A 143,592-nucleotide genomic window follows, 5' to 3' on the forward strand; every position below is an offset into this window, starting at 1 on the left:
CAAAAGTCCTTGAATTAAAGTTGGAACTACGCACTTCAATTTCACATCATTTAAAATGTACTATAGTGGGAATACAAAGCAACATTAAGAAAAGAAAAAAAATCCTAACTGTAATTCATATGGAAGCAGTAAGGATATAGTTTTCTGCATTTTCACTTAGTTTTTATTAAATAAATAATTACGCATATGAAAGGACATAGAGAGAGAGCTGTGCAACATACTTTGTTTCAAAACAACACCCTGTGACATCACAATGACACCATAACTCTTCGCAAAATCTCACACTGCATGAATATATCTTAAAATCTGAAGCTTTTACAGCTCATAGAGGCCAAAGATTTCATGCTTTAAGGTAATAGTTCAAAGGTCAGACATCAGCATGTTGTAATAAAAACGTCATAGTTTTAGTGGGTTCTGAATCACCGGGTGCTACTTGTTTGTTTCTGTAAAACAGTACAAATATATAAAAAACCCAGTGGTTTGGATTATAAATAAGTGTAAAGTGTAAAGCAAGGCCAGCTTTGACTCATAAACCAAGTGCTCAGTCAGACTGAAGAACAGGAAGTTTAGTGCAGAGCTACACAGGCATGTTAATAAAATACAGGAAACCAGTACAGGGAGAAAAAGCAGAACTATGTAACACACACACACACACATCAGGTCAGCCCAGAAAAAGTTGTTTTGATCGAAACTATGTGTGACGTGTAAAGGACCAAAATAACACCTATATGATACACATTTTTGGCTTCTAATGCTAGAGATTTGCAACTGGCTTTGGGCTGTGCATGTCTCTATCTTCCGGAAGATGATTGAATAAATAATTATAAATATTTTAAATAACTGAGTCGTGTTCTCTTTATTCAGTAAAAGAATGACAAGAACCAGATTTATTATTTAGTGCCGAAAACCCAGGATTCTTTTACGGCTGAGAGGACAAATTCGGCTTAAGGTGAAATCGTAAAATGAAGCGAATGGAGAGCTGGCTCGACAATACAAATACAAATACAATACACAGCCTGTTAAAGCAAAGTGTGCAAATTGGATGAATTCTAAATTATCTGTTCGCCGAGTTAATGATCTTCACTATTAAATTGGCTCAGTAGTGGTAAAACTAAAGTCTGTTCAGTAGATTACTGGTGAATGTTTGTGTTGATTTTGGTTAATTTCTGAGAATAAAAGTAAAGCTTTGGGGTAACAATAATGAAACTTTGAGAATGACAGTAGTGAGTTAAAGGTAATATGGTATTTAATGGTGAAAGAGAAAAAAGAAGTTAATGTGTGTGTTAAGAAAAGACCGTAGAATAGGTAATTGGTTATTTCTTTGAGGGATTTAAGTCCCTATTGGTTATAAGGTTGGACCTACATCGATTAAAACCTTCTGTCAGAGTTTTGATTGTTTTTTAAATGAATTTAAATTACTTTAGAACAGAAGTTAGACTTCTAAGAAGTGCACAAGTTCACAGGTGGGAACTTCCTCCTTCTCACGGACATATGAGAAGATTTATCCCAGGTGGTGACTGGAAGGACTTGGGACCCTTCTTAATAACCAGTGATCGAAGAATCACTTTGCCGTCTAGGACGGTATATGCACTTTTTTGGCCAGCAAAGCTAGGCTTGGGCGTTGGACGCTTCTAACAATAAAATAGGTTGTGTAGAAATCGGGCCAGTCACAGTTTGGAACTGATACGGGTTAATTGGTCAGAAAAAGGTTAGACCTTGGCATTGGACGCTTTTAAAGTTGTCAAAATTGTGTAGGAAAAGTCGAAAAGTCTGGTACCAGCAGATGTTTGTGTAAAAGTATGTCTTCACATTTGGTGTCTTTTGTTATATGTATAAATGTGCGAATATATAGTGAAGTGTAAAATTCTCTTTGGGGTGTACAGTCAGAAGTAGATATTGTTTTGAAAGTGTGACAGAGAATGGTGTGATGTGTGTGAGAAGAGCTACTAAACACCTGAGTGAATTGTGCTAAATTGGTGCTCAAAGTATTGTGTGAATTGTGCTGCAGAGCTGAGCTAAGAGAATTGTGACGTGTGTTGAAAAACTGTTAATTGTGCTGAGGATGTGTGCCAAAGGAATTCTGCTAATCATGCTGAGGACTTCGATGTGAAGGATTTCTTTTTTGGTAATGCTTGCAAGTTTAAAAACCTTAGTATCTACCTGTGCGAACCTGTTCAGTTTGTGTGCGTGTCCGAGGGTGCATGTTTTTATGTTAAAAGTAAGTAAAATTACAGAGGGTACAGTATATATATATAGTGTGTGTGTGTGTGTGTGTGTGTGTGTGTGTGTGTGTGTGTGCGTGTGTGTGTGTGTGTGTGTGCGTGTGTGTGTGTGTAAGAAGCACTCGGTGAGTGTGTGTGTCTGTGACAGGAAGTGAAATGTTTGCAGGCAGTTTGATGGAAATTGCCTGGTGTGTGTGCAACGTGAGATTGAGAAAGACGCCTTAAAATCTAGGTATAAGAATTAGAGAAATGAAAGGAAATGAGATTAAATAAATGTCTTAGTGCATTAATACAGGTGCCCATGGACTTGGCTCAACCTCCTGGATGAGTACAGTGGCAAAATGTTAGATTAACTTAATTGGGACGACAAACAGGCCATGTTTTGGCTGAAAATTTCACAGCTTCACCTTTCATCCTGTCTTTATCCTGAGAAGAAGCTGTGAGGACGGTCAATCTCTTCCTGAAGACAGAAGACAGGCAGAGCAACACTGTGGACTTCAAGAATTAACAGCAGGCAAAAGACAGCAGGACTGACCTAAAACTCTGAAGGTTCCAGGAGCATGTATAAATACCATGGTGGGAAACATGCGCTCTGATCACCAGCTGGGAAGTGTACCAGTGACATCATTGTGTGGATGGACTTGATGGGACTGTCTGAGTTTCAGATTTGCCATGCAAAGTCAAACAGCAAAATAAGAGACTGAAAATAAGAAGAGAATGAACAGAGAAGAAGAAACAGCTGATTTGGGCCTGTGCTTGCAGGAGATTCGGGAGCACACACAGGCAACTGTGAGAAGAGTAGATGAGGACAGGGGAGAGGTGAAGGCTGGACGTGTTAAGGTGAGAGCATATGAAAATTGGGTTTAAAATTGAGGCTGAACTTGTGGAGGTTTAGAAATGTCCAGAGCATCGCAATAGAAAGGTAAATAAAATAAATAAAGAAATTAAGAAATAAATAGACTAAATTACATAAATGAATAGAAAATATACATACACAAGTAGAAATACGTGAAATTATTTTTGGAGAGAATGAGGAGCGAGACAGTTTGAATCCACAGCTCAGCACAAATATGCATAAATTAATCTGAATACAAACCCATACATGCAATGAAGACCAGCTTACACTCATGAATGTTAATATATTACATAAATGCTAAATGGTGTAGTTTTAATAGACATTTGCTATCAGATGCTGAGGTTATCCATTGCTGAGGAATAACTCGAGAATCTGCACGACAACTGGGGGCTTTTGTGAAAAGGAAAATATAGGGGTGTTACCAAACGATGATCAGATAATAAATTTAATTCAAAGTTGTAAATTGGAAGTGGTCGTGTGCTGATTGAGCAAAAGAAGTTATTACTGTAAGAAGAAAAATAATAATTATTATTTTTTTGGTAATGTTTTGAATATGCATTTCTGTTGTTGTTGAGATATGACTTAATATGCAAATTAGTTGAATGAGTGGAGACAAAACAAAACAAACAAACAAACAAAAAAAACCGAGTTCCTGTTTGAATGTATGAGTGAAGCTTGCACTGAGAGAAACATATCCCTGACTGTGTGAGAAGAATTGCTTGGTAAAATATATGATAGCATGGTACAGGATAATTAATAAAATAATAATTTGTCCTTTCTCAAGACAAGCATCCAGCTTGGGTTGCTGCAACTTACAGATTTATAGATAATAATCTTAAAACTTCATCCAATTGTCTTTTTCAGTTATTTAAAATATACATTTTCAAAATGCAGGTGTAAATATTTCTGTTGGGTTCTAGGGTTAACTTACCGAGCATTTTTGCAGTGAATGAGCAAGAAGCGGAGCTTGACAAACATTGTGTGTCTTGTTGCATTTAAACCCAGTAGACATTCCCAGGTTACTTTCACTTGCTATTGGAAATATGTTCATATTGGAGGTGGGGATAGCTGGGGGTTTCCCATTATTTGGAAACAAATTGTTCCATGCATTTTGTTTCGTCTTTTACACAGAATACATTAAATTAAATTAAATAATTATAACCCAGTCTGTTTTTTTGTTCAGATTGAAGCTTTACTTTTTTCCTTTCTAGTTACTGGAACATTGCTGGTAATCTTCCACTTCCAAGGTTGTAATTATTTAAACTTTTAAATTTTAGGCGTTTCATTTTCAGTGATTGAAAACCAACATATAATTGGAGGCCGCATTAAAAAATTGTGGATATCAATACTTTAAATTGTTTAGAATGTATTATTTCCGTGTGCTAGCTCGTGTTTTTCCTTTACTTTTTTGAGTGATTTACAATTTGTAAGTGTTATTAAAACTATTTACTGTTTAGACTTGGTTTATTTGTATGTATTTAGAGCTGTGTTTGAATACAGGAGGCAAAAGTTGTAGTTGATGGAGATATGGCCAGTCAATCAAGTCGATCAATAACCTATTGAAGTGCAGACTTTCAGCTGCAAGTATCTCAAACTCTATAATCTGATAACTGACTTATGTCTGTAACTAATTTCCTGATGACCTGTTCCTGTGTAATTCTTCTCTGTGTTGTTTGTTTGCTTGGGTTTTTTTAAGTGTTCCTTCTTTCTTGTTTTGAGTACTTCCTCCGCATGGAACTGGCTGCTCCAGTATGCTTCAGAAGAGAGCATATCTTTCAGTTACAACGGTGAGTGCAGAAAGGGTTTATTTTAAAACCCTTAAATTAAAACTCGCATTTTTCTTATTTGATTTGGAATCAACTGTGTGATATATAGAGGTTAAAGGGCAAAAAATGTGTCTTTGGCCAATATATTATAGACTTAACTGTGTCTCACATATCCCTTCCATGTCTTCAGTAGCTCCAACACCTGCTAGTTGGTCCTGCATTTATTCTCTTTTCAACATAAGTAAGCAGTGGAATGACTTATTTAAGAACAATGAGAAAAGAACGGCTTGATATTTGACATTCTGTTGTTTTATAATTGAAAACATGGGTCTCTGACTGATTTCCAAATATGGTGTAGGCCAGAATGATTTGAGCCTATAAAGTTTATTTTTTACCAAGAGGTAAAAAATAAACTTTCTTAATGTCTTTGTTAGTTCTTAGGTTTTGGTTCTATGTTCCCACAGTTATGTGTCAGTATCCGGTCTGAGTTCTGTCAATGTATGTTTCCTGTTTTACTTTGAATGGTCTTGTCTCATGTTAGTGTATTCTGTTTTACGTCCTTGTCTTGTCATGCCCAGTTACTCCTAGCTGTGCTCTCCCTCTGTGTATTTAAGCCTTGCGTTTGCCTCTGTTATTTGCTGGTTCATCTGCATGTCATCCCCTGTATTTCTGCCGTGTGTCTCTCCATGTTTTCAGCTTCAACTTCTCAGGTTTTCAGGTTTCTAGTCACAGGATTTTTGTACCTTATATTATTATTTTGTAGCTGTTCCCAGTTTAGGTTTTGTTAGTGTAATTCACTGCCATGCTCTGCTTTGGTTTGTATTTTGTTTTCCTTTATTAATAAACTTTCGTCAGAGCTGTCATCAGCGTTTCCGTTTGGATCCACATCCTACATCTCCTGACGATCTGCCTCTCAGATCGTGACACAATCAGGTATCCTTTTTATTCAACAACTCTCAAACACGTCTCCTGAATAAACCCAGCCGATTCTTCTATGATGAATCAAACTCCTCCACATTTGATGTTCTTTTGGGATAAACCTTAGTCTTCAGGTCACCCCACAAAATCAAAGGGATTCCAGACAGGGCTTTGTGCAAATACAATAAAGCTTTCAAATCTGAAATAAACATTTTGGCAAATTTCTTTTTCTATTTGCCCAAACTCAGACTGTCCTGTGATGCTTTTTTCCCCCCAATTCAATTCAAGTTTATTTCTATAGTACCAAATCACAACAACAGTTGCTTTAAGTTAGACATTGCATTTTAGAGTTCAGTTTAAAATCTAACAGTCTAACAAATGTAAATATATACTTTTTAATATTTGTTAATATAATTGTACCTGTTGGGGCTCTAAAAATAATTTACCACTATTACTGCACCCTTGTTTCCGAAACTGCATTTGCAGTATCCAATACCAATGTTTAAAAGATGTATTTGCTCTATTTACCCATATATGACAAGTAAGTGAATATAAGGCTAAGGTGTTACTAAAAGAAAGAAAAACAATTTGAAAAGAGAAATATGTTTCATTCTTTTATTGTTGAGTAATGCATCATAGAATGTTTCAGCTTAAGTAAAAAATCAAACATTATATTGCAAAATAGCTTACATTATAAGGTGTCCACAAATTCCAAATTACTTCATTATATTGAAAAATGTAAATACATAAAGTAGAAAATAAATAAAAGAATAGTAATGTAAGTACAAAACGGATGAAGATCCCAAATTGAATGCACTATTACATTTGTGAATGTTAAGGGAACATAGGACACATATACAGTGAACTGCACTTAACTGCGTTAAAACAATTAAAATGCAAACAATCCTACAAGAATCTTTTTATGAGTCAAAAATGTTAGTTTTTCAAGACAAGGAGGAGAGAAAGTAAGAAGAGAAGCATTCAAATCATAAAAACCTTTAAGATCTATCATTGCTATATTGCATGTTCTGTATTATTAAATCATTTATAATACCACTGGTAAACTGGGAACAGGACCCCCCCCCCCCCCCCCCCCCCCCCCCCCCCTCCACACACACGCATACACTCACACACACACACACACTAACTAGTGTCAGAATTTCATTACAAGATAATAATAATAAAAAAATTTATAATAAAAATAATAATAACACAAATCCCTAACTGTAATAAGAAAAGAGTCACTGTAATTGGCACTTTGAGCAAAAGCCTTGATAGAAGCAATGCGTAAAGTCAGTAAGTCAAAAGTATTATTTGATGACTGTGACACAGGTCTTGCAAAAGTTGACATACTTTCGGTCCCCACTAAATTACTTTGCATATATTTTGTGTTACCAGTTTGCAGACTTTGCTCACTGTTTGAATTAACCATGTTCCTGCCTAATGTTTTTTTAAGAACTAACTGAAATGCTGCCCTACCTGATAATATTGTTCCTCTGAACCCTAAAAGGAATCACAGAAAAGCACCCACCATGCTGCATAATCCACCACCTATTCTTTCTATTACGTTGCTTATTTCTGGATAAACATTATGATACTTTGGTTCAACTGTAATTACCCAGTTAAATATTATTGATAATTTTTTTAAATGCCCATGCTGCTATGCAACCTCCGAACCTGAAGCTGCCCATTCTGCTTATTTGTTTTTTTTTGTTGTTGCCTTATCTATTGTAATGTGGTTGTTATGTGCTTTAAAAATGCTCAGCCACTGCTACTATGATGAATAAGGCAATTGATCAGTGTTAGCGTTCCTGCAATAAATGCTGCTCAAACCCCTAAGCCTCCTTCTGACCCTGAAAGAAACACAAGTGGAGACCCCACCTTTCTGCGTAGTTCGCCATGGACCTAGTGTGGTACTTATCTTACTTTTTGGAATATCAAGATTCTTTTTTGTTATACTCCAATGACTACGACTGTTATTAGTGATACTATCAGTTCTACTGCTACTATTACTCCACACTTTGATGTTGTTCCCACGAACTCTTACAACAAGCCAAAGAGAGTGCCGTCCACGCTTTCTATGACTACGCATTCTACAAATTGGCTTATTTGCTGAATTACGCATATGAGTACTACCTAAAATGTTTTTAAGTGTTCTTATCTGTTTTATTGTTAATGCTAGTCGATCCCATAACATAGTTACTATAGAGGTGGAAACCAAGCCTAAAAGGGCACTCATGATACTCTTTAAAACATTCAGCAACAATTCTCTTACTTTCCTTGACTTCTTTATTACCCGTGCTCCTGGCCCTGTTGCTCCAAAAATTAAGGGACTGTGAAATCTTCTTATCAGTCTAAATATGAATGCTACTACACGTCTAAATGTTGCGCCGGTTAACCCTGAAACTGAGCCCAATAGAGCACCCGCCATGCTCACCAATCTAGCTCCTGCCCATTGTGTCAGGTTATGTACTTTTTGGATCACAAATTCTCTTGCCAGTGCTGCTCCAATGTCTAACCTTACTTTCAGTTGTGTTATCAATGCTACTGTGTGTTGAATTACAATGCATGCTCTTTGCGACACACACTCTCCTACTGTTATTGCTTTTTGCTTTACCCATGGCCCTGCCTGAGTGGCTCCAATCTCTAATTTTCTTTGAAGTGTTAACATCAGTTCAGCTGTGAGAGTTGCACCACCCTGTAAAATGGTCATTCCTAACTGCAAAAAGAAGCCAAATGGATTAGCCACCATACTCCCTAATCCAGCAGCAACCAAATGTTTTATGTTGCTTGCCTTTTGGAATGCCCATGCTGCTGCCCCTCTTATTCCAATGCCGTATGCTGTCTTCGCTGCTCTTATCAGTCCATCTTTGAGTCTTGCTCCAAGCCCTAATATTCTTCCTTGTAACTGCAAAATGGAGCCAAACAAACCACTCACCATGCTTCCAAATCCAGCTCTTAACAATTGTGCTCCTTTGCTTGCTTTTTCAGTGACCCATTCCAGTAAGTCTTTTAACTTTTGAATTACCCCTGCTCCTGCCCCAGTGGCATCAGTAAATAATGTCGTTTTAAATGCTGTTATTAAGGCTACTGCAAGTGCTGCTCCAATCCCAAATACTTGTCCAATTAACCCGAGGAACAAGCCAAATGGACCACCCCTCATGCTCTCTACACCATTACGTACCCATTCTGTGACTTGGCTTACTCTTTGGATTACCCGTGCTCCTGGCCCTGTTGCTCCAAAGTTTAATGACGCTTTAACTGCTGATATCAGTCTAAATATGAATGCTACTACACGTCTAAATGTTGCGCCGGTTAACCCTGAAACTGAGCCCAATAGAGCACCCGCCATGCTCACCAATCTAGCTCCTGCCCATTGTTTCAGGTTGTGTACTTTTTGGATCACAAATTCTCTTGCCAGTGCTGCTCCAATGTCTAACCTTACTTTCAGTTGTGTTATCAATGCTACTGTGTGTTGAATTACAATGCATGCTCTTTGCGACACACACTTTCCTACTGTTATTGCTTTTTGCTTTACCCATGGCCCTGCCTGAGTGGCTCCAATCTCTAATTTTCTTTGAAGTGTTAACATCAGTTCAGCTGTGAGAGTTGCACCACCCTGTAAAATGGTCATTCCTAACTGCAAAAAGAAGCCAAATGGATTAGCCACCATACTCCCTAATCCAGCAGCAACCAAATGTTTTATGTTGCTTGCCTTTTGGAATGCCCATGCTGCTGCCCCTCTTATTCCAATGCCGTATGCTGTCTTCGCTGCTCTTATCAGTCCATCTTTGAGTCTTGCTCCAAGCCCTAATATTCTTCCTTGTAACTGCAAAATGGAGCCAAACAAACCACTCACCATGCTTCCAAATCCAGCTCTTAACAATTGTGCTCCTTTGCTTGCTTTTTCAGTGACCTATTCCAGTAAGTCTTTTAACTTTTGAATTACCCCTGCTCCTGCCCCAGTGGCATCAGTAAATAATGTCGTTTTAAATGCTGTTATTAAGGCTACTGCAAGTGCTGCTCCAATCCCAAATACTTGTCCAATTAACCCGAGGAACAAGCCAAATGGACCACCCCTCATGCTCTCTACACCATTACGTACCCATTCTGTGACTTGGCTTACTCTTTGGATTACCCGTGCTCCTGGCCCTGTTGCTCCAAAGTTTAATGACGCTTTAACTGCTGATATCAGTCTAAATGTGAATGCTACTACACGTCTAAATGTTGCGCCGGTTAACCCTGAAACTGAGCCCAATAGAGCACCCGCCATGCTCACCAATCTAGCTCCTGCCCATTGTTTCAGGTTGTGTACTTTTTGGATCACAAATTCTCTTGCCAGTGCTGCTTCAATGTCTAACCTTACGTTCAGTTGTGTTATCAATGCTACTGTGTGTTGAATTACAATGCATGCTCTTTGCGACACACACTCTCCTACTGTTATTGCTTTTTGCTTTACCCATGGCCCTGCCTGAGTGGCTCCAATCTCTAATTTTCTTTGAAGTGTTAACATCAGTTCAGCTGTGAGAGTTGCACCACCCTGTAAAATGGTCATTCCTAACTGCAAAAAGAAGCCAAATGGATTAGCCACCATACTCCCTAATCCAGCAGCAACCAAATGTTTTATGTTGCTTGCCTTTTGGAATGCCCATGCTGCTGCCCCTCTTATTCCAATGCCGTATGCTGTCTTCGCTGCTCTTATCAGTCCATCTTTGAGTCTTGCTCCAAGCCCTAATATTCTTCCTTGTAACTGCAAAATGGAGCCAAACAAACCACTCACCATGCTTCCAAATCCAGCTCTTAACAATTGTGCTCCTTTGCTTGCTTTTTCAGTGACCCATTCCAGTAAGTCTTTTAACTTTTGAATTACCCCTGCTCCTGCCCCAGTGGCATCAGTAAATAATGTCGTTTTAAATTCTGTCATTAAGGCTACTGCAAGTGCTGCTCCAATCCCAAATACTTGTCCAATTAACCCGAGGAACAAGCCAAATGGACCACCCCTCATGCTCTCTACACCATTACGTACCCATTCTGCGACTTGGCTTACTCTTTGGATTACCCGTGCTCCTGGCCCTGTTGCTCCAAAGTTTAATGACGCTTTAACTGCTGATATCAGTCTAAATGTGAATGCTACTACACGTCTAAATGTTGCGCCGGTTAACCCTGAAACTGAGCCCAATAGAGCACCCGCCATGCTCACCAATCTAGCTCCTGCCCATTGTTTCAGGTTGTGTACTTTTTGGATCACAAATTCTCTTGCCAGTGCTGCTCCAATGTCTAACCTTACTTTCAGTTGTGTTATCAATGCTACTGTGTGTTGAATTACAATGCATGCTCTTTGCGACACACACTCTCCTACTGTTATTGCTTTTTGCTTTACCCATGGCCCTGCCTGAGTGGCTCCAATCTCTAATTTTCTTTGAAGTGTTAACATCAGTTCAGCTGTGAGAGTTGCACCACCCTGTAAAATGGTCATTCCTAACTGCAAAAAGAAGCCAAATGGATTAGCCACCATACTCCCTAATCCAGCAGCAACCAAATGTTTTATGTTGCTTGCCTTTTGGAATGCCCATGCTGCTGCCCCTCTTATTCCAATGCCGTATGCTGTCTTCGCTGCTCTTATCAGTCCATCTTTGAGTCTTGCTCCAAGCCCTAATATTCTTCCTTGTAACTGCAAAATGGAGCCAAACAAACCACTCACCATGCTTCCAAATCCAGCTCTTAACAATTGTGCTCCTTTGCTTGCTTTTTCAGTGACCCATTCCAGTAAGTCTTTTAACTTTTGAATTACCCCTGCTCCTGCCCCAGTGGCATCAGTAAATAATGTCGTTTTAAATGCTGTTATTAAGGCTACTGCAAGTGCTGCTCCAATCCCAAATACTTGTCCAATTAACCCGAGGAACAAGCCAAATGGACCACCCCTCATGCTCTCTACACCATTACGTACCCATTCTGTGACTTGGCTTACTCTTTGGATTACCCGTGCTCCTGGCCCTGTTGCTCCAAAGTTTAATGACGCTTTAACTGCTGATATCAGTCTAAATGTGAATGCTACTACACGTCTAAATGTTGCGCCGGTTAACCCTGAAACTGAGCCCAATAGAGCACCCGCCATGCTCACCAATCTAGCTCCTGCCCATTGTTTCAGGTTGTGTACTTTTTGGATCACAAATTCTCTTGCCAGTGCTGCTTCAATGTCTAACCTTACGTTCAGTTGTGTTATCAATGCTACTGTGTGTTGAATTACAATGCATGCTCTTTGCGACACACACTCTCCTACTGTTATTGCTTTTTGCTTTACCCATGGCCCTGCCTGAGTGGCTCCAATCTCTAATTTTCTTTGAAGTGTTAACATCAGTTCAGCTGTGAGAGTTGCACCACCCTGTAAAATGGTCATTCCTAACTGCAAAAAGAAGCCAAATGGATTAGCCACCATACTCCCTAATCCAGCAGCAACCAAATGTTTTATGTTGCTTGCCTTTTGGAATGCCCATGCTGCTGCCCCTCTTATTCCAATGCCGTATGCTGTCTTCGCTGCTCTTATCAGTCCATCTTTGAGTCTTGCTCCAAGCCCTAATATTCTTCCTTGTAACTGCAAAATGGAGCCAAACAAACCACTCACCATGCTTCCAAATCCAGCTCTTAACAATTGTGCTCCTTTGCTTGCTTTTTCAGTGACCCATTCCAGTAAGTCTTTTAACTTTTGAATTACCCCTGCTCCTGCCCCAGTGGCATCAGTAAATAATGTCGTTTTAAATGCTGTTATTAAGGCTACTGCAAGTGCTGCTCCAATCCCAAATACTTGTCCAATTAACCCGAGGAACAAGCCAAATGGACCACCCCTCATGCTCTCTACACCATTACGTACCCATTCTGCGACTTGGCTTACTCTTTGGATTACCCGTGCTCCTGGCCCTGTTGCTCCAAAGTTTAATGACGCTTTAACTGCTGATATCAGTCTAAATGTGAATGCTACTACACGTCTAAATGTTGCGCCGGTTAACCCTGAAACTGAGCCCAATAGAGCACCCGCCATGCTCACCAATCTAGCTCCTGCCCATTGTTTCAGGTTGTGTACTTTTTGGATCACAAATTCTCTTGCCAGTGCTGCTTCAATGTCTAACCTTACGTTCAGTTGTGTTATCAATGCTACTGTGTGTTGAATTACAATGCATGCTCTTTGCGACACACACTCTCCTACTGTTATTGCTTTTTGCTTTACCCATGGCCCTGCCTGAGTGGCTCCAATCTCTAATTTTCTTTGAAGTGTTAACATCAGTTCAGCTGTGAGAGTTGCACCACCCTGTAAAATGGTCATTCCTAACTGCAAAAAGAAGCCAAATGGATTAGCCACCATACTCCCTAATCCAGCAGCAACCAAATGTTTTATGTTGCTTGCCTTTTGGATTGCCCATGCTGCTGCCCCTCTAACTCCAATGCAGTATGCTGTCTTCGCTGCTCTTATCAGTCCATCTTTGAGTCTTGCTCCAAGCCCTAATATCCTTCCTTGTAACTGCAAAATGGAGCCAAACAAACCACTCATGCTTCCAAATCCAGCTCTTAACAATTGTGCTCCTTTGCTTGCTTTTTCAGTGACCCATTCCAGTAAGTCTTTTAACTTTTGAATTACCCCTGCTCCTGCCCCAGTGGCATCAGTAAATAATGTCGTTTTAAATGCTGTCATTAAGGCTACTGCAAGTGCTGCTCCAATCCCAAATACTTGTCCAATTAACCCGAGGAACAAGCCAAATGGACCACCCCTCATGCTCTCTACACCATTACGTACCCATTCTGTGACTTGGCTTACTCTTTGGATTACCCGTGCTCCTGGCCCTGTTGCTCCAAAGTTTAATGACACTTTAACTGCTGATATCAGTCTAAATGTGAATGCTACTACACGTCTAAATGTTGCGCCGGTTAACCCTGAAACTGAGCCCAATAGGCCACCCGCCATGCTCACCAATCTAGCTCCTGCCCATTGTGTCAGGTTGTGTACTTTTTGGATCACAAATGCTCTTGCCAGTGCTGCTCCAATGTCTAACATTACTTTCAGTTGTGTTATCAATGCTACTGTGTGTTGAATTACAATGCATGCTCTTTGCGACACACACTCTCCTACTGTTATTGCTTTTTGCTTTACCCATGGCCCTGCCTGAGTGGCTCCAATCTCTAATTTTCTTTGAAGTGTTAACATCAGTTCAGCTGTGAGAGTTGCACCACCCTGTAAAATGGTCATTCCTAACTGCAAAAAGAAGCCAAATGGATTAGCCACCATACTCCCTAATCCAGCAGCAACCAAATGTTTTATGTTGCTTGCCTTTTGGATTGCCCATGCTGCTGCCCCTCTTACTCCAATGCAGTATGCTGTCTTCGCTGCTCTTATCAGTCCATCTTTGAGTCTTGCTCCAAGCCCTAATATCCTTCCTTTTAACTGCAAAATGGAGCCAAACAAACCACTCATGCTTCCAAATCCAGCTCTTAACAATTGTGCTCCTTTGCTTGCTTTTTCAGTGACCCATTCCAGTAAGTCTTTTAACTTTTGAATTACCCCTGCTCCTGCCCCAGTGGCATCAGTAAATAATGTCGTTTTAAATTCTGTCATTAAGGCTACTGCAAGTGCTGCTCCAATCCCAAATACTTGTCCAATTAACCCGAGGAACAAGCCAAATGGACCACCCCTCATGCTCTCTACACCATTACGTACCCATTCTGCGACTTGGCTTACTCTTTGGATTACCCGTGCTCCTGGCCCTGTTGCTCCAAAGTTTAATGACGCTTTAACTGCTGATATCAGTCTAAATGTGAATGCTACTACACATCTAAATGTTGCGCCAGTTAACCCTGAAACTGAGCCAAATAGAGCACCCGCCATGCTCTCCAATCTAGCTCCTGCCCATTGCATCAGGTTGTGTACTTTTTGGATGACAAATGCTCTTGCCAGTGCTGCTCCAATGTCTAACATTACTTTCAGTTGTGTTATCAATGCTACTGTGTGTTGAATTACAATGCATGCTCTTTGCGACACACACTCTCCTACTGTTATTGCTTTTTGCTTTACCCATGGCCCTGCCTGAGTGGCTCCAATCTCTAATTTTCTTTGAAGTGTTAACATCAGTTCAGCTGTGAGAGTTGCACCACCCTGTAAAATGGTCATTCCTAACTGCAAAAAGAAGCCAAATGGATTAGCCACCATACTCCCTAATCCAGCAGCAACCAAATGTTTTATGTTGCTTGCCTTTTGGATTGCCCATGCTGCTGCCCCTCTTATTCCAATGCCGTATGCTGTCTTCGCTGCTCTTATCAGTCCATCTTTGAGTCTTGCTCCAAGCCCTAATATCCTTCCTTGTAACTGCAAAATGGAGCCAAACAAACCACTCACCATGCTTCCAAATCCAGCTCTTAACAATTGTGCTCCTTTGCTTGCTTTTTCAGTCACCCATTCCAGTAAGTCTTTTAACTTTTGAATTACCCCTGCTCCTGCCCCAGTGGCATCAGTAAATAATGTCGTTTTAAATGCTGTCATTAAGGCTACTGCAAGTGCTGCTCCAATCCCAAATACTTGTCCAATTAACCCGAGGAACAAGCCAAATGGACCACCCCTCATGCTCTCTACACCATTACGTACCCATTCTGTGACTTGGCTTACTCTTTGGATTACCCGTGCTCCTGGCCCTGTTGCTCCAAAGTTTAATGACACTTTAACTGCTGATATCAGTCTAAATGTGAATGCTACTACACGTCTAAATGTTGCGCCGGTTAACCCTGAAACTGAGCCCAATAGGCCACCCGCCATGCTCACCAATCTAGCTCCTGCCCATTGTTTCAGGTTGTGTACTTTTTGGATCACAAATGCTCTTGCCAGTGCTGCTCCAATGTCTAACATTACTTTCAGTTGTGTTATCAATGCTACTGTGTGTTGAATTACAATGCATGCTCTTTGCGACACACACTCTCCTACTGTTATTGCTTTTTGCTTTACCCATGGCCCTGCCTGAGTGGCTCCAATCTCTAATTTTCTTTGAAGTGTTAACATCAGTTCAGCTGTGAGAGTTGCACCACCCTGTAAAATGGTCATTCCTAACTGCAAAAAGAAGCCAAATGGATTAGCCACCATACTCCCTAATCCAGCAGCAACCAAATGTTTTATGTTGCTTGCCTTTTGGATTGCCCATGCTGCTGCCCCTCTTATTCCAATGCCGTATGCTGTCTTCGCTGCTCTTATCAGTCCATCTTTGAGTCTTGCTCCAAGCCCTAATATCCTTCCTTTTAACTGCAAAATGGAGCCAAACAAACCACTCATGCTTCCAAATCCAGCTCTTAACAATTGTGCTCCTTTGCTTGCTTTTTCAGTGACCCATTCCAGTAAGTCTTTTAACTTTTGAATTACCCCTGCTCCTGCCCCAGTGGCATCAGTAAATAATGTCGTTTTAAATTCTGTCATTAAGGCTACTGCAAGTGCTGCTCCAATCCCAAATACTTGTCCAATTAACCCGAGGAACAAGCCAAATGGACCACCCCTCATGCTCTCTACACCATTACGTACCCATTCTGCGACTTGGCTTACTCTTTGGATTACCCGTGCTCCTGGCCCTGTTGCTCCAAAGTTTAATGACGCTTTAACTGCTGATATCAGTCTAAATGTGAATGCTACTACACATCTAAATGTTGCGCCAGTTAACCCTGAAACTGAGCCAAATAGAGCACCCGCCATGCTCACCAATCTAGCTCCTGCCCATTGCATCAGGTTGTGTACTTTTTGGATGACAAATGCTCTTGCCAGTGCTGCTCCAATGTCTAACATTACTTTCAGTTGTGTTATCAATGTTACTGTGTGTTGAATTACAATGCATGCTCTTTGCGACACACACTCTCCTACTGTTATTGCTTTTTGCTTTACCCATGGCCCTGCCTGAGTGGCTCCAATCTCTAATTTTCTTTGAAGTGTTAACATCAGTTCAGCTGTGAGAGTTGCACCACCCTGTAAAATGGTCATTCCTAACTGCAAAAAGAAGCCAAATGGATTAGCCACCATACTCCCTAATCCAGCAGCAACCAAATGTTTTATGTTGCTTGCCTTTTGGATTGCCCATGCTGCTGCCCCTCTTACTCCAATGCCGTATGCTGTCTTCGCTGCTCTTATCAGTCCATCTTTGAGTCTTGCTCCAAGCCCTAATATCCTTCCTTGTAACTGCAAAATGGAGCCAAACAAACCACTCATGCTTCCAAATCCAGCTCTTAACAATTGTGCTCCTTTGCTTGCTTTTTCAGTCACCCATTCCAGTAAGTCTTTTAACTTTTGAATTACCCACGCTCCTGGCCCTTCTCTTCCAACATGTAATGCTGTTTTCATTGCTCTTTTCAGTCCTACTGTGAGTATTGCTCCACCACCTAATAATGTTCCTATAAGGAAGCCAAAATTTGCATTCACCATCTTGACTAGTCCACCACCAGCACTTTCTCCCCCTTTGCTTAACTTTTGCAAAACCTGTTGTACTACCTTGCTTATTATTTGCATTACCCACTTGTTTATTTCTTTCATTATCAATGTCCCTGCCCCTATTGCTTCTATGGCTAATGCTGCTTTAAAGGCTGTTATTAATCTTATTTTGAATGCCACTACACTCATAAATCCTGTTCTTGTTAGCCAAAAAAAGATTGCAAATAGAGCACACATCATGCTCCCTAATCCACCGCTTACCCCTGGTTTAGTTTTTGTTTTTGTCTCTGTAATTTCTATTTGTCCTTCTCCTTTTCTTGCAACTTCTTTCATCCTTTCCTTTTCCATTGATGGTTTGTGTTCATCTAGCTCTTTTGTAATTTCTTCCGTTTTTCTTTCTTTTTCTTCATTTTCTCCTTCGTCTTTATCTTTTGCAGTGCTTCCTTCTTTCGCTTCATTTGTTGTTCCTGGGGTTAAAACCACAACAACTGGCCCAAAGAAGGCATTTGCCACTGATTCTGCGGCATGACCTTTAAATTTGATCAATCCATTATTATAGACACTGTGGCTAGACTTTTTGCAGGAATTTTCTTGTGGTAACATCTTACTGGTGTAACACTTTCCTTTATTTTCTTTAACTATCTGATCCACTGTGTTTAGGAGTGCCTCCACCTGGGACTGGTCTCTAAAAGATTTTCCCAATTTGCTATACTTGTTATCAATGAAATAGTATCGACCCTTGATTTTCATGACCAAATCACTCAAACATTTATTCTGAGCCATCAACTTCTGAGTCTTCATTCCTTCTGGGAGAGTGTCTTCCTGAGTAAAGACAACTGTAGCATATTTAAAAACTTCCTCTGAGAAATATTGGCTTATTTTCTCAATGACAGCCTGCTGCTGCTCTGTGGATTTCTCCACTTTGAGCACAATGAGAAAAGCATGAGGCCCTGGAATGCATTCACTGACAGACTTCAATATTTCAAGCTTACGCTTCTCCTCTGAACCACATGGGGCATAGAAATCAGGAGTGTTGACCAAGGTTATCCGTCTTCCATGGAGAGATTTGGACTCAGTTTGACATTCCGTATTGTCAACCTTGAACAGTTCTTCTCCAAATATGGTGTTTGCTAGACTGTTTTTCCCAGCTTTAGTGGCTCCCAGCAGGACAATCCTGTACAATTTTTGCACTGTAAGGAAATAAAGACAGAAAATGAATAATGTTTGTTTAATGCTGTTCTGGTACTGAGTCTGACGAATGTATTAAGCATTAGTAAGGTAGTATTGAAGGATAACTGAAGGGTAGTATGTAACTTATATATACCAATATAAACGTTTATTCTTATATTATTATGTTTGCATAATAAAAAATATATTTATATGTTCTGTATGTCCCTGTGCTTTTTCTGTATCATTTTTCGTTGTAAAGATAGCTACAATCTTGATCATTAAATATATAAATTTGCTTTTAAATACTTTGTTAATGTCACAGTGGAAATTTGTATTTATCTTGTGTATTAGTTTTATTCTGATTTTTAGTGTTTATTTATGAGGGTAGTTTTATTTGCATGGTTTTATTCTGTTTTTATTGCATGGTTTTATTCTGTTTTTATTGCATGGTTTTTAGTGTTTTATTTGGCATGGTTTTAATCCATTGTGGACTGGCTGCACATGGGACAAATTAGCTGATAGGGATCACCTGCTGAGGCATGGGTGTGTCCAGAGGTGGTCTATCAGCGGTGTAAAGACCTTTTAAAAGCAGGCTAGCTGAGCACTGGAGGAGAGAGGCCCCAGACTGGAAGAGGAATGCTAGACGGCCAGGTGAAAAAAAAGGGACCCCGGCCAGCGTGACACAGCGACCCAGTTCCAACAGTGAGAAGGGCGACAGTGGGAGACGCTGTGTAGCCCGACGTCCCGGGGCTAGCGATTTTTCCCATCGGGCTACCAAAATCTATCTCTGCCCTGCCCGTCCGGCTATCGTAGGAAGGAAAAATATATGTCAATGCTTTTGCATTCTTTCGGAAATGTAGCTGGGTAATTATGTCATTGGCATCGATGAGCCACTGTCAATATGTGACATATTGAAATCGCGTTTGAATTTGCGCTTGTTTTTTGCTTTCACTTTGCAATCATGCGAACTGTGTATAGAGAGCGACAGCACTGATCTGTGAGTGATGATAATTTGTGCACCAATTCCTCTGACATCGTCTTATTAATCGTTAGCTTACTACGCAAACATGACAAGTGAAATCTCCCGCAGCAAGCTTAAACATGTGAGAGGTTGATCGCACAGAGAATCGCTGAGCTTATGTGAGTGCGTGTGTAAAAGCAGCAGGATATATATATTTTAGTTCTGCTGAGCCAAATAAGACAGGTCAGGGTGAAGAAGTGACAGCCAAAGAAAAGCTTACCACAAAACGGAGAAGTTATGACAAATCAGACTATAAGGCAAAAAGAAAGTGCAGCTTCATGGTTTCATGGACAAAAGAATTTCTGTGGCTGCAATATGACGAGCTAAATAACCAGGGCTGCACATAAGTGGTCCGCAGGTGCGCATTCGCTGTCAAAATAAAAAACACGCACAAGGGTTAGGGTTAAATTTAAAAACTGTACTTTTGAGTTAAAATATATATTTCTAATTTTAATAAATGACAAATTAAAAAGGCATGAACATTTTATTTTGTATCGAAAAAATATCGAACCGTGACACCAAAGTATCGAACCGAACCGAACCGTGAATTTTGTGTATCGTTGCACCCCTAATATATATATATATATATATATATATATATATATATATATATATATATATATATATACTGAGGGGATTGAACTACCAGAAGGCAACATTGCAGACATAGAGGACAGTTACAAGTACCTGGGGATCCCGCAGGCAAATGGGAACCATGAAGAGGCCGCTAGAAAGGCTGCAACCACCAAGTACCTGCAGAGGGTCAGGCAAGTCCTGAGGAGTCAGCTGAATGGTAAGAACAAGATCCGGGCCATCAACACATACGCCCTGCCCGTGATCAGGTACCCTGCTGGGGTAATAAGCTGGCCAAAGGAGGAGATAGAAGCCACTGACATAAAGACAAGAAAGCTCCTGACCATGCATGGAGGGTTTCACCCCAAGTCCAGCACCCTGAGGCTGTACGCTAAGCGGAAGGAAGGGGGCCGGGGACTGGTGAGTGTCAGCACCACAGTCCAGGATGAGACAAGGAACATCCAAGAATACATTGGGAAGATGGCCCCAACTGACCGAGTGCTCAGTGAATACCTCAGGCAGCAGAAACCCAAGAAAGAGGAGGGAGACGAGGAACCATCATGGAAGGACAGGCCCCTGCACGGTATGTACCACCGGCAGATAGAGGAGGTGGCTGATATCCAGAAATCCTACCAGTGGCTGGACAAAGCTGGACTGAAAGACAGCACAGAGGCACTAATCATGGCAGCACAAGAACAAGCTCTGAGTACAAGATCCATAGAGGCTGGGGTCTATCACACCAGGCAAGACCCCAGGTGCAGGCTGTGTAAAGATGCCCCAGAGACTATCCAGCACATAACAGCAGGGTGCAAGATGCTAGCAGGCAAGGCATACATGGAACGCCATAACCAAGTGGCCGGCATAGTGTACAGGAACATCTGTGCCGAGTATAACCTAGAAGTCCCGAGGTCAAAATGGGAGATGCCCCCAAGGGTGGTGGAGAATGACCGAGCTAAGATCCTGTGGGACTTCCAGATACAGACGGACAAAATGGTGGTGGCTAACCAACCGGACATAGTGGTGGTAGACAAACAGAAGAAGACGGCCGTAGTGATCGATGTAGCGGTTCCCAATGACAGCAATATCAGGAAGAAGGAACACGAGAAGCTGGAGAAATACCAAGGGCTCAGAGAAGAGCTCGAGAGGATGTGGAGGGTGAAGGTAACGGTGGTCCCCGTGGTAATCGGAGCACTAGGTGCGGTGACTCCCAAGATAGGCGAGTGGCTCCAGCAGATCCCGGGAACAACATCGGAGATCTCTGTCCAGAAGAGCGCAGTCCTGGGAACAGCTAAGATACTGCGCAGGACCCTCAAGCTCCCAGGCCTCTGGTAGAGGACCCGAGCTTGAAGGATAAACCGCCCGCAGGGGCGTGCTGGGTGTTTTTTATATATATATATATATATATATATATATATATATATATGTATGTATGTATGTATGTATATATATGTATGTATATATATGTATGTATGTATGTATGTATATATATGTATGTATGTATATATGTATATATACATATGTATATATATACTTATATGTGTGTGTGTGTATATATATATATATATATATATATATATATATGCGACGAATAAGGTGCCTAAGAAATACAGCAAGCTGTCCATACCTGAGGCCTTGGAAACTGCCAAGCAAAGACTCACAGCCTTGGCCAGCCGCTTGAGGAGGTACACCAGAGAGATAGAAGGCAGGAGAATAAACCAGCTGTTCTCCACAGAACCAGCAAAGGTGTACTCTCAGTGGCAAGGGAACAATAAGAGAACAGCACCACCAAGGCTGGAGACGGAGCAATACTGGAAGAGCATATGGGAGAAGGATGCAACCCATAACGGCAATGCTCAGTGGCTAGAGGATCTGAGGGCAGACCACAGCGACCTCCCTGAACAGGGTCCAGTAACCATCACAGTGGCAGATATCCAAGAAAGGGTCTCCAGTATGAAGAGCTGGACAGCACCAGGGCCCGACATGGTTCACGCCTACTGGCTGAAGAAGCTAACTGCACTCCACGAGCGTCTGGCAGCACAAATGAACCAGCTGCTAGTTAACGAGAGACACCCGGAATGGCTAACTGAAGGCCGGACGGTCCTGATCCCCAAGAAGGGACCGGTCCCCTCCAACTACCGACCAATAACCTGCCTCAGTACTACATGGAAGCTCCTGTCAGGCATCATATCGGCTAAGATGAACAGGCACATGGGTCAATACATGAGCGGGACACAGAAAGGAATTGGCAAGAATACCAGAGGCGCAAAACACCAGCTACTGGTAGACAGAACAATCAGCCGAGACTGCAAGACCAGACTGACCAACCTGTGCACTGCCTGGATTGATTACAAGAAGGCCTATGACTCAATGCCCCACAGCTGGATACTGGAATGCCTAGAATTGTACAAGATCAATGGGACCCTAAGAGCCTTCATCAGGAACTCAATGGGGATGTGGCGTACAACACTAGAGGCCAACTCCAAGCCCATAGCACAAGTCACCATCAAGTGCGGGATCTACCAAGGAGATGCTCTGTCCCCACTGCTGTTCTGCATAGGCCTGAACCCCCTCAGTGAGATCATTAACAAGACTGGCTACGGATACCGACTACGGAACGGAGCAGTTGTCAGCCACCTCCTGTACATGGATGACATCAAGCTGTATGCCAAGAGTGAACGAGACATCGATTCACTGATCCACACTACCAGGCTATACAGCAATGACATTGGAATGTCGTTCGGACTGGAGAAGTGTAGTCGGATGGTAACAAAGAGAGGGAAGGTAGTCAGAACTGAGGGGATTGAACTACCAGAAGGCAACATTGCAGACATAGAGGACAGTTACACGTACTTGGGGATCCCGCAGGCGAATGGGAACCATGAAGAGGCCGCTAGAAAAGCTGCAACCACCAAGTACCTGCAGAGGGTCAGGCAAGTCCTGAGGAGTCAGCTGAATGGTAAGAACAAGATCCGGGCCATCAACACGTACGCCCTGCCCGTGATCAGGTACCCTGCTGGGGTAATAGGCTGGCCAAAGGAGGAGATAGAAGCCACTGACATAAAGACAAGAAAGCTCCTTACCATGCATGGAGGGTTTCACCCCAAGTCCAGCACCCTGAGGCTGTACGCTAAGCGGAAGGAAGGGGGCCGGGGACTGGTGAGTGTCAGCACCACAGTCCAGGATGAGACAACGAACATCCAAGAATACATTGGGAAGATGGCCCCAACTGACCGAGTGCTCAGTGAATACCTCAGGCAGCAGAAACCCAAGAAAGAGGAGGGAGACGAGGAACCATCATGGAAGGACAGGCCCCTGCACGGTATGTACCACCGGCAGATAGAGGAGGTGGCTGATATCCAGAAATCCTACCAGTGGCTGGACAAAGCTGGACTGAAAGACAGCACAGAGGCACTAATCATGGCAGCACAAGAACAAGCTCTGAGCACAAGATCCATAGAGGCTGGGGTCTATCACACCAGGCAAGACCCCAGGTGCAGGCTGTGTAAAGATGCCCCAGAGACAATCCAGCACATAACAGCAGGGTGCAAGATGCTAGCAGGCAAGGCATACATGGAACGCCATAACCAAGTGGCCGGCATAGTGTACAGGAACATCTGTGCCGAGTATAACCTGGAAGTCCCGAGGTCAAAATGGGAGATGCCCCCAAGGGTGGTGGAGAATGACCGAGCTAAGATCCTGTGGGACTTCCAGATACAGACGGACAAAATGGTGGTGGCTAACCAACCGGACATAGTGGTGGTAGACAAACAGAAGAAGACGGCCGTAGTGATCGATGTAGCGGTTCCGAATGACAGCAATATCAGGAAGAAGGAACACGAGAAGCTGGAGAAATACCAAGGGCTCAGAGAAGAGCTCGAGAGGATGTGGAGGGTGAAGGTAACGGTGGTCCCCGTGGTAATCGGAGCACTAGGTGCGGTGACTCCCAAGATAGGCGAGTGGCTCCAGCAGATCCCGGGAACAACATCGGAGATCTCTGTCCAGAAGAGCGCAGTCCTGGGAACAGCTAAGATACTGCGCAGGACCCTCAAGCTCCCAGGCCTCTGGTAGAGGATCCGAGCTTGAAGGATAAACCGCCCGCAGGGGCGTGCTGGGTGTTTAGTTTTTATATATATATATATATATATATATATATATATATACATATATGTGTATATATATATATATACATATATGTGTATATATATATATACATATATGTGTGTATATGTGTATATATATGTAATGCCACGGTCTGCCATAGCTGTCCGTGACAGAATACAAATGTGTAAATAATGTTAACCAAAATATTTTCAAATTGTATTTGTTTGCTATCAACCAAAGTCAGTAGCATTAAATTGTCCAAAATGTGCACCCATGAATCTGATGCTTTGCATTACGGTTTGTGATCTAAGGTTTAAATGTAGCTGCTTGGCCAGGGAAACCCATTCAATGAACCTCTTTACGTGCTACTTTTAAGCTAATCTGAAGGCCACATGAAGTTTGGAGGCCTGTAGCGATTGACTCTGCAGAAAATTGGTGACCTCTGCACACTATGTGAATCAGCATCCGACCCCACTCTGTGATTTTAAGTGGCCTACCAGTTTTTGGCTGACTGGCTGCTTAGTAGTGAGGAAATTTCATGATCCTGTCACGGTTCCACACTGGAATTCACTGAGGTCCTGAGAGTGACCCATTCTTTCACAAATGTTTGTAAACACAGTCTGCATGCCTAGGTGCTTGATGTTACACCCTTGTTGTTCATTTTAGTTTTCTCTAGCTATCTAGTTTCACGCTGTTTGTGATAGACCATTCATAGTTTAAAACGACTATGTGTTTATACACCACTCTCCATTTAATCACATAATATTAACTCCGACCAACTGGTTGTGGCAGATGGCTTACCAAAGCATCTTGAGGTGACTGTTGTTGTGACATGGTGCTATATAAATAAAACTGAACTGAACTTCCTCAATCTGCTGCAGTGAGGTATAAATACAGTAGTGCCTTAACACTAACTTCAGGCACAGTTTGGTAACTAAGGCGTTTCTCTTTAGTGGGTGGAGTACAGAACAAAGGCACACCTACTTGGACTGCATCAGTGTGCTAAGGTAACTTCCGCTTAAGCCATTACCTTATGTCTGCACTCACTGGATAAATCTATATTCATCTTCAGTCGTGTCTCAGCAGTGACATAGTGACTTCACTGGACTCTGAGACACTGAACTCATTCAGCCAAAAAAACATTTTGGTCCAGCAACTTATGTGTTTAGTCAGTTTTGATTTGCCTCTAAGACACAGCTGATTGTGTTTTTGTATTGGAGACCCAGCTGTATATTTTTGGTGCTGTTGTATTACTGTTATATTGCAAGTTTGCCACATTCCAATTGTGAGGGACCATTGTATACAACAAAATCAAGTAAATTAAAAGCATTTGTTTCTATTTACTTTCCATTTGGATCAAGTTTACCTTTTTTCAAGTAACTTACTAGATTTGACAGTGTCAGTTTCTTTTTTTAATAGTAGGCTTAGAACAACAATTTATTTTATCAGGATAGAGATTCCTGTCATCTGAAAATCCTACTGACTAAAACTCATGTCAACTCATGTCAACATGTCAGTATGCTGTTACCTCTGATGTACTTTTGACCTCCAGCTGCTCCTGCCATGCAGATCATTTTTGGTGACTCCAGAAGAGCTAAATAAGGAAGAATAACAAATAGATTAGCGTATTTGGTTAGGGCTGTTTTTTTATATTGCCACACAAAAAAGACTACTAATTTCAGTTCAGCTAAATTGCTTTACTAAAGCACAAGCACAAGCTAAATTGTGCTTGTGCGAATGGGTGTGAATGGGTGAATGCACAAGTTGTGTAAAGCGCTTTGAGTGCTCAGAAGAGTGGAAAAGCGCTATATAAGAACTAGTCCATTTACCATTTACCATTTACTACACCAAAAGGAAATAGGCAATGTTTTTTTAATACACTGGACAATAGACAAATTAATACACTGTCACCAAAATGCTGTATTTGTTTATTTATTTAGAATACCTTTCTCAGGTTTGATTCTTCCAACCTCTTTCTGTGTTTTGTCTTCTGCTTCTGTTGTCTCAGCTTTTGCTCCTGTCTTTTTTTTCATGTTTTCCTGCAAAACTGTAATATTTGGCCCAAAGAATGCTTCTTTCAAAGGCTCAACGGCAGGGCCTGTTAAGTTGATCCATACATGCATAGAGACACCACCTGGATTCATCGGTTCTAAAAGACACAAATAGCAACATCTAATTAATATACAAATACCAAGAAAAAGGCTTCAAGACCAGCTGGTTTCTATTCAGCCATAGAGCTCATCCACATACTAACCAATAAAGTCAAAGTCTGTCTTTATGTTTCTTGGGGTGTTTGCTGAACAAAGCATGATCAAACACTCTGAGGTCAAAACAGTGTTTTGTTAAATTTGATTTAACATTGAAATGTAAATGTTAAATTTGTCATTGGCATTTTTTATTCTGTAGAGGCCACATATTAGTCAAATAACTTATGTAGTGTAATCCAGTTAATAAATTATCCCAATGACTCTTGCCTCACAAATACCACAAGCAATTGAATTTTCTCCAACAAGGCTGCATGCTTGGCTTGGTGTAAGGTTTCACATTTGCCATTACCGACTTACACACAGTAGGCTTAAAGCATCATCCAAGTGTATTTTGAAAGCATACTTTATCTAAAATATTAGTTTTCAAAATGCAGATGTTGTGATGCCCACAAAGTGTTAATGTTAAAAGTACTTACCAGACATGGTGTTTGAAGTGAAGAGCAAAGCGTTACAATCACGGTGTATCTCGTGACTTCAGCTTAGTCACATTTGTCACAATATGTGTATATAGAGGGCGGATTGCTGGTTTCCCCTTCAGGAGGAAATAGAATGCAGCTGAGTGTGTATTTTTAGTAACAAAATTGCTTTGCATTTTTATAAAAAAACTTAAAAAAATAAATTGCAACACATTCAAGTTTTTTTTTTTTTTAAAGCATAGTCTATCTAAACCAGTGGTCTCCAACCTTTTTTGCGCCACGGACCGGTTTATGCCCGACATTATTTTCACGGACCGGCCTTTAAGGTGTCGCGGATAAATACAACAAAATAAAACTAGTACCGGTACCGAAAAAAAGAAGATTTATTATTTATTTTTATTTATTTATTTTTATTTATTTATTATATAACACACGTGAAAAGACCCAGGAAAACCGAGTTAACGATAAAAATGATATCAAAATAAAGCTGAAAACCGATAAAAACCCTGAAAACTATACATTTCACACCTGAGCCTCAACTCTCGCGGCCCGGTACCAAACGACTCACGGACCGGTACCGGTCCGAGGCCCGGGGGTTGGAGACCGCTGATCTAAACTATTTGTTTTCAGAATGTTGTGATGTCTGCAAAGGTTTAGGTTAAAATAACATACCAGACGTGTTGTTTGAAATGAATGAATGCAGAGCAGAGCGTGACAATCACAGTGTGTCTTGTTGTTTGTAACTTTCGCTTACTTTCTCTTGCTGTTTCAATATCTGTCTGTGGAAGATGGGGATTGCCCTGGTTTCCCCTTCAGGAGGAAATAAAATGCAGCTGGAAGTGGTTGTTTTTTTTTTTTTTAACAAAATAACTTTAATATAAAATAACTTTGCAGATAAAATAACTTTCAAAAATTTAATTAATTGTAACACATTCTGTTTGTTTGTTTTTTCTATTTTTAAAGTATACTTTAGCTAAAATATTCATTTTCAGAATGCTGTGATGTCTGAAAAGGTTTGGGGTTAAAATAACTTACCAAATGTGTTGTTTGAAGTGAATAAATGAAGATCAGAGCTTGACAATCACAGTGTGTCTTGTGGCATGTGACTTTCGCTTACATTATCTTGCTGTTTAAATATGTATCTGTAGAGGGTGGGGATTGCTTGGGTTTCCCCTTCAGGAGGAAATAAAATGCAGTTGCATGTGTTTTTTTAAGTAATGAAATAGCTTTGTGTTTATATAAAACAAATAAATTAATTGCAACCATTTTTGTTCAGGTGACTGCTAATCTTCCATTATTAATTATCTCTTACCAGTGTAAGTATTTGCTTTCACTTCTGGTGCACCTGTTGTTAATTTCATCAACACCAAAGGAGCTAAAACTGATTAACAACCCCCTCTGCTACTAAACTGACTAGATCAATATCCCAGAGGTTTAACTGACTAATTGCAATAATCTTTGTTTTCTTTTTAAACTTGTCGAGTCTTGTCTAGGACATTTAGATCATTATTCTAATAATGATCTGAATGCACTGTTGTCCCAAACACACATTGCTTTTCCAAGATCAGCTCTGTAAATTCTCTATAGGCTCCTCTAATTCATGCATTTGTTTTATCTGTTTACTTATTAATTTCTATTCATGTTATTTCAGTTATTATATTATATGTGGCATACTACGACAATGTCTAAGGCAGCGAGAGAAAAAAAGGGAAGGGTGGGTGATAGTGAAAAATGTAATTAAAAATATAATAAAAGGATAGCGTACAAATAGAAATGCACAACGTATCGCCAACTATCGCACCTGTAAGAAAAACAAAATACATGATGCATGAGTCGACACTCCTCTTGTGGAGTGTGTGTGTGTGTGTGTGTGTGTGTGTGTGTGTGTGTGTGTGTGTGTGTGTGTGTGAGGGGGGGGGGGGGGGGGGGTTGATAAAATGTATTTGAAAAAGAAGGTGGGAAGTGGCAATATCACCGCCCCAAGAGTCAGAGGCACACATCCGAACATTCAAGAGAAGGAGGGAAGCGCCAGAGGTGCCACCGGCCAAAGGGAGAGATTTCCAAAGGACCAGAGGATGAGCAAAGCCCCGTGACCAGCAAAGCTATACTCTGATTAAAAAGTGTTGAACAATCATTCAAAAAAAAATTTTTTTCCAAAACCTCCTTAAGCAGCAATGATTTTAAGCAATTATTTTCACACCATTTCATGCTGGGGTGCTTGAGGTCATCATCCTGTTGTATGATGCAGTTTGGGCCTCAGATTTTGTTTTTGTTTGGTTTTTTTTTTTTTTTGGGGGGGGGGGGGGGGGGGGTGATTCAGGTTGTGGTTAAGTTTAGGGATAAGGTTATGGTTAGAGTTAGGATTATGTTTAGGCTGGAATGTGTGTTACTGCCAGGAGCGTCATTCTATTGGATTTCATTGGGAACTGGCCCGATTCTTTGGATACACGAGACCAATAATAACCTGCAGCAGAATGATGGGGACAGAAAAGCGTGAGGAAGATGAGAAACAGAACACATACTTAAACAAGCTGTGGAGCTCCTAATAGACTTTTAAACTGTATTGCAACAGGTGCTACCAGAAGTCACCAAACATGATATCTGAGTTATGTCTCTGGTATTTTCCCTGACCACAGTGCAATACTTCATTTGCATTTTGCTTTTTCCTTCTTCCTTGTTTTGAGTAGTTGCTCCTGTCTACTCCTGGAGAGGGATTGTTGTTCAGGTATTAAAGACAATCCAGAACAAGCAGAAACTGAAAGTATTTGCAGTAAAGACAGTAAAGGTATTTCAAGACAGCAAATGCAGCATTTGGTGATGCCTGTGGTTTCTGGACTTCTTAACAGTCCTTACACCTAAAATTATGCTAGTTTGAGTATTTTTCAAAGTTCAAAGTCAGCTTTATTGTCAAAAGCCATATGTACAGATCGAAAACAGGATTTTAAAAATTGCAGTCCTCAGTATTACACTAAAACAACATATGAAAATATGAGACTTTTTGCCCTTCCATAGAACAAGCAGTATGTGCTACGCTGATGACTAGATTGAGTGGATGGCATGAAATAAAAAGGCCCAAGAAATAGAAAATAATGTATTTTAGAGCCAAGCTGAGCTCTTGCCTTGTCAAACACCTTTATACTTGTTGCTGTTATTGTTTTCGCTTTTTCTGCTGCAGATGTATAATTATTAGAACAGCCACAGCAAACATGCAAACTTGCTCACAAGTATTTTAATTATCCTAAACTGATGACCAACTTCTGTTGCTAACATATTTTCTGATGACTATCTAATTCACACCAAGTTTCTTTTCCTCCCTCCTTGTTTTGAGTAGTTCCTCAACCTGGAACGGGTTGCCCCTGTATGCTCCTGTAGAGTGGTTGATGTTCAGTTATCAAGTACAGGGCAGAACAAGCAACAATTGCAGGTGTTTGCAGTAAAGCATCACACAAAATTCTATCTAAAAATTTTGTTGGTTTTCATGCTGGACTGTTTACCCTTTCACAGAGTAAGCAGCATGCTTGCTGCATTGATCATGGCGATCGTGGCTCAAGAGTTGCCAGTTCATCTTGTAATCGGAAGGTTGCCGCTCCCTACCTGCACTGCACATGTGTACTATATGTACCCACTGCCTGTATTTCAAATTTATATCACATCACAGAAAATTATATTGCTTTCCAGCAAATGTGCTTTTGCTGTGCTGTACTTTGTTCGATACAGTAGGAAACCATAATTGCACAGCTCAACCAAGAAGAAAGAATGTTTCAGTGCTTCACTGTTGCCATGTGAAGGGCCATTGTGTTTAAGAATCACTGTAATTAAACTGTTAATAATAATAATTAAAAAAAATGAAAACCCATTGAATTGAATTGGAAAAGTCTGCACTTCAACTGAGTATTGGGAAAAAAATGGTGGTGGTCCACATAAACAAAAATGTCTATGTCTAATTATACTTATTAGACTTGTTAGACAAGAAAAACACACCTGTTGGCAAGCATGCAAACTTGCTCACAGGTATTTCAAGCATTCTGACTTCTGTCCGACATATTTCCTCATGACTTTCTAGTTCACACACCCTGTTTTTTTTCCCTCTTCCTTGTTTTGATTAGTTATTGCAGCTAGAACTGGGGGAATTACTCAAAACAAGGAAATACTTTTGAACATCTGAAAATGGGTGTAAAAATCTAATAGGTGAACAGTTAAATCGACATTTAAAATCTAAACTGAATGTTGTTCATCTGAGGATTTATTGAATATATTTAGAATTTGCTAATGACAAGATGATTTTTCTTTATCATTTCCTGATACACAAAAACATTTTGTTCATCATACAGGTACAATTAATCGAGAGAGACTATATTTTCTTCTGTTAGACACACTTAGATCTGGTGAATAAACAGTAACATACACAGGAATGGAGCACAATGTCAAAGTGAAGGCATTACGCTTTTCATTTACTTTTTGTCTTGTTTTCTAAGAGATGCACAGAATTTTGATGAATTAGGATGACTCATTTTATCCTTATCCAAAGATTTGTAGAAACCTTGAAAAAAAAGTGAAATCAGTGTTATGTTTATGTGGCAGTGGAATAAAGGAATTATCTTATACTTATCCAGGGTCTATTTTTTTTGTTGGGGCATTTTGGAGTTTTCATTTTTTTATTTAGTTTTAGAGATCAACTTGTTCTGTCATCATCTTGTGTCGACTCACTGAGGCTAGGTTCATTCTTATGTTTGTGTTTTTCTTTTTAGTTATGGTGCTCATTTCCTTTTTTATTTTGACAGTTGTTTTATAGTGTCTTGTGTTTACCCTCATCCCTGTCAACTACTTCTCTCATTGTCTTTGAATATCTACACCTTTCCCTTCCATATGATTAATAATGTGTCAGTGACACTAGGACCACCTCTAAAGAGACACCCACTGTAAGAGTTAAATACCTGTGACACTGTCAGTTGTTTTAGCCTCTTGGACGAGAGGAAAAGCATCTTCGTGAACCTACAGTGGTCCAGTTGCCTTCTTTAAGCACTCAACACAACCTTTCAGTAAGCATGTCAGCAAGGGGGAAAATGCACCCCATCAAAGACAATTTATTCATTTATTTTTGGATAACACATAATATAGAAATATTCTACTTGATGTTCTTATTGAAGAAATATAGTTATTTAAAAGTAGAAAGTAGCTTAATTTATCTAGAGGAACAGGTTTTGTGATTTGGTGGAAATACAAGAGTACAAACCGAGTCGACTTTAAAAAGATTTTCACTTTATTAAAAGTTATTTGTTAAACAAAGAATTAATTTCTTTAGCTTACAAAAAAGAAAAAAAAAGAAATAATTCTCTTACTGAGCAGCATGAAAATAACGGATTATTTGGGTAATTTTATGAAATCTCATTTTTCAAAAATGAATTATAAAACCTGTGATGTTGTATCACAGATTCTGTGTTTCTGATTCATGTGCAATATTGGACATAGCCCTTTTTAATGGTGTGATTTTATGATAACAAGAATAACAAGCAACAGGAACAAAAATGATAAGAGGAGGGTCCCAGCAAATGGTGCTTTGAGAAAAAACCATGACAGAAGCAATGAGTAGAAAACGAGCACCAGTAATACCACTCCAAGATGTTGTTTTATCAACTCTATTAACTTTCTTATTTTTTGTATTAGCCATGCTACGCCTACTGCTCCTCCAGTGACTACAGCTGCTGCTGCCACATATCCTGCTGCTGTGCCTCCAGACCCTGCTGTGCCAGCACTTGCACCTGCTCCTGTTGCTGCTGCCAAACCTTCTACGGCTGCTGGTACTCCTATAGCTGTTAACAATGCTCCAGCAGCTACACCACCTCCTATAGCTGTTGATGATGCTCCAGCAGCTACACCACCTCCTATAGCTGTTGATAATGCTCCATCAGCTACACCACCTCCTGCAAATACTCCACCTCCTAATAGTTTGTTTTCTCTTGCACTCTCTTGTACTGTTTTGTGGTTTATCTTCCACTTTTCCTTCCGTCTTTTCTTGAGTTTCCTTTTGCAGTTGTTCTCCTTCTTCTTCTGCTCTTTCTTCTAGTGTTTCATTTGGTCCTTCGTCTTGTTCTAGTTCATTTGATTTTCCAGTTGTTTTTTCTTCTTGTGCTTCTTTTGTTTCTTTTGCTACCTCCCTTTCACTGTTTCTTTCTTTTTTTTTTCTTTTGTTATTTCTATCTGTCCATTGTTAGTTGTTTCTGATGTAGATTTTCCATCTCCATTTCTTCTTTTTCATCTTCTTCACCAGATCACTCAGATATTTATTCTGATCTATGAACTGTTTGATCTTCATTTCATCTGAGTCTGGGCCATCTTGAGTAAAGACAACTGAGGCATATTTGAAAACCTCCTCTGAGAAATACTGGTTTATTTTCTCTATGACAGCCTTCTGCTGCTGCTCTGTGGATGTCTCCACTTTGAGCACAATGAGAAAAGCATGACAATCCTGTATAATTTTTCCACTGGAAAGAAGTGAAGACAGAAAATTAATGGAGCATTTGAGTACTCATATGTTGTCATTTTGAACTCGAAGATTAAACATTAAAAATATACATAAATGTGTCTGTTGTTAAGCCAGAGGTTTGTGCTAAAAAAGAGAAGATGTGACTGTGTACACTGACAAACACTCCCTCCCAGACTCCTCCATTTTATTTACAAAAAAGAAAAAAAACATAGTGCCAGGAGAGCAGTCAGTGATGATGATTTCCTCAGAGACACAACTGAGTCAAACTCATGTCTCCTCAAGGATGTTGTTACCTTTGATGTACTTTTGAGCCCCAGCTGCTTTTCTTTCCATGACAATCATAGTTGGTGGCACTAAAAAGGCAAAACGAGTGAAAATAACACATTAGACAATTCTGTTCTTGTAGAGTTGTTTATTCATATTTCTGTAAAAAAAAAAGAATAATAATATCAGCTCAGTTCATTTGCTACATTGCATAGAGAGAACTAAAGTCATGCTTTGCAAAAATCACATTAGATGAAATGACACAAATGTAGCATTTATTTGTTTAGTTATTCAGGATACCTGTCATGTCATCTTTCTGTGCTTCTCGTAGTGTTACCACTTTAGCGCTCACGTTTTCCTGCAAACCTGCTACATTTTGACAGAAAGCTTCTGTCAGAGATCCAGCTGCAGGGCCTGTTAATTTGATCCATACATGCTTAGAGATGCTTTCCCTGATTTTAGCAGAGGGATGGAGCATTTACAAGAACATTTTTAAACTACCTCTTTAGACACTCTAGAGCTGCATTTATTTCAGTTGTACAATCTATAACTTTAATCCAAACTGTAACTCACTGTGAAGGAATGTGTTTTGGCTGAAAATGTACATTTTAAATGCATGCATGAGATGGGCTATGTATGTGTTCTGTACATTTATTTTTAGCACTAAATATCTGTAAGTGTCAATGTCATGCATTACTCTAATATTTATAAACTCTCTTGAATTTTCACACAGGTCAATAAGTCTTCAGGCACTTTCAGGTGAAAATGGGTATTGAAGACAGTAAGCAACAGCTCTGCTCTACCAATGTTTGGATTTGGCTCCATCTAGTGGTTGTTCTTGTTGGTTTCACTTTTGATTTCTTGGGTCTCTTTTTTCCTGCATTCACTGCGCGGCCTTTTAGGTGAAATGACAAAAAAAGATTTGATGTGTTTGTTTGTTTGTTTGTTTTCACTTAATTTAAAAAGCTAGAAAATGCCATTCAAATCAAAGGTATTTAAAGCAATTTGGCTGACGGATTAACATGATGAGTCGTGTATCATAAAAAATCAAAAGTGCCAGCAGGCTACGTGCTTGGTTTGGTTCGACATTTCTGTGATTGTGATTTCATCACAATAGTCTCAAAGCACCAACCAAGTGTCGTTTCCTTCGATTATTTATTAGGCTTATCAAAATGCACGTTGTTGTTGTGACTGCAGAATATTAGAGTTAAAATAACTTACCAGGCATGCTTGCAGAAAATCAGCGAAGAGCAGAGCTTGACGACCGTTACTTTTCTCCTCTGGGTTTACTTTCACTTGCTGTTTGAAACGTTGGCATGGAGAGAGCTGAGGGTTTCGGTTTGAGTGGAAATAAAAAGTGCAGTTGAATGGTTGTTTTCAGTTGCTGAATTCTGCATTTGCAGAATATCTTAACACAGAGGTTTACCCTTCTATAGAACAGATAAGATAAATGTTCCATTGGTCCTGCTATGAGCCCCTATATGTTATTATAGCATGTTGCTACGCCATGAAGTGGATGATGCAAATGTATAATGTTGCGTTCTTTTCTTTTTGTGCCCTTGCCACATGGTGTAAATTCAGTATAAAGTATAGTGTATAGCTGCACATGACTTGTTGCAGGTAAGACACATGTTTTGTGCAGAAACATGGTAAGCATTAAAGGATAGAAGACGTTCATGTCTAATATTAAGTCAGATTTTAAGTTTTCTTGTTAATGTTGGTTTTATTCACCTTGCTACTACATCATTAATTTGAGAAAGCCAAAACTAGAAACTATAACCAATTGTGAATAAACACAAACATACAAATGTTAAAATGGGCAAATTCCTCTTTTCTAAGTGTCTGTATCCCTAAAGGTTTAATCACATTTACACCAGTTTGGACTTTATTCTTTGCGCCATCTGTTTCATTTTTACCTTTTTCTGTGATGTTTCTGCTGCATTACATCCTGTACAGCCACCTCTAGGTGTTAAGCTTTTCTGATCTTCCTTTTATTAAAATAATGTACATTTTTAATAGTTCTCTCCCAGTGTCACAATAGAGTCACTTTTTTGTAGTGCCTGTCAAAATTCCCCCCAAAGGCACTAAAAACTAAATTGTCTGTGTAATTCAGCCATTTTCTTGTTGTATTTCTGTCAGCCCTGCTTTCTGTATCACATTGCCGCTTCTTTGTTTGCTTGCAATGTACTTCCTGTTTCTTCAGGCAGCACCTCCACCTGGACCTGGTTTTCATCCTTTAAAGTTACTGCAGAGATCAACAGTGTAAACAATAAACATTAACACATTTCACTACTTTCACCACAGCAGTGTGGCACACATGCCGAACTTTGCATAAAATACTGAATAGTGCCTTCTGCCCTGTATAGAATAGAATAGAATTCAACTTTATTGTCATTGCACATGCACAGGTACAGGGCAACGAAATGCAGTTTGCATCCATCCAGAAGTGCTTTAGTGATATAGGTATATTACAATATATATTAGCAATAGTATAGATATGTAAGTATAACAGGAGGCAGAGTTCAGGAGTCTGACAGCTGTGGGGAAGAAGCTGTTCCGGTACCTGGTGGTCTTAGTCCGGAGGCTCCTGTGGCGCCTCCCAGAGGGCAGGAGGGTGAAGAGTCCATGTGATGGGTGACTGGGGTCTCTGATGATTTTCCCAGCCCTTTTCAGACACCGCTTCCTGTAGATGTCTTTTATGGCAGGAAGTGGTGCTCCGGCGATGTGCTGGGCAGTTTTCACGACCCTCTGCAACGCCTTCCGGTCCGAGGCAGAGCAGTTCCCGTACCAGACTGTTATACAGTTGGTCAGGATGCTCTTGATGGTGCAACGATGGAAGTTCACCAGGATGTCTGAGGACAGGTGGTTCTTCCTCAGAGTCCTCAAGAAGAAGAGGCGCTGGTGAGCCTTCTTGACCAGCTTGGAGCAGTTGGTCGTCCAGGTGAGATCCTCGGAGATGTGGACTCCCAGGAACTTGAAGCTGCTCACACGCTCCACAGCCGTCCCCTTAATGTGGATGGGTGGATGTGGGTCAGCATTCCTCCTGTAGTCCACGATGAGCTCCTTGGTCTTCTCGGTGTTAAGCAGCAGGTTGTTTCTGTCGCACCACTCAGCCAGACGATCCACCTCCTCCCTGTAGGCGGCCTCATCGTTGTCACTGATGAGGCCAATCACCGTGGTGTCATCTGCAAACTTAATGATGGTGTTGGAACCATCAGCAGGTCTGCAGTCGTGGGTGAAGAGGGAGTAGAGGAAAGGGCTCATCACACAGCCTTGTGGTACACCGGTGTTCATTGTGATGGTAGATGAGCAGTGGTTATCCACCCGGACATGTTGGGGGCGGTTGGTCAGGAAGTCCAGTAACCATTTGCAGATGAGGGAGCTGATGCCCAGGTCTGTCAGTTTCCTGATGAGTTGTGAGGGGTGGATTGTATTGAATGCTGAACTGAAGTCTATAAACAGCATTCTGGCGTAGGTGTTGTTGTTGTCCAGGTGTGAGAGGACAGAGTGCAGTGCGATGGAGACTGCATCCTCTGTGCTCCTGTTCTGGCGGTATGCGAATTGGTGGGGGTCCAGGGTGAGGGGGAGACAGGATTTGAAGTGTGCTAGGACCAGCTGCTCTAAGCACTTAGTGATGATGGGTGTGAGTGCTACTGGGCGGTAGTCATTGAGGCAAGATGGGTTGGAGTTTTTGGGTATCGGGACGATGGAGGTGGATTTGAAGCAGGCCGGTACCACAGCGTGGGCCAAGGACAGATTGAATATGTCTGTGAGCACTCCTGCAAGCTCCCCAGAACACGCTCTGAGAACACGCCCGGGGATGCCATCAGGACCTGCAGCCTTGTGGACATTGATCCTGCTCAGCACCGCTCCTACATCGGTGGGGGAGAGAGTCAGAGGTTGGTGGTCTGGCGTCATGTCTGCTTTGGTTGTGGTTGTGGGGTTCCCTCGCTCAAAACGAGCATAAAAGTTGTTGAGCTAGTTGAGGAAGGAGACATCAGAGGATGCGGGGGAGGGTTTGGTGGTCCTGTAGTCTGTAATGGTCTGGAGTCCTTGCCACATGCGTCGGGGGTTGGAGTTGGAGAAGTGTTCTTCTACCTTCTTTTTGTAATGGTGTTTGGCTTTTTTGATGCCCTTCTTTAGATTAGCCCTGGCTGTGCTGTAGGCGTGTGCATCTCCTGACCTAAAGGCGGTGTTGCGGGCCTTCAGGAGGAGACGAACATCCCGGTTCATCCAAGGCTTCTGGTTGGGGTACATGGTGATCCGTTTCTGGGTGGTGACACTGTCTGTGGTTTCGGAGATGTAATCCAGTACAGATGAGGCGTACTGGTCCAGGTCTGTGTGGGTGAACATATTCCAGTCTGTGTTTTTAAATCTGGTCTCCTCTCAAGTGATTCATATGTCAGTGTTGGGTATTTAAAACTACGTATAGCTTTCCAAAGAAAATTTTCTTATAAGTTCTTGTATTCATTGTAGGAATTATTTAAAGGGTGAAATCACATGACTCATAATGTATATTCTTATTTGAATTAAAATTACTTTTTATCACTAAGTATAACTAATTATCAATACTTCCTGTCATCTTTGACAGCTCATCTCACTTATTCCATTTCATTTCCAAGTGAGTAAAAAGTCTATTTGTTTTATTGTAAAAGCTTTATTTCTTTAACTGATACAAATATCATAATACTTTGTTGTTATTATTATGATATTGATACAGATGTGACTTTAAAGAACTATTAACAAAAGATTACAGGATGATGATCTTTCAGTTAGAGCGTGTTGAAATGCAAGTGCCCAATTTTGCCACCCCCCTGTGCTCCAGTGTGCTGACTTTATTGGCTTTAATAGTACATAATTTACTTTTGTAATGCAGATAGACTATATTTTGCTTCTGTTAGATACACTTAGATCTGGTAAATAAACACGTATGTACACAGGAAATGCATTATAGTATGATATTAATAAGCTCAAGTTATTTGTGTAATGTTATTTACAAATTAAAAGCTATTATTGATTACTCTGATGTAATCTTTGTGTATCAAAGCAAACTTCTGCTATGCTATGCCTATCTGATTCTTATTGCTGTGCAAATTTCTTAATGTATTGCTGCGAGATCGATCAACTTTAGACCAGACAACAAACGACGGAGGCTCCGGAAAAGTGCAATCAAACGATGAGTTTTATTATCACAGGAGAACAACCAACCGTCAGCATACGGAATGGGTTGCTCTGACAAGAATACATTGGGTTCTGGTTTTATAGGACAAAATATCACACCTACGTCAATACAGTTCAAAAATACATGGTGACAGACGGGCAAAAGTTCAACCCGTGCAGACAAGGGTACATCACGTACACTTCTAATAACCCTTCACCGACATATAACTTCTCCTTTCTACATTACTTGCCTTTTATGGTAATAACTTCAGGTCTTAGCATCTCTGAGAGCTAATAATGGACCCTCGTCATTAATCACTAAGTAGAGTACTTTGCAGCCAGTCTCAAACTGAAGCAGAAGATGCTCAGGCCTTTGCTCAGACCTGCTACTAGATTAATATGTGTATTGTAAGCGTGCATGCAATTAACCTGCTATGTTCTCATCTCCCCTCAGCATGTATCATCTGGACACTCTCACCAGTGAAGCTTAAAACCTTCTAGAATGGAACATCAACTCTAACCAAGCACATTTATGCATTGTGTATAAAATGAACTGAACCTATAAAAATAGAAAGGTCAATGTGATGACAGACATATTCAATGCAATATAAACCCTGTAGGAAATATTACTGATAAATGATACTGTGAAACATGTTATTAATACATTCTTCATAAGGCAAATTATATGGTAGCAATAAAAGAATCTCTGAATCCCAACAGTATATTTAAAAGGAAAAAGAAAACCAAATGAATATATACTAAATCCAATACCATTTACTTAAAAGTAAATACTGCACCACAGAGTGAACTGCTTTGGCAAACAAGTGCTTCTTCTTAAGCCGTGTGTGATGCTGTTCTCTAAATTAAAAAGGGCACACACACAAACTGTGCTAAAATTCTATGATGGCAAGAATGGTGACAAGAAACAGAAACTGTGTTAAGATGAGTGTCCCAGCAAAGGGCCCTTTAAGAAAAAGCCATGAAAGAAGCAAGGAGTAGAACACAAACACCAGTAGTATCACTCCTCGATTTTGACACAGGTCTTGCAAAAGTTGATTCATTTTTTTAATCCATGCTAAAACTCTGCATATAATATCATATGCCCAATTTACTAATTTTCTTACTTTTAGCATTGCCCGTGTTCCTAATATTGCTGTAACTCCTTTTATCACTGCTCTTGATATAAACCCTAATGTGGCTAGTATAAACCCTAATGTGGCTGGTATAGACCCTAATGTGGCTAGTATAAACCCTAATGCGGTTGTTCCCAACCCTAAACAGAACCCAAACACAGCACACAGAGTGCTCCAAAATCCGCCGCTCCCGGATGATTGTCCTCTTTCTTTACTGTGGGGCTTGTTTGTTTTTTTTACTTTTTTATATTTGTCTTCTTCAGGTTGCTTTTCTGTTTCTTCATCCTCATTATCTTCTTCTACTTCTTCTTCTACTTCATCTAATTCTTCTTTTTCTTTATCTTCTTCTTTATTGTCTTCTTCTATTTCCTCTTCTACATCTGATCCGGGAGTTAAAACTACAACAGTTGACCCAGAGAAAGCCTTTGCCACTGATTCTGATGCAGGGCCTGTAAGTTTGATCATGTCATTCTTAGAGACACTGTTGTTACTGCAGGTGCCTCCTTGGTGCAATATGTTGTTAGTGTAGCACACTCCTTTGTTTTGTTTAACTATCTGGTCTATTGTGTTGAACAGCTCTGTAACCTGGGACTGGCTGCTGTCACCCTGTCCGTTGTATTTATTAATGATGTGGTATCGGGTCTTGCACTTCCTCATCAGATCACTCAGATATTTATTCTGATCTATAAACTCTTTGATCTTCATTTCATCTGAGTCTGGGCCATCCTGAGTAAAGACAACTGCAGCATATTTGAAAACTTCCTCTGAGAAGTACTGGCTTATTTTCTCAATAACAGCCTTCTGCTGCTGCTGCTCTGTGGATTTCTCCACTTTGAGCATGATGAGAAAAGCATGAGGCCCTGGAGTGCACTCAGTGATACACCTCAGTATTTCAGGCTTCAGCTCCTCCTCTGATCTATTTGTGCAAAGTAAATCAGGAGTGTTGATCAGGGTAATCCTTCTTCCATGGACAGATTTGGACTCAGTTTGACATTCAGTGTTGTTAACCTGGAACACGTCTTCTCCAAATATGGCGTTTGCTAGGCTACTTTTTACAGCTTCAGTGTTTCCCAGTAGGACAATCCTGTACAATTTTTCCACTGGAAAGAAGTGAAAACAGAAAATTAATAGAGCATTTGAGTACTCATATGTTGTAATATTAAGCTCAAAGATTAAATAAGAAAAATACGCATAAGTGTGTCTGTTGTTCAGCCATCATTCATTAGATAATAACTGTTTAAAGGTTTGTGCTAGAAAAGATGTGACTGTGTCCAGTGTAAACCGACAAAGGAAAGAAGAAAACAGGAAGAAATCAAGGATTGAATGAAATAGACATTTCCACACGCTCTCTCTTCAAATGTATTTACCAAAAAGAAAAAAACAGGACCAGGAGAGCAGTCTATGATAATGTTTTCCTCAGAGAACGCAACTGATTCAAACTAAAGTGTTCTCAAATAAGTTGTTACCTTTGATGTACTTTTGAGCCCCAGCTGCTTTTCCTTCCATGACCTTTATTGTTGGTGGCACTAAAAAAGTAAAACGAGTGAAAATAACACATTAGATAATTCTGTTTTGATAGAGCGGTTTATTCATATTTCTTAAATCAATTTTTTTTAAAGTTATACGAGGAATAAAGTCATGCTTTGCAAAGAATAAATTTGACAAAATGACACAGATATGCTGGGTTTATCTGTTTCGTTCAGGATACCTGTCACATCTTTCTGTGCTGCATCTTCTTCCAGTGGTGTTACCACTTTAATGCTCATATTTTCCTGCAAACCTGCTACACTTTGACATAAAGCTTCCATCAGTGGTCCAGCTGCAGGGCCTGTTAATTTGATCCATGCATCCTTGGAGAAGCTTTCCCTGACTTCAGTGGGGAGCTGCGGGATTCCTGGGTGTTCTAGAAGAGATAAATTGCAGTTTGTTTGTCAAACCATGATCACAAGCTCCAAAATCAAAACTGTATTTTGTTAGATACATAAAAAAAAACCTGACCATCATTCATGTTCATATGATCTCATGTTTATCACACTAACTTCACAAGAAAACTACCTCTTTAGACATTCTAGAGCTACATTTATGTCAGTTGTGCAATTGGCTATGAATTTATTCCAGACTGTAACTCATGGAAAATGTATGCATGAGATGGCCTATGTATGTGTACATTTATTTTCAGGACTGAATATCTGTACGTTTCAATGTCATGCATTACTCTAATATTTATAAACTCTCTTCAATTTCCACAGAGGTAAAAAGCAGGTGAAAATGGGTCTTGAAGACAGTGAGAAACATGTCTGCTCTACTAATGTTTGGTTTTGGCTCCATCTAGAGGTTCCTGAAATATTCCTGTTCTGTCCTGAAATGTTCCTGAAATAATGTTGTGTCATGAAGCTTTGTTATCTTTGGTTTCACTTTTGATTTCTTTTTTCCTGCGTTCACTGCGGCCTTGTAGATGAAATGACAAAAACAGAGCTAATTTGGTTTTGTTTTCGTTTAGTTATAAAAAGCTACAAAAGGTCATTAAAATCAAATGTATTTAACGCAGTCTGGCTGACATGTTAAAATGATGAGTCATGTATCAAAATCAAAAGCGCCAGCAGGTTACTTGCTTGGTCTGGTCCAACATTTCTGTGATTATGATTTCATCGCAATAGCCTTAAAGCACCAACCAAGTTTCGTTTCCTTTGATTATTTATTAGACTTATCAAAATGCACATGGTTGTTTTGACTGCAGGATATTAGTGCTAAAATAACTTACCAGGCATGCTTGCAGAATCAGAAGACCAGAGCTTGACGACCGTTGCTTTTCTTCGTTTATTCTCTGAGTTTACTAGTGATGTGACGTTCTGTATCGAGGCTTCAAAGCTTGTGTCGAGTAATGGAGGGGGCGTTTCCGCGATGCGCGTATCGAGGCTTGCCTCATTTATGGGAGAAGCTGAAAATGATGACGTCCGAAGCCTCGCTGCCCGGCTGTACCACGTGACTGGTTCATGAAGTGGTTCGAACTTTGCCGCGAGCTATGACAGCGATATAAACCCCTCAGACTTCATTCAAAAATGTGGGTGTTTGATGGAGAGTTGCGGTTAGTGAGAGTTTGGAGGTTTATGAGAGTGAGGAGAGAAAGTCAGGAGAGAATGGAGCCAGCTAAGAAGAGGAGGATGTCCTCCCCTGTGTGGGAACATTTTGATTTTATTCCTCCCAACAAGGCATGTAAATTTCTACAGAAGATGTATTTTCATAATACTGATGGTGCAATACAATTTATGTTAAGCTGTCTGTACTTTTGCACAAGGTGAAGTGTTTGCTATGTGCCAGGGAGCTGGGATATAACAACAACACCTCATCCATGCTTAGGCACTACAGAGCTTTGCATGAGAATAAGGGGAACACCGATTGTGGAGCAAGACCAGGTGAGCCATCAAATGCCATGATAATATAGCATGCAGTAATGTTACTAAATGATATAACGATATTATACAACTGTAATAAGTTACATGTGATATTTATATTTATATTTGTGCTTTGTCTTTATTGTCTTTCCTCAGGAGAACAATCTCAAATAGATGAAGACCTGGTTAGCATGGTGATTGAGGACTCACAGCCATTTAGCATTGTGGAGGACAAAGGATTTAAAAGATTTGTTAAATCATTAAATCCTAGCAATGTTCTCCCCACTAAAAAGGTCATAACAGCAGTGAAAATTTAGTTTTTACAGAATAAAATGTGAACAGGCAGGACTGAGGCTCAAAGCCTCAGTGTGTAGCTGTCCATACCTCAGCGTTACAAAAGCACAACTACTGTCCACACCCCAACCACACCTCACCTCACAGTAAATGATCATTTTCCATACTGCCAGTATAAATATACACAGTATACTGCATCACTACAGTATACATGTTTTACACACTCCTTTTGTTGTTGACATTTACAGGCTGTGTGCAAAAAGGCCACACTCTTCAAATTCATGCCAACTAATATTTTTACGTCCAGTAGGTGTCCTACTAGAGCAAATGAAGCTTCAAGACGCTTTGCGCTGGGATGAACCAATTGGATGAAAAGCTTCAGTGCTTCATGAAGCTTCATCTGCCCATCACTAGAGTTTACTTTCACTTGCTGTTTGAAAAGTTGGGGTGGAGAGAGCTGCGGTTTTCGGTTTGAGTGGAAATAAAAAGTGCAGCTGAATGTCTGTTTTCTTGTGATGGGTAGATGAGGCCTCGTGAAGCATTTCAGCACATTTCCCGAACTGTATCGATACTGTGTCGACAGTTTCCCGGCCAATGCACAGTGACTTCCTTTGACGACACAGTGTTGCTGTTTTGCTCCATACTGACACCTGCTGGACCTTAAATATCATTGCAGGCCACTTACTTGAGACTCACAACAGACACTGATTCAATAACCTAGTCATACTTGTACACTTTAAGGTATTGTACTTTCCATGGAATCATTTTATATCTTTTATATTGCAAATATTGTAGACATCTTTAATTTATATTGTGAATGACATTAAGTGAACATTAAAATGAAAGTATTGTGAATGTAATATTACCCATTTGACTCAGTTTATTATAAATTTCTATTTAGAAAAATAGGTTTATCCAATGTTTTTGCATTCAGTCTATTGCATTTATTTTTTTACACCATTTCCCCAGCTTTGGAAAACTCACAGGCACAGATGAAGCTGGGGTACACAAAAGCTGTAAAGCCAGGTGGAAAAGGTTCGGATAAGATGTCTTTCTATTCCCTCAGTACGTTAAAGCATCCTCTGATCTTGGAATTTTTCTCTCCGACACTCTCCACATTACTAAGGGGTTGGCAGTCCTTTATAATAAAATTCAGGACTGCCTGGTCCAGAGCAGTCTTCCTAGATGCTTGATTTAAAAATAATAAAACACATATTAATAAAAAAAAATGATGATAAAGCTGTTCAGTGTCTATATAGGCCGACCTGTGTTCATTCTCGGTGTGTTTGTCTTATTTTCATGTTTGGCTCTGTAATGCCTAAACACTGAAGATGTGCTTTTGTTTGTGTAAGAAAGCTCCGCAGAACAGATGTGACATTTAACCTGCATAAAATGAAATAAATAATTTACACTTCAAGTCACATTGCTGTTTTTCCTATTCTGATAGATTACACTGAAACAAAGACAGACAAACTATTACCTTATTTGCAGTTAAAAGATCAAAATGAACCCACACAGCAGAAACATTTCTTTTTCTTTCGGGCTCCATTTTGTTATGGAGAGATGTGTATTTTTAATTTTTTTTTAATCTTTACCAGAGTAATTTTGTGGGTTTTTTTGGTCGCGACTCATTCCGTTGGCAGATGCGGATGCGGTGCTAGTGATGGGTCGGTCGCGAACGAAATGGCTCTTAGAGCCGGGTCTTTGAAGTGAACGATGCGAGCCGTGGGGGGGGGGTGTCTACAAGAAAAGGATATCATATAGAGCTGGCTCCACAAACAACATGCACAGGCACCTAATAACTGTCCACCCATCAGTGCAATGGGAAGATAAAACGCAGTCAGTTGAGTGTGATATTAATATTTCTAAATGCCAACCTTTCCCTTAATTAAAGATCTGGGTGTTCTTTTTTTCACCCTTTTTTCCATATTTTAGTTTATATTTTACTGTGTTGTGGTTTGCAGTGTTTTGTGTTGTTTCACTTTAAATTTGTTTAAAAGGAAAAACCTGAAAATTTAAGTAGTTAAAAGTTGAAATGTATTAAATGTAAATAGTTGGTTTTTGTATTTTATAATTTATTTATTACATTTTACGTGGAGTGATGCAGTGGCCCCTAGAGACAAAGCACGTACAAACGTCAAAGCACGTACAAACTCCAAAACACAACAGAAGTGCTCCAGGATGCTAAGGGCCGTGTTGAGCTTTTGTTACCTAGTGGCTACACAAGCCAGCAAGTACCAACAATCGGATTGGGTGTGTGGTAGCAACAGGTAAATGAAGTTTTTTTTCTTCTAATTATTTGAAATAAAAAAATATATATATAATAAATAAATTAAAAAAAAAAATATATATATATATATATATATATATATATATATATATATATATATATATATATATATACACACATATTTTAATACAAAAACAATAGACATTTGCATTCGATTAGTGTAATTTAAGTGATCTAGGTAGCTCTGTTTTGGAAGTTCAGTTAACGCTATATGTGCTTTGGAATTTTTAAGTGCTTTGGAGTTTGTACATGTTTTGTCTCTAGGGGTCCCCATAAGTATTTATATATAAACATACATAAAGAAAACCAAGTTTTTTTACATTACTATTTCCTTTTGTGCATAATTTTATATTGTTGTTGATAATTAATTAACTAAAGCAACAAAACAACCTGAAGAGCCGGTTCGGAGCCGAAAGAGCCGGTTCTTTTTAGTGAACCGAGCCGAAAGAGTCAGTTCTCTAAAACGAGCCGGAAATCCCATCACTATGCGGTACCTTTTAAACACAGTTTGGCGCGTTGGCAATGATTGATAGAGCGGCTGTATCGATCACGTGACTTTTTCTTAAAGCGACGCACGCACCGATACAGGCATCGCTCTGTGAGCTTGATACATGCGTCGGTGCGTCAGTATTTCAGGACCCTTCACTACTATTTTCAGTTGCTGAATTCTGCGTTAGCATGAATATCTTAACACATATGTGAGGTTTACCCTTCTACACTAGAACAGAAAAGATAAATGTTCCAGTGGTCTTGCTATGAGCCCCTATATGTTATTATAGCATGTTGCTCTGGCATGAAGTGGATGATGCAAACATATAATGTTGCATTCTTTTCTTTTTCGTGTGTTTCCACAGGTGAAAGTACAGTAGAAAGTACAGTATATAACTACACATGACTGGTTACAGGTAAGACACATGTTTTGTGCAGAAACATGGTAAGCATTAAAGGATAGAAGACGTTCATGTCTAATATTAAGCCAGATTTTAAGTTTTCTTGTTAATATTGATTTTATTCACCTTGCTACTACATCATTAATTTCAGAAAGCCAAAACAAGCAAGTATAATCTATTATGAATAAACACAAACATATAAATGTTAAAATGGGTAAATTCCTCTTTTCTAAGTGTGTTTTCTAAGGTTTAATCACATTTACACCAGTTTGGACTTTATTCATTGCAGCATGTGCTTTATTTTTACCTTTTTCTGTGATGTTTCTGCTGCATTACATCCTGTACAGCCACCTTTAGGTGTTAAGCTTTTCTGATCTTCCTTTTATTAAAATAATTTCCATTTTTAATAGTTCTCTCCCAGTGTCACAATAGTGTCACTTTTTTGTAGTGCCTGTCAAAATTTCCCCAAAGGCACTAAAAACTAAACTGTATGATCTCTGCTTCTGTGTAATTCAGCCATTTGCTTGTTATATTTCTGTCAGCCCTGCTTTCTGTATAACTGCTTCTTTGTTTGCTTGCAATGTACTTCCCGTTTCTTCAGGCAGATCCTCCACCTGGACCTGGTTTTCATCCTTTAAAGTTACTGTCAAGAGTTTGTTTTAAGGACATGAAGATGGCTGCCAATCTTATTCACCAAAACACTGATTAACTTCTTCTGGAAATACTGCAATAGCTTTAACACTACAATATGGCAGAGACCAACAGTGTAAACAATAAATACTACTTTCACCACAGCAGTGTGGCACACATGCCAAACTTTGCATAAAATACTTAATAGTGCTTTCTGCCCTGCAGGGTCTCCTCTCAAGTAATTCATGTATCAGTGTTGGGTATTTAAAAAGACGTATAGATTTCCAACAAAATGAAAGTTCTTGTATTCATTGTAGCAATTATTTAAAGGGTGAAAACACATGACTCAGAATGTATATTCTTATTTGAATTAAAATTACTTTTTATGACTAAGTGTAACTAATTATCGATACTTCCTGTCATCTTTGACAGCTCATCTCACTTATTCCATTTCCTTTCCAAGTGAGTAAAAAGTCTGAGATATTTGTTTTATGATAAAAGCTTTATTTCTTTAACTAATACAAATATCATAATACTGTGTTGTTATTATTATGATATTGATACTGATATGACTTTAAAGCACTGTTAACAAAAGATTACAAGATGATGATCTTTCAGTTAGAGCGTGTTGAAATGCAAGTGCCCAATTTTGCCACCCCCCTGTGCTCCAGTGTGCTGACTTTATTGGCTTTAATAGTACATAATTTACTTTTTTCCCACACGATTATATGAAATCTCACACTTTGATAGCTGAGTTGTGTTGCACACATCATTTCACATTAGAGGTTAAATGCTGTATGGCAATTATTTGATCACATTCAAATAAATACATACTCACAGGCAAAACAGGCTTTTCAAATTTGGGAGTCCTTCGGAGGATTTCAAGATTTTAAGAAAGTTTCAGGATTTTGAAATGGGGGGGGGGGGGCAACACTAGCGCTACATCTCTCCACTTCTCAGCCACTGACAAACACTAATCTGGCACTGTACACTAGGTCAGCAACATAAAGCAGGAAATTGATGGCAGTGATTACAGCTGCAGCGATTGTTTCTGAGTTATCGTTTCTCCCGTAACTCTTGTTAAACTGGAACACAGGCCAGAGGATGGTGGCAGTCAAATACATGATAACCGCCAGGAGCCCATATGCCGAAAGGAACTTGGAGAATGGGATGGGGAGACAGCCGGTCCACTCTCCCACACACAGCACCACCACAGCCATGGAGAGGATGAAGCAGATGCAGTACACTGCCATGCACCACTTCAGTGCTGGATGACGGTCGTATGTCACTGGGCTGCTGATGAGGATGAAGATAATACAGGCCAAAAAGGTCTGGCACACTTTCAGTAAGCCCGGAGCTGTAGCCATGTAACCTGCCACCTCTCCTGGCCTTGCTTTAGACAGGCTCACCTCCCCCATGTAGGCAACCGCTGCCAGGCAGGAGAAGACTGTGGAAACTATGCGATGGTCACGAGTTTCACCAGAGGGCAACTGGTGTCTAAGGAAGAAGACTGGGAAGATGATGGATGCTGAAAGGCAGAGTAGGGCAGCGTAGCAGGCGACAGTGATGGGGAAGTTGGACCAGGACACTGGCACCCGGGCCTGCAGGCCAAACAACTCTACCAGCAGGACCAGCAGAGTGCAAGCGAAGCTGAACGCCCAGCAGAAGATGCACCAGTCAGCCATGCCTCCGTGGGGCAGATGAGCTCCATGTGCAGCGACGCTGAATGCCACACAGGTGAATAACAGGGCAGCTACTCGCATCCAGAGCAACTGGGAAGTAGGGACCACAATCAATGGCATGATGGGATGTTACAGTCTGTCAGGAGGTGAAAGTGACTTTAATAGTCCTGCAAGTTTCAAGACGAGTCTTGTACTGAATGTCGGATCCTGCTTCTCCTCTACTTAGTGGGCATTTGTCTCATAATCTGCAGGAAGAAGACAAAGATAATCAGAATAAAATGAAGCAAAGATGTTTTAATATGCAGTTAAGGAATAACTGTACAGTACGTCTGTGGAAAACAAAATTATTTTTGACATTTTAAAAATGTTGAAATTGTTTTAAATTTATTTATTTATTGAATTATTCACAGTCCATAAAAAGAGTAGCTGAGTTTTCCAGAGTCTAACATTTAAGTTTAATCTTATTTCTTGTTAAAATCACATGCCATCCTGATGCTATACTAGTACTATACTAGCAAAATTTTACCACTGGACTGTTCATAAATAAGCTAACAGAAAATCCCAAGGAGGGAGCATTAGACAGCGATTGATGAGTGACTTTTAACAAAAATAATCAGGTGTAAGCTCAGGTTTCACATATGTTTCTCTCTGGAAACAGCAAGGCAGTTCAGGTGAATGAGAGGGGGATAAAGGAAAATCTGTATGCTTTTGACATGAGAAATAACTGTACTGATAGAAATCACTGGGCACTATGCAAAAGGTTCTGAGGATTAGTACAGGTGGAGTCCAGTATTTATCCAGAGGAAAGCTGCATTTTTACAAACAGAAATCTGTGTGGAACTGCTGACGAAAAATACCAAATATTATTGAGCATCAGACCACAAGCTGTCCCGGTTACTATTTTACTGCACCGTATCTGCAAATCACTTTAAAATCACATTCTAATAATAACAAATGCAACATTTGTGCATTAATCTTACACCTGCATTTTCGCTGACATTTATTTTACTCATTTCAGATTTAGCAGGTGAGTCCCTCACTGTGCACGCACTGCTGAGAAAACCCCCAGTTCAGTTAATTTCTGCTTGAAATTCCCATTATTATTGAGGAGCATTAAGTGGGGCTTGCCTCTAAACACTCACCGTGAGGACTGAGTAAACAGTTTTAAGATTAAGAGTTTCCGCGCTGCTCATAACTTCTCATGTGCATTACTCATGTGGACTCCCTCTGAAGTCCACATGGATCTGGCATCTTGAAGCTAATCTATAAAGCTTCATGATGCCAGTGTCTACAAATTCTGCATTCTGCATTTTAGCCAAATCCCCATATACTTATGAGATAGGTAAAAGTAGGTGTTTTGGCAGATTGAGTGAGTAAGGAAATACCCTTTTACCTACATCATTTTTAATGCAAAAGAGTGAAACATCTGTTGTATTTCTAGGGTGTGGCGAATTTCACTGGAAGATAAACTCTAGCTCACCCCCGCCCCCATAGGTCACGTTCAATAAACTCACACAAAACAGGAAGCAGCTCTGAAGGGCTAACAGCGAGTATCCAGGAAGCAACAGTAGCAACATCGAAGCAGTTTTTCAGACTAAATGGCAATCATGCCAGAATATTAGGACTATTTCGGGTATATTTTTTAACAGGGATCAACATCCAGAAAAGTTTTCTTTAAGTTCCTGTTGGAGTCTCTCAGTTTAAACACACTCCATGCATGGTGATCTAAACTGAGAGAGATGACTGTTAATATTTCAACAGCAGCATGGTCCTGATACATCAGAAAAAAGGTGCGGTTGCGCGGTGTAGGTTATGTGGCCTCTTCTGCTGACAGGAAACCAGGTTTGGGTTTACGCTTTTGGTTTGGTAGCGCGCATACCATGCATACCTCGGTTCTTAACAAAACCCAGTCGAGAGGGTAGTGCCATATAAAGCTTAAAAGTTAAAGGGAACCACCCACACTGTTGTAAAATGGGGGCAAAGAAAGTTTCTCACAAATAACAGGTTATGTTAAATCAAATAGGCTATTGCAGGATTTCTTACCTCTCTTAAAATAATAAAGCTATGAAAGAAATCTATGCTCGTTTTCATGCAGATACCCTACCAGAAGAGGCGTGTTTATTTCTAAGAGTATGTTCTGTATAACAGAGGCGTTTATCAACCGTTTAACTGAGTAATTAAGAAGTTTTCCATGTCAGATAGCGGACATACCGCGCCTCGGTGCTATGCCTTTGTAATGAGCTCTACTCCAAGAATAGACCGCGATAAACACGAACTGCTACGTTTTACTTAAAATCTTTCAGAGCAACATATCATTCTGAGGCGGGATCTTACCGATTTCTGAGCCAGGAGTTTTATTTCACAATAATGTTAAAGCTTTAAGTTCCTCGGCGCATCCCCTCTGTTATCCAGCGATATCTGTCTGCGGACTGTGGGTCCCACGCCCCACACTGCCATATTTGGTAAAGTCTAAAACCTCCTCCACGTCCAGCAAAATTGTCACAGTTCCTCTTCTCGGAGATGGCTTACTCACATAATAAAGGAACAAATAAAAAGGTCATTTCTGGCATGTCCTCACAGATGCTTACGCAGTTGTGTCGAGTAGTAGCGCTGCTGCATGGGCGTGGACGCTTGTTACTGCCAGTAAATAAATAAATGAATAAATAAATTAACAGGCAGCGATAGGTCAAAAGTGTAAGTTATGTCATAATTTGGGGTTATTGTGTCAAAATTCTGACACAATAACCCCACATTATGACTATCTTGAAATTTCAAGTTACTTCTGAGTAGAAATGTCAAGACTCCTGAGTGGAATTTTACAGAGGGGAAACAGTAAGTGAGGCTGGAAAGAATCACATCAAGCATCCAGAAAATCCTCCCAGGGTTGTGCCCTCCTCTCTCCTCTCCTCCCTCTAAGCAAACCGCTGAACCCGTCTGGTACAATCGTGAAGTTCAAAACGTCGACATGTTACGCCTCGGGAGTGAGAACGCTCTGCAAGTTCACAGATGACATGTCGACCAATCAAAAAATGATACACTGCAAATTCCTTGCAGCTTAACAAGAGTTATTGTCTTAAATTTAGCCAGATTATCTTGTCCATCTTGTTTTGAACATTACAAGCTAGTTTCCAGTCTCATGTGTTAGATGATTAGACTTGTTTCAAGTATATATTATTTTTTTCTTATTCGTTTGCAATCGTTTGCAAAAATGGCAAACAATTCCAAGGAATTGAAACAGTGGGAACTGGTTCTCAACAAGAACCGGGTTTTGATGCCCATCCCTATTCATGACCTTTATTTGTAGAATATGCACCACAAATTTATGACACACCACAGCACATTTGATTGCTTTCCAGCCAGCTGTGCTATGCTTTGCTCAGTGCAATGGGAAACTGTTATCGCACAGCATAAGCCATAAAAAAAGAATGTGTTTCAGAATTCAGTAGTACTATTCAAGTTAAACCCTTTGAATTAAATTTGAAAGTTTGCATTTCAATCATGTATTGTGTGCTTGAGTTAAAGTCCACAGTGGTCTTGTACAGATGCAAAAATGTCTTGTTGTCCACTAAATTACAGACCTATCTGTATTATTAATCTTGATGCTTAAAGCCCTAAAGAGTCTGCCTGAACTGAAAAGCTGCATAAAGGACAAGTATGGGATGACTCTGATGGCATAAGCAAACCAACAAAACCTTCTAAAAATATAAATGCCGAGTGGCATGAATGCAAATGGTCTCAAATATCTCAGGCTCTCTAGTCTGACACCTGTCTTCTGTCTCTGTATTTCCTGATGACCGTCCTTTTGGTTTGGTTTGGTTTTTTTTATCTGTTTTATTCCTCCTTCCTTGTTTTGAGCATTTCCTCTACCTGGAACTGGATGTTCCTGTATGCTTTAGTAGAGTATATCTTGTTCAAAATAAATACAAAACTGAATCGAGAGAGACCCACCAACAAGCAAACAACTGAAGGTGGCTCTACCAAAGGCCTGGCAGAGCATCTCAACGAGGGAAACACTGCCCATTGGTTATAGACTTAAAGCAGTCTTTAAATATCATGTTCATTTAAGGCTCTGTCTCATTCTGAGTGCTCTCTTCAGTCAGTTCTGGACTCAGACTTGACTTTATGATTTTCAAACAGCTTTTGAACTGAAAGGTTGCATAAAGGGCAAGGGCAAACCAACAAAAAACACACCTAGTGGCATGAATGCAAACTTCGTATTAAATTTCTCAAACATTCTAACCGGATTCCTGTCTTTTCTGTATTTCCTGATTTTTTTATATTTTATTTTATTTTATTTTTTTGGGGGGGTGGTGGTGGTGGGGGGTTCCTCCTTCCAACAAGCAAACAAGAGAAGGTGGCTCTATTAAAGATTTGGCAGAGAATCTCAAAGGAGGAAGCACTTAATTTGGCAATGTCCATTGGTTCTAGACTTGAAACAGTCTTTGACTACCTCGTCCAAGGTTTAAAAAGTTATTTTAAATTTCAAATTATCTTAGTTTTTCCAATTAATAGTGAGCATCTGCAGATAGGGTACAGTGTATAAAATGGCTGTAAGTGGTAAGAAATTAAATGCTAAAACGCTTGAATTGAAGCTAAGAGTGCATCATATGTTGTTTTATTTCTATTTTCTCAGAAAGCAGGATGGTAAACACCTGATAGGTAACATGGGAGTCCTTAGGCAGAAATGGTGACTGTTACGACTGTGATCGTAATCATGTGTGAATTTGAGTGTCCAGGCAACCCGTCCTCACTCCCGACCAGGGTGGATGGCTCACACCGATTGGCTGAGGATCGGGAGGCAGCGGATAAGAAGAGACCGCCGGGGACTGCCACGTCATTCATCCTCGGCCCAACCCAACCGGCAGACCGTTCACTGTGTCAAAATATTATGTTAATGTAAGAGCATGTAGGGGTGGACCGCCTTTTTGGTTGATCAGTTTTCTCCTGTTTTTGTTAGGCAGGGAGGAAAGTGATTGTCGTTTGGTTCTTTTGAGTAGGTAAGTTGTGTTTATTCCTGAGATAGGTTACTTTTTGTTTGTTGTTTTGGCCTTGGGTTCACCCTGAAGTTGTGGTATGCTCCCTTCCTTTGTTTAACTGCACTTATTGTAAATAAATCACTGTCACAAAATATTAAGTGTGTGACGTGCTGCTTGGGGTTGGACGGGGATGGATCACCCTTTATGTTGTGGTCTGGCCGCGCCTAGACGGGCCATAACAGTGACAATAGATGCATTAAGTTCCAGTTGTTTGAACATCATGACCATGCGAGACTGTCTCACTATCACTGAACTCTTCAGTTAGTTCAGACTTTCAGTCACTGTAACCATTAATAATTTTTGTTCATTCCACCATGATTCATTTTTAAATGGACACATATGATTTTTAACAATATCTCAGCACTGCTTTTGATGCATAAAAGGCAAGTTAGTAAATCAGTTAAATCTGTTTTTTCACAGAGAAAGTGTCAATCCAACAGTCTTTTAATTGACTTTCAGTGGTATTTCCCTTGTAAATTGCGATAAGGGAGTGTTGATTTTAAGTAATTGATGTAATTAATGAAGTAATTTCTTATGGATTATACTTTCTTTTCTTTTGTGGCAACCACTCTTGAACATACTTCGAATTTGACAATTAAATTCAACAGTTGTAGAGATCTTGACAGAGAGGAACAACTGAATAATGAGCAGATTATTCCACTCATTACTCTGTATTTAACAGTGTTGGGACTAACTCGTTACAGTAACTACGTTATTATTGTGGTAACGAGCACGGTAACTAGTTATTATGCCAAAATCAGGAACGCGTTACTCGTTACTTCGTGTGGTGGCTATCGCGGAGCTTCCACAGATTCAGTAACATTAGCAAGTGGTGGAGGCCAGCAGGTGGATGAAGGAAAAGGGACGCAGAAGGAAAAGAGACCCGAGGCGGCCGCCGGTCCAAGTGTGAACTGAACTTCAGGTAAGAAGTTATGACCTGCAGTCTCTCTGGGTCAGATATGAACCATGTTTAGGTGGAGTTTATTTTCGTTATTCTGACTTTTTCCGTACTGCCTGCTAGCTAGCATGACGGAGTTTCTATACAGCTGGGTGGGTGCTATGAAGTTAATGATGTTGAACTTTATTTTGTTCATAAGTTATTAGAGTTGCCAACCGTCCCGTCTGGTATTCAGAGAAAATATTACGCGTTTCTTATTGAGGTGAAAAGGAACAGTTTGTCCCGTAATTCAGCTACAATGAAAAAGACACAAAGCTGGAGTTATTCTGTGTTTACGCTGCAGCTGCCTCTTCTTCTCTCATCCTCTCCCCTCCCTCTCCCGTTTCTACTTCAATCATGAAAACTGATCAATGATCAGCTGATCGTCTTTTCTCTCTTGTTTGTTTATCGCTCACTTTGCGCCGAAAGAGGAAACCAGCGGATGTCGCGCTAAACAACAGCAGCACTTTTAAGCTTGATCAGCTATTGTTAGAATTCATTTAATATTAATTTCTAGTATCAGCTGATGTTTGCTGGAGCCACAGCTGCAAAAAAGCTGCTGGTCATGATATGGTTTGGTTATCTGGTGAGAGGGAAACATGAAGATGAAACCAGGAGATGTCCTTACTGAATCATCAGAGCTGAACAGGTGATGGAGAAACAGGTTTACCTTTTAGGTGACATGAATGAGTTGAAGGGAAGTTATGAACTGTTTCTGAGAGACAAATAACCCCAGGATCCTTTTTTAGGTAGCTGACAGCTGGTAACTGTGCAGGTGCGGATCTAGCAAAGTGTTGCCAGGGGGGCAGGTAGGACATTAACAGGGAGAGGGGGGCACAAAGAAATACTTTTCTTTCTTATTCTCATTTAAAATATCTAGCTTCTAAAAAATAATTATCTGAATCTTACAACAAACGATTGATAGATTGATGCATATATACCATCAAAACAGTGTACATCACTGTCACAACAGTGTTTATTTTCATTCAAAGGCTTTATGATTTTTCCTATAATGGCAGGACGATTTTTTTGTCCCAGTCCAGCTCTGTATGCAGCTCATCTGCAGTCTGGTGTTGCCTACATCTTCCTATTCAGAAGGCAGAATTTCCGAGTTCTGAGTACAATCGAAAGCACCACAACTGCAGTTTTTGTGTTGGATGTAAAAGGCGCACATGACGCTGTGACGTAGGCTAGAATCATGGCAGCAGTCAATGACGGTCCAGGCGTGGGATTTCTCTCGTGGAAATATGCAGATTATTTTTTCCTTTCTATTGGTAGGTGGCACAGTGCACTTGTGGCAAGTAAGCAAGCTAGAAGACTGGCAAAGTTATGGAAGCAACACATTAACAAGAGAATTCTGAGTAAAACCAAAGTTACTTTCCCTAGTAACTAGTTACTTTGAAAGTAACGAGTAACTTGAAGTAACTTAGTTACTTTTGAGAGAAGTAACTAGTAATGTAGCTAAGTTACTATTTTAAAGTAACTTACCCAACACTGGTATTTAATGAGTGATACAACAGACATTTTGACAGCTGATGGTCTTCTTCTATGGTCTGTTTGTAAATATAGGCCTATGAATCTCACAAAAATTCGAGCATCAGTGTACGCATTCAATGCACTGTAGGGATATTTGATTACAACAGCAGAATGTGTTATTTGTTGTTAAGTTTAGCAGAGTTTTTTTTTTTTTTTTACATTCAAATCTGGTAAGTACGCCTCTTAACAGGAACATATACATACATTTTATATCCAGGGTGTTATTGAAAGAGTAAATTAAGTCTTATGTCACACAAAGATGTATTGTGCATAATTATATGCATATTAGGGCTGCTCGATTATGGCAAAAATGATAATCACGATTATTTTCACTGAAATTGAGATCTCGATTATTTGACGATATTTATTTAACCCTTTAAGACCTACTATAGAACCAAGTCCGCCAGAGCTTATATTATTTTTTTACATGTGTTGTAGTGCCATTTGTGGGAGCATTTCAAGTTGCTATACAACTGTTGTAGCCCATATTTTAATAATATGTATGCATTAAGTCCATAGTAACTACATAAATTGCAAAAAAGTGCAATAAACTACAAAAAAATTGAAAATCGTTTTTGTTTTTTTTACATATATTTCTACTTGGAGAAATTTAAGAGGTTTATCCCTCAAAACTTTAAATACAAAAAAGTTGCAAAGAATAGTTTACAACAACAGGAAATTTATTTTGAGTGTCTTCATAGTTTTATTTTGGAGATACAGCAATTTTTATATACTGCAGGAAAAACAAAAAAAAACAATCCTATGATGCAAATTTGCAAAGAAAACAGCATCAAAATAAACTATTTCCAGCTGTGCAATTCGAGTTCCAAGCATCCCAGCAACTATTCAGAAAAGTCAAACATGACCAGTATAGGCCTACAAGTAAAAAAACTACATTTTCCGCAAAATGACGTCACTTCCTGTTTCGGGCAGGAAATGGCGGACATGCGATAGTTCGCGCTGAAGTCTGTTTCACTGTGGGAAGTGTTATGAACAGCTGATCAGATCGGCAAAGCGTGTTTCTGGAATATTATGTTTTTGTTCCTGCAAGCGCTTTTTATGCAGCTTTTGCAAAGCTTTATGTGGAAGGAAACCGTGACCGAGGACAAGCTGATGGCATCAGATGTAAGTACAACTCCTCCGGTTTCATATGCAAAAAAAATTATTGTGCTAGCTTACGCGGTTCTACAGGGATTCAAAAATAGTTACACAAAACGGAGCGTGCTGCTCTGACCGGCTTTAAAGGGTTAACAATAACAATGTATTGAATAATGACTTTAAAAAATAATATAAAATATTGTGCAACACCACTGAAGTTTTTTTTACCTCTCTTTTCAACCAACGGCAGTCACTCTCCTCTCCAAATAACTTCTGCTTAGCTTTCCGAGCTTCCCTCGGGTCCTCTTAATCAGCGGTGTCCAACCTTTTTTGCGCCACAGACCGGTTTATGCCCGACAATATTTTCACGGACCGGCCTCTAAGGTGTCGCGGATAAATGAGGGAGGGGCTAATAATCGGCTCAGTCATTTTTAATGATCGTTGAAAGCCCAGATCGTAATCGTGATTAAAATTCGATTAATTGAGCAGCCCTAATGCATATACATATTTAAATTTTCCACAGTTGACTGGATTTTCCTGTCGAGTTAAAAGACCCTGTACAGTTCATGAAATGACGGATAAATGAAACCTAAAAGCTTCCACCAGAGTGGTAGGGGGAGAAAAGTATGTAAAAAAGAGAAACAACATGAAATTAAGAGTTGATTTTCAGATAGACTTTCAAAATATTTACAATGGGCCGTACTGCACCAACAAAAGTACAAACAATGCTATTACTACTACTACTACCACTGCCCGTCACCCCGCCTAGGGTATGGGCCGCCAAACAAACATTGCACTTGCATGAATGTGTAAAAATGTAGTTCGGAAGCACTCAGTTTAAAGAAAATGTGTGATTGACTGAATGTGGCACTTTGAGTAATCTGGGAGAACAAAAAAGCGCTATAAAAGAATCAGTCCATTCACTGTCTGAACAGAGTTTCGGCATGTTACTTTTGCACTGTTTTGCATGTTCTGGCACATGTTGTTATTACATGGCTTGATTAAGGTACACATTAGTCTGACATCTGGGGCCAGAGCTGAAAGTGTTCTGGGCCAGCACAGGGCCAGCAGTGTGTCTACAACTGGCTGCACACAACTTACACATGGCCCACATACCGCAAAGAATGATGGCCCTTCGGTGGCCCAGATCAGGTTTGCCAGAGATGATCCACATATGGGCCAGCACAGGGCCACCAGTGTGTCTGCAACTGGCCTTGTGCTGACCAGTGTTGGGTGTAATGCGTTACTAAGTAACACGTTACTGTAATTAAATTACTTTTCAACTGAAAAAGTAGAGTAACTAATTACTGTTCATTTTTAGGTATTTTAATTACAGTTACTTACAATGTACTTGCGTTACATTGTAAAATACTTAAACTCACTGAATATCATTATTTAATTTCAATAATTTATCTTCTAAAGGTAAAAGTAAACTCTGCCGCTTTAACATCGCTGTAGTGCAGCTGCACATCATTTTGCGCCAGTTTGCCGCCATTTTATGAAATGGACATATTCCCGTCTCTTCACTTTTCTGAAACAAGCAGACAAGAATATTACAGTAATATGTAAGCTATGTCCTGGGGAGAAAAATCTATCGGCTGCTGTTAATAGCACGAGTAATCTGCTGAAGCGCCTGACACGAAAGCATAGACGAACACGTCTGAGTGATTCTTGTTCATCATCCATGGATAACACCGTGGCAACTCCTGATTTTATGTCAGCAGTACAGAAAGAGTCTGAAGGTGAGCTTAAAAAATGATTGCAGGCTACATTGTGGAAGAGATGCTACCGCTGCTTACTGTCTTTAAAAAAAAAAGATACATTTCTATTGTTTGCCCACTCAAGGTTTATAGGGATTTTAAGAAGTATGTAGTTAAATTACTTATTTAGTAATTAAGTTAATTTTCTGACACAGTAATTAGATAAGTATTTTAAATACAATATTGACTAAATAATTAGTAATTAGTAATTAATTACTTTTTTAAAGTAACTTACCCAACACTGGTGCTGACCCATGTGTGGGCCACATCTGGCAAACCAGATCTGGGCCAGCAAAGGGCATTCTTTGCGGTATGTGAGCCATGTGTAAGCACATTGTGTGGGCCAGGTCCGGGCCATACCATTTTGCTATGTGGTAGTAGCACCCACAACCAAATCAACCACAACATCTTGTTAGTGTAGCACACTCCATTGTTTTCTTTGGCAATTACTCTAAATTTTTTATGTATTATGTATTTATTGTGTATTTAGGGCAATGTCTTACAGAGGTTCGACACTCTGGCCTATGTGATGACTCATATGATCAATAATGTGTCAATAACACTAGGACCATCTCTAAAGAGACACCTACTCTAAGGCTTAAATACCTACAACTCTGTCAGTTGTTTTGGAACTCAAGAAGCCACTTGAGGCTTCTCTTTGAGCACTCAACACAACCTTGCAAGTCAGTAAGGGGAAAAATGCATCCAAAAATATCAGTGACAATTCATTCATTTATTTTTGCACAAGACAAAGAAATATGTGTGACAGAACATAGTTCATTTTCTTATTGAAAAATATAATTATTTAAAAGTAGAACGTAGCTTAATTACTCTGGAAAAACAGGTTTCGTGATTTGGTAGAAATACTAGAGTACAGAGTTGATTTTAAATGAATTATTACTTTATTAAACATAATTGTTTAAATAAAGAAATCATTTCTTGAGTTTACAAAAAAGACAAAACAGAGAGAAAAAATGATTCTGATTACAGAGCAGCATGAAAATAACGGATATTTTGGGTAGTTTTGTAAAATCTCCTTTTTGAAACAAGGAATTATAAAACCTGTCATGTTGTATCACAGATTCTGTGTTTCTGATTCATGTGCCATATTGGACATAGCCCTTATCTATGGTGTGATTACATGATAACAAGAATAATAACAAGCAACAGGAACAAAAATGATAAGAGGAGGGTCCCAGCAAATGGTGCTTTGAGAAAAAACCATGACAAAAGCAACGAGTAGAAAACGAGCACCAGTAATACCACTCCAAGATGTTGTTTTATCAACTCTATCACATATCTTATTTTTTGTATTAGCCATGCTATGCCTACTGCTCCTCCAGTGACTACAGCTGCTGCTGCCACATATCCTGCTGCTGTGCCTCCAGCCCCTGCTGTACCAGCACTTGCACCTGCTCCTGTTGCTTCTACTGCTCCTGCTGCACCTCCAGTCCCGGCTGCACCTCCAGCTCCTGCTGTACCAGCACTTGCACCTGCTCCTGTTGCTTCTACTGCTCCTGCTGCACCTCCAGTCCCGGCTGCACCTCCAGCTCCTGCTGTACCAGCACTTGCACCTGCTCCTGTTCCAGGAGCTACACCACCTCCTATAGCTGTTGATACTGCTCCAGCAGCTACACCACCTCCTATAGCTGTTGATACTGCTCCAGCAGCTACACCACCTCCTATAGCTGTTGATAATGCTCCAGCAGCTGCACCACTTGCACTTGTTTTTCTTTCTTGTGCTTCTTCTTTTGCTACTTTCCCTTCATTTTTTCTTTCTTCTTTTTCTTTTGTTATTTCTCCATTTTCTTCTGTTGTCATTTCTGTCTGTTCATCATTCATTTTTTCTAATGTGACATGCTCTTCAGTTTTTCTTCCTCCTCCTTCTTCTTCTTCTTCCTCTTCTTCATCTCCTTGTTTTGTCATTTCTGTCTGTTCATCATTCGTTTTTTCTGATGTGACATGCTTTTCATTTTTTCTTCCTCCTCCTTCTTCTTTTGTCATTTCTTTCTGTCCATTGTTAGTTCTTTTTGATGTAGCTTTTCCTTCTACATTTTCTCCTTCTTTTTCATCTGTTTCAGTGCCATCTTTCTCAATTGCATTTGTTGATCCTGGAGTTAAAACTACAACAGCTGACCCAGAGAAAGCCTTTGCCATGGATTCTGCTCCAACGCCTGTAAGTTTGATCATTTCATTCTTAGAGACACTGCTGTTAGCCTTATTACGGGTGTCTACTTGTGGCAACATCTTGCTGGTGTAGCACACTCCCTTGTTTTCTTTAACTACCTGGCCTACTGTGTTTAGTAGGTCTGTCACTTTAAACTGGCTGCTGCCACCCTGTCCGTTGTATTTATTAATGATGTGGTATCGGGTCTTGCACTTCTTCACCAGATCACTCAGATATTTATTCTGATCTATGAACTGTTTGATCTTCATTTCATCTGAGTCTGGGCCATCCTGAGTAAAGACAACTGAGGCATATTTGAAAACTTCCTCTGAGAAATACTGGCTTATTTTCTCAATAACAGCCTTCTGCTGCTGCTCTGTGGATTTCTCCACTTTGAGCACAATGAGAAAAGCATGAGGCCCTGGAGTGCACTCAGTGATACACCTCAGTATTTCAGGCTTCAGCTCCTCCTCTGATCTACCTGGGCCAGAGAAATCAGGAGTGTTGATCAGGGTAATTCTTCTTCCATGGAGAGATTTGGACTCAGTTTGACATTCAGTGTTGTTAACCTTGAACATGTCTTGTCCAAACATGGCGTTTGCTAGGCTGCTTTTCCCAGCTTCACTGTTTCCCAGTAGGACAATCCTGTATAATTTTTCCACTGGAAACAAGTGAAGACAGAAAATTAATAGAGCATTTGAGTACTCGTATGTTGTAATTTTGAACTCGAAGATTAAACATCAAAAATATACATAAATGTGTCTGTTGTTAAGCCATCACTCATTAGAGAATAATTGTTTGTTAACTAGAGGTTTGTGCTAAAAAAATAAATAAATAAAAAAAAGATGTGACTGTGTACACTGACAAAGGAAAGAGGAAGAAAATAGGAAGCAATCAAGGATGAAATGAAATAGACATTTTAATACACTCTCCCAGACTCAAAAAAGAAAAGAAACATAGGGCCAGGAGAGCAGTCAGTGATGATGATTTCCTCAGAGACACAACTGAGTCAAACTCATGTCTCCTCAAGCATGTTGTTACCTTTGATGTACTTTTGAGCCCCAGCTGCTTTTCCTTCCATGACAATCATAGTTGGTGGCACTAAAAGGGCAAAACGAGGGAAAATAACACATTAGACAATTCAGTTTTTGTAGAGTTGTTTATTCATATTTCTGTTAAAAAAAAAAAGTACTTATGAGCTCAAGTCATTTGCTACATTGCATAGAGAGAAATAAGGTGCTTTGGAAAAATGATATTAGATGAAATGACACAAATGTAGCATTTATTTGTTTAGTTATTCAGGATACCTGTCATGTCATCTTTCTGTGCTTCTCGTGGTGTTACCACTTTAGCGCTTACGTTTTCCTGCAAACCTGCTACATTTTGACAGAAAGCTTCTGTCAGAGATCCAGCTGCAGGGCCTGTTAATTTGATCCATACATGCTTAGAGATGCTTTCCCTGATTTTAGCAGAGGGATGGAGCATTCCAGAGTGTTCTAGAAGAGATAAATTGCAGTGTTTAATTAATGGTGTACATTTATGTAGCTGGAAAATCCATTATCACTCATTTATGCTTTTGCTGAAACAATTGCACATATTTGTAAAATTCTTAAATCACCAGAAGAAGTTAAAAACATCCACAAAATAATGACGGCATAGGAGAAACATGACATTGCATTCTGTTCAGCCGCAATAAGAATCAAAGTAACATATCTGCCTTCATGCAGCATGTCGAGTTTGTTTGGCAAAGCATGATCACGAGCTCCAGAATCAAAGATACTTTTAAAAAACTTTTTCTAACCCCAATCATTCATGTTCATATGATGTAACTTTTTAACACTAACTTTACAAGAACATTTTTAAACTACCTCTTTAGACATTCTAGAGCTGCATTTATTTCAGTTGTACAATCTATAACTTTAATCCAAACTGTAACTCACTGTGAGGAATGTGTTTTGGCTGAAAATGTACATTTTAAATGTATGCATGAGATGGGCTATGTATGTGTTCTGTACATTTATTTTCAGCTCCAAATATGTGTAAGTGTCATTGTCATGCATTACTAAACTCTCTTGAATTTTCACACAGGTCAAAAGGTCTTCCAGTGTTCTGACAAACCTTCCTACTTTGGCAAAACGTCCTACGGTAAGTAGTTTATGCACATTTCTGCTGTCACAGAGTAATTCCAGCACAGCTTTAAGTAGGTGTGACGGTTTGCCACGTAACTTTGCCCATCAGAATATGCTTGTAGCTCATATTCATAAAGCCAGGACGGTTTGCCACTTCATTTTACCTGTTAAAGTATGCTTGTAGGTAACATTCACAAAGGTAGGATGATTTGCCACTTAATTTTACCCGTCAGAGTATGCTTCAAGCTCATATTCACAAAGGTAGGATGGTTCGCCATTGAATTTTAGCTATTGAAGTATGCTTCTAGCTCAGAAGGTAGGACGATTTGTCACTTAATTTAGCTGTTAAAGTATGCTTGTAGGTCACACTCACAAAGGCAGGCACTTAATTTTACCAGTCAAGAGTATTTTTCTAGCTAATATTCACAAGGGTATGACGGCTCGCTACTTAATTTCGTGTTGTGCGCATGTGCAGAAACAACAGGTAGGATGGATTCCCAGAACACCGGGACCTTCAGGTGAAAATGGGAAGACCGTAAGCAACAGCTCTGCTCTACTAATGTTTGGTTTTGGCTCCATCTAGTGGTTCCTGAAATATAATGCAATGTTATGTCATCAAGTTTTGTTCTTGTTGGTTTCACTTTTGATTTCTTGGTCTCTTTGATCCTGCATTCACTGCACGGCCTTTTAGGTGAACTGACAAAAAACGAGCTAATTTGATTTGTTTGTTTGTTTTTTATTCCATTATAAAAAGCTAGAAAATGCCATTCAAATCAAAGGTATTCAATGCAGTCTGGCTGACAGATTAACACGATGAGTCATGTGTCATAAAAAAATCAAAGTGCCAGCAGGCTACGTGCTTGGTTTGGTCCGACATTTCTGTGATTGTGATTTCATCACAATAGTCTCAAAGCACCAACCAAGTGTCGTTTCCTTCGATTATTTATTAGGCTTATCAAAATGCACGTTGTTGTTGTGACTGCAGAATATTAGAGTTAAAATAACTTACCAGGCATGCTTGCAGAAAATCAGCGAAGAGCAGAGCTTGACATCCGTTGCTTGTCTCCTCTGGGTTTACTTTCACTTGCTGTTTGAAACGTTGGCATGGAGAGAGCTGAGGGTTTCGGTTTGAGTGGAAATAAAAAGTGCAGCTGAATGTTTGTTTTCATTTGCTGAATTCTGCATTTGCAGAACATCTTAACACAGATGTGAGGTTTACCCTTCTATAGAACAGATAAGATAAATGTTCCATTGGTCCTGCTATGAGCCCCTATATGTTATTATGTTATTATAGCATCCCACATAGCAAGCAGGTCTGGCCCAGATCTGGTATCAAGCCGCCACTGCTGGCTGACTTCTGGCATGGTAAGACGCATGCCATCCAGATATGGGCCAGACCTGGTATAGACTGCACTGTCTGTGTCATGGCATGCCACATCTGGCCCGATTGTGGTTCGGTTTATGTGGCCCAGGTTCATAGGAAACAGGTCTGGCCAGGATCTGGCATCAAGCTGGCACTTCTGACTGACTGGTGTCATGGCAGGGTGTATGTCAACCAGATGTGGGCCAGGTCTGGCAATGGTGGCACTATTTATGTTCATATTTTAGTTGGAACCCCAAAGTGCAATGTTAATATACTATACTGCTATGGTAGCCAACGTTACAAATTCAGTTATGACAGGTTTGTGAGTGTACACTTTATCCAAAACCTAGTGAGGGTTTACACATGTTTACCACCGGGTGGCTGTAGCTCAAGTGGCAGAGCTGGTCACCTACTGATCGGAAGGTGAGTGGTTTGACTCCTGGCTCCTCCAATCTGCATGTCAAGAGTGTGAATGTGTATGAATGTAATTAGGAAACACATAAAGTGTGTGATTGGGTGAATATGGCATGTTATGCAGAGTGTTTTGAGTAATAAGGGGGAAAGGAAAAGAATCAGTTAATTCACTGTCTGAACAGAGGTTTGTCATGTTACTTTTGCACTATTTATCTTCCTGCACATGTTGTTATTACATGGCTTGATTAAGGTACACATTTGGCTGACATCTGGGCCAGCACAGAGCCAGCTGTATGTCTGCAACTGGCCCTGTGCTGGCTCATGTCTACCTCTGGCAAACCTGATCTGGGCCGCCAAAGGGCCATCATTCTTTGCGGTATGTGGGCCATGTGTAAGCACATTATGTGGGCCAGATCTGGGCCATACCTGTCATGGTCTCCATGCCTGCCCGGCCGGCACCACAAGGCTACGTGTGCTGTTTTGGTTCTCTCTCTCTCTCTCTCTCTCTCTCTCTCTGCCTGGGCGGAGCTCACTGTGGGCTCCCGCCCTTGGCCTACACACCTGACAATAATCACCTGTCATCACCGGGAGCACTATTTGAGGCTGGAACACAGATCCTCTCGTCGCTGGATGATTGTACTACTGACGTTAGTGTTTCTCGCAGCTCCTGTGAACTCGTGCTTAGTAATTTGTGATTTGTTTGTTTTTTGGAGACGTCTAACCGCTCTGCGCCTGAGTTCCTACAACCAGATTGTGACAATACCAATTTTGCTACGTGGGATGTTGCTATGACATGAAGTGGATGATGTAAATGTATAATGTTGCATTCTTTTCTTTTTGTGCCCTTGCCACGTAATGTGTAATTTAGGTAGAAAGTACAGTATATAGCTACACATGACTGGTTGCAGGTAAGACACATGTTTTGTGCAGAAACATGCTGAATATTAAAGGATAGAAGAAGCACGTGTCTAATATTAAGTCAGATTTTACGTTTTCATGTTAATATTAGTTTTATTCACCTTGCTACTACATCATTCATTTCAGAAAACCAAAAAAAGAAACTATAATCAACTATGAATAAACACAAACATACAAATGTTAAAATGGGTAAATTCCTCTATTCTAAGTGTCTGTATCCCTAAAGGCTTAATCACATTTACACCAGTTTGGACTTTATTCTTTGCACTTTTTTCTGTGATGTTTCTGCTGCATTACATCCTGTAAAGCCACCTTGAAGTGTTAACCTTTTCTGATCTTCCTTTTATTAAAATAATTTACATTTTTAATAGTTCTCTCCCAGTGTCACAATAGTGGCACGTTTTTGTAGTGCCTATCAAAATGTCCCCAAAGGCACAAAAACCTAAATCGTCTGATCCCTGCTTCTGCATAATTCAATAATTTTTTGTTGTATTTCTGTCAGCCCTCCTTTCTGTATCACATTGCCATACCTGCTTCTTTATTTGCTTGCAATGTACTTCCCGTTTATTCAGGTTGCTCCGCCACCTGGACCTGGATCCTTTAAAGTTTCTTTCAAGATTTTGTTTTACAGGCATGAAAATAGCTGCCACACTTATTCACCAAAACACTGATTAACCTCTTCTGGAAACTGCTGTAATTGCTTTAACACGGCAATATTGCAGAGACCAACAGTGTAAACAATAAATATTAACAAATTTCACTACTTAAAAAAAATCAAAACTTTGCATAAAGTTCTGAATAGTGCCTTCCACTCTGCAGGGTCTCCTCTCAAGTGATTCATGTATCAGTGTTGGGTATTTAAAAAGACGTATAGATTTCCAATGAAATGAAAGTTCTTGTATTCATTGTAGCAATTATTCAAAGGGTGAAAACACATGACTCAGAATGTATATCCTTATTTGAATTAAAAGTACATTTTATGACTAAGTATAACTAATTATCGATACTGTCATCTTTGACAGCTCATCTCACTTATTCATTCCATTTCCAAGTGAGTAAAAAGTCTGAGATATTTGTTTTATGATAAAAGCTTAATTTCTTTAACTAATACAAATATCAGAGCACTTTGTTGGTATTATAATGATATTGATACTGATATGACTTTAAAGCGCTATTAACAAAAGATTACAGGATGATGATCTTTCAGTTAGAGCGTGTTGAAATGCAAGTGCCCAATTTTGCCACCCCCCTGTGCTCCAGTGTGCTGACTTTATTGGCTTTAATAGTATATAATGTACTTTATCATGATACATAATGTATTTCATTGTGAGAAATCTCACACTTTGATAGCTGATGTAAGAGTTGTGTTGCACACATCAAGATTCAAGAAAACTTTATTTGTCACATGCAAGTTGCCCTGCAGTGAAATGGGACCCCCCGACCTTACATACACAACACAGACATCACATGGGGAGACAAGTCGGAAACCGGTAGTATTATGGAAAACACTGAAATGTACAATACAATGGGAAAGTCCAAGAGGGGAAAAAAGAGACCTCTACTCATGCTGTGCTCCTATGGGAGGACAGCATGAGATCAGAAAACAAAAAAACTCCTCTACACAGAAAGCACATAAATGTCCACAGCACAACATTATGGAGCACGTGACAAGCAACAGGGGTGGGTAGAGGGTGAGGAGTAATCCGAAACATTTTTTCCAGAATTTTTTCCAGCGCTGGGCCCAGACCCACCGTGTTCTCCAGGAGGAGACAAGCATCGAAGGCGTTTGGAAAGGGAGGAGGGAGGAGTGCGTATCAGTGTATGTGTATGTGTGTGTGTCCAGAGTTCAGCTGAGACAGTGTCCTTCGCCCATCATTTCACAGTAGAGGTTAAATACTGTATGGCAACTATTTGATCACATTCAAATAAATACATACTCACAGGCTTTGCAAATATGGGATCCCTTTGTAGGATTTTAAAGATTTTAAAAACGTTTCAGGATTTTTAAATTAGGAGAGGGGGGGGGGGGTCAAAATTAGCGCTACATCTCTCCTCTTCTCAGCCACTGACAAACACTAATCTGGCACTGTACACTAGGTCAGCAAAATAAAGCAGGAAATTGATGGCAGTGATTACAGATGCAGCGATTGTATCTGGGTCATCGTTTCTCCTGTAGTTAAACTGGAACACAGGCCAGAGGATGGTGGCGGACAAATACATGATAACTGCCAGGAGCCCATATGCCAAAAGGAACTTGGAGAATGGGATGGGGAGACAGCCGGTCCACTCTCCCACACACAGCACCACCACAGCCATGGAGACGATGAAGCAGATGCAGTACACTGCCATGCACCACGTCAAAGCTGGATGATGGTCGTATGTCACTGGGCTGCTGATCAGGATGAAGATAATACAGGCCAAAAAGGTCTGGCACACTTTCAGTAAGCCTGGAGCTGTAGCCATGTAACCTGCCACCTCTCCTGGCCTTGCTTTAGACAGGCTCACCTCCCCCATGTAGGCAACCGCTGCCAGGCAGGAGAAGACTGTGGAAACTATGCGATGGTCATGAGCTACACGATAGAACAACTGGTGTCTAAGGAAGAAGACTGTGGAAACTATGCGATGGTCACGGGTTTCACTGGCCTGTTGGTGTCTAAGGAAGAAGACTGGGAAGATGATGGATGCTGAAAGGCAGAGGAGTGTAGCATAGCAGGCGACAGTGATGGGGAAGTTGGACCAGGACACTGGCACCCGGGCCTGGAGGCCGAACAACTCTACCAGCAGGACCAGCAGAGTGCAAGCGAAGCTGAACGCCCAGCAGAAGATGCACCAGTCAGCCATGCCTCCGTGGGGCAGATGAGCTCCATGTGCAGCGGCGCTGAATGCCACACAGGTGAATAACAGGGCAGCTACTCGCATCCTGAACAACTGGGAAGTAGGGACCACAATCAATGGCATGATGGGATGTTACAGTCTGTCAGGAGGTGAAAGTGACTTTAATAGTCCTGCAAGTTTCAAGACGAGTCTTGTACTGAATGTCGGATCCTGCTTCTCCTCTACTTAGTGGGCATTTGTCTCATAATCTGCAGGAAGAAGACAAAGATAATCAGAATAAAATGAAGCAAATATGTTTTAATATGCAGTTAAGGAATAACTGTACAGTACGTCTGTGGAAAACAAAATTATTTTAGACATTTTTAAAAAAATTTAATTTTTAAAAAATTATATTTAAAATTATTTTAGTATTATTTATTTATTTGTATTTTTATTTCATTATCCTTTTTATTATGTACAGTCCATAAAAACAGTAGCTGAGTTTTCCAAAGTCTAACCTTTAAGTTTAGTCTTATTTCTTGTTAAAATCACATGCCATGCTTAGTATTTCTCATAATCAGTTAATAGTTTTCAAGCACTGCTTTAAACACTTTATTCATGATGAATAAGCTAATGTACAACACTTTTTATTAATTATGTTTTCATGTTCTACAACTCATTGATTAATCATTTATAAACGCTACTCTGCATCAGTTACAAACCAGTCATTTCAGGATGCTCAATGCTATACAAAATAACTGGTAAAAGGTAAGTAGATGGTTAGTAGTCCTATATAATACTATAAACTCTACATGTACTACACATAGTAGTTTCATACTAGATGTTTTATAAACACTGAATATCAGGGTTTCATCACTCATATATATCTTAACAGATGTCTTACAATATATTTATAACTGTCACTTAAAGGCTGCCAAAGCTGTAACTCACTATCGACCAACTTCTTTTTTGATAGATTATCTAAAATGCTCATAAATACCTTAATAAACTTATTTAGGAAGTTACAAGCCATTTACTACTTGTTAGTAAAGTATCTTGAGTGAGCCCATCTAAAGTGGGGACCATATATACCGTACAACCTATTTATAGATGTGAAAGTTTTTAAAGTACATTGTAACAAAAAATAAATGACAACACACAGGGTAGATCCAGAACGCAATGTATTTTTAAGATGCCAATCACAAAAACATGAGAACAACGCTTACAGATTGGACACACAAATTTTGATACAAAAATAAAAAGTGTCATAAACTATCAGCCAATGTTTGAGGTAATACAGAACACGGCTGGATGCAAACTATATGACTTGTAGCTCTTTACATAAAGTGTATCACATGTATGATCATTAAAATTAAACTACAAAATTTATAAAATAATGAAGTAACATTCAAACCAAAATCAGCAGCAGACATGGTGCCTCCTCTTTTGAACAGCCTCAAAATCTTGTTATACCGGTTGACCACTTGCTTCGGATTCTGGACTGCATTTGAGAGAGCATAATCATTAATGTAATAGTGTGGTAATGAAACACACCACATGCAAAATCAAACTGTTAAGTTAATCACTTGACTTCTTGTTCTTGGTTTTTGGTCATGTTTCTTTGACTTCTTGTGTTTTTTTGCTTTGCCCTTCATCCTCTTCTTCCTGTCTTTATCTGATGAAGTTGTGCTTATGGAGGAGTCAGAACTCTCATCAAAAGACCCATCAGAGGACAGTGAAGATATGCACACTTAAAATCAATCCTTTGATTTTTCTGAAAATCGACAGTGCCCCTTATAATCCCGTGTGCCTTATGTATGAACTCTGGTTGTGTTTACTGATCTCGAAGCGATTTTATGTCGTACACGGCGCTCGAAAATCTGTCAAATGTTTTAGTACGACTTTGCTGAGCTACGAACCCGCACCGCTTGATGGATTGTCGGAGCATTACGGCTATCGTAGTCAGGCGCCTCGCGGAGTGATACGTACTGTGCTTCAACATAATATTAGGGTATTGTGTGTGTATAACCTCTTTTTAAGTTTTGTGGATATTATACATGGTTATGCTGAGGATATGTCGGCCAGTTTCCACTGGAAATGCCTTTTGGTTCAACTGTCAGCAAGGAATTTGCACTGTTACATTTTTATATAACTTTAATGCACATAAAAAACAGCTGCTTGTTTAAGTGAAAATACATTGATGGGGTTTTTTGCACTAATAACGTTGTGGAGTTGTAAAGTATTTTGTCTAGTGTCAATTATATCGTCAGTTATATCATTATTGCAAATTTTCAAATGTATATCGTGATAAATAATTTTGGTCATATCGCCCTGCTCTAGCTTATATGTCACCTCCTTTATTTGTTGATGAAAACAAACTGAAATGAAGTTAGCGTCATGCATTGGGATACTGAATTGTATCGTTGACATAATTGCAATTGAACTGATATGCGAGTAGGGCTGGGTACCAAAACACGATACCTTTTTAGTACTGACTGATTCAGTAGGTATCGATACAGAAAAAATAATATTTTTGGCACAAAATTTCTGTACTTTTCTAATTAAATCTCTGTTACTGAGCCTCACAAGTCCTTTTCTTCTGCTGCTGCGGATCACATGCCAGCAGTGGCTTCGCAAATGCGCGATTCATTTGCAGTCTGGATGCAGTGGGTTAAAAATCATCTGTTCCATATTCCACTCTGTCACCAATTATCAGAGGCAACAGCCTTAAAAATTTCCAGTTTTGTATTAACTGTCCTGAGAGTTTGTTTGAGGAGTGACCTCACACGGCTTTGAAGAGGTATCAAAGTCAGAGTATTTAAACAGTTTAATGCTCTGATTTGGAATGGAGTGGGTCAACCATTCTTTTTTTTTTTTTACAAAAAATTTAAAAAACAGCACAACATCATATGACAAAATGCCCTTAAAATGTTGTGTCCTGATCAAAATGGCAAACCTGGCTGTCAGATGTGAAAATCTTTTAAACAGTTGAAAACTGACTCAAATTTTATTCCTCCTATATCTGGTGTACCTTCAGTCTTGAGGTGTTCAACAGGAGAGTTGTACATCTCTATGGTGCATTCTGCACCACACTAATGACACTCTAATGACACTTACAATGAAATTGAAGGTTGTTGGTTCAGTGCAGGGTGCTGCTGGCCTCCCTTGCTGAGCTGATTCAGTCTGGACTAGTGATGTTCGATTCGTGAACGAATCGTTCAATACTTGAGAATCACTTTACTGACTCGAGAATCATGATTCACAAGCCCAACTGACTCACTGACTCATCCCTGTTGCTGTTAGCAAACTAATTCCATTAGTAGAAATATATCTAGCTTATAATTAAAATTGTGGGGGGAAAAAACAACAGCCAGTTTCGTAACAAAAGCATTTCTGCTCTGAACTGGAAGAAAAACCCCTGAGTAGAAGCTCACATCAAGAAAATAGCTCCCCGGTTCAGAGTAGCATCACGCTGCTAACATGCTAACAACATGTTTTGAAGATTAACAAAGACTAACACTGAGCAGTGCTGATTTTCTAACACTGGAATATTTCTAACATTTTGAGTTATTTTCCAGTGTTAGAAAATCAGCACTGCTCAGTGTTAGCCATTGTTAATCTTCAAAACTGACTAGGTTACTTTTAAACATATAACACTGTCAAAGGTGTTAATTTAACACTCAACAGTGTTGTATTTAACACTCAGAGGTGTGGACCCATATAGACAATCTCCAGTGTTAATTTAACACTGGAGATTTTGCTGTGTACCAACAGGACAGTGTACATCACTGTCACAAAAACGTTTGTTTTCATTCAAAGGCTTTATGGTTTTTCCTGTAATACCTGGTGGGCTGGTCTCTAGTCAAAATGCCAGGGCTGATTTTTTGTCCCAGTCAAGCCCTGGGTACACAGTGGTCATAAACGGATAGAAATGAATGGTCGAAGTTCGAGGAGAGGAGTAAGCAATTAACTAATAAGAAAAATTATGTTTAATGATCAAACCAAGTTAACTGATGAATCCCTGAGATTCTGAATTTGAATGTGTTTTTTTTTTTCAATGATAAGGAAGATTAAAACACAATCACTTGTGACTCATGATGTGCATTAAAGGGTTAAAAATCACTGTAAAAGCACACAGACGGTGTTATTGGTTCTACAATAGAAAATAGCCTTTTGCCATTATTATCCCACAAAATTTAGTTTCATTATAAATAGCTGTCTTATATCAAATCACAATCAAATCAAAATTTATTTATATAGCACATTTAAAAACAGCAGTTTTGATCAAAGAGCTTCACAAGTTACTTGGTGAGACTGTAGAACTTAAAGAAATAAACATTTTTTATTTTTAGTAATCGCTCGTATTTACTGTTAAGATATACTGTTTTATCAAACAGTCTGAGCTTGTTAATATTAAAACAAAATTCACCGTAATTTTCACAATAATTCTAACAGTGTTTTGACATTTTGTTAAAATGAAAAGCACGGTATGTTTTGAGTAATTAACATACAGTTGTAAACTGTAAATTCAAATGAAAAAAGCAGGAAAGATTGTCATTCATACAGAATTATTATGTAAATTGTAGGGTGATTAATTGTAGATAATGTTACAGATTTTTCCTGTTGTTTTCAAAGACAAAAAAAGCAAATAACCGTTTGTCAATATAAAGTAATTTAACATAGATATTACAAGCATTTCCCCTTTTTGATTTTAGGCAATTAACCGTTGCCATTTTACAGTTATTTAGGGTAATTTTTACGTACATTTCTTATTTCTAGGGTGTGGTGAATTTCACTAGAAGATCAACTCTAGCTCACCCCCGCCCCCATAGATCCCGTTCAATTGCCATTAACTCCGGTGTCACATATCCTGTTGCACATAAAGTGACTCAAGAAGCAGCTCTGAAGGGCTAACAGCGAGTATCCAGGAAGCAACAGTAGCAACATCGAAGCAGTTTTTCAGACTGAATGGTAATCAGGCCAGAATATTAGGACTATTTTCAGGTGTATTTTTTTTTTAACAGGGATCAACATCCAGAAACACTTTTTTAAACTTCCTGTTGAATTATCACGGTTTAAACACACTCCATGCATGGTGATCTAAACTGAGAGAGATGACTGTTAAATTGCAGCAGCAGCATGGTCCTGATACATCAGAAAAAAGGTGCGGTTGTGCGGTGTAGGTTATGTGGCCTCTTCTGCTGACAGGAAACCAGGTTTGGGTTTACGCTTTTGGTGGCGCGCATACCATGCTTATAGGTTCTTAACAAAACCCAGTCGAGGGGGTCGTGCCATATAAAGCTTAAAAGTTAAAGGGAACCACCCACACTGTTGTAAAATGGGGGCAAAGAAAGTTTCTCACAAATAACAGGTTATGTTAAATCAAATAGGCTATTGCAGGATTTCTTACCTCTCTTAAAATAACAAAGCTATGAAAGAAATCTATGCTCGTTTTCATGCCAGAGGAGGCGTGTTCATTTCTAAGAGTATAACAGAGGCGTTTAACAACCGTTTAACTGAGTAGTTAAGAAGTTTTCCATGTCAGATAGCGGACATAACGCGCCTCGGTGCTATGCCTTTCAGCTCTACTCCAAGAATAGACCGCGATAAACACGAGCTGCTAAGTTTTACTTAAAATCTTTCAGAGCAACATATCATCCTGAGGCGGGATCTTACCGATTTCTGAGCCACCAGGAGTTTTATTTCACAATAATGTTAAAGCTTTAAGTTCCTCGGCGCATCCCCTCTGTTATCCAGCGATATCTGTCTCCTGGTCCTAGCCTGTTTGGCACCCCGGGCGAACACTCCCTTGCTCGTTTCTCCTCCTCTTGTTTTCTGTTTTTTCTAAACTGAGCACCTGATGGCTTTGAACTTTTCTTGTCCATCTTCCATTGGTGTTAATTTTGCACTCCAGTATGAAGACAAATCCCCCAACCTGAGGATCGCCACAACATAACCTAATAGACCTACACTTCAGTTCACATATTATTCACTTTATAGGGTTTATTTCTGTGATTTCGCACAACCCAGGATTCAAATCATGAATACATAATGGGCTTGGATTTACAACATTATGAAGCAGCCGGCCCCTCTCCCCTGTCAACAGGTTGTGTGGGAGACTTTAAATCACCAAACTGCAGTGTAGATTTATTTTCTTACGCTTCTTATATTTATTGTTTGTTTACTTGCACTGCTGTAACTGGAGCCTCGTGGTCTCGTCTCTCTATATACTGGACTGTATGTAGTGGAGATGACAATAAAGTTTACTTTGACTTCAGCAGCAAGCAGGCGCACCGAGGGCTCTCACGCTCACTTTTCGCGTGTAGAATTTCGAAAAAACGTCGGTGCAAATTATAAGTCTGTATCATAATGTCCGCTGTTTTAGTGTTTGTTGTTTTTATTTTGTTTTATTTTGCGAGTTGTTTATTAGATGCTGCTCCAGCCAGCCAGAGAATCCCCCGCCGCCCCGCCCTCTCCTCCCTGTGCCGCAAGCAGCAGGCGCACCTCGCAAACGGAGGACGCCCTTACTCCCAGCAAATGGGCGATAGAAAACCGATCGGTGCCTATGCCATTCCCGATGTGAGTACGAGCATTTTTTTTTTTTTTTTTGCCGATGCCCGTGATGCCGCCCCGGGCAACCGCCCGTGTCGCCCGTGTCAAAAACCGCTGCTGCCCACGCCCCACACTGCCGTATTTGGTAAAGTGCTAAAACCTCTTCTCGGGGATGGCTTATAACTCAATAAAGGAACAAATAAGAAGGTCATTACTGGCATGTCGTGCTCCTCACTAGAGATGCTTAGTTGTGTAGCGCTGCTGGATGGGCGTGGAAGCTTACTGCCAGTAAATAAATAAATAACTAAATGAATAATTAAATCAACCGGCAGCGATAGGTCAAAAGTGTGAGTTATGTCATTTTGTGTCAAAATTCTGACACAATAACCCCACATTATTACTATCTCGAATTTTCTAGTTACTTCTGAGTAGAAATGTCAAGACTCCTGAGTGGAATTTCACAGAGAGGAAGCAGTAAGTGAGGCTGGAAAGAATCACATCAAGCATCCAGAAAATCACCAGGGGCCTCCCAGGGTTGTGTCCTCCTCTCTCCTCTCCTCCCAATAAGCAAACCTCAGAAGACCCGTCTGGTAAAATCGTGAAGTTCACAGATGACATGTCATTAGACTCATCGAGGATGGTGATGAGCGTGCATAAAGATGTGGGGTTGAACGGTACTGTGTGTGCTGTAAAATTCTTCAGATTTCTGGGATCCACAGTCTCCCAGGATCTTAAGTGAGGACAGAGCAGAGGATAGACTTCCTGCACCAGCTTAAAGGTCAGCCTGGCTCAGGAGCTGTTGATCCAGTTCTACTCTGCAATAATCCAGTTTGATCTCTGCTCATCCATTACTGGTTTGGATCAGCCACAGGACTACAATGGTCTACAACGGAAAGTCAAAAATTCATTGGTGCCAACTTGCACTTCATGCGGGACTACATTGCAAACCAATGACACGTTGGACACAAACTGTTCCAACTGCTCCCCTCTAGGCGCTACAGAGCACATCAGGCCAAAACAACCAGACATCTGTACAGTTTCTGTCCATAGGTCACTCACATATTGTCTACTACTAAAAAACCCACCGTACCTGCTACTGAACCAAAGCATGCATAACTCAAAATTTTGTGATATGATTCCAATACCTTGACTTGCTCACGGGAAAGAAAAATCATTGAAAGAAATATAACGAAACATGAAAAAATATATTTTCCATAATTTGTTAAATATGATGATATTTATTTTTTATGAAAATATGTTTCATAAAATCTGTGGCACAAACAAGCTAGAGTGATAGCGACGGAAAAAATAAATATTTATGTCAATTATTTAAAAATATATTTTTATTAAAAAAAAAAAAAAAATCTTTCCATAAACGGATGCAATTCAAACTTATCCTGTCTGGTTACTGTCCGGTTGTAGTACACAACCCTGACCAAACGAGGGCGCTGTTTACGCTCTGTGTGTACGTCGTGTGATCCTTGAGGATATGGTGGTGGATCAGCAGCCAGACAAGACAGCAAGATAACAGCACAGCATACAGCTTAATGTCAAGGACTTTGGAGAGGAGATAAACATATGCTACGACGATTATTAATTAAATCCGGGTTTTTGTGGCAGACCACGAGAGGGAAGCAGATTCTGCTGTAACCGCTGTGTATTTGGAAAGAAGACCTGAGGAGGAGCTCTTACTGGAATCGCTTTGCCTTCTCGCTAACTAGCTAATATGCAACTCTGCGTGTGAATTTGCACGAAAACAAGACTGCTGGATATAACAAGCCGGGGCTTGCATTGACTCCCCTCCCCTTTCCTTTCTCATTGTGATATCCACCTGCTCACATGCAGCTAAAGTCATGCCGGTCTTTCGTCTTGCAGCTATAGCCGGTTAGCAAACTAGCTCGGAGGCTCGGCAGGTGAAAGCCGGGCACGCAGCGCTTCGGTTCTGCGTGAGACATAACGCCATGCCGCTGGTTGAAAGAGGCCGATTCGTAGAGCTGACTTCACCGAGCTAACGCTAGCTGCAATTAGCAGGCCGCTGCAATCATCTTCAAGTCAGCTAATTACACAAAGCCACAGGTGAACGGTGGAGATCACCTTTCGCTTTCTTTCTTTGCTGTGCTTACTTGTATATAAGCTCCATCTGCGGGGTGAGCCAATACCCAGTAATCTGCTAATCGGCTAGCCCTTTAGTTAGACAGTAGCGTTAATGCAAAGCCATTTGTAGCGTTTTGGTTTTGCTGTTGTTTACATTGTTAAGAAAAACAGACTGTTTTCTGTAGCTTACAGCTAGCTCGGGTGAGTGATAAGGCTGTTTGTAAACGTGTGTATATATATATATATATATATATATTTTTGTTTCACTAATACACGCAGTTTGATACTTGTGTATTGAGTAATTTGCACTAGATAGCCACATGTACATCACTACAGATCATATTCACTTTGTGGTGGCTTTATTATTTTTAAGCATTATCAGTGAAAGCAAAGTGAATGAGCAGTACTCATTTGAATGGGGTTATTTAGTCTGGGATCTCTGCTGAAGCCTCCACATGTAAACAAGTCTGAGTCAAGTGAGTGTCAGGTTCGCATTAGTATTTCTTTTAACTGCACGTAATCACCGAATATCCAGTTAATCCTCTGAACGTTATTTATCCATGTTGAAGCAGTTACTTTAAACCTGACACAGACAAAAACAAAAAACAGCAACAAAAAACCCAAAAATGGGATGTTGTTGACCTCCTGGAGCATAGCCAGACATATCAGCCCATTCATTCATGATTGATGATCTTTGTGGAAGTAGGTTGTCCTCTATCCATTTGCCACTAATGTGAGACCTCAGCACCAAGCCACCAACGATCTGTATTTAATTTTAACCACTAATGTAAAGGGGTGAAGACAAACCCTGGGGAGATTTGAGCGTTTATAGTTTTAGCAGCACTTTCCTTTAAATCCTACTGAGCCTAAAACTGGAACCACTGGTGTGAAACATGAAGAGCACTGTGTCTGATCTAAACCCGCAGCCCTGTAGCGTGGAGATCTGATCAAAGCGCAACAGAAAGGCTCATTGTACGGACTGATAGTTGAAGAGGAAACGGAGATCATGGTGGTGATAACAAAAGCAGCCCAGTGACAGCTTTGAATCCCACACCAGGAAGCAGAGGAGTGTCTATAAAGGCTGCAGATATGAGTCTCCGCCAACCCACCTCCACGCTGGACAGGTAGGAGCCTCACATCCGCTACACCCAGACAGTTTATGTGGGTAAAGGTATGCCTCTTTACGCCTCGCTAAAAAAATGTGGTATTCCCAGGTGAGCATTGTTTTTATCTGATGGATGTGCAGTGAGGCCACCGGAAGAACAGCTCAGACGGCTTGTTGACTTCAGGAAAAAAAGCAAAAGATTGCACAATAATGTTCATTTATGTCATTCAATCTGCATCTCCTCTAATAAAACACTGGATGTAGTGCACCCCGTCTTGTTTGTTAATGTCACCACTTTCACCATATATCCCTGCACTGTGTGATCGTCTTTGTGATGCATCTTTGTTGTTTATCATGTGTCTTTCCTCTTTCTCCTGCTGTATACTGTTTTCCCCGATTTGCACGTGCCCATTACCTCCCACTGCTGTGTCTTTGTGTGTGTCATGTGACGGCAGGGCAGCCAATAAGACAGACAACCAACTGTTCAGGTAGGACAGCTGCCCGGTGGTCGCTCATGTCAGGGTTTGGGGGTTAGTGAAGCCTACAGATTGTACAGCTGTGGCAGCAGATTTCTCAGCGGTTGGCTGCTTGTTTTTTTTCACAGTGCTTTGGAGACATTAGGAACCCAAAATACAAGAAAAAAAACATTTTATGACCTCGTTACGTGCACGATCCTTACATGAGCACTTAATTTTAAGTGATAAAGAAACACTTTGACATCTTTATCTAAATACTGCCGTTTTGTCAAAGCCGCTGCTGCAAGTATAGCTCTGTGCTATGCCTATGTCATAAGAGCTAACCCTTCTGATACCCCTCAATCTAACCTACAGCCCCAATGTTCATGACCCTGGAGATATAACTACATGTGACCATTGACCAACGCATGCAGGTTTAAATGATGGCAATGGTGTTCACCACCTGTGTAGGTGCTACGTAGATTAATTGCAGAAGTCTCAAATCAAACACCAGAAATTGAGAGGGTTCCTACTCTTAATTTGTCAGGTATGGAGTGGAGTGAACTTGCATTACTGGGTAGCTTAAGCCTCGATTATACTCGTGGTCATGGACACGTACACAGACAGCTGGAGACACCACAGCCGAATATCATTTATGCTATCCTTATTTGAAGTCCACCATGTGGTGCATGTGCATAGTTGGTGCATTTAAATATCCATCCATCCATTTTCTACCGCTTATCTGGGGCCATATCACAAGGCAGCAGCCTAAGCAGAGAAGCCCAACCACCTCCTGTAGCTCATCTGAGTGAACACTGAGGTGTTTCCACACCAGCCAAGAGATGTAATCTGTCCATGGGACTACCCAGGGACATCCTCCTGGTAGAGCACTCCTGGAACACCTTAACAGGAAGGATCCTGTTCAGGTACCCGAATCATCTCAGCAACTCCTTTGTTTGTCAAGGTTATGCTGATAGTGTCTCCTAAGGCACGTTGGTCCGGGGTGAGCTACCTTGCCCAGGATAGATGTACCAGAGCCCTGTAATACCTGGGATAGGCTCCAGCCCCCCTGAATTGGATAAACAGAAGAGCATGGTTGGAAGGATGTAAACCACTGAGTGAAATTAAAGTGTTCAAGTGAAACTACTCAGAGTAGGAAAACAAAGCAAAAGGCTTCTAGAAGGACATGAACTGCAGTGATGTTGGTGATTTTTGCCGTCTGCTGCAGACTGTCGCAGTTTAAAACAAAGCTGTTCCACATTGGAGCAAATCCCCACATTGGAGTAGCCAAAACCAGTTTGATTTGAGAATTAGAGACATTCTCAAGATAATTTTTTTCGTTCAGATTTCTTTTGTTTCTGTTTTCTGATCACCTAACCCTTAAGTAACTGATCGTTTCGGTGCTACTTGCCTATGTGAGGAGCTCTATCTGTCCTGATCACAGCACATTTCTTTGGATTTAAAATGACCTTTGTTTGAATTATTCCCTTCAACCTTCCATCACACCCCTTCATATAAATATATTCCTTGAAGTCATGGCTGCTTTCAGTGTTTACAGTCTGTAATAGTCTGAAGGGCATAGTGATGGTTTAAGCAGCCTGCCCTCTCCCTCAGTCTGTTTCTCTCTGTTGTTTTCTCCGTCTTATTCTTTATTCTGACTTTCTGCTTCTTCCCCCCTTCTCTGTTTCTTCCTTCTTTCCTGTCATGCTTCGCTTTCAGCCCTTTTGCCGCTTGGTGAGTTTTCCTGTCAACTGCTATCTTGTCTCTTCTCTGCTATTCATACACTTATTACTGTTAATACCACAGCAAATATAACCGTGTGCCTCCATTGAATCTCCTTTTCTCTCTTCATTTTCTGCATTCCTGGCTAAGCTTTTTGGCCTGTTCTCTGACTTTTGATTTCTCCTCCACTGACCCTCATGTTTTTCATTTATTCCCTTCAGAGCTTCCTTGTCCCTCCCAGAGCGTTTCCTAAATTGGCCTGTTCAGTATCATGCCATACTAAAGTCTCTTTCTGTTTCTCGTCTTTCGAATCCAGGATCAACAGTTTGACAATTGGGGACTCGGAGCGTAAATCCTCTGGCCCTCAGCAGAGAGAGCCAACGGCAGAAATCATTTCTGACAGTACAGGTAACTGCGACTTATGATGGGTTATTTTTAGTTGCCGTTATATTCTTGTTTCATTTAATGTCATCCCGCCGCTCATTACGGCTTCTTCTTCTTCTCCCCCAGGCACTGGACTTGTGCACAGATGTGTGGTCGTGCAAAAGGACCAGCTGGGCTTCGGCTTCACCGTGTGTGGAGAGAGAGTGAAGCTGGTACAGAATGTCCGACCAGGTGAGACAGAGATGCTGCGCCTGCGTTGTCATAGAAACGTAGACAGTGTTAAAAGGTGAACGCAGGTGCAATTACATCACCTTTTGGGTTTTGAAGGCTCATTGAGCATCGTTGCCAACCTCACCTTAGTTGCAAAACCCAGAGAGGAGTAGAGGCGGGTCTGACTGTGAAACAGCACCCTCACTGGCTAACAGCTTGTGATTGACATGTTGTTAGCCAATGAGTGAGCAGATAATACTGCAGATAATTGCCCTTTTTAAACGTAATTTAGTGAAGATTTGTTGTTCAGTATGGTAAACTGAGTCCTTCTCACACACTCAAACACGTTATGCAACACGCCACAGCCCCACCCATTCATAAGTGGACTTTTTTCTATGCTTAAGTGTTTTCAGGCTAATATTTACTCACATTCACGCCCAAGAGCAACTTGGGGTTAGTATCTTGCCCAAGGATGTTTGGCATGCAGACTGGAGCAGGGATCAAACCACCAGCCTTTATGATTAGTACATGACCTGAGCTACAGCCATCCTGTTATGATGACCCAAAACGAGTGACTGAGACCGTAAACTCGCCAGGATTGTGTTTACAGAATCCAGTTTCCCATCTGTGAACATTAACTAGCATTAAATGAATGCGATACAACAAATAACACCATCTCATTTGCTAATATGCCAGCAGCAATCAGTAGTTCTATTGTTGTAACACCACTTCGGGCTTAACGGCGGCAGTAGCTCAGCTCCAAGGACGGCAAAGTATCCTTGGAACCACGAGGTGCTCTCTGATTCGCTTATCAGAGTGAATGTGATTGAATTTTTGATAGATGGAAGAACAGTGTTTGTATGACTTTGTGTGAGTGAGGCATGTCACTGTGGATTTCTACGAGTCATCACTGTAAAGAACGCTTGTTCAAATGCAGTCTGACCCACGTGCTCTGGTTGGTGACGGATTACAGCCGTGCTGACTATGTGTGAGTTAAATCGTCCTTTATCCTTTGCATGAGTTTGAATGTATGTTTGTATGGATGCTCTTCAGGTGGAGCAGCAGTGAAGGCTGGTGTCCAAGAAGGGGACAGAATCATAAAGGTTTGTACTGCTTTCCATGTCACTGAATGTGGGAATCTGTGCTTTTTGTTCCTATTCAATAGTAACATTACTGATTCTGTCTCTCTTTCTGCTCAGGTGAACGGCTCGTTGGTTGCCTCCATGTCCCATCAAGAGGTGGTAAAGCTCATAAAATGTGAGTATATGTTTGGCTTTAGTGGTTACATGTTTTTGCTTTTCTTGTTTTAACCTCATTCTTTTATCATTTATCATTTCAAAGCTGGATCTTACGTCGCACTTACACTACAAGGGCCGTCTCCATCAACCACCTCCTTGCCCTTAGAGCCCCTCGCCACTGATCACACTCTTAATCAAAGATCATCTCTGGCTGGGGAGGCTGCACCTCCTCCACCTCCACCCTTGCCCTCTGGACTGAGCAGCACCCCCTCCCAAAGGATCACAGGACCCAAACCACTACAAGTACATGAAACTTTCAGGACTGATATCTAGTCGGTAAAGCTTACTTACCAGCAGAGTAAACGTCAGTGATTTACAGGGTTTTTTTGTGTGTCACACTCATTTTTTAGGACCCACAAGTACAAAAACATGCGACTCAGATACTCAGGAAAATGCTGGAGCAGGAAGAGGCCGAGCTGCAGGTATCCATGCCACCTGTGCTATTTGTTTATCGATACATATCAGTGAGCTGCCCGTGTTGCAGAAAAATCTAGTGCATGCTGTCTCCCGTTATCACCGTGTACTTGAATAAATATTTTTTTAAGCTCCTTTGGCCTGTTTTGCTTTTGGAATACTAGTTAAGATAAAGTTGTGTGGATAAAATCTGCTGTTTATAACCAGACGGAGACTGACTTGATTTGCAGGACTTGATGGATGAGCAGCTGAGGAACCCGTCGCCATTGCTGGAGGAGCGAATTGAAAGCGCCAAGAGGAGAGCTCACCAAGTCAGAGTCAAGATTCAGCAAGATGTGGTGAGGCAACCCGGCTGTTTTACTCTATTACAGTTTCTGTAATCGCTGAAAAGCTCCTGTAACATTCACTTAATGATCTTACTAGGACAGAGCATACACTAAGACACAATAAAAAGAACAAACCATATTACTAGAAAGGCAACATGACCAGATAAATTCAGTTAAGTTAAAAAAAAAATGTTTTCAGGGGAAACATCAAACAGAACGATCTGACTAACATGCTTGGTGCTTTTTTCCATTTGCATCAGGGACATAAAACAATGTCATTCTTTTAAATTGATTTGCTGCTCTAACTGTGCAGTATTGCTCTCATGAAAGACTTTAATTCCTATCCTGCAAACCCTGATCGATCCCCAAAAATGAATTAATTCTATCATAAAGGTAATAAACAAGCATAACTTCTGTTTAAAGCTTGTGCTTCAAATCCATTTAACTCGCTTTATTTTTGGTTCGTAGGAGGGAACGAGGTCAGAATCTGTCACAGGCTACTTCATAGCAGGAGAAGGTTTGTATCTGTGGGTCTTTGTAAAGCTTCACAATATACAGTGCTGTTTAAAAGTCTCGAGCCACGCGTCATCTTTCTTCTTTCTTTTTTTAAAGAGGAGTTGAGCAACAGGCTTTCTGAAAGTCTTTCAGAGCTTCTATTTGGACTTGTCTGCTTTTTCACTCATCTTCAGTCCAGTCCTTGTACCTGACCATTTTCAGAGGAATGTTTATTTTTTTTAAGCTACTTAACAAATAAGCTGTGTTAAGAATGAAAAAGGAAACTAACTGTAAACTGAACCTAACTAAAAGTGACAAAGATAACAGTTTGACTGACAGAAGATTGTATGAGTCCCATAAAGATATTAGCCGGAAACTTGGCGATTCTTCGCGTTGTGTGCAGTGAGTCATTAAAAAAAGTTTCTAGAGTAGATGAGCGGTGTCTTAAAGTCGTGCCATTAAGAATCCAGTGAGGTGAGGGTCCTTAGTCATCTATAAAACACAGTGGAGGCTCTGTCATGGTGTGAAGCTGGTCTTTTGCACAGCACTCTGTGTGTCTTTTAAGCTTTATTCACTAAAAACTTTAATGATAGATTTGGTTGCTTCATAATCGGTTTCAATTGATTCTTTGCTTTCACAGGGCGACAATCAATAGACTCCAGTGAAGGAGACATGGAGGTAGGTGCCACAATCTCTCTTTTAATAAGCTTGTTTGTGTGTGCTTGTGCATGTGCACTCATCCCGTCCCGCTCGTCCTTCTTCATTCCCTCCTTCTCCTCGTCCTCCTCCCCAGGCCTTTGAGAGTCCCCACTCCTCCCCCTCATTTTCCTTCAGGACCCCCCTGCACCGGCGCCAGACGTCCGACATATCCACCTTATCTGATTTGGTGAGATTGATGCACATATTCACTGCAAAGACTTTTTCCTCTTTCTGCTGCTGGAGGCACACAGGACTAATGACTGAAAGAATCAGAGGATCATCATCACACGATTAAGATAAATGTGTACTGGAGTGGTAGGAGGGCATGCAGGTCGAAAAGAAAGGAAAAAAAAAGTGAGAGAGGGAGACGGAGAAAGGGCACCACGTTAATGTATCACTTTGGAAATTTCAGATTTAGTGGTGTCATGTGATTGTTACCAAACCAGGCTGAATGTTATTAATCACTTTTATAGAGCAGAGTCAGTAACTGAGGAGACGATGCTGTATTACACAACATTTCCAGTCTGTACTGGGAGTCTGCGTTCGTACCTGCATGTTCTGCATGGTTCACTGTGACACGCCGACCCTTCAAGGCAACGGCTGCTTTCCTTCTCAGACATTCAGGCTGTCGCTTCCTGCCTGTTTCTGCCGTGTGGCACTTTGATTTGCCCTTTCCTTTCAAATGCACCAGACAGTCGCTGAGATCATTTTTCAGCATGAATATATTCATTATTTATATCGATCCCTGCACATGAATTATGTGAATTAAAATGCACATGTGTGTTTTCCAAAGTATTTTCCGTTTTCTGAAATCTGTGTGTCTGTTCAAGGGTGGAAAGGCTCAGATCATCGGGCCCGAGGAGGAAGATGAAGAATATGACGGCTATGCATTTAATGAGGTGACATAGATAGATGGATATAATTTTTTTTTTTTTTTGGAAGATGTCTCTTCTTTTTTGTACATTTTCCACCAGTTGAGCATCCCTTCATATTTTTCCCATCTTTCTCTCAGATGGACGGTCCATACCAAGATATTGAGCTGTTAAAGGCACGACCAGCACACATGGCAGTGTTCATGAGATATGTCTTTACCCAGCTTCTGGATCCCAACCCTCTGGTCAGTTTATATTATCTTTTGCACAAGGTTCAGTAAACTCCCCATTTTCCCAAAATTTGAATTTTATTGCAGTTATGTCATGTTTCAGACTTTAAGAGGAGGTTAAATGTGGGACGACACTCGAGTTCATATGCGTGTGAAGGCAGATAAGCAAATATTTGTGGCAATACAGTTTAGCTTTTTATTCAAGGCCTCCAATTTTAGTAGTTCAAAATGTTTCTGATAATCCAGAATCTTATGTATATTTCAATTAAATTGGTGCATGTCAGCACTAAGTTACACAAACGCACGTGCATGTCTGTGTTTGATTTCTTACTTTCATGGTTGTTTTCTGTGTTTCTGCATCAGCTGTTCTACCTGTCTGTGGAGGCTTACCTCGGCTCCCTTCCTAAAGATGCCCGCACTCTTGCACCTCAGATCTGCTCCCTGTTCCTGGAACCAGATGCTGTATGTAATGAGTCTAATCCTGTTATCCCTGTATTAACTGACTGGTGATGATGGTACCACAATTATCGTGTGTGCTTCGGTTAAAAAGGACTGACTCTATATTTTTACCATAGAGTAACTGTAAGAAAGAAAACATGTGTGTTTTTGGTTACAGCCCCTGAAAATTAAAGTACGAGAGGAGTATCTTGCTGATATCGGTAAGTGAACTAAAAGCGCGTGTTCGTGTTTGTGTTGATGTATCCAGTCATATACAGAATTTTTTGTTTTGTGAAAAAGCCTCCAAAAGTCAACCTTTACCACATTTCATTAAGGTAAATTGGCGAAATGAAGGTCTTCAAACTGTAGCATCATGTTTGTGTGATGTAAGAATTGTGCAGGCAGTGAATTCACAGCAACTCAGTGAGCGCCATTCCTGCCTCATGTCGCCTACCCACTTCCTGCTCAGTGCCAGATGTGGGAAATGTTATTAGGAATGCCTGCTCAACTGTTATTAATGCAAATATCAAATTAGCCAGTCGCATGCCAGGAAGTGAACACATTTAGGCATGTAGACATGGTTAAGATGACCTGCTGAAGTTCAAACTGAGCAGCACAGGAAGGTTTAAGTGACTTTGAGTGTGGTGTGGTTGTCGGAGCCAGATGGGCTGTTCTAAAAATGCTGATCTGCTGGGATTTTCCCACACAGCCATCTTTAGGGTTTACAGACACTGGTCTGAAAAAGAGAGTGAAAATGCCTTTTTGATGCATGATGACAGAGGAGAGCGGCCGGGCGGTTTTTAGCTAATGGGAAAGCAACAGTAATGCAAATAACCACTCATTATAATCAGGGTTTGCAGAAGAGCATCTCTGAACACACAGCGCATCAGCAGAAGATTGCAATGGGAGAACAGCAAACTCTGACTGTAATTCATGCAAACTCAACAAAATTGGACTTGAGAAGACTGGACTGGATGTGGCCTGGTCTGATGAGTCTCTGTGGACATCATTTCACTGTGGACCAAAATCTCAGAGGAATGTTTCCAGCTCTTTGATAAATCTGTGCCATGAAGAATTAAAGCAGTTTTTAATGGAAAAAAGGGGTCCAACATGGTAGCAGCAACATGTACCTAATAAAGTGGCCAGTGTGTCTCTCTTCCCCCAGTGATCCACCAATGCAGTGCATCTTTTGCCCACAAGGTGGAGCCTGCCAAACAGTTTGAGAGTAGCTAGAGTAAATAAATAGTAGTCATCAAATTTAAAGGTTCATGTTATTCTGTCAAAGCAAACATGTTATTTATTATTATTATCAATATCATTATTATTATTATTAAAAATATTAGTTTGATTTTGCCTGCTGACTAACTGTACGCTTTGCTATTATGTCCATTGTCTCATAAGAAAATCGACTTCATGCTCAGGAGGACATCCGGGGACCTCTGTCTGAGCTGCAGCAGCTTGTGCTGCCAGAAATCCAGGACCAGCTGCAAGACTACAGGTACATCACAGAGGATTCATTTTGTTTGTTTATTCAGTGGAAAACATTGTTTTTAAATCCGAAGAAGAGTTTCTCAGAGGGTTACATTAACCTCGTGTCCGTGTGTTTCAACAGGAACAAGCAGATGATGGGTCTCGGTTCTCTGTTTGGAGAAGGAGACCTGCAGCACCTTGATGGAGACGCTGTGAAAGAGAAACAGGTGGTGGACAAACAAGTCACCGCCCTGTGGGAAATACTGTGAGTCTGTCTGCATTTATCGTGGTATTTTAGCCCTAAACTGTAAAGTTTAAACCACATCGAGTTCAAAGTGAAGGCAGCGGTTTGTTTTTGTTTGATCGGCTGATTCAGCTTTCTGTGTTGCTGTGTCCAATTAAGTTTATTTACTCGTGCTCTCACCACACGCGCACACACAGACTGAGCCAGGTTTCCCTAGCGACGCCGTCAGTTGTTCGGCGTCCAATAAAACTGTTATTACATATCAGTAAAGCTATCATGACAAAGGTCATCATCCCGGCCACTCTGGAAAAACCACATGACATTTCCTCCTCTCACGTTATACACACACAGAAGCTGCTTCCCGTCACATGACTGTGGCTCGGTGCTGTTTCTTGCGTTCTTATTTGCACCTGAATAAAGTGGATTTAAGTTTGAGGAGCTCTTTGGAAAAGGGATTTTTGTCGTGGAGGGAGTTAACAACGTTTTGTCTCTTTGTCTTCCTGCTGCAGATCAAAGCACGAGGAGGACAGAAGGTAAAAGAAGAGGCTCGCCTGTTGGAGTGAAATATAACAGCTACACCTGCATTAGAAATTTCCTAATTCTTCAAACCTTCTTTTCTGGTCTCTGCTCTTCACTCCTCTCCTTCAGTTCTCCTCTGGCTTCAGCTGTGATCCTCTACCTGCGTCATTCTGGGATCAAGCCTAGAGACTCCAAGGTCTTCCCCGGCCTGACCACAGAGAAGGACAAGTGGATCACTTTCTTAAAGTCCAAGAAGGTAAGAATGGAAACTTGCCTTTTATCTTGTCACCTTCTGCAGCTGTAATCATTAATGTGACGGCGTCTTAAAGAACAAACAAACTTGGAGAAAGTGAAAAGGACCTGGCCTGTGATTTTCTACCACAGTATTAGGTACACCCTACTGCTACCATGTTGGACTCCCTTTTGCCTTCAGAGCTGCTGTAATTCATCATGGCACAGATTCAATAAGGTGCTGGAAACATTCCTCAAAGATTTTGGTCCATGTTGACATTCATTGACATTCAAGTCATTGTCACGACAATATCCCCCCACACCATTACACCACCAGCTGAACAGTTAATACCAGGCAGGATGGATCCATGCTTTTGTTTATGCCAAATTGAGACCATCCAGATGTTGCAGCAGACAGGAGTGACACCAGGTGTGATCTTCTGCTGCTGTAGCCCATCTGCTTCAAGCTTTGAAAGAGTTGTGCATTTAGATATGTTCTTCTTCATATCTTAGTTATAATGAGTCGTTATCTAAATTACTCTGGCCTTCCTATCAGCTCACTCATTCTCCTCTGACCTCTGACCCATCACTGAGGGACTTTTGCCCGATGAACTGCAGCTCACTGGTAGTCAAAACAAAGAGCAGCCTTTCTTTCTCATTCTGAAGCTCAGCTCAAACTTCAGCAGGTCCCGACTATGTTTACCTGCCTAAATGTACCGAGTTGCTGACGTATGATTGGCTAATTTGTGTTATCGAGCTGTTGAACAGGTGTACCTAACAAAGTGGCCAGTTTCTCTGCATTGATTGCATGATATTCATTTTGATGTGACTATGTGTTTTCCAATTTTCTCTCTTAAAAGTTGTTGTTTGTCGCACTCGATCTCAGTGACTGAACTCAGACCTCCTCTCCACAGCTGAGCGGTACCAAGAAGGAAAAAGATGGAGAGGATAAAAAGAGAAATCCCATCCTGAAGTACATCGGCAAACCCCGGACCACATCCCAGTCCAGTAAATTAAACAGCACAAACACTTTAGAAGAAGCTTTTTAAATCATCATCCAGGCCCGGCTCATGGTCATGCTTCCTGCGGTCTCTCGACATTGTCTAATAACGGCTCCTGTCAGTGTCAGCTGATGGTTCGCTGACACACAACAAACAGCAGCATGCTGACACACGTGACCCTCTCACTCATTCTGCTTCTATTGATTCCTTTTTGTCCTTTGTTCGCCTTTTAATTGATTTTTCCTGGTTTCATGCGTTGATTTATGGGATTTTCATTGTGTCATTATTCTGATTTTTATTGTTGTTTCTGTTTGGCTCGCTTTGATTTTGTAGCATTCCATGTCCCGCTGTCACCCACCGAAGGTACTTCACTTATAATTTCACTTTTAATTTTACCCTTTTGTGCAAATTTAATTTTAAGAATCATACCTGGTGATGGATTTGAAATTTTTTTTTGTTTTTGTTTTTTCATCAACCGTTTCTCCTTGTAGTGTGTGTGTGTGTGTGTGTGTGTGTGTGTGTGTGTGTGTGTGTGTGTGGGGGGGCGAAAGAAAGGAATGTTATTTTATTATACCATTAAAGTAATGAGTAACGTTTGTATTGGCAGTCCGGCCTGGCAGCGTGCGGAACATCATTCAGCAGTTTGAGAATAGCACCGAGACCGGCGAGGAAGTCAGCGACGGCGCTGACCCGCAAAGGCTCTCCTCCAGCAGCCTCGGGGATGAAATGGACAGGTAGCTGCGCCTGCAGTATAAGTTCACAGCCAGCTGGCAGCAACTGAGCGAAGCAGACTTTGCTTTATTGTTTTTGTTGGAAGTGGTTAAACTGATTTAGCCTTTTGGGTTTGCTTTGTGCGCTCTGTCCCCACCAGCCCTCTACCAGTTCGCCTGGCTCGCAGCGAGTCACTAAAGGCTCAGGGAGAAGGGCGACGGCGGGGCGGCACCTCAGGAGCCGAGTCTGTGCCCCGCTCTCGTAGCGATGTGGACATGGAGGACTGCGCAGATGAGAGGGACGGGCCAGGCCTGAGGCCTCTGCAGCACAGCGCCTCGTCCTCTGCATCCAGTAACTCTGCACGGTAAAGATTGACCAAGCCAGACCTGTCGGGGTGCTCAAACACCAACACACGCACCTTAGCAGCCTTAAGGCAGGAGCTGAGGTCACTTTATTTGAAGGAGAGACTTTTGATCCCCTGAAGCACATGTAAATAAAGTTTTTTGCCCCTGATTTGACCCTGAGAATTATAGGTTTTCACCTAGTGCCGTCTTTCTCTCCACTCTCTCAAACTCAGGTCTCTAGAGAACCCTACACCCCCATACACCCCTCGGTCTAGACGCAGGTGAGTTAAACTGTTGTCACAGTAGATGGACAGGGCAAAGGAATAAAGATATGGACATTTGAAGATGAAGTTGGGTTCACAAGCAGGAAAATTTTTACTTTGATCATCTTACAGTACTAATACATTTTAAAAGAACTATTTAGACATGGAGTTACAGAGATGATCGTGGATTCACGGCTGATTATTTTCTGTTTGTCTCTTCGTGTGTCGTCCGCCACTGCTGTCTGCCCATCGCTCCATCTCTCTGCGGGTACACGTCGGTCCGCCTCATCCACCCGTGTTTCTGGATCCCCGTGTAGGAGCGTGGAGTCGCCGCTGGCCCTGCTACCCGATGCTGCAGCGCTGGAGGATGACGTGATGGATAGTAAGACCTGGCAGGAGACTGTTACCCCTCAGCTCCTTGCAACACTCAGCCCCAGTGAGGTTGATAGACAGGCTGTCATATACGGTAAGAGCTACAGCATTTAATTCTCAGTACAATCAGCAGGTTTTAATTTGCTTTTATTTCCTAATACACATCTCTCACATATGCGAGGTAGTATGACCCTTTCCTCTTTCCTCATGTGGCCTCATCCTGTTCAGAGCTGTTCACCACTGAGGTGTCCCACCTGCGAACCTTACGGGTCCTGGACCAGGTTTTCTATCAGAAGATGAGGACTGTCCTGAACTCTGACGAGCTGGCCTGCATCTTCCCCAACTTGCCTCAAGTCTACGAGCTCCACGGTCAGTGTTTGTCCACCATAGCTGCTAAAGGCCTGTGAAAGTGTTTATACACAGGCCTGGTTAGTGACATTTTAATCAATACAAGCAAGAAAATGGAATAAAGATTGATGTTTGGATGTCTTCATATTAGTTAGATGAGTTAAATATGAAACGTATCCTGTGTAAATGGAAATCCTCCCTTTTTAAGAGCCCTTTGCTGTCCTGCTGTGTCTGTTTGCACACCCGGTGTGTTGTACTTTGAGTTGCTTTGTGTTCACTGCTCTGTGTTGCTAGGTAAACGGCAGCTTTTCTATATGTTTGCTGAGCCTTTATTTCGAGCCATGTAGACACTCGGTGTTAGACCACTGTACTCCCTCACTAAGGGGAAGCTTTGTCCTGATTCTTAAAAATACCCCGTGTGTTGTTTTCATGATTAATTTAAACATTTCCAGGCTTTGATGTTCTTTGTTGCTTTTGTGTCTCTCGTTTGCAGCGAGTCTGTGTGAGGCGATGAAGAAGCGAAGAGAATCGCCGATTGTTCAGGACATCGGGGATGTGATGCTGACCAGGGTTTGTTTTGCTCCTCCCGTCTCGATGGCAAGTAGAAACATGTTTTCGTGCTCCATATTCAGTGTGTTTACAGTTTGTGTGTGTTTGTAGTTTGAAGGGGCAGCCGGAGACGAGTTTCAGGAACAAGCATCCCAGCTGTGCTGCCAGCAGTCTCAGGCTCTCGAGCTCATTAAGAGCAAACAGCGTAAAGACCCTCGCTTCGCTCACATTATCCAGGTACACACACACACACACACACACAGCCTCTGACAAAACATGTAAAATATTCATGCAACACACACTTTGATGCTCCTTGTGCTTATTAAAGCTTTATGCAGTGAACACATCATTTTAAAAAAGTGTGTCATTTACTCACAGTTGACGACAGAAGTGTGTTCATGTGTGTACAGTTTGTCAGATTGTTCAAAACTGTGTCACCTTACAATAACTGCACTTCTAAGTTCAACAGTTCAGATTTAAAAGACCAAAGTAAAAGTCACACAGTCGGAGGGGCTGTTGTTTTTACTGGGACTAAAATATTTTAACATTTCATACTTTGTGTGTTTGCCTTCATTTTTAATGACATGGTCTCTTTTGGCACACAGGAGGTCAGTGTTGCATCATTTCTAGAGTTTTGCTTCCTCCCAGCTGCGTTTTCTTTTTCACTGTCTCAGCTCATAGTCTCTCTATTTTTTGCTTCGTGAGAGGACATGAATTCAAGCTTTCCTGTTGGGTATTGTTATGTTATAACACTCCTTACAGAGGAATCTTAGAAGTTCTGTAGCCGCCGTTAGGCTCTTATGATTTAAATGTAGTTTTTCCCAACATCCTTTGCTCTCGTGAAGCCCTGCATCTTCACACTCCCACATCTGTGCTTTCCTGCCGGGATTATACATTCACTGTGATAATCCTGAGCAAGTTCACACCGAACGTACAGGACGCCGTCTTAGTCTGAAGCAAGCCTTCGTTGTTTTACCACAGTGAGAAAGCAGCGAGCAGGAGGTCGTGTCTGTGGCCGCAGCTGCAGTGGTGCACATGCAGGTTTTTATCTGGCTGCTGATCTTTCTGCTTTCTTTTTATGTCTTTGTGTGAAATCTTTGCATTTTCCAGTTAATTTTTCAGGAAGCAAACATGCTCTGTCATTATCATCAAAAACACAGCGGCCACTTTATTAGGTATACCTTGCTAGTTTCAGGTTGGCCTTCAGAGCTGCTTTAATTCGTCGTGCCACAGATTCAATAAGGTGCTGGAAACATTTCTCCGAGATTTTGATCTGTATTGACATGACAGCATGACGTAGTTGCTGCAGTTTGTTCTTCCACTTAAAGCTGCTCTATTGAACTGTGATGTGGTGACTGGATGTGATTTGAGTGCAGTAAACTCATGTTCAAGAAGCCAGTTTGAGATGATTCAAGCTTTGTGACATGACTTGTTGTCCTGCTGGAAGCATCCATCAGAAAATAGGTACACTGTGGTCATAAAGGGATGGACGTGGACGAGGCAGCCTGTGGTGTTTAAATGATCAGTTTGTACTGAGGGTCCAAAGGAACCAGATGTTCACAGTCCCTTAAATCAGTTTGAGCTTCAGTAGGTCATCCTGACTGAGTTGCTTCCGTGTGATTGGATGATTGGTGACTGATTTGTGTTGAGGAACAGTTGTTATTAATTGCTTTATATCTGTGATATTCGAGGGTGCACTAAATAGTTCTGTGTACAGGATAGTTATTATACCGTGTATATGTGTCATAGGTGTAATAAAGCGTATAGTTGTGTTTAAACATGACCGCGTTGTTTTATTTGTTCAGGAGTGTGAGGCGAGTCCTCACTGCCGCAGGTTACAGCTCAAAGACCTGCTGGTGTCAGAGATGCAGAGACTCACCAAGTACCCGCTGCTGCTGGACAAAATCGTTAAATACACAGAAGGTGAGGAAAAGCAGATCCAACATAACCCTGACCACAAACTGAGCTGTTGCTAGGAACCATGATCTTATTTGTTTTTGTTGATTTTAGCGGGCTCATCAGATTTGCCCTTGCTCCAGCGAGCGCACGCGTGTTGCCGAGGGATACTGCAGAGCGTCAATGAGGACGTTAGGGAATCGGAGCACCGGCAGCGCCTCAGCGAGTACCAGTGCAGGCTGGATGCTGCTCCTCAGTTCAAGGTGGCGTACAAGTTTAAAACTTTATTTTTCTTCTGATTTTTAAATGACAACGATTCATTTTTGATCTGTAAATGTTTCGCTTCGTTCTTGTTTCACGCAGAATGTGGACCTCACCACGAAGAGAATGATCCATGAAGGTCCTCTCACCTGGAAAGTTAACAAAGAAAAGCTGATAGGTGAGCATCGCTGTGGTCATTATGTCTCATCAGTTTAGTTTCAGGCCTTCTAACCACAAATATCTGCATTCCTCTGTCAGAGATCCAAGCGCTGCTGCTGTCAGACTGCCTCGTCCTCCTTCAGAAGGGCCCGGACGACCGCCTACAGCTGCGAAATCATTCCAGCAGATTGGGTGGAGGCGGGGGAGGCAGCGGTGACAGCAAGACCTCTTTCAGCCCTCTAGTGAACCTGGCGTCGCTGCTTGTTCGCCCGGTAGCTACAGGTACGCTCGCAGCCTTTTGTTTCTCTGTTTTTGTAATTTTAAAATAATATTTAATTACCTTTTTTTTTTACAAATTTTATTTTTTATTTCTGTTTTCTCTAGACAAGAAAGCTCTTTACATCATCAGCACCACAGATATGCAGATCTATGAGCTGGTGGCTGCAACAACATCCAAGAAGGAGACGTAAGCTCTTTTCTTTGATTCATTCACATTTACCTGAGGAAACCTGTGCTGTGCTGCACTCTTCACTTAATTTAAAATGTCTTAACTTCTTCTTGTTAAACAGCTGGAAAGATTTACTGGAAAAGGCCATCTCTGCCGCCGGCGGATCGTCACCTCTGATGAATCACAGCTCGATACCCATGTCGTGAGTAGATTTGATTTGAATCATTTCTTTGATGAAATGTCCTGATTAGACAGTGAAAAAATTGAACTTTTCTGTCATTTAATTATGTAACTATCACTTATTTATGTTATTGTCGCATGAGTGGTCATGTTTAAGCAGGAAAAGCTGTCAAACTTTACCAAACTTAAAAGTGCAGAGTTCACATGTTCCAAAACAGTCCGACTGGCAGGATTGGAGTCTTTGGTGGGCTGATTCTGGCCCGCAAGCCTTATGTTTGACATCCTTGTTTTAAACACAATATGATGATCTGTATGTTCTTTTGATCTGTTTATTTTTAATCCAAAAATATGCGTCATACTCTTTATTCTTCCTCCAGGTCCCCGAGTCTACGCAGTTCTTCCCCCGTCTCGACTGGCAGCAATGCCTACGGAGGTAATGACCACGCCGCGATCGTCGGCCTCAGATCTGTAAACATTCTGCAGATGTTTTAAAAACCTTTCTCCAACTTCGCTTTCTCCCAGATAACTCGATGACGGAGCAGTCAGACTCCACGGAGACTCATTCCAACAGCGACGAGCCCGCGATCTCCCACAGTACGCCTGTGGACCAATCGGAAGCTTTGCTCAAAGGACAAGGCGTGGCGGAGGCCGCTCTGCAAGACGGTGAGAGCCTCCGAGTATTTTACGTTGGATTCTGTTTCTTCTGATTGTGGAACATAAAAAGTAGAAAAGAAAGAAATCAAACCTTTAAACCTGAATCATCGCTAATCCAAAATTCATCCCTTTTAAAAAAAATTTACAGTTGAAACCCTGCGGCAGCTCATATTACAAGATTTCGGAGAGGACTGTTGGAGCCACGATTCAGATGATACACCCACCAATGAGACGGCCGCTGAAAGCAACTCATTCACAGAGAGGCAGCGACCGGAGTCTCTGGAGACGGTCCTCAGCTGCTGCACCGATGAATGGGAGGCGGAGCCAGAAGAGCTGCTGCTTGCAAAAGCACCCAAACCTCAGGTTGTGAGGAAAGGTAAACACAGCCTGGCTGCCGAGCACCCGTTTTTTCATGATTTTTTTCAGCAGCCGCTCACTCACGATTGCACTAAATTCTCAGATAATTAAACATCTTAAGCTATAATTTGCACCTTTTTCCCCCAATGAGGTGACACGTGGTCACTGTCATCTGCTTATATGACATCTGGGTGTGAATAATGGCCGCCGTCCTTTGCATGTCTTCTCTCTCACGCACTTTATCTTCTCGCTGTTGAGAACGTGACGGCACACTGGTTGCTTTAGTTCAACTCTTCACTCCTTTACACCTTTCAGTGCACTCCTCTTTTGTCACAAGTCTATCCTCTGTGTGCGTAGCTGTGGTTGCGGGTCCTCCTCCTTCTTCTTCTTCTGTCGCTGAAGACATCACTGATGATGTCACCCTCCCCTCCAATCAGTCATCCAAGTCAAGAAGCGAGGCCAAAAAGCAGGGTAATGCTGACCGACCTGGTCCACAGCTCTAGTTTTTTTATAGGTGTAATAAAGAATATAACATCTGATGTTAGCGGTGTTGATTTTACTCTCTGTTCATTCACTAAAACACTTCTTGTTTTGTTACACCTCTGCGATTCAGGAAATACCTTCTACCTGGTCATGCCCATAGAACAGGGCGAGAGCGTGACTGAAGATCTCAACGACCCCCCTACACCCACCGCCAGCCACTTCCCTCCACCTGTAGAGGAAATGACGTTGCCACAGACGCAGATGGAAGAGGAGCCGGCAGCCCGCGGCCCGGAGGCCAACCAATCAGAGACTATGCAACTAGAACAGGAAAAAGAAACAGGCCATTTGCAGGCTGCGCAACACACTCACGTAATCAGAAACGTGGATGAGATTTTTCACACGATTGAGGAGCTGATGACCAAGTTGCGCCACCTGAAGGTGAGTTTTGTGGAAAAGCCGGCGACAAAAAAAGCAACTGGCGCAAGCTGTTATTCTGTCTGTGTCAACTGGCAACTCCACACCCCCGACCATGTTCAGTGTGTGGTTATTAGACCTGAGTAACAGCAGAAGATTAGATATTATATGCTTTAAGAAGCTTTTAAGAAACAAGAATCTGAAGAAAGAGGGAAAAATGTGCATAATCATCAGCAGTTAATCTTCAGTCTGTCCAGTAAAGAAACATACATCATTGTGAATAGGTTTCATTTGCTTTGGTGCGAATGAAGGTGATGACAGGACACCTGTCATAGCCTGTCATAGGACGTTAGTCCAGGAACATAGGAGCAGCACTCCTGCATAATGACCTCTAGGGGGTCACTCGGGTGGAGGTTTGTGACCAAACTTTAGTCAGACTATATTGTAGAGACTCAAGGGCCCAACGTCATTCAACGTCCCAGGATACCCACTGAGTCGGTCACTTTGCTTGTTGTAAACAGACGGTGTCATCACACAGTTACTTCTATTTTTGCTCACCGTTAAGGCGCAGTAAGCAGCTGCAGTATTCTCCTGAAAGATAGGTGTCGCCACTCACACAGCATCACCCCATAAGCACTGATATAGGAAGAGAAGTCATTTTTTTGAAACTGTTGCAGCATATCCCTCTGCGCAATCTGACGATCTCTGAGCTGCTTTACTGATCTATCATTTAAACGGTGGTTAAAAACCGACATGATCGTACACTGGTGTTCCCCAGAACTGAATCCAAGTGAGAAACCCTGCTGTCAATGAATTATACAGCATGTCAGTAAAGAGTTTCAGCTTAAACATTTAGTTGACCAGGATAAAACCTATGATTTAAGTGGTCACTTACTTGTTTATGAGCAGTTGTGAACTTACTTTAAAGCCACATCGATATGATGACTCCTGTGTAGATAAAAACAAGCTTAGTGATTTATTCATTCAATTTTCTTTACACAAAATTAAATGTGGCACACATCACATACCAGAAAAAAGTGTGTTTTCTAAAACTGTTAACTCCTTTGCAGGAGATAGAGAAGGCCCACTATAAGCTTCTGGAAACTCTCAGAGAGTCCTCCATCAGTCAGGAGTCTGAGGACCAGCAGTGTCGCTCGGCAACCGTCTCCAGGACGCCGTCTCTGGATCGTAGCTCAGGAGATGGTGAGCACGCACTGAATTTGCAGCTTGAACTTTTACATATTGTTGGCCTATGATAGCAACTTCTCCTCTTGTGCTACTAATTAATGCTTTCATCCTTCAATCACACCAGGCAAAGAGAGCAGACCTGCGGAGCCCAAAATCCTGTCGACTGGATTCTGATGCGGCTGCATGGTAAATCCATTTGCAGTCGCTTAATCTTGATTGGCAGTCTGACGTAGCTATCCACTTAGACCCGGTTCCACTCACCCATCAGCCCCGCGTGCACCAGCCTGTGGCGCAGAACATCAAAAAGCCCGTCACCATTTCTTTGTTTCTGTTGCCCTGATATAACAGGAAGGTGAACTGACTGATCGAGGTTTCTGAGCTCAGTAAGCGCAGAATGAACGGAGTCCACGGAAGTTGAGGAATAAATACGAAGGAAAGGAAGAAAAAAGCAGAAGACAAGTTGACTGTGGAAGAGAGAAGTTGGAAAAATTGAAAGTGGAAATGTGAGCAAGTTTGGATATTTGTGAAGGAAAGAAGTGTTCATGTAATGCTTTTGGAGAACTGGTTGAAGGAACAGAGCAGCAAAAATGTTTAAATGTTAATTTAAAGAAGAAGAAAAAAAAAATCAGAGGGACCCGTCACCCCAGCACTTTACCCACAACGCACCTGTCTGTCATGTACGTCCTCTACAGCGGACAGATCAGGGACTGAAGGATTCAGGCTTCATTTAGGGAGGGTGGGGTGGAGGGCTGAGACTGCCTCCTGATGGGGTCTCCCTCCCCCTTCGCTGTTTGCTTTACACCGACTTCACCTGCCACCTCGGCCGAAGGACTGTGTCTATATAATTCAGGTTATTTGCACTGGGTAAGGAAACACACACACACGAGCATAGCCGAACTCTCATTCATCTCCTACACCGACTGTGGAAGAAACTCTTAATTCATTTCGTTCACACGCCTTCTTTGAAGCAACAGGAAGGCTTTCATCAATGCAACATGTTTCACATTTTTGTATTTTGGAAACAGTACTACGCTGTTTACTACTCAAAATGCTGGCAGGTTTTATTTTCAGCGCCGCTTCAGGGGCGCACAGGGATCTCAGCGGTTCTTACGTGCTCAGCGGATTCATGCAGTTGCTCGACCGTGTACAGCTGTTGGAACGTTTTGGGGAGATTTACAGTATGTTGAGGTGAGACTCAAACCTGGGATGATTCAAACTTAAGAAACTTGAATTTTCACCAAGAACCTGTTGCCAAATAACCAGACTGGCGTCGCCTGTCTACACTTTAGGGTTTAACTGTGCATCCCTCTCTAGTGTTTTGTGTATATGTGTAGTGACCCACCACGGTGAATACTGTGAACCAGCAACTTCTACCCATTTAATATTAAACCCATAAGTAGTGTTTATATCCTCCCAGGCCTACACTAAGCCATGAAAACGACTGCGCTCCACCCCCACTCCAAGCACACATCCACTTTGAAATTGTGGAAGATTAAAAGCTTTGTAAGAACCTTCTGACATTTTATGGGAAAACACTCAGTTTCGTTGACTTAGCAGGCGGTTAGCGGAGCTTAGCATCAAAACTGGAAGCTGGGCTTGACCAAAAGTAAGCAAACCCACCTGCTAGCACCTCCAAGAGCCAATTTTCACATCTGAACTCAGCACAGCATTGGGAGAATCAAGTCAGGATCGTTGTCCAAATTAGTTTGCCTTTTCTCACATGTAGCGCACAACGGGATATTTTCACAACTTGAAACACTCAGTCTGGACTTAGTGGGCGCTACCTGGTTTGCAGATATAGTAAATGGGATATGTGGTGCTCTCTAGTTAGCACACTGTGAACTATTTGGATTATTACCTACTCTGTTCTCACTGAGCTTAGCAGGTGGGTTTGTTGCTTCTGGGAGGAGCCAGACTGGCTCTTTCAAGTCCTCATGCTAAGCTAAGCTGGCTAGCTGTTAGCTTAAGTTCTGTATTCAAAGCACATACGTGAGACTGGTGATGGTCTACACATCGAGGTGTGTTTCCCAGAAGTCAGGCCGTTCCTTTAACTATTTTTGGGAACATATTTAGGATTGTTTTATTGCTACTGACATTCAAATTTTTTGTTGAACGCCTTGTTTGAGGCACATCTAACCAGCAATGACTGACACTAAAGCCAAGTGATTTTTCTCTATTCTGTCCTTTTTCTCTCAAACTACATCTGTCTGGTACTAATTCTAATACACGGCAGGACAAAATGTGTATTTTAAACTGCAACTAAATAGCAGTTTAAGTGTTTTTTTTTTTTTGTTTTTTTTTGTTTTTTGTTTTTTGCCTCTTTAATGCTCATCGCGCTGGGCAGAAACACACCGCGCTGAATTTGATTTGAGCTGGTTTCAAATACTAACTGAGGAGTGAGTAACCCTGATTACAAGCTCCATAACTAATCCTAACACTAAACTGATCAAAACCAGGAGCAGATTCAGTCGTTCGCACTGTCAGATTCTGCCATTTGAACGGATGTTTCACTGCCCAGTGGAAGGTTTTTGCTCTTCAGCCACCAACACTGTGTAGGAGAACGTGTGACTGTCAAATCACACGTGTACAAAACATTAAATGCAAATTTTAAAAAAAAGAAGAGAGATGATTAAAGCAGCGTTACTTAATGCCAGGATGGCTGATTTTTCTTTTCACAGCTGTATGAAATTTGTGCTAAAATGTAAAAATGTTTCACCAAAGTGATTTTTTTTTTTTTTTTAACTCCAGAGGTGTTTAAGGGAACACGTTTTTTTGTTTTCTTTATTCACATTTTGGCGGCTGAGTTTCAAGCACTTCAGACCAAGAGACTGACATTATTACTATTAAACTTTAAAATCACTATTTTTAACACCTTTTCACATCGAGCTGTCAGCACACAGTTTTCACACTCTACATTTTATTTATAATTAAAAAACAAACACAAAGCACCAAATGGTCTGAGCTGGTTGAATGCTAATCTTTTCTTTTCTGCACATCTTTCGGTGTACTGTCCTCTTTGTTCCTCCACAGCGTTTTCTAATTCCTACCTCTACACTTTCCTTTTAGTGATTTCCTTATCATTTTTACGTCAGCGCCGCAGCCCTAATGGCTGGAAAGAAGCTAGAATTGATTCCATTGTTTAAAAAGAAGAAAAAAAAAATCTTGCACAGACAAAACTTCCCTGCACAGTGCAAACTACTGTATGCATAAACACATCAATAACTATCATCTCATTCTTTATTTTTGTGTCTTTTTTTTAAAAAGAAGAAATCTTGTTCACATGTAATATAGAGATCAACCCACTTGTTTTATATACGTTAATTTTTTTTTCTGTAAAGCGTTAGTCATTGTATTTGATTTTATTTTTGTAGATATAAAAAAATGATGTATAAATTATTTTCTTCTCCTTTGTTTTTAAAATTGGTGAGATTGTTAGCTGCACAGAAGGAAAAAAGAGCTCATGTCTCAGATTCATGTGTTTTGTGAGATTAAAAAAAGAAACTGGTTAAAGAGGACTGGCGTGCATTGTGACTCTTTGATTCAAATATATTTTGTTGTGCCGTCTTGTTTTGTTTTTCTTCTCTCTAAACTTCGACCTCTCCTGTATCTGCAGATCAGCCACCTTAGTCATCAGTTATAAATATTTTCCTGGCATTTCTGTCTATCTTTCATGGAACAGAAAGTAGGAAGAGACGATGTAGGAGAGCCCTCGTTTCCGCCCCCCCCAAGGAAAAAACAAAACAAAACAAAAACCCATATTTTAGGTGTGATTGTGATAGATTGTAACTGAAAAAGTTAGAAAAGTCTGACTAGTGCGTTTTTTTGGCTTAGAAACCAGATTATTAAAAGATTCATGGACAAGACAGGAAACATAGTTTCAAAATAAAAGCATGAATGAGAGTTTCTAAGGCTTTCTTGGTAAATCTGCTTTTCTGTATTATATGGAAACGATATAAAAATGCAGTTTCCATGTTAAGAGGTTGTAAATAAATAATCAGGTGGCTGTGGAAATACATCCAGGGAAGTTTTTAAGGTTTTTGCGAATATTTTCGCATTGTCTTTGAGTTTGAAAGTTCAGTCTTATTATGAAAATCCCTACCGGAAGCCGAGAATACACTCCAACTGTGCCGGTTCAGTACGTGCGTACGAGACCCCCCTCACAGCGGGACACCGCAGAAGTAGATCGGGGATGAGGTCTGACCCGCAGCCTGTTGTTGATGTTCGCTGGGGGGATTTTATTAAAGAGAAAAGTAAAACAAAGTGTGCGCACAGCGGAGATTCAACATTCACTCCTGCTGTTAACGAGCGAGGAAACTGTGGACAGATGAGAGAAAGTGAATTGGAAGCGTTTGGAGTCGCTTTTGTTGGACACTCTGCCCTCTGGCACCGCTGCTGCTGCTAACAGCGGCTCTTTGTGCTGCAGGCTGCCGCTTTTTCCTTCAGGGAGAAAGGTAGGACCTCTGGAAAAACCTTCCTGCAGGTATTACAGTAGTTTATTATACATGAATTTCTCCAGCACCACAACACTTGATAGAAGCTGGTGCTCAGCCTCTCATCCGTGGACTTTTACGCACAGTGTGCTTAAGGACGCACTTTGCGCCACGCGTGTGGGTAAACTATTTCACTATCGTGAAATAAAAGACTGGTGACCAACTTATTTGCTGTTGGTCACCAGTCTGCTGCTCACAGCAGCATCACTTCAGCCTGCATGCTCTGCTTTGTTTTAACACCGATTCTCTTTGACGCTTAAAGTAAAATCGCGTTACGTGCAAACCTTCCCTGGAAGCGCCTTCACATCTATCATGTCAGCTGTTTGAGTGTTTGTAGAGTCCTGGATTATTCAACTACTCTGTTTAGGGTTGACTCTTGGAGTGAGGACAGGAGGCAACCCACACCTCGCTGGCTCACTGCCACCCGGAGGACAGGAGACCCCTGTGAGTCACAGAATTAGACATGAGGCTAAACAGCGACAGAGAGTTAAAAACATCCTAAACTGATTTAAAAAATACAAAGTTTCACCTGCTGACAAATGCATTTTATTTAAACACGAGTGGAAGGACACATAGTGATATGAAGGCAATGAAAGCTTTTTAAAAATGCAAATCCACAGATAGTTATCTCTCAGCATCAGCAGAAGTGGACGCTAGTAAACACTGACGACAACAACAACTTAGGACTTTGAGGCAGGCCTCTTAAATTCAAATTTAGTTTAAGTGCTGGCAGTCCCCTTTCCACACTGCACGTGGAAAATCTCACATGACAGTGGACTGCAGTGTAAATCAACTAGTGAATCGATTACAGTGGGATAGCCTTATCTGATCAGTGTGATCGATGTGATTAACTGTGTCCTGTCAGCGTGAGAGAGAGAGATGAGGGGCTGGTTTTGTTCACATTCATGGCACAAAATAGTTTCCAATCTGTCAGAAACATTTACTGTAAATTCTGACATTTTGCATTAAGTTTGTGTTTGTCTGCAGAGATAAAATATTCTACTTGAGCATGTGTCAGTATGCCTCCCATAGTCAAGGACATCCATGGAGGTTTGCACTCTCTAGACACACAGAGGTAACTGTGGGGCTGTTTTTCACTCAGTCCTGATGGTTTGTAACCACCACTCTCTCATGCTCCTTTTTCTGTTTGAGACAGTATTTGAAAAAAACCCAAAAAAACCCCTTTGTCTTGATGAGAGGTATCATGCTCAAACTGCAGCAGCTCTGAAGATAATTTTTCATCGTGTCAACAGGGAATATGAGTTCTTAGGTCAAAGTGATTTCCATTTTTATCCAGAAAGTTGGCAGAGCGCTCTGCCCAGCATGGTGCTGTGACAGGTAGTCCATACAGCCATGTCTCTCTCTAAGGAGGCAAGAATGCCGTTTTATGCCCTGTGGACACAGCAGACAAAAACTATGCTTAGCAACTCATTGCTAAACTCTTCACTTCATTTATGTGTTCCCTCTTTTAGCTCATATACATTCAAAGAAGGTTTTACATGAAAACTGAGGAGACATTTGACTTTTATTGGGATAAAAGTCCTCACTTTTTAAGTAGAGATAGTGTCTCTCTCATGAATCCAAACCTGGAGCTGGTTCCACAGAGGAGGGGCCTGAAAGCTGAAGGCTCTGTTTAACTGTTTGTTCTAAAACATGGCCAGATTTCTAAATAATCAGGTCAGCGTATTTACAGTCAATTATATGTGAGCCACAAGCTCTAGGCCACATCCACACGTACATGGATATCTTTTTCAGTATCAGTATCAAGAGGCCAGTATCACTAATATCATCATCTCACACACATAGCTCTAGCTTTAAACACAGAACTAACTCCAACTTACTTTTTAAGTCTTCTGTTTATAAGGGGCTGTTAATCAGAAGAAAGCTGTCTTAAAAAGGAAGGTGTGAAACAGTTTGTCCGCTGTGAACCAGAAGCTCAGGATTCACAGTTTTCTTTCAACCTGTGTTTCTTCATTACGTCAGTGCAAGCAGATATCCTAATATGTTCCCTGATAAGGCACACATCTCCAGCTGAGAACAAAGAAGCCCCACCCATCTGCTGTTTAAATATTTTGTTTGCTAGGAGCAGCCAATCAGAATAAACTTGTCTAACAAGGAGGGGGAAGGGAACTAAAACTGCTTGTTTTTGACAGTGAAGAGAGGGGGTGCACAGAGCCCGAGTATAAAACGAATAAGGGTTATATTTAACTGTGAGTTATGCAAAACTGCATGAGTGAAGTCTAATAAAAATATGGAAGTTGAATATAACAGGTTCCCTTTTAAAGCGGTGGTCCTCATTTCTGCATTATTAAAATAATAACAGCTTCTACAAAGTAAATAAATCAGTGTGTCAGAGAAATATTGATATTTAAGTGTCAGAAATTTTCAGTGACCCTCTGTGGATGTCAGACAACTCCACATGAAGGTCCGATCTCCTAAAATTTAAACCTACTCATGCGCCTTCTTGGAAAATGTCCGTCTTCAGAAGTCCATGTTTGAATCACATGAAAGCCGTTAAGTAAAACCTGAAGTCTCTAATGTGGAGATGTGATGCTTCAGGTCACGGCACAAACTGAGAGCACGAGGTGGCTTGTTATTAGATTAAGTGTCCGCTTTTTCTGCAGGCAGTTTGGAAAGTACCCATGAGAAAACAACCCGGCTCTATCTGCATGAAAACAAAAACAGATTACAGGTCTGTGGATTCAGAGGAATGTCCTTACAATGATGCCAGATTTGCTTAGTTTAAAAAAAAGTCTTGAGGTGTGCAGTTGAGGGATAAGAGAACAGGATGGGGTGCTGCTGAGTTGATGTTTTGGTCGCCACGACAACTGCTCCCCCTCCTGTCTTTTCTCACCGCTAGCCTCCCATTCATCCCCATTGTAGTAGCTAAGCTCCGTTGCCCCAGGAGACCACGGGGGACAGTTGGGGAATGTGGGCGAGAATGCAGATCGCAGACCGACCCACAACAAAACACTGCGGAAGGTTAAATATACCGAAATAAATGAAGCTCACTTTAAAAAGCAACAAAGTTCTTTATTCTTTTTTAAAACTGCATGTTTCCAAGTTTTTCACGTATAAGACAGCAGGAATATTTTCAAGCGGCTGCCATGTTGGGCATCTGTTCCTGTGTGTCCTGCACACTGGAGACTTGCAGCCTAAGAATAGAAGGTGATGTGGTTGCCCTTCATTGGCTGAGAACACACTTGGAGCCAAATCACTCAGTTTGCTCATTTAAAAAAAAAAGGCAGAATAATGGGCTCAGTTATGCTCTTCCATACACTTAGAGTGCCAACATTTCAACAAAGCTGTCTCTCTTCTTGTTGCCATTCCTCAGTATGTGTCCCTCTGAGACTGTTTTACTTCTGTCTCACATGACAAATTATCTTTTTCCTATCCCTCCTTCTCTTCATTCATCTCTCTGCCTCCTCTCCCCGCTCTCCCTCTCTCTTCTCTCTCAGCTTTCTCTCTCTCCCAAATGGTCTCCATGCCTTTTCCAAACACTCCCTATCTATAATTAATCTCTCACTCTGTCTTCCTCCCCCATCTTTCCGTCTTCTCCCAAGGCTCCAAGATAGATTCCCTCAGGAGTAAAGTGGATCTGCTGCGCCTCCCTCTGGCCCTCTCTACCAAGTCCATCAGCAACTGCAAGAGCCAGTTGGGAGTGGTCTGGGACAAGGGCGGTTTGGGGACAGGAGTGGCCCGGAAACTCCGCCCACCGCCGATCACTGACATGGACAACGAGTCAACGTACTCGGGATACTCTTACAAGTCATCCCACTCGAGGAGTTCCCGCAAACACAGGTAGAAGAAGCAAGCTGAGCAGCAATGCTGTCCAGTGTTTGTGTTTGTGTCTGTCATTGTCCTCACCCCGTTTTAAAATAGCAGAGCATTTCTGAAAGGCTGAGGTCTTTAAATCTAAATTCTAATGATCGATGAACTTTTCAGTCATATTACAGCTGGATGTCACAACTCTTACAGTAATAAACCAAATCTGTGATTAGGACGTGAGCAGCGAAACTATCGCTATCAAGTACTGTGATCACATGTCATCATGGTGCATAACAACCACATGACAACAAGCGAAAATGACACTTCTGACATCTTAGAAACCCACTGAATCATTTTAATTTCACAACAGTAACATCTAATTTGTATCCACAAAACTTTTAATATTAGACAAATATGCGAAATGCAGGTGTGATTTATCCACACCTCCCCAGTCCTCTGTGAAAAAAGAATTGCCCTGTTTGTTAAATCATGAATTAACTTTGATTAATTGCACTCGGGCTTTATTACTGCTAGACCTGTCAAATCAAGAAATCACAAAAGATCGCAAAAAGGAATACATCATGCCATGACTTAAAGAAACGGCTGACAAACAGCCAGTTATGTCTAAGCCATGTCTAAGGCTTTGTGATTCCATGAACCGCAGTGAGAGCCATTATCCACTAATGGATAAAACTTTGAACAGTGGTGAAGCGTGTCCTGCCTACCAAAATGACTCAAAGAGCACACTGACGACTCATCTAGGAGGTCGTAAAAGAACCTAGAACAACATGTAAAGAACTGCAGGCCTCACAAGTCTCAGATAAGGTCAGAGGTTATGATTAAACAATAAGAAAGAGACGGCAAAAGTGCCATCCATGCGAGAGTTCAAGGAGAAAACCACTGCTGAGCAAGAAGAACACAAAGGCTCGTCTCACATTTACCAAAAAACATCTTTGACTCCAAAGACTTTTGGGGGGAAAAAAGCTGAACTTTCTGGAAGATTTGAGTCCTGTTAGATCTGCATTAAACTGGCACAGCATTTCAGAAAAACACCATCATACTAACAGTCAGACATGGTGGTGTTAGTGTGATGGTGTTGCTTCAGGACATGAATTCTGATCCCTACCAGATAATCCTGAAGGAGAATATCCAACCATCAGCTCATGCTCAAGAGCGGAACAAAAAGTCTTCCACATGTGAAAGCCTCAGTTTTTTAGTTTTTTGGCACTGCCAGTTTTAGGGGCACTTGCATTTTAATGCAGGCTGTAGGTTTGGAGAACTGTTTTCCCCTTAATAATGAAATCATTGTCTAAAAACTCCAAAAGTTGATTCTGTTCATCTGGACGTAGCGTTTTCAGTGGGAGAACACGTCCAGAACACGTTGGATTTTGTTGAGAAGGTGAGAGATGTCATTATGGAGGCAGATGAAACCGTGGTCTCGTACGATGTTACATCTCTGTTCACTTGCATCCCAGTCACGGAAGCGTTGGAGGTAGTTTGTAAGAGATTACAGGATGACCTCAACCTCAGCAACAGGACCACTCTCAGCATCGACCAAGTGTGTTTGCTTTTCAAACTGTGTCTTCATTCCACCTACTTCACATAGAAGGGTCAGTTCTACAGGCAGAAACATGGGTGTGCCATGGGCTCCCCAGTTTCACCTATCGTGGCCAATTTGTACATGGAAGAAGTGGAAAAAAGGGCTTTGCTATCCTACCCTGGAACACCACCAAGCCATTGGTTCAGATATGTGGATGACACCTGGGTGAAAATAAAATCTCAGGATGTACCACAATTCACGGATCACATTAACTCGGTGGACCGACACATCAAATTCACCAGGGAGGATATGAAAAGGGGCAGGTTAGCCTTCTTAGACTGTGAGAGTTCCATCAGTAATGGGGGACATCTAAAAGCTGACGTGTACTGTAAACCTACACATACGGATCAGTATTTAAAGTTTGACTCTCATCATCCACTGGAGCACAAACTCTCCCACTGAAAACGCTACGTCCAGAGGAACAGAATCAACTTTTGGAGATTTACTTACCTGGATGACTGAGCACGCATCAAGACATTGTCTAAAAACTGCATTTTGTCTTTACTTTAGTTATCTTTGTCTAGTATTAGAATTTGTTTGATATTCTGGAACATGTAAGTGTGACAAATATGCCAAAAACTAAGAAATCTGGAGGGGAGCAACTATTTTTTCACCACATTGTATTGCTATGTCATCAATGGACAGTCCGTTAATTGACATATAAATCATCTGACTAAAATCAAACAAACAACTCTAGAGCACGGGCATTCACTAGTAAATAAAAAATAACACATATCTTTAAAGACACTAGATAAAGTCAACACGCTGGTTACATGAAACAGTAGTGTATAATTACATTATATGTTCATAATAACAATGCAGTAGATTATGGAAAAATATAAAATGATGTTTTTTTCTTAAATAGCAGAGTTTCACCACAACCGCTTCTGAAGAATCAGATCAAAATCTGCTGACATGAATTAAGTGTTGTGCGTTTGTAGACGATAACTACTTTTTTCTTGTGTGTGTGCAGGGAGAGAAGGGACAGGCATCGCTCTAAGAATCGCGATGGCAGCATCCGTGGAGAGAAATCTGTGGTCATCCAGGCTCCGGGGGAGTCGCTGCTGGACGCAGATTCCCCCAGAGAGGACGACAGGGTGAGAGATTCATTTTTCATTTTTAGTCTTGTAACAAATGTTCTTCATAGCCGCAGCATTTCTGACACTGACCTCTTCCTTCAGGATGACAACTGGGGTGAAACGACCACGGTGGTCACCGGCACCTCCGTGGACAGCATCTCAAACGAGGACCTGACGCAGCTATCTAAGGACTCAGACGACTCTTCAGCGCTGGAGTGCCGGCGTTACATCAGCCCAGCGCTGGGAGCCATTCTGGGCTTCGTCTCTCTGATCACTCCACTGGCCTTCTTGGCCCTCCCACAGTTCTTGTGGCGGGACTCACTGGACCCTTGTGGCACGCCGTGCGAAGGCCTTTACATTTCACTCGCCTTCAAGCTCCTGATCCTCCTCATCTCCACGTGGGCGCTGTTTCTCCGCCCGCCCAGAGCCGCTCTGCCACGCTTCTTTGTGTTTCGCTGTCTGCTGCTTGCGCTGGTCTTTCTCTTCGTGGCATCCTATTGGCTCTTCTATGGGGTGCGGGTGCTGGAGCCCAGAGAGACAGACTACAGGGGGATTGTGGGCTATGCGGCATCTCTGGTGGACGCGTTGTTGTTCATTCAGTACCTAGCCCTCGTGCTGCTGGAGGTCAGACACCTGCAGCCTGCTTTCTCTCTGAAGGTTGTGAGGAGCACAGATGGAGTCAGCCGCTTCTACAATGTGGGACATCTCAGGTTAGTAAGTGTGGAAAATCAGGAGTATTTGTCTATTTTTTGTGCCTCTTTTTTTTCTCGAGTTCTCTGAAATAATGCTTTTTAAATTTCAGTGACACTTGCTGCAGAGTTTGGCCACGCTGTAGTAGGGGGCAGCATTTCATCACTGTTTGATCTGTCTGGGTCATGTTCGTTTCAACCCACTGCTAAGATGTCCAAAAAAAGCCCACTTTGTTTCGCACCACATGCATTATTTTCTCCAAACCGCATGTGGATCAACTCACAAAAAAAAGTCCAGATTTTGTTACGAAGTTTTCCCCACAGTGTCGGTGGAACTGTTCAGTCCTACAACTTTGACTGACTCTTGACCTCAATGCATTGCACTAATTCTCAGTTTTAGTCATTGCTCTAGTTTTCCTGCAGTTACCAACCAAACCGCAGTGAGTGTTTTTTAAAATATGCAAAGATCGTGTGGATGGTGTTGCTTTCATTTTCTGTGGGTGGTTAGGAAGTCACGCCTGTGCTATGTGTGTTAGACCCCTCTTAACCTTTGGCTCTGCTGCGAAGCTGCAAGCATGTGGTGGTGGTGGTGCAAGCAGAGCGATCGGACTAAAAACTCAACACAACTGCAAAATATGTGGCCATAATTAGGTGATGATTTTATTTAGAGGATTGCAAATCACAATAACAGTCATCTTCAAGATAAAGACGTTATAGATGAAAAGGGAACAGCCCAGCAACACTGGAGAAGGGGAGAAAAAAATAAGCTCTGGATGGACCAGACAGCTCAGGAGGGCAGACGTCTGCTACAAATGTCCAATTGCACAGCAGGATGGGTGAGAGCTGATAAGGATCACAGATTCAGACGGGATTAGGCCCAGATCCTGTTCAGCTCTGATCATTTTGCACTTAACTCAGGGTGAACATCCTCAGAGTGGACTGAACTCTGATCAACCTTACTGGAATGGGAAACTCCAAAATTGTCGATCTCACAGTTATTCAAGCCACAGTTTCTTTTTAAACTCAGAGTTTGTTGAACCTGCTTCCTGTAATAGGGCCCTGGTGACTGTGGAGGTCATTTGAGTGCAGTGAAGTCATTGTCACGCTAAAGAAACCAAGAATATTGTGACTTTGCGTGTTGCCATGGAGCTGTAAACACTGTGGTCATAAAGGGATGGACATGATCAGCAACGATACTCATGTAGCCTGTGGTGTTTAAATAAAGATCAGCTGCTATGAAGGGACCCAATCTGTGCAGAGGAAACATCCCCCACACCACCAAACCACCAGCAGCAGCCTGAACTGTTGATGAAGGCACGACGGAGCCATGCTTTCATCTTCTTTGTGCCACTACACTTACCATCTGAGTGTTGCAGCAGGTTGTCTCAATCATGTCTACATGCCTAAATGCAGAGCCCTGTGATTGGCTGATCAGATATTTGTGTTCATATGCAGTTGAACAGGTGTTCCTAATGAGGTGGCCAATGCAGCGTACGTCATAGCAGAGGATTGTTGCTGCATGTGATTTATAATTCTTGCACTGCTGTGCACTTTTTCTTGTTTCACACTGTTATGATTGATGTACGTTGTTAGTCCACAGCAACCGTTTTTTGAGCGGCGCTCCATCTGAGTGACTGTGGCTGTTTCTTCCTGTTTCAGGGGCAGTAAAGCAGCGAGGATGTTAAGGTTGCTGACGCTGATAACAACCCTGCGTCTGTTTTAACAAACTTTCTTCCTCTTTGTTGTGCAATGCAGCATTCAGAGGGCCGCAGCGTGGGTTCTCGATCAGTACTACAGCGACTTTCCGGTTTATAACCCTGCGTTGCTTAACCTCCCCAAGTCCATCCTCACCAAGAAAATGTCTGCTTTCAAAGTCTACAACCTGGGGGAAGGTAACAATTCAGCTGAGGAAAAAAACCTTATCAGTCCGAGTGAAATAAATGACGCTGAATGAAAAAGCAGTTTTCACCTCCACATGTAAAGCCATAGCTTCAGATTGCATAGTGAATTTCACACAAGCACGAGTCTATTAATTTATTTCTTCCAAATTCTGCATGGAATAATAACTGATAAGCTCATCAGAAGTATCAGAGCCACCCGTGTTACTCTGCTCACAAATTAAATGTCACATTTCTGTTCACAGACAACAGCACCAATAACTCCACAGGCCAGTCCAGAGCCATGATTGCAGCGGCCGCTCGGAGAAGAGACAACTCTCACAACGAGTACTACTATGAAGAGGCCGAGGTGGAGCGAAAGGTCCGCAAACGCAAAGCCAGGTACTAACGGGTGTGTGAATACAGAAGCATTCACTGACAAAGATGCAGAAGTTGCAGACTTGGTTAAACTTAAAAGTTTGTTTTCCTACTAAAACATAATCATATAAACATACTCAAAGATAAGAAGGAAGCACAAACACAAAAAATGATGTTAAGATGTTTGTTGTCATGAACTAACTAAATTTGTGGAATTCATATTATTACGTTTTTACCTGAAAGTCCTAAAATGATGCTCTTTTTTTCCCCCTGGGGTAATAAACATAGAAGTATAGAGTTTGTAGTTTGTAATGTACATGACATCGGTTTAGTGGAGTCATGGTCTCCTTAATCCTCACAGGCTGGTGGTGGCAGTAGAAGAAGCTTTTACCCACATCAAACGTCATCAGCAGGAAGATGCAGTCACTTCGTCTCCCAAACACCCGCGGGAGGTGATGGACCCCAGGGAGGCAGCTCAAGCCATATTTGCCCCCATGGCGCGGGCCATGCAGAAGTACCTTCGTGCAACCAGGCAGCAGACTTACCACAGCATGGAGAGCATCATCAGCCACCTGCAGTTCTGCATTACCCACAACATGACACCAAAGGTAAGGAGGGTCAGTTTGTGTGCGTGATTTTCCCCAGTTCAGTCCTGGGAGGAGACACACATCCCTTTAGGGTTGTGTCAGGAACGTAGAAATAAAAATATGATACAATAAGCAGAAATGCACTATTTCCAGCTAAAGGTTCAAATAAATGAGTTCGGCTCTTGTGTAAGTAGGCAAAGTATGAAAACAGTGTGAATTTCTTTTATAAATGTTTTGCATTTGATTATGAATTGTGATCAAAATTGTCCAGCATTAAAGTAGTGGCAGCATTTTATTTTGACATCACATCCAGCCACATTAAACAGTGTGATGGAGTTTGTTCACAAACCGTTCTGCGCATTTTCTGCTGTCATTAAAGGCTTTCCTAGAGCGTTACCTCGTCCCGGGCCCCACCCTGCAGTACCTGGACAGCAACAGGGGGCGCCAGTGGACACTAGTGAGCGAGGAGCCAGTGACCGCCTCTTTACGTCAAGGCCACGTCTTCTGCCTGAGGCGCCTCGACCTTTCTCTGATTGTGACAGTAACGCCGCTTCCTTTCTTGCACATAGCCGAAGAGTTTATTGACCCTAAAAGCCACAAGTTTGTCATGAAGCTTCAGTCAGAGACGTCTGTGTAGGAGGGGAGAGGCACAGGGCAAGGCAGAGGAGGGGCAGGATGTCGCATCATATGTACTAATAACTGAGGGCTAATTTTTGGGGGGGACTTTTTTAAGGTATATTTTGTTTGTTCTTTATTTACTTTGCAGTATTTAAAACCTGATTGCCATGACTGTTTTTCAGAGTGTGAGACAGAATGGTCTTTACTGACATGAATATAGGAAAAACACCAAGGCCACAAAAATAGCAGGTCGCTGACCATCTTCTGTTTACTTGTTTGTAAAACTGCTGACTGTTAACTTCGCTAAGTGATTCTACTTCCTGTTGTTGCATTTTGTTTGCTCTTTAAATGAAATTTTTATAAATGTGATATTGCACCATTTACCTAAGATCCACCCATTATAGATCCATGTAGGAAAATATTCGAGTATTCTTATTGTTCTTAATGACCTTTTCTATGTGCAGTCAGACCTGAAAGGTTTCGCTTTACTTTATCTTTCTCAGACTTAAGCTCAGTTCTCTTTTCTTTCTTTAGCATCTTCTTTTTTTACTTTTTTTAAAACTTTTTTTTAGTTCCTGACAGACGGACCTTGAAAGGCAAAAAATGAACAGAAAACTTTACTAAAAGTTTGCCTGACATTGATAGACTGCTTTCATAACCTAAATATGGAGACATGAAACCATCTTTGAGTTATTTCTTCTTATATTTTTTTATTCCACTGAATGAAGGTGAAATGCTAACTTTGCAGTAAATATGTTGTTTATGTGGTTTGGTCACTCACTGAGAGGTCCATCAACAGAAATGTCTTACATGATGAGGTAAAAAAAAAAAAGAAGCTAAATTAGGAGCAGGGAATGGAGCCTTTCCCAGCTATCGTAGATCAAGAGGTAGCTGGGCTAACAAGGAGAGGCAGGCAACCACATTTAGAATCAAAAGTTGAGAAACTCTTCACAAATGGTTGTTTTGAATTCAGAACATTCTTGCTGTGAGGTAACAGTGCTAACCACCGCACTATGCACTTCCCACTTTATAAAGTCTTCCTCTATAAGCAAAAATACTGCATTTAATAATTTTAATTGGCCTCATGAATGCATTTAGTCTTTATGGCCTATTTTAAAGTCCTATTTAATTAACAATAGCGATGGATTAATGCTGGTAAAGTCGGGCCTATATTAGCAGCGGGCCTGTAAGGGAACAGCTTATATCAGGCTGTTTTGAAACTGCAGAAGCTCTAAAAATAAAAACTTCATGTAAGTGTTTCAAATGAGAAAACCTTAAAGAGTTTCATTGTATGGGTGCCCTTTATTACTGCATTATGAAACATGAGCAAGTATGGATGACAATAAAACCCACAAAAGGTTGATTGTATTGTTAAATCTATGAAACTGAAGCAGCAGAAATCCACCTATGCTTAGGTGGTGCAGACATTACACCACCATTGGCACCCGGAGCTTATCTAGCCCTGTGCTATGTCTGTGTATGGGGGTCAACCTTTAATGGTTATGAGTAGATGAATCTATAACACTAGCTAGAGCCTGGTTGTCTGGAGTAATAACAAAGGTATTGATTTAAATGATGGCTATAATTAGGTGTCTTTTGTCATTCAGAAATGTCTTTTTTTACACTACAAATAGTCGTGTTACTGATGAGCAGTTTACATGTACATTTAGAGTGTTTCCCTTTTATAAATGTAATTTTGTATTTTATCAGGTGTATTTTGCTGTCACTTTGTTGTACTGCAAATAATCTCTAACACTCATCTTTACAGATCACTGTCTTTTAAGGTTGTTTAATCTTAAAAAAAAAAACACTATTAAATGATGTCAGTCAAACCTCTTATGTGTCACCATATGTTTGAGTTGTGGCCGGGGTTTTTTGGTACTGAAAAAGGGAAGTGACGCTGACATAGTAGTAGTGTGTGCACCCAAACGCGAGGTGACAAATTTCCACAGTCATGAGATTCCATGTAGCTAAAGTAAGTTTGAATTTGAAATACTACGGAAACATAACCTATGATAATACAAATGTGATACAATTGAAGATGAAACCATGAAATAAATCCAAGAGAAAAACTGAAAGAAAGATGTGAAATATACCAAAAAAATAGAGGTTTGTAACGTTGATAACAGGAATATTTAGAAGAAAAGTGATAAACATGATATAACAGGAATGTTTTTAATGAAAGTAGTAAAGTATTTCCGTAGTAAATTGTATGATGTGGTAAAGAGTGGTGATTGGAGCTGACTTTAATAATATTTTAATAATATTTTATTCTATTGTATATAGTATGTTATTCTATTTCATTCTATTCTATTGTTTTTCTTAATTTTTGATGATTGTAACTTTGTAGTCCACTTTCTGCCATGCCAACAAATTTCCCACATGGGGGACATATAAAGGTTTATCTTATCTCTCTTAATTGACATGCATGTGTTGGGCAGGTATGTTGTTAAGGAGGAAAACACAGAAAGATGGATGGTTGTAGATTTCCAAAAAGGATGGACATTGGTGTGGTGAACACTTCCCAGATGGAGGACAGGTAGTGAATCAGGAAGGCAGTTGGTCTGGATGACATACCTGACAGGGCCACAGGCTTTTTAACCAAACTCATTAACACAGTTTGGTGATTGAGACAAAGAGTACTTTGACTGATCTTCAAGAATAAGGGTGATGTGAAGACAGGTCATTGAGATGAAAATGTTAAGGTTTTCTCTGGGCGTGACCAGGATAGACAGCAAAAAAAGTGAGTACATCAGAGGACAGCTCAGGTGGAGCGTTTTGATAAAGTTAAAAAGTCAAGGCTGAGATGGTTTGGAAATGTTCAAAGGAGGGAATGTGGATATATTGGACAAAAGATGATGAATATGGAGCTGTCAGGAAGGAGGAGAAAAGGAAGAATGTTTATGGTTGTAGTGAAGGACAACATACAGAGAGTTGGTGTGATGGAGGCAGATTTGGAAAAAGGACAAAGCAATGTAGTAAATACAAAAAATACTCTTTTGAGGATTCACACACAGGACTCCAAATTCTGATGCACACAAGGAAATTTATTAACAATCTTCACTGGGTGTAACGTACGCTTCCTCTGTGGATCCTTCAGGCTGTAAGAACAAAAGAAAGTCATAGCACTTTTACTGTGTTTCACGCCAACCACCATGAGACTACCAACCCTTCTTATTGTTTTCCTTCAAGGTATGTCCTGTGTACATTATCTGAAGCTATTTATCATCCACAGATGTGCCAGATGTCGAGATAAAAATAAAAAATATATATTTTTACAGTTTTGTTTTGAAAATGACTTTACTTTTAAATTAATAACCTTAAATGCTGGACATAAATGCCCACATTTTCTCTTTGAATTTTTAGATTTATGCCAAGAAAAGTGAGTACAGTGGAATGATTTACTCTTGTTCTCATTAGAAAAAAGGAGGAAGGTTAATTGGTGTACAGACATGGCTGCTGTCACGTTGCTTCATTTCTGGCTTCTCTCATAAAACTCGTTAACTCTTCTCAAAATGGGACTGCATCCCCATGTGTTTAGTGTTCATTAACATATATTCCTGTTACGCATGTTATTAGCTTGACCATTTTTAGTGTGATTTTGTAGTTTTGATGTTTATGGTGAAAGATTATATATTTTAAATCTGTATTGATAACTACCCTAGTTTACCCTTAAAAGGGAGAATGTTTGATATCTAGACAGAGGGAATTATTGGGATTATCAGTTTGACCCAAAAAGAAAAATATATTGACAAAGGATGTTCAATATTAGAAATATTTCCAATTATTTCTAATGAAGATCAAAACATAATTACGTGACTGATAGCTGTCATTAGCCATTGTATGATAATATCTTATTTAGAGATGGGTCAAATGAAACCAAACAAAATCTGTTGGCTCATGCAGTGGAGTTGAAATGTTTACCCATTTTTCTAATCGAAGGTCAAAAGTATTTTTAGAAGTGCTTTTCCTCTCTTTTTTAATGTTTAAACCTGAAAGACAATGTACAGTGCTACTAAACGTGTTTATGTATTTATTTAACAGCATTACAAGGTGTACAAACAGCAGCAGTAGATAAATCACCTCCAAAAGTCTCTGGGTACCTTGGAGAAAACATCACATTGCCCTCAGGAGTCGACTCATCATGGAGTCTCACCAGAATTGAGTGGTCAACATTCACCAACATCACTTGGATTGCCACTTATCAACGAGGAAAAATAAACACTGAATGTTTCTCTCAGTACACAGGGAGACTCACTCTTAACACAACATCAGGTGACATTTATCAGCTTTTTTATTGTAAAGGAATTGGAGTTTTCTTTCTTTCTTGATTTTGTTTCAATGTATTTTATTCTATAGGTGACCTAACAATTCACAACCTGATGGAAAGTGATGCCATTGAATACACTGTAGAAGTACTCAACGGTGATGGTGAAGACAAAGTAAATAAGATTAAACTCACAGCAAAACGTAAGTGATGTATTAATGATCAACTATCATCACAATACAGACCTTTCCTAAATTTTCAATGCATTTTCAAGTATTGTCTTTACTTTGTGTGAATTTATCATTTTCACTCTCCATCCTTGCAGAAAAGCTCCAGCAGCCATCCATCCAGATGGTCACGAGCACATCTGTAGAAAGTGGCTGTTTAATGGTGGTGAACTGCTCTTCTCTGGAAAAGGGTGTTAAAGGAGTGTTGAACCAGTCAGTGTGCTCACCATCAACAAGAGTCATCCCAGTGACAGCTCTGCACAGCTTTTTGCATTTGTCAGCACCAAAGAGAACTTTGCCAGTTTTACCTGCATCTCCAGCAGAGACACAGAGAGTGTTTCATCCAAACCTGTTACACCAAAGTGTGAGAGTAAGATCTGTGGTAAGTTGTTGAATGGGACACATTCTGTAACAAACAAGCACAGCATCAGCTGCCTCCAAAAGCTAAATTAAGAGCAGGACCTGTCCCAGCTATCGTAGATCAAGAGGTAGCTGGGCTAACAAAGAGAAGCAGGCAACCAGATTCAGAATCACCACTTGATCTTACTCCACCAACTTCATGGTTTTGGACTGTGGAGGAAGCCAAAGTACCCAGACAGGAAAACATGGGGAGAAACTCTACACAGCTGGTTATTTTTCACCCAGAACCTTCTTGCTGTGGGGCAACAGTGCTAACCACCGTACTGTGCACTTCCCACTTTATAAAGTCCTCCTCTATGAGCAAAAATAGTATATTCAATAATTTACATTGGCCTCACAAATACATTTACGGCCTATTTCAAACTCCTATTGGATATACAGTATATATATATAATAGTGATACATTAATGCTGGTAAAGGGCTTTTATCAGCAGCAGGCCTGTATGGGAATACTCTAATATCAGGTTGTTTTGAAACTGCAGAAGCTCTAAAACTAAAAATTTCCTTCATGTGTTTCAAACTAAAATCCTTAAAGAGTTTCAGTGCATAGGTGCCCTCATTACTGCAGGGGGCTTTTATTATGAAACACGAGCAAAGGTTGACACATGCCATATTTACAAACAGCTGGATGAGATTAAAAGATGACAATAAAAGACAGTGTTAAAAACAGGATGATTGTATTGTTACATTGGTGGTGCAGACGTTACACCACCATGGGCAGCCAAATCTTATTTACCCTTGTGCTATGTCTTTATATGGGGGTAAACCTTTAGTGGTTATGAAAAGATACTCTTTAACACTAGCTAGAGCCTGTTTGTCTGGAATAATAACACAGTTATTGATAGAAATGATGGATAAAATTGTGTGTCTTTCGTCATTCAAAGGTGTCATTATAAAACAGCGTTTTATATATATTATATATATATATACATACATATATATATATGTATATATATATATATATATATATATATATATATATATACATACATATATATATATGTGTGTATATATATATATATATATATATATATATATATATATATATATATACATATATGTATGTATGTATGTATGTATGTGTATACATACGGGCGGTTTATCCTTCAAGCTCGGGTCCTCTACCAGAGGCCTGGGAGCTTGAGGGTCCTGCGCAGTATCTTAGCTGTTCCCAGGACTGCGCTCCGATGTTATTCCCGGGATCTGCTGGAGCCACTCGCCTAGCTTGGGAGTCACCGCACCTAGTGCTCCGATTACCATGGGGACCACTGTTACCTTCACCCTCCACATCCTCTCGAGCTCTTCTCTGAGCCCTTGGTATTTCTCCAGCTTCTCGTGTTCCTTCTTCCTGATATTGCTGTCATTCGGAACCGCTACATCGATCACTACGGCCGTCTTCTTCTGTTTGTCTACCACCACTATGTCGGGTTGGTTAGCCACCACCATTTTGTCCGTCTGTATCTGGAAGTCCCACAGGATCTTAGCTCGCTCATTCTCCACCACCCTTGGGGGCATCTCCCATTTTGACCTCGGGACTTCCAGGTTATACTCGGCACAGATGTTCCTGTACACTATGCCGGCCACCTGGTTATGGCGTTCCATGTATGCCTTGCCTGCTAGCATCTTGCACCCTGCTGTTATGTGCTGGATTGTCTCTGGGGCATCTTTACACAGCCTGCACCTGGGGTCTTGCCTGGTGTGATAGACCCCAGCCTCTGGATCTTGTACTCAGAGCTTGTTCTTGTGCTGCCATGATTAGTGCCTCTGTGCTGTCTTTCAGTCCAGCTTTGTCCAGCCACTGGTAGGATTTCTGGATATCAGCTACCTTCTCTATCTGCCGGTGGTACATACCGTGCAGGGGCCTGTCCTTCCATGATGGTTCCTCGTCTCCCTCCTCTTTCTTGGGTTTCTGCTGCCTGAGGTATTCACTGAGCACTCGGTCAGTTGGGGCCATCTTCCCAATGTATTCATGGATGTTTGTTGTCTCATCCTGGACTGTGGTGCTGACACTCACCAGTCCCCGGCCCCCTTCCTTCCGCTTAGCGTACAGCCTCAGGGTGCTGGACTTGGGGTGAAACCCTCCATGCATGGTAAGGAGCTTTCTTGTCTTTATGTCAGTGGCTTCTATCTCCTCCTTTGGCCAGCCTATTACCCCAGCAGGGTACCTGATCACGGGCAGGGCGTACGTGTTGATGGCCCGGATCTTGTTCTTACCATTCAGCTGACTCCTCAGGACTTGCCTGACCCTCTGCAGGTACTTGGTGGTTGCAGCCTTTCTAGCGGCCTTTTCATGGTTCCCATTTGCCTGCGGGATCCCCAGGTACCTGTAACTGTCCTCTATGTCTGCAATGTTGCCTTGTGGTAGTTCAATCCCCTCAGTTCTGATTACCTTCCCTCTCTTTGTTACCATCCGACTACACTTCTCCAGTCCGAACGACATTCCAATGTCATTGCTGTATAGCCTGGTAGTGTGGATCAGTGAATCGATGTCTCGTTCACTCTTGGCATACAGCTTGATGTCATCCATGTACAGGAGGTGGCTGACAACTGCTCCGTTCCGTAGTCGGTATCCGTAGCCAGTCTTGTTAATGATCTCACTGAGGGGGTTCAGGCCTATGCAGAACAGCAGTGGGGACAGAGCATCTCCTTGGTAGATCCCACACTTGATGGTGACTTGTGCTATGGGCTTGGAGTTGGCCTCTAGTGTTGTACGCCACATCCCCATTGAGTTCCTGATGAAGGCTCTTAGGGTCCCATTGATCTTGTACAATTCTAGGCATTCCAGTATTCAGCTGTGGGGCATTGAGTCATAGGCCTTCTTGTAATCAATCCAGGCAGTGCACAGGTTGGTCAGTCTGATCTTGCAGTCTCGGCTGACTGTTCTGTCTACCAGTAGCTGGTGTTTTGCGCCTCTGGTATTTTTGCCAATTCCTTTCTGTGTCCCGCTCATGTATTGACCCATGTGCCTGTTCATCTTAGCCGATATGATGCCTGACAGGAGCTTCCATGTAGTACTGAGGCAGGTTATTGGTCGGTAGTTGGAGGGGACCAGTCCCTTCTTGGGGTCCTTGGGGATCAGGACCGTCCGACCTTCGGTTAGCCATTCCGGGTGTCTCTCGTTAACTAGCAGCTGGTTCATTTGTGCTGCCAGACGCTCGTGGAGTGCAGTCAGCTTCTTTAGCCAGTAGGCGTGAACCATGTCGGGTGCTCTTCATACTGGAGACCCTTTCTTGGATATCTGCCACTGTGATGGTTACCGGACCCTGTTCAGGGAGGTCGCTGTGGTCTGCCCTCAGATCCACTAGCCACTGAGCATTGCCGTTATGGGTTGCGTCCTTCTCCCATATGCTCTTCCAGTATTGCGCCGTCTCCAGCCTTGGTGGTGCTGTTCTCTTATTATTATTGTTCCCTTGCCACTGAGAGTACACCTTTGCTGGTTCTGTGGAGAACAGCTGGTTTATTCTCCTGCCTTCTATCTCTCTGGTGTACCTCCTCAAGCGGCTGGCCAAGGCTGTGAGTCTTTGCTTGGCAGTTTCCAAGGCCTCAGGTATGGACAGCTTGCTGTATTTCTTATGCACCTTCTTTGTCGCACCTTTCTGCAACTCCGTTAGTTGGCTAACCTCCCTCCGTGCTACTTTGATCTTGCCCTCTAGCCTCCTTCTCCATGGAGGGTACTGCCCTCTGTTCAACTTGTAGCCAAGCAACTCACTGATCACTGCTGCCGTATTGTAGATCAGCTTGTTAGTGTCGGTAATCGTGGTTGTAGGTATTGTCCGTAGTGCTGCATTAACATCATCGAGCAGACCTTCTGAGGGTACTTCACGTAATCTTGGTAACCGGCTACGGGGGATCCAGGTTTCAAGCTTGGCCATGATCCTATTTTTCAGGTCAGTTCCTCTCGCACTCAACGATCCTTCTCCTATCGCACTTGGGGCTATGTACCCAATCTCGGGTGGGGGTGATGATATCTCCCCCCTGACCTGGCGTCCTGACTCCTCCTTGCTGTAGCATTTGTGTTGTACCTTGTCAATCTCTAGCTGTGAGAGCAGTCCCTTCTTTCGAATGTTGGAACACTGAGCTACTAGTTGTTTCGCCGTCATTGTGGATGTTGGGTCTCGAAGAATCCATAGGTCCATCATCCTATTCATGTAGCCCCTTCCGCCAGGGTTACTTGCGTAGTAGCATTCCAACAACGCCCTGTTTTCGTCTCTTGCCCACCGATGCCTTCTTGTTCCAGTAGCCCACTTTTCGTCAGGGTGCCCTGGTTCCTCAACACCTGACGCGGACCTTGTTGATCCGGGCGACGTCCGAGCCGGCATGCCTTCATATTTATCTGTCTCGCTCATGTCTGCGGTAGGTCTAGCCTTAGGACCCTTACTGGATACAGACGCCCCAGGCAGGAATCGAACTTGCGATCCCCAAAGGCGTGTAGTCTAACCACTACGCTATCCAGCTGCTCTGCTATATATATATGTATATACACATACATATATATATATGTATGCACATACATTAGGGGTGCAACGATATTCGTATCGATATTGAACCGTTCGATACAGTGCTTTCGGTTCGGTAAGCATATGTATCGAACAATACAAAATTTGTAATTTATTTTATCAACTTTCCTTCTGACGATGCTGTCTGTGTTGAGCGCTCAGTCAATCTGCGTTCAACTACTCCGCCTAGCCTCGAGAGTGCAGCCTAGGTGGAGTAGTCGAACGCAGATTCACTGAGCGCTCAACACAGACAGCATTGTCAGAAGGAAGAGCGCAGGGCAAGCTAGCGAGACAGAAGTTAAGCTCTCCTTGCAACATGGATCATTCAGATCTGGCGTTTGGAATTATTTTGGTTTTCATGTGACGTATGACCCTGAAGGTAAGTGAGTCATAGACTAAAGTAAAACAGTATGTTGGATGTGCCATGCAATGCTCAATTACATGGGTGGGAACTAGTGTGTTAGCGCAGTTAGCTCGTTAACGTGTTGGCCGTCTAGCCCCATGCACGGGGCAATCGGCGGTAGCTCGTTAATGGAGATTTGCCGTGTTGTGGAGTTAAGGTCATTTCAACAAGATTAACCTGAAAGCACTAGTGGGAACACAACGAATATGACTGCACATTTACGCCGACATCATCCTAGTGCAAAGACAAGTGGAAGCAGAAAAAAAACAAGCAAGCATGCTACTAACTTTAGCTGAGTCATTTAGACAGCTGTTAGCACAGGATTCTCATTATGGAGACCTGATATGTTTAATATGCTGCTGAGAATATAGCCCAGAAGAAGCGGATAGTATAGCTTTTATTTTGGAAAGAGACATTTCTCTGTAATAAACTCTCTTTTCCAAAGATGAGTGATTCCTCAATCAGATACAGGGCTCGCAATATTGCTAGCCCGACGTCCCGGGGCTAGTGATTTTTTCAGTCGGGCTACCAAAATCTATCTCTGCCCTGCCCGTCGGGCTATTGTAGGAAGGAAAAATATATGTCAATGCTTTTGCATTCTTTCAGAAATGTAGCTGGGTAATTATGTCATTGGCATCGGTGAGCCACTGTCAATTTGTGACATATTGAAATTGCGTTTGAATTTGCGCTTGTTTTTTTGCTTTCACTTTGCAATCGCGCGAACTGTGTATAGAGAGCGACAGCACTGATCTGTGAGTGATGATAATTTGTGCACCAATTCCTCTGACATCGTCTTATTAATTGTTAGCTTACTATGCAAACATGACAAGTGAAATCTCCCGCAGCAAGCTTAAACATGTGAGAGGTTGATCGCGCAGAGAATCGCTGAGCTTATGTGAGTGCGTGTGTAAAAGCAGCAGGATATATATTTGACTACGATGACCTGGATGACTGAGAACCTTCACAGACAGATATATATTTTAGTTCTGCTGAGCCAAATAAGACAGGTCAGGGTGAAGAAGTGACAGCCAAAGAAAAGCTTACCACAAAACGGAGAAGTTATGACAAATCAGACTATAAGGCAAAAAGAAAGTGCAGCTTTATGATTTCATGGATACAAGAATTTCTGTGGCTGCAATATGACGAGCTAAATAACCAGGGCTGCACATAAGTGGTCTGCAGGTGCGCATTCACTGTCAAAATAAAAAACACGCACAAGGGTTAGGGTTAAATTTAAAAACTGTACTTTTGAGTTAAAATATATATTTATAACTTTAATAAATGACAAATTAACCCTTTAAGACCTACCATAGAACCAAGTCTGCCAGAGCTTATATTATATTTTTACCTGCTGTGGAGCCATTTTTGGGAGCATTTCAAGTTGCTATACATCAATACAACCATTATAGCCCAGATTTTAATAATATGTATTCATTAAGTGCATAGTAATTACATAAATTGCAAAAAAGGTCAATAAACTACAAAAAAATTGAAAATCGTTTTTGCTTTTTTAACATATATTTGTAGTTGGAGAAATTTAAGAGGTTTATCCCTCAAAACTGTAAATACAAAAAAGTTGCACAAAATAGTTTCCCACCACAGGAAATTTATTTTGAGTGTCTTCATAGTTTTATTTTTGAAATACACCAATTTTTATACACTGCAGGAAAAACGAAAATAAATATTATACTGCAAATTTGCAATAAAGCAGCATATGCATCAAAATAAACTATTTCCAGCAGTGCAATATGAGTCCTAAGCATCCCAGAAACGACACAGAAAGTCATAAAGTCAAAGATAACTTTTAAAAAGACCAGTATATGCACTGAGGCCCTGATCATAAAAAAGACTACATTTCCGCGAAAATGACGTCACTTCCGGTTTCGGGCAGGTAATGGCGGAAATGCAAAAGTTCGCGCTGACGTCTATTCCAACATAGGAAGTGTTATGAACAGCTGATTGGATCGGCACAGCGTGTTTCTGGAATATTATGTTTTTGTTCCTGCAAGCGCTTTTTATGCAGTTTTTGCAAAGCTTTATGTGGAAGGAAACCGTGACCTAGGACAAGCTGATGGCATCAGATGTAAGTACAACTCCTCCGGTTTCATATGCAAAAAAAATTATTGCGCTAGCTTACGTGGTTGCAGAGCTACCGGGATTTAAAAATAGTTACGCAAAACAGAGCGTGCCCGCGCCGATCGGCTGTAAAGGGTTAAAAAGGCATGAACATTTTTTTGTATCGAAAAAATATCGAACCGTGACACCAAAGTATCGAACCGAACCGAACCGTGAATTTTGTGTATCGTTGCACCCCTAATATACATATATACATATATATATGTATATGTATATATGTATGTGTATATATATATGCCAGACACATAACGTGTATGGCAGTTCATTCTCCCTGCAGCACGGACTACACTGCCCATGAGGCCACATTCTTTATAGATATGCCTGTAGCATTCTGCCTATTAGCTTAGCACAACAACAACAAAAAGGCGCTCTCTCGCCCAGGAAACGATAGCTGGACTGGCCATCGGGCATACGGGGCATTTGCCCGGTGGGCCAATGGTTATTTTTCATTTTTATGGGCAGATTGGTCTTTTTTTTTTTTTTTTGTAACAGTATAAACACTGAAAGCTGGTGGATTGGCCAGATGCTGGCCGTTGTGTAAAAATAACTCAATTGTTTGGTGGTGGCTATTGTGGAGGTTCCACAGATTCAATAACATTAGCAATGACATTAGCAAGTGGTGGAGGCCAGCAGTTGAGGCAGGAGGAGGAGAGACCCGAGGCGGCCCCCGGTCCCAGTGTCAGGTGAACTGAACTTCAGGTGACAACGTATGACCTGCAGTCTATCTGGGTCAGATATAAACCAAGTTTAGGTGGAGTTTATTTTCTTTGTGCTGACTTTTTACAGTCAGTTACAATAACTTGTACGGCATACTAGCTAGCATGACGGAGTTTCTACACAGCTGGGTGGGTGCTATGATGTTACTGATAGTGAACTTTATTTAATTCATAAGGTTAATTATTAGAGTTGCCAGCTGTCCCGGAATCGTCTAGTATTCAGAGAAAATATTACGCGTTTCGTATTGAGCTGAGAAAGAACGCGATTTGTCCCGGACTTCAGCTACAATGAAAAAGATACAAAGCTGGATTTATTCTGTGACTTTATGCTGCACAGCTGTTTCTTCTTCTCTCATTCTCTCCCCCTCCCTCCCCTGTTGTTATTTCAATCATGAAACTGATCAATGATCAGCTGATCGTCTCTCGTTTGTTTATCTCCAACTTTGCACCAGAAAGAAGAAAGCAGTGGATGTCGCTCTAAACAACAGCAGCACGTTTAAGCTTGATCAGCTGTTGTTAAAATTTATTTAATATTCATTTCTAGTATCAGCTGGAGCCACAGCTGTAAAAGCTGCTGGTCATGATGTCGGTTTGGTTATGTGGTGAGAGGGAAACATGAAGATGAAACCAGGAGATGTCCTTACTGAATCATCAGAGCTGTGATGGAGAAACAGGTTTACCTTTTAGGTGACATGAATGAGTTGAAGGGAAGTTATGAACTGTTTCTGAGAGACAAATAACACCAGGATCCTTTTTCTACGCAGCTGACAGCTGGTAACTGTGCAGGGGTGGATCTAGCAAAGTGTTGCCAGGGGGCCAGGTAGGGGATTAACTGGGAAAGGGGGGGGGGGGGGGCACAAAGACATACTTTTCTTTCTTATTCTCATTTAAACAAATAATTATCTGAATCTTACAACAAATGTTTTCATGTGATGTAAAATGTATAGAAATCCATTATTGTACATAGTAATTTTTTTTCAGGGTCCCATCATAATTTCTTCAGAAGAAAGTATTGTATATGATGCCAGTATTTTCCCACATTTTCTAGATTCTGTACCAGTACTATGTAAAATGCCATCAAAAAGTCAATTAAGTTTTATTCCTTCTCACCTGTCATTCTGTCTCCTTTCACTTTTTAAAGGTTGCCATGTTGGAAAAATATTTTGCCCTGCCATGCTGTTTATTGATGTGGTAAATGAATAGTTTATGAAAATATCTCTAAATCTGTCATTTATTATTTTTAATATTCTGTAATGGTCATGTCTCACCTCATGTCTTCTCTGTCTTCATTTCAGGTTTCCACCATGTGTTGTAGATAGAGGTTAACTAAACCAAGCAGTCTTTGGGTTTCTGTACTGTTTAGAATGCCAGTATAGGGAGGATGGTGAATATGTATCAATCTAATAAACTTTAAGTGTCACGGTTTGGCATGGCAAACCGTGGGGAGTGTGGGGAAGGAGGACCCAGGCGCGGTGCTCTATGTACAAGCAATGCGTTTATTTACAGTGATGGAACAAAACAACAATAAATCCCTGTGCTTTCCCTGACTCCCGTGTCGTGTCTCTCCGTGATCAGTCCGTGTCTCAGTGCTCTCCACTCCCGTGTCTCAGCACTCCTCGTGCTGGCTGCTGTCTGGCGCTCCACACTTCTCCTGGGGACACAATAGACTCAGCCGTCAGGACACATATAACCGCAGGCATACACACACTAACTCGGCTCAACAGGATGACTAACATGGAGTCTCACGGAATGATCCCACGTCGGTGGGAGCTCCAAGACTCTCTTAAGTAGCTCCCCCGACGAGGCCTGATCAGCAGCAGGTGCGTGGCTTCGGGTGTGGACAGTCCCCTAGCAGGGCCACACCCACCATGCCTGAAGGCTCCTATAAACGAGTGCTCAGACACACAGCCACCCACATACACATATGTACAAGCATAGAGAAGAAGGGGGAGCAACACCAAAAATACATAAGTAATATAAGTCTATAACTGCTCAGGGATCCTGGGTCGCTCAGACCCAGGACCCTGACATTAAGTTTATTAGATTGATATATATATGCCAACAAGACAGTGTATATCACTGTGACAACAGCGTTTGTTTTCATCGACAGGCTTTATGGTTTTTCCTATAATACCTGGTGGGCCGGTCTCTAGTCAAAATGCCCGGGCTGATTTTTTGTCCCAGTCCAGTCCTGCAGGAAACACACAGTCGTAGAGAGAACGTCACCCTGTAACCATGGCAACCGTAACGCTGCCGCCTGGAACAACAGAACATAACTGTCAAACAAAACCCAAACAGTCCTGACCCGCCACAATATGAAACAGGAAAATACCGCCGTGTAGTCCATTTATTTCAACAAAGTAACTGTATTCTAAATACCATCTTTTTAAACGGTAACTGTAAAGGAATACAGTTACTCATATTTTGTATTTTAAATACGTAACGACTGCCCTTAGTTATGCTGCAATAAGCATAGGCTGCCAGGGGATTCCCATGATGCCTTGAGTTTTTCCTTTTCAGTCACCTTTCTCACTCACTATGTGTTAATAGACCTCTCTGCATTGAATCATACTTATTATTAATCTCTGTCTCTCTTCCACAGCATGTCTTCTAACCTGTCTTCCTTCTCTCACCATAACCGGTTGCAGCAGTTGGCCCCGCCCCTTCCTGAGCCTGGTTCTGCCAGAGGTTTCTTCCTGTTAAAAGGGAGTTTTTCCTTCCCACTGTAACCAAAGTACTTGCTCATAGGGGGTCATTTGATTGTTGGGATTTTCTCTGTATGTATTATTCTAGGGTCTACCTTACAATATAAAGTGCCTTGAGGCGACTGTTGTTTTGATTTGGCGCTATATAAATATAATTGAATCGAATTGAATAGATATGATCTTGATTGGCCTGGCAGAGAGATCGGACTGGAAAGGATATGCAGCAGGTTAGGATGATTTAAGGATAGAGATCAAAATGAAGGAAAATAGCATGCTGAGAAGGTGCAAGGAGTAGTTTGAGAAGTTGATGGATGGTGGACATATAGTTAATCAGGAAGTGCAGTATGGTGTTATTTTTGTGCCACTATTCTGAGCACACATAAAAAAAATGGCAGGTGCAAGTGTTGCATTTTGAGAAGAAATTTATTTTGAGTGAAGAAAAGCTAAAAAAATTCATTGCTGCATGCAAAAAATGTATTTCAGTGTTTGCTATTATCCATATACACTCAACTCTGTATATTTTATATAATTATTATTGTTGTTTACTCTATTTAATTTGTAAAATATGTGTACACACACACACACACACACACACACACACACACACACACACACACACACACACACACACACGTAGGAAAATATTTAGTATACACATCCAGAAATGCATATACTATTATATATTGTACATATATTTATTAGTTTCAGATGTAGCCATTCTTGTATTTTGCTTGTTTACATTATTGTATTTTGCACACCTCTGTTGCTTGTGAAGCTCGCACACAAGAATTTCACTCACATGTGCTGTACCAATGTACCTGCACATGTGATGTGACAATAAAAGTGATTTGATTTGATTTGATTTGAATAGTAGCCCCTCTCTCCGTCAGTTTTTGCATTTGTGCTTGCTCGCAATGTGTTATTTGCGCTCTCAATATTTCTTTCTGAATGTCGACATATTGGAAAAAAAGATGCTTAATATGGAGCTGTGATGAAGAAGTAATAAAGGAAAAACGTTTATGGATGTGGCAAAGGGTTGGTGTGAATGAGGCAGGTGATCCGCTGTGGTGGGTGTTAAAGGAAGCAGCTAAAGAGGAAAAAGAAGTGATGTAGCGTAGACAAAACAACAGGAAGTCACTGCCACTTTAATGTCAGCTACCATGAGACTGCCAACACTTCTTATTCTTTTCTTTCAAGGTATGTTCCGTGTACATTATCTGAAGCTATTTATCATTGAAAGATGTACCAGACCTCAAGTCTGGCACATCTTTCTTTGTACCTAAAGAAACTTGCTCGTTTCTTTAGGTACAAAACCTAACTTGTGAAATAATTGCCTCACATGCTGGATGTAAATGATGTGACTCTTATCATTTAACTTTTAGATTTATGCCAAGAACAGTGAGTATAGTTGAATGATTTACTGTTGTTCGTATTATAAAAAAGGAGGAAGTTTGATTAACGGGTGTGCAAAATGGCTGCTGTTACATTTATTTCCGTTTCTCTTATAGAACACATTGTTAACGCTCTTGACTCAATCTCAATCCCCTATGTTTAGTGTTCATTAACATACATTTGTATTGAGCAATCTATTAGCTTGACCATTTTTAGTGCGATTTTGTTTATCCTGAGAGATTATATATTTTAAATCTGTATTGATATGTAACCTAGCTTACACTTAAAAAAATAATTAATTAATTAAAAATGTCGGAAGCACTTCTCTGTCTAGACTAATGGTGCCATTGGGAGTTTTAACCAAAAAGAAAAATATTGACACTAGATGTTTAATATTGCCTACTTATCATTGAAACTACTGCAAATGCTGCTCAAAAAACCAGGAGAACAAGGATCCCTAAAAGTTTATTCCATTCATCTGGACATAATGTTTTCAGTGGGAGACGTCCAGATGAAAAGAATCAACTTTTTGGGATTTCCGGATGATTGACCATTATGTAATTGTATGACAGATAGCTTTCATTAGCCATTTTATGATAATCACTTATTTATGGATGACTGAAATGAAAGCAAACAACATGATTCTTGTATTAAAAAATTCACATAAAATAACCTGTAAAAATGTTCAAAGAACAGAACAGAATACTGGAGCTTTTGATGCTTAGAGTTGCGAGTATTTATAGGAGTTCTTTTCATTCCTTTTTTTAGTGTTTAAACCTGAGAGATAATGTATAGTGTTACTAAATGTGTTTATGTATTTATTTAGCAGCAGTAGCTACATCACCTCAGGAAATCTCTGGGTATCTTGGAGAAAATGCCACGTTGCCGGCAGGAGTCGACCCATCATGGCGTCTCACCAAAATTGAGTGGTCAATATTCACCAACATCACTTTGATTGCCACTTATCGCAATGACAAAATAAACACTGAACGTGTCCCTCAGTACACAGGGAGACTCACTCTTAACACAACATCAGGTGACATTTATCAGCTTTTTTATTGTAAAGGAATTGGAGTTTTCTTTCTTTCTTGATTTTGTTTCAATGTATTTTATTCTATAGGTGACCTAACAATTCACAACCTGAAGGAAAGTGATGCCATTGAATACAATGTAGAATTACGCAACAGTAATGGTGACGACAAAGTAAATCAGATTAAACTCACAGCAAAACGTAAGTGATGTATAAATAAAACTGTGTTAATCCTTTATATTTTGACTTTTGTGTTGCATCATCTAAATCATCTATTGCTTATCTTATTTTAAATAATTGCAGCATTTATGGACTATTAGTGACTTTGTCTTTATTTTGATTGCATACATGCTGCATAAATATCAAATTCAGCCATCTACAATCAAATATACTACTTGGTTTCAATTAAGCTATTTAGACATGTCTTTACTTTGTGTGAATTTATCATTTTCACTCTCCATCCTTGCAGAAAAGCTCCAGCAGCCATCCATCCAGATGGTCACGAGCACATCTGTAGAAAGTGGCTGTTTAATGGTGGTGAACTGCTCTTCTCTGGATGAGGGTGTTAACCTCTCCTGGAGAGTTGAACCAGTCAGTGCGCTCACCATCAACAAGAGTCATCCCAGTGACAGCTCTGCACAGCTTTTTGCATTTGTCAACACCAAAGAGAACTTTGCCAGTTTTACCTGCATCTCCAGCAGAGACACAGAGAGTGTTTCATCCAAACCTGTCACACCAAAGTGTGAGAGTAAGATCTGTGGTAAGTTGTTGAATGGGACACATTCTGTAACAAACAAGTACATATTCAGCTGAGATGAAGATTAAACAAAAGATCCAGCTTTAGTAACCAGTGCTGGTGTCAATGCATCCTTTGTTGTAAGGACTCTAAATTGAAACTAAATCAGACAAACCAGTTGACACCAGTTGAGTAATTCACATTTCTGATGCTTATGTTTTTTCTCTCTCTGTATAGTTTCAAATTGTACGACTCCACCTTCACCAACAACAGGGACACAGTACTGTGCTGGAAATATTGTAATTTTTGTCATTATCGTCCTTGGGATATGTGGCATCATATCTTATATGATTTATCGTTATCGAGGTAAGAGGGAAAAAAAATCACCCCCAGAAGATAATGTTTATTCAGTTTCCTCCTCTGTGTGCAGAACACTAGAAAGCAGTGAACTATCAGCATCAGCCATATGTGAGGTTAGACCCCCTTTTGAGGTGGTCAGCCCCTAAAAACAAGTATAGCAACTGTAATAATAATCATGTATTTTAGTATTATTTTCTGACATTGTCTTCTAGTGTTATATTCTGCGAACTGAAGACAGGATAGAAGGAAAACAAGTTTTAATGTCCAGTGTTCTTGATGTTACAGTGAAATCGTACAGCCTGCAGGGTGACTTGTCATTAATAACTCAGAATGCAGTGGCTCTGGTACAAAGAAGACAAGGAGGTAATTCCATAACGCTTTGCATGAAACATAGAAAAACTGCATATTGTTCTGATTACACATGATTTGGTAGACTCCCTTTTTGTGGTTAAAACTAAAACATTGTGTAACGGTTTCGCCTCCAACCTAATTTTTTGATTCATTCTGAATCACTCATAGACACTGCACTAGGGCTGCACGATTTTTTGGCTTAGAATTGAGATCAGAAAAATAGTTGCGGGACGGCACTGTGTAGCGTTTGTCTAGGGTGTTGATCATTTTCCTAAATCCCTGGTTTTGCACAGTGTTGATGGGAGCCATATCTTTGGTCAGGTGATAAGTGATAGCCTCTGTAATTTCTTTGTGCCTGCGGGAGTTCGACGTATATAGGGAAGCGCTGTATAAGGTTCCCGTTATTGATGTTTGGGTGGTTGACCGGGACGGATTTTCTCCTGTCACTTTCTCGTCATCCCTGACGTGCTCTCCGTTGTTTTTTCCCTGCTAATTTTAGCATCACACGGCACAGCTTCTGTATCACGTGGTATAAGGCTCCGCCCTTGTCATTTGTTGAGCAGGAAGAGTGAGCGCTTGTTTTCATGCAGAGTACGTCCCGGATCAAAATGCGGTACAATCGTTGTCGTCGTCTTTTTATTTATTTTTTAATCGTTGTCATTTGGAAATGAGATCGCGCATAAGTATGAATCGAGATCGCGATTTTCTAACGATTAATCGTGCAGCCCTACACTGCACTATATAATACAACAATTTAAGTTGCTTTTGAAGATAAAATGAAAATATTGTTGCCTCTCTATGTCCAGCAGCAGCTGGTATTCAACTGAAATTAATATGGATCACTTTATACAATGTATTAGGTTGTAAATTTTCTTTATGTTACATTTACATTTTTAGTGGCAGCACAAAGACCAAGAGAGGAAGAGCAGAAAAGAAATCAGAATGAAGACAGCAATGAGAAAGCAAGTAAGCAAAAAGAAACAAGTAAGATTTGACATGCAGAAGCATGTGAAATCATTAAGCAGGGTGTTATACTATATAAAAATATGGATCTCTAACCTGCTGTTATAAATATTTATATAAGATTATATGTTTATCATTTTCTAGTTCAACACAAGGAGGAGAACAGAGAGCTTGAACAAGAGCAGGAAGAACAAGGTGAGCAAATGGGCAGATTGTGAAGTTAGGTGGAAAACATGCATTCATGGATGCTTTGTATGCTTTCCAGTAGTACATGAAGGCTTAAAAAATACTAGGGGACATTCTACTCAAAATGCTATTAGCAGTGTGGTGTCTTAGTAGGGGAGACCGGGGATAGTTGTAGCATTTTTCACATTTCTGTCTGTAAATTGAAGCTCTTTTAAGGTAGTGGATTCAAAATGTAATGCAAAGTATTTACATGTCTCTGCTATTAAATAGTGCAGCTATTTTCTCTGCAGCACAATTACCCATTGCATGGTATGATCTCAAACACAAAGAGTGAAATGTTACTTAACCCCATAGTCTGGGTTAGTTGTAAAATATCCTGGGGTGAAATGTAACACAATGAAATAAGGGTACTAACAAAACATTAACATGTAATCTTTGTTTATTCAACACATGAATGCACTTAGAGCCATTTATGTAGCTATGTGTGTGTGTGACAGAATGCAGAAATCCAGCTTTTGAACATATTCCAACCCCCCAAAAAAGACAAATTATGGAATTTTCTGCAACTGAATATTTCATTAATTTTGGTTGGTCTTCCTTGAGTTTGGCCTCATTGGATCAGTGGGCCTTATAACCTACAACTATTGCACCAATTTTGAACATAACAGTGAAGCTGAAAAAATGTAGTTGTTCACCAGCATCGCAATTCCATTACTTTTTATCATGGCTTACCTTGGTGTGGTTTGCAAAGTGCTTCAGAAAGATGAGGAAATCTGTTTCTTGCACCCATCCTGATTTATTTCCACTACCAGTACTTCCTACTGGTCCATCTCTGACACAGTGGTCTGCATAATGTATGTGTGGGAACACAAACAGTGGAGGAATTGTGTTGCCAATGGCATACAAATGCGACCAGTGAACCTCTCTCTGCTGATGTAGTTGCCCCAACTTGTTTAATATAAGTTAAAGTAATAGTGTGGTAAGTTGTAACATCTGCATTATTGTTACAACTAACCCAGACTGTTGCTGTTACAACTGACCCAGACTCCTATAGCCATGAACTAGCTAACATTACAGCCAACGGCTAAAACATTAGCACTAAAGACCTACACAGAATATATCCCCATAGACATACAAATAACATAATTTAAGTTTGATGAGTTTAACTGCAAAGCAGATAATGCTATTAGAAATTGAAATAAAGTAGAAAAACTTACTTTTTGGCATACAAATTACTTTTTTTCGTGTTAAATTGTCTGTGTTTGACAAAATTTGCTGATTTTTCACATGTGACAGCAGAACTGAGTTGGGCATGCACAGGATGAGTCACATCATTTGAAACTTAGTCCTGATTGGAGAAATTAGAAGTGTTACAACTGACCCACGTTACAACTATCCCCGGTCTCCCCTATCTGTATTGCATAGTGCCACTTTATCTGCTTGACTCCCTCTTTGTTGAATGATGAGAATTATTATGTAATTTCACAGCCAAAATGATAAAATAATTCCAGGTGGCCTGTAATATATTTGGGTGATCAAAGCCCAAAGGTAAGTTTCTGTTTCAGTTTTATCTGGTTGCTAGGATTAATTACACTTTTTTTTAATACAATGACAAAATAACCAAGTTCCTTTCTATGTTATTATATGTCATAACAGCTTCAAGAATGTCACAACCGCCTCAACAAGAATTCCTGAACGATTTCAAAAACATGCCTGAAGACAGATTGAAGACAACCGTTGTATTTGAATGAATGCATTGTGGCAGAATCATCAGAAGATGGACACAGTATTAAGAAAACATCAGTTATCTAAATGATAAAGTTAAAAAATCAAGTGTCAAAACTCAGACATGGTGAGCATTACCCACTATTGTATAGGTGGTCAGGATTCTTAAATTATCTCAAATATGTTTTGTTTTTTTGCCTTTTTAAAATATTTCATTATCTTAGATGTAAATCTCGCCCCCTCTCTATTTTTTTGCTACTTTATGTACTAGAAATGGCACGACACTTTTCTATGTCTGATACGAATATCAAAAATTTGGATATCTGCCAATACCGATATGAATCCGAGATAGTGTATTTTCTAATAAATACATTTTTTTAAATATCTTGCTGCATTGTGTATACGTTCCTACTCAAGTTTTAAAAAGCAAAACACAAAAGCTATTCTGTTATACCTGTATGCAAAAAATGCACCCAAAATAATTCATAGTTCAACAATACTGATCAATCTAACCTACACCATCCTCCCTATTCCTCCAGAATAGGGAGGATGGTGAGCCGATGCACATGTAAAGTAAATGCAGAGGAAATCAATTATTTTTCTACAATAAATACCTAGATTCAACATCTTTCTTCAACAGAACTGCTGACTGCACATATGGTACCTTCCCAAAGGAAAAAGTACTATAGGTACTACTATTACTCGGGTATATATTAGAATTTATATTTACTAAATACAATAATGGATTTCTATACATTTTACATAAGATAAAAACTTTGGTTGTAAGATTGAGATAACTATTTATTAAAAGCTAGACATTTTAAATGAGAATAAGAAAGAAAAGTACTACTTAGAAAAGGATCCTGGTGTTATTTGTCTCTCAGAAACAGTTCATAACTTCCCTTCAACTCATTCAAGTCACCTCGGCTGTAATTGGTCCAGCCCAGAGTCAAATATGACCAATTGGCCAATCCACCACCTTTCATTGTTTATACTGTTACATAATGATAATAATGATAGTAATAATAATAATTATAATAATAAACATCGGCTCATAAAAACAAAAAATCACCATCGGCGGCCAATGGCCAGTCCAGTTCCATATATCAGTTGTTTAATGTGGAAATACTTTACAAACATTCAGAGATGAACTTACACACTTGCTTTACTTCTCTGGGATAGCTTTCTCAGAGATGAAATTCCAGTTTGGTAGTGAGGCTCTAAATGCTGCACCAGACCGCCGACTGGTCTCGCACGCCACAGCTGCTCTATTGCCTGACGCATATGTACATATGTACAGAAGTAAGTAATAGTTATAGCAACCCAGTGTTGTCCAGATTATTGTGTGTGTGTATATACATCAAATGTTTGTATGTGCTTCACTCCATGGCACTACAAAGATGATGCTTATGCTAAGTTGGATCACTAGTTACACAGTGGGAGGAACACTGGTAGGAGACCCCTTGAGCAAGTCAGAGTCATGTCAGTGGTGTTCAGAATTCAGGTTGGCACATGATATACAGGGCAGCACGGTGGCACTGTCGTTAGCACTGTTGCTGCACAGCAAGAAGGTCCTGAGTTCAATTCCACCATCAGGCCGAGGTCTTTCTGTGTGGAGTTTGCATGTTCTCCCTGTGTTTGCGTGGGTTCTCTCCGGGTACTCCGGCTTCCTCCCACCGTCCAAAGACATGCAGCTTGTGGGGATAGGTTAATTGGAAAATTCAAATTGCCACTAGGAATGAATGTGAGTGTGAATGGTTGTCTGTCCCTGTGGGTTGGCCCTGCGACAGACTGGCGACCTGTCCAAGGTGTACCCCGCCTCTCGCACTATGACAGCTGGGATAGGCTCCAGCACCCCCCGCGACCCTGAAAAGGATAAGTGGAAGCGAGTGGATGGATGGACGTGATATACAATAAAGTTTTGGGGCTTTTTATGTTTTTTGTTTTTTTTGCAGTGGAGTTGAAGTTAAAAATAGATAAATATATTCAATTCAATACATTCTTAAACTTATCTAGGTGGCAGTATCTGTTTAGAGATATTCAGATGTTTTATGGTTAAAATGCGTGCGAATATTTATGCAACTGCATACAAAATTGTATGTGGTATGTAAATATTGTATAATAACACAATTATAGAATTAAATAGTCTATCTCTCAGTTTAAATTTGCCAGTAATCACTGACAGAACTATTTGAGGTCTGTCAGTCTGTCAGTGTAATTCTGTAACATCGGGTAAAATTTCAGTTACATTATCCTAAAGTTGTACTTTTTTACAGCACCTAAATCTCCTAATGAAGACATTAGGCATGCATTGTATGTTACAACTTAATTTTTTCTTTGTGTACTTATAGAATGGAGTTTTATTTTTGAACATCTTCCTTTTAAAAAGTACATCTCAATCTTCTGTGCTGCTATGGATCTATTGTGAGTCTCCATCGTCCACCATTGTGGATACCACAATAAATGGTCCATTGGAGTGATTGGAGATGATGTGACTCTTCCATTCAATAGCTCTGACTAGCAGGATATAACAGCTTGTTGGCTGGTGGGGAGTCTGGGGCAGGCAGCAGAATTAAGGGCTATACTATAAAGGGGATTTAACCCCGAGTTAATGAGGATAGTCATGGTTCAAAAACTCTGATTCAGTGTTACCTATCACTTCATTGATTAAGATGTCTGTTGATTCAGTGTTATATTTTGGGACTGACATATTTGTAGTAGAATGAGCACCACATACCATGATTGTGCAGGTAGTTTTATATCAATAAAAAGTATTGGTAGAACTATTGCAAATAAAATAATTATTAAGAGAATAATTACAGTCACATGAATGCCATTCAATGTATGTGAAGAAAAAAAGTACAATATACTCTGTATTTTACAAAATTCACAATGTTAATGACATTTCCTTATATAGCTTACAAAAGAAAAAGAAAGGAAAATAAGACACTTACTCCAATATTACTAAAGTCACATATTAAATGTTACCTCTTTTGTTTTCCTATTAACCTTGTATTTCTTATTCTGCCCATTATATAATTGTTGTTAGAAGCAAAATGTTAAATACCACCTTTTTTATGTTTATACCAAAAATGGACAAACAAAGCTGTGCACCATCTAGGAAACATCTTGGTAGGGGGACACTGAAACCTTCCTCACACGATTAAGCTGGATCTTGTCATAGACAGTCTGAGGCTGTAAGTGTGACAAAAAGACATCAAATCCACAGTTACTTGGTCTGTTCTAACATTAACCAATATTTACAAAAAGTGAAGTATAAAAAGTGCTAAATACTCAGCACAAGGTAGAAATAATGTCAGGTCACTACACTGTAGTGACTTGACATTATTTCTTCAACAGATTTAATGTTACAAGTATCTCAAACAAAGTTTTGCTCTTACCCCAGGTTTAACCGGGGTGACTCTATTATCAATGGTTTCGTACACCGAGCAAGGCTGCATGGTAGATAGAGTCACCTGAGAGTGGACAGAGACAGGTAGAATCACTGAAGTAAAACTTTTAGGAAACACAAAACCTTCCTAAAAAAAACTCATGTGTGCAAATTGTATAAGCATACTTACGTCATCATTTGTAAGCTCACCAATATCAGCATACACTGTGAGGTCATTTGTGTCACTTCCTGGTTACAAATGAAAAAGAAAATCAGATAAACTACTAAAATATGGCACTATTAATTTTATTATTATGATAGCTAAATAATGGAAATAATCAAGAGTTTCTTACCAATGTGTCTTTTTCTGCAGCAACAAATTCCCACTATAGTGACTATAGTGACTATCACCAAACATCCACCAGCTGCACCCATGTAAAGGAAAATGTGTTTTTCTGCAAATGATGACATTGATTATATTAAGAACATCCTACGATTAAATGAAAATAACCAAAACAATACCAGCAAAATTATTGCAGATAAGTAGTTTTCACAAGTCGAATGACAATGATGACTTCAATGTCTAACCTTATATTAAACATCATCATCTAGAGCGATGTGCAAAGGTCCCAAATCATCCTTCATTTCTTTATATTTTGCTTTCAAGAAACCAGACTTTCTCATATTTTTTAAAATGGATTTGAGCAACAGTTTATCCAGGTTTCTGGAAAAGACCAAAAGTTCTTTCAAGGTTTTACTTTGGACACTGGCTGGATTTTTACTATTTTTAAGTCCAGTCCTTGTATCCTCCAGGGATAACCCTGAGCTGTGTCAACAAATAACTTAAAACACATAAAAAAGAACCATTTTTACATGACCTTCAGGCTCTTTAGGCCAGCAACCTTTTGGAAAATATACTATTTGTTCAAACAAAAAAAGTGTTTTTGCACCAACAAGGTTATTTTCAAAGAGCTATTAGCTGAATAGTTTTTTTTTTTATTTTTTTATATCTCAGCATGGTGTGCAATGTGTCCTTAAAAACACTGAGAAAACTGGAAAACTTTCAGCTCTCTTTTTGCCTTATATAGTGTATTAGCATTTGTATTTATAAATGCTTCAATGAATCACTGCAAGTTTCCTATATTCTTTGCAAAATATACAGAAATGAAGGGTGCGTCAAGACGTTTGCACAATACTATGTAAACTATTTTTCCTGCTATATCATTTCACAGTTTTACAATATTCATGGTCATGTTTGATCTGAGAATTGCATCAATATATTATAAATAAGCATCATATCCACTTGTTATGTGTCCTATACCTTTTAGTTCTTGTTGTGTACTGTTGCTGCACTTCACTGTTTGAAATGCAGACTTCTCACTGACATGATTGGAAACTGTGCAGGTGAAATTGGTCTCAACACCTTGATTCTTGATGATATATTGTTGTATGGGACCAGTTACTGTTTGGTTTCCTACAGTCCACTTGTAGCTGACATTACCAGTTGCTCTGCACTCCAGCCGAACTGTACATGATTCATTTGAGGAAATCCAGGTAGAACTGATTTTTATGACAGGCTGTTTAGTTATGGGATTTGCTGAGAAAACAGGAGGAGACAGAAAGTGTGTCAGGTCAAGTATATGTGGTGCTGATTTCAGAAAATGTATTATATAAATCTTTATGTGTGTGTGTATACATATATATATACAAAAAAACATATATATATATATTTTGTTATATATATATATATATAAAAAACACCCAGCACGCCCCTGCGGGCGGTTTATCCTTCAAGCTCAGATCCTCTACCAGAGGCCTGGGAGCTTGAGGGTCCTGCGCAGTATCTTAGCTGCTCCCAGGACTGCGCTCTTCTGGACAGAGATCTCCGATGTTATTCCCGGGATCTGCTGGAGCCACTCGCCTAGCTTGGAAGTCCCACAGGATCTTAGCTCGGTCATTCTCCACCACCCTTGGGGGCATCTCCCATTTTGACCTCGGGACTTCCAGGTTATACTCGTTAGAACAAGATCCGGGCCATCAACACGTACGCCCTGCCCGTGATCAGGTACCCTGCTGGGGTAATAGGCTGAACAAAGGAGGAGATAGAAGCCACAGACATAAAGACAAGAAAGCTCCTTACCATGCATGGAGGGTTTCACCCCAAGTCCAGCACCCTGAGGCTGTACGCTAAGCGGAAGGAAGGGGGCCGGGGACTGGTGAGTGTCAGCACCACAGTCCAGGATGAGACAAGGAACATCCAAGAATACATTGGGAAGATGGCCCCAACTGACCGAGTGCTCAGTGAATACCTCAGGCAGCAGAAACCCAAGAAAGAGGAGGGAGACGAGGAACCATCATGGAAGGACAGGCCCCTGCACGGTATGTACCACCGGCAGATAGAGGAGGTGGCTGATATCCAGAAATCCTACCAGTGGCTGGACAAAGCTGGACTGAAAGACAGCACAGAGGCACTAATCATGGCAGCACAAGAACAAGCTCTGAGTACAAGATCCATAGAGGCTGGGGTCTATCACACCAGGCAAGACCCCAGGTGCAGGCTGTGTAAAGATGCCCCAGAGACAATCCAGCACATAACAGCAGGGTGCAAGATGCTAGCAGGCAAGGCATACATGGAACGCCATAACCAGGTGGTTATGGCATTCCACAGGAACATCTGTGCCGAGTATAACCTGGAAGTCCTGAGGTCAAAATGGGAGATGCCCCCAAGGGTGGTGGAGAATGACCGAGCTAAGATCCTGTGCGACTTCCAGATACAGACGGACAAAATGGTGGTGGCTAACCAACCCGACATAGTGGTGGTAGACAAACAGAAGAAGACGGCCGTAGTGATCGATGTAGCGGTTCCGAATGACAGCAATATCAGGAAGAAGGAACACGAGAAGCTGGAGAAATACCAAGGGCTCAGAGAAGAGCTCGAGAGGATGTGGAGGGTGAAGGTGACGGTGGTCCCCGTGGTAATCGGAGCACTAGGTGCGGTGACTCCTAAGCTAGGCGAGTGGCTCCAGCAGATCCCGGGAATAACATCGGAGATCTCTGTCCAGAAGAGCGCAGTCCTGGGAACAGCTAAGATACTGCGCAGGACCCTCAAGCTCCCAGGCCTCTGGTAGAGGACCCGAGCTTGAAGGATAAACCGCCCGCAGGGGCGTGCTGGGTGTTGTTTTTAGATATATATTAGGGGTGCAACGATACTCGTATAGATATTGAACCGTTCGATACAGTGGTTTCGGTTAGGTACTGAATTTTGTGTATCGTTGCACGATACACAAAATTCACGGTTCGGTTCAATACTTTGGTAAAGTCGATACAAAAAAATGTTCACGCCTTTTTAATTTGTCATTTATTAAAATTATATATATATATATATATATATATATATATATATATATATATATATATATATATATATATATATATATGTGTGTGTGTATATACATATGTGTGTGTATATATATATATATATATATATATATATATATATATATATATATATATATATATATATGTATATACATGGTTTGAAGAAATATATAAATGATTTAATCTTCATCTTAGTTTTTAAGTTACTGGAAAAATTATGGAAAGACACAATGTTGATTTGCAGTTAAAAAAAACTTAGGCTGATAAAATATTACAAATTGTCGCATTGTATTTTATAATGAGTTGTATGGATTAGTGTTAATAAACAGATACATGAACATAAAGTTCAGAATAAAAAATAAAGTCAATTAATTAGTGTGATGTACAACCAGTATTTAACGTTAACACATTGAGGTGGCTGAGAAGGCACAGAAAAAATTTAATAAGTAATAAATAAAGTAATAAAGAGAAAAGAAAAGAAAGTTTAAAAAAAGAGCAAATTTTTCATTAGGATCCTTGTTTAGAAAAAAAGTCTCTTACCATGAACTTGCAGAGTGATGGTGACTGAAGGCCTTTGCTCATCATTCACCTCTGAGACAAAAATGAAATCACCAGAATCTTGAAGAGTCAGTTTTCTCACTGTTAAAGTAAAGTCTTCAGGGTTCAGCTCTGATCTGTCCTTAAATGGAGAGTTTTTAGAAACAACCTCATCTTTCCCTGCAACTGTTATTCGTCCATATCTCCACGTTGCTACAGTCACACCTTCAGTTGGTAAGCCTGGTGAAAGCACCACAGTATCTCCAACGTTTCTGTGAATGACACGTTTTCCGCTGGAAGCCTCGACATCTGAAAATCATACAAACAACTGAGTATGATCGTCATGAAAGTTCAAAGTTCAGTCAGTTAGTGAGAAGAAAAAGACCAAATTACCTGCAACCATATCCTCTAATTTTAGTATGCAAACAGTGATTGCTAATTCAAAAATAACAAAACTAAACAATCACAAAAAAGAAAAAATTACAAAAAATCTTATTACAGAATGAAGACATTTGTCAATTGACTTTTATGGTATGAGTGACCTTGCATAGCTAAAATTTTAA

The 143,592-nt window shown here is 40.7% G+C and overlaps 8 protein-coding genes and 1 pseudogene across 11 annotated transcripts in view; 4 read left to right on the forward strand and 5 right to left on the reverse strand.

Moving 5' to 3' along the window:
- Window positions 1-2,643: 2,643 nt before the first annotated feature.
- On the reverse strand, window positions 2,644-26,754 carry LOC146636154 (GTPase IMAP family member 9-like). Its single transcript, XM_085350283.1, has 4 exons — window positions 26,748-26,754; window positions 25,593-25,658; window positions 17,461-18,389; window positions 2,644-2,682 (listed from the first exon to the last, which is right to left on the reverse strand). The coding sequence occupies exons 1-4, from the start codon at window positions 26,752-26,754 to the stop codon at window positions 2,644-2,646; spliced, it is 1,041 nt and encodes a 346-aa protein (XP_085206409.1).
- Window positions 26,755-47,835: 21,081 nt separating this feature from the next.
- On the reverse strand, window positions 47,836-51,382 carry LOC146636155 (myeloid-associated differentiation marker homolog). The gene is made up of 2 exons (XM_085350731.1): window positions 51,301-51,382; window positions 47,836-49,211 (listed from the first exon to the last, which is right to left on the reverse strand). Exon 2 carries the CDS (start codon window positions 49,084-49,086, stop codon window positions 48,241-48,243), a length of 846 nt encoding a protein of 281 aa, XP_085206857.1. The 5' UTR covers window positions 49,087-49,211; window positions 51,301-51,382; the 3' UTR covers window positions 47,836-48,240.
- On the reverse strand, window positions 49,185-62,997 carry LOC146636156 (uncharacterized). The gene is made up of 4 exons (XM_085350284.1): window positions 62,808-62,997; window positions 62,542-62,601; window positions 60,666-62,161; window positions 49,185-49,211 (listed from the first exon to the last, which is right to left on the reverse strand). Exons 1-4 carry the CDS (start codon window positions 62,983-62,985, stop codon window positions 49,185-49,187), a joined length of 1,761 nt encoding a protein of 586 aa, XP_085206410.1. The 5' UTR covers window positions 62,986-62,997.
- Window positions 62,998-68,382: 5,385 nt separating this feature from the next.
- Window positions 68,383-69,282, reverse strand: LOC146636157 (myeloid-associated differentiation marker homolog). The gene has a single exon (XM_085350732.1). It carries the CDS (start codon window positions 69,280-69,282, stop codon window positions 68,383-68,385), a length of 900 nt encoding a protein of 299 aa, XP_085206858.1.
- Window positions 69,283-77,164: 7,882 nt separating this feature from the next.
- On the forward strand, window positions 77,165-101,882 carry arhgef11 (Rho guanine nucleotide exchange factor (GEF) 11). 2 transcript variants are annotated; one of them, XM_085349473.1, is made up of 41 exons: window positions 77,165-78,908; window positions 81,383-81,474; window positions 81,577-81,681; window positions 82,714-82,763; window positions 82,860-82,917; window positions 83,002-83,201; window positions 83,309-83,380; window positions 83,603-83,710; window positions 84,167-84,215; window positions 84,834-84,871; window positions 84,987-85,079; window positions 85,723-85,791; window positions 85,905-86,009; window positions 86,358-86,456; window positions 86,611-86,653; window positions 87,834-87,930; window positions 88,045-88,167; window positions 88,656-88,679; window positions 88,795-88,921; window positions 89,811-89,904; window positions 90,231-90,260; window positions 90,505-90,631; window positions 90,769-90,972; window positions 91,186-91,233; window positions 91,533-91,681; window positions 91,816-91,956; window positions 92,429-92,505; window positions 92,596-92,721; window positions 94,290-94,407; window positions 94,495-94,643; window positions 94,744-94,819; window positions 94,900-95,082; window positions 95,185-95,266; window positions 95,370-95,450; window positions 95,806-95,861; window positions 95,951-96,091; window positions 96,231-96,458; window positions 96,797-96,910; window positions 97,053-97,360; window positions 98,407-98,539; window positions 98,649-101,882. In XM_085349473.1, exons 1-41 carry the CDS (start codon window positions 78,874-78,876, stop codon window positions 98,696-98,698), a joined length of 4,302 nt encoding a protein of 1,433 aa, XP_085205599.1. In that variant the 5' UTR covers window positions 77,165-78,873; the 3' UTR covers window positions 98,699-101,882. The 2 variants fall into 2 exon arrangements, with proteins under 2 accessions (XP_085205599.1, XP_085205600.1); XM_085349474.1 differs by lacking the exon at window positions 84,987-85,079.
- A 4,847-nt stretch (window positions 101,883-106,729) lies between these two features.
- Window positions 106,730-113,629, forward strand: LOC146636159 (vang-like protein 2). 3 transcript variants are annotated; one of them, XM_085350736.1, is made up of 7 exons: window positions 106,730-106,815; window positions 109,356-109,479; window positions 109,564-110,171; window positions 111,906-112,042; window positions 112,294-112,429; window positions 112,767-113,013; window positions 113,372-113,629. In XM_085350736.1, exons 1-7 carry the CDS (start codon window positions 106,745-106,747, stop codon window positions 113,627-113,629), a joined length of 1,581 nt encoding a protein of 526 aa, XP_085206862.1. In that variant the 5' UTR covers window positions 106,730-106,744. The 3 variants fall into 3 exon arrangements, with proteins under 3 accessions (XP_085206862.1, XP_085206860.1, XP_085206861.1); XM_085350734.1 differs by having other exon boundaries at window positions 106,745-106,815; window positions 111,906-112,081; window positions 112,318-112,429; XM_085350735.1 differs by having other exon boundaries at window positions 106,745-106,815; window positions 111,906-112,075; window positions 112,318-112,429.
- A 3,136-nt stretch (window positions 113,630-116,765) lies between these two features.
- Window positions 116,766-128,008, forward strand: LOC146636160 (CD48 antigen-like; annotated as a pseudogene).
- A 2,132-nt stretch (window positions 128,009-130,140) lies between these two features.
- LOC146636161 (uncharacterized) lies at window positions 130,141-135,761 on the forward strand. The gene is made up of 9 exons (XM_085350737.1): window positions 130,141-130,177; window positions 131,202-131,408; window positions 131,493-131,603; window positions 131,872-132,162; window positions 132,376-132,504; window positions 132,784-132,861; window positions 133,747-133,815; window positions 133,957-134,007; window positions 135,655-135,761. Exons 1-9 carry the CDS (start codon window positions 130,141-130,143, stop codon window positions 135,747-135,749), a joined length of 1,068 nt encoding a protein of 355 aa, XP_085206863.1. The 3' UTR covers window positions 135,750-135,761.
- Window positions 135,762-138,808: 3,047 nt separating this feature from the next.
- Window positions 138,809-143,592, reverse strand: part of LOC146636162 (uncharacterized) — a 5,943-nt gene continuing 1,159 nt past the window's right edge. Inside the window, exons 2-7 of the mRNA XM_085350738.1 lie at window positions 143,033-143,338; window positions 140,444-140,711; window positions 139,468-139,580; window positions 139,305-139,363; window positions 139,125-139,199; window positions 138,809-138,918 (exon numbers count right to left, since the gene is read on the reverse strand). Coding sequence (XP_085206864.1) covers window positions 138,841-138,918; window positions 139,125-139,199; window positions 139,305-139,363; window positions 139,468-139,580; window positions 140,444-140,711; window positions 143,033-143,338 — 899 coding nt within the window. The 3' untranslated portion in view covers window positions 138,809-138,840. The remainder of the gene's footprint in view (window positions 138,919-139,124; window positions 139,200-139,304; window positions 139,364-139,467; window positions 139,581-140,443; window positions 140,712-143,032; window positions 143,339-143,592) is intronic.

This window comes from Diplotaxodon limnothrissa, linkage group LG3 (genome assembly GCF_057381915.1).
Source record: "Diplotaxodon limnothrissa isolate DT_005_m linkage group LG3, D_limnothrissa_male_GT1.1, whole genome shotgun sequence".
Lineage (NCBI taxonomy): Eukaryota > Metazoa > Chordata > Actinopteri > Cichliformes > Cichlidae > Diplotaxodon > Diplotaxodon limnothrissa.

Bases quoted from the DNA above. Each gene is read 5' to 3' on its own strand.
- LOC146636154 (XM_085350283.1), bottom strand. The intron at 18,390-25,592 runs GTAACAGCATAC...ATTTCCTTACAG, and splicing joins AGGTCAAAAGTACATCAGAG to TGCAAAAATTGTACAGGATT. The intron at 2,683-17,460 runs GTAAGCGGTGGA...TTCTGTCTTCAG, and splicing joins AAACAAAAACTAAACCAGGG to GAAGAGATTGACCGTCCTCA.
- LOC146636157 (XM_085350732.1), bottom strand. From the start codon at position 69,282: ATGCCATTGATTGTGGTCCCTACTTCCCAGTTGTTCAGGATGCGAGTA.
- LOC146636161 (XM_085350737.1), top strand. From the start codon at position 130,141: ATGAGACTGCCAACACTTCTTATTCTTTTCTTTCAAG. The intron at 131,409-131,492 runs GTGACATTTATC...TTTATTCTATAG, and splicing joins CACTCTTAACACAACATCAG to GTGACCTAACAATTCACAAC. The intron at 132,505-132,783 runs GTAAGAGGGAAA...TTGATGTTACAG, and splicing joins TATGATTTATCGTTATCGAG to TGAAATCGTACAGCCTGCAG.
- LOC146636156 (XM_085350284.1), bottom strand. From the start codon at position 62,985: ATGCTCCATCCCTCTGCTAAAATCAGGGAAAGCATCTCTAAGCATGTA. The intron at 62,602-62,807 runs GTATCCTGAATA...TTGCCCTTTTAG, and splicing joins ACAGAAAGATGACATGACAG to TGCCACCAACTATGATTGTC. The intron at 62,162-62,541 runs GTAACAACATGC...ACTTGTTTCCAG, and splicing joins GGCTCAAAAGTACATCAAAG to TGGAAAAATTATACAGGATT.
- LOC146636155 (XM_085350731.1), bottom strand. From the start codon at position 49,086: ATGCCATTGATTGTGGTCCCTACTTCCCAGTTGCTCTGGATGCGAGTA.
- arhgef11 (XM_085349473.1), top strand. From the start codon at position 78,874: ATGAGTCTCCGCCAACCCACCTCCACGCTGGACAG. The intron at 83,202-83,308 runs GTACATGAAACT...CTCATTTTTTAG, and splicing joins CAGGACCCAAACCACTACAA to GACCCACAAGTACAAAAACA. The intron at 83,381-83,602 runs GTATCCATGCCA...CTTGATTTGCAG, and splicing joins AGGAAGAGGCCGAGCTGCAG to GACTTGATGGATGAGCAGCT.
- LOC146636159 (XM_085350734.1), top strand. From the start codon at position 106,745: ATGGACAACGAGTCAACGTACTCGGGATACTCTTACAAGTCATCCCAC. The intron at 106,816-109,355 runs GTAGAAGAAGCA...GTGTGTGTGCAG, and splicing joins AGGAGTTCCCGCAAACACAG to GGAGAGAAGGGACAGGCATC. The intron at 109,480-109,563 runs GTGAGAGATTCA...CTCTTCCTTCAG, and splicing joins CCCCCAGAGAGGACGACAGG to GATGACAACTGGGGTGAAAC.